At 38.4% G+C, this 121896-nt stretch overlaps 4 protein-coding genes across 4 annotated transcripts; all 4 read right to left on the reverse strand.

Moving 5' to 3' along the window:
• Nucleotides 1-61859: 61859 nt before the first annotated feature.
• Nucleotides 61860-71144, reverse strand: LOC114656752 (gamma-crystallin M2-like). The gene is made up of 3 exons (XM_028808366.2): nucleotides 71112-71144; nucleotides 69062-69304; nucleotides 61860-62187 (listed from the first exon to the last, which is right to left on the reverse strand). Exons 1-3 carry the CDS (start codon nucleotides 71118-71120, stop codon nucleotides 61912-61914), a joined length of 528 nt encoding a protein of 175 aa, XP_028664199.1. The 5' UTR covers nucleotides 71121-71144; the 3' UTR covers nucleotides 61860-61911.
• Nucleotides 71145-80746: 9602 nt separating this feature from the next.
• On the reverse strand, nucleotides 80747-81883 carry LOC114656753 (gamma-crystallin M2-like). The gene is made up of 3 exons (XM_028808367.2): nucleotides 81875-81883; nucleotides 81304-81546; nucleotides 80747-81019 (listed from the first exon to the last, which is right to left on the reverse strand). The coding sequence occupies exons 1-3, from the start codon at nucleotides 81881-81883 to the stop codon at nucleotides 80747-80749; spliced, it is 525 nt and encodes a 174-aa protein (XP_028664200.1).
• An 8804-nt stretch (nucleotides 81884-90687) lies between these two features.
• Nucleotides 90688-93034, reverse strand: LOC114656612 (gamma-crystallin M2-like). Its single transcript, XM_028808249.2, has 3 exons — nucleotides 93026-93034; nucleotides 92363-92605; nucleotides 90688-90963 (listed from the first exon to the last, which is right to left on the reverse strand). The coding sequence occupies exons 1-3, from the start codon at nucleotides 93032-93034 to the stop codon at nucleotides 90688-90690; spliced, it is 528 nt and encodes a 175-aa protein (XP_028664082.2).
• Nucleotides 93035-115151: 22117 nt separating this feature from the next.
• Nucleotides 115152-121107, reverse strand: LOC114656755 (gamma-crystallin S-1-like). The gene is made up of 3 exons (XM_028808368.2): nucleotides 121080-121107; nucleotides 120710-120952; nucleotides 115152-115467 (listed from the first exon to the last, which is right to left on the reverse strand). The coding sequence occupies exons 1-3, from the start codon at nucleotides 121086-121088 to the stop codon at nucleotides 115192-115194; spliced, it is 528 nt and encodes a 175-aa protein (XP_028664201.2). The 5' UTR covers nucleotides 121089-121107; the 3' UTR covers nucleotides 115152-115191.
• Nucleotides 121108-121896: the final 789 nt, after the last annotated feature.

The raw sequence follows: 121896 nt of genomic DNA on the forward strand, positions 1-121896 counted from the left end.
TTCATTTTTTTTCTTTGTTTTTCTTTTGTTGTTTTGCTTAAATAACCTATTTGTGATAGGCAGGTTTATATTTCCAAGTCTTCATAGATCTGGTTTGGGCAAAGAATTGTCTTTTTGTCAGTAAGCTGCATTTTTTGGTTCTTTCATGTTTTTAAGGCTGTAAGGTTACTACGTCAACACACCCATACTGTACAGTGAGTCCTGTTCTGTCCTCACCTAATTCAGTATGGCCCACACATCCTGTCCTTCTGATAAAATTGTTTCACAGGTCACAGAAAAACATTAAGCAGGTGGGAGGGATTTCAGCCATTCAATAATAAATGAACAAGAAGTTATGTCTCATCATAAATTCTTGTCTTAATTGAAGGTATGGTGTGAGGGGTCTATCTGAAGTTTACAGCAGAGACCATCTGACCAGTGTTGAGCTGACACCCACTAGCCAGCTGACATGAAAATGCCCATGTGGCATCCTGGTTTGAAGTGCATTGATCATTTTCTCTTCATTAGGTTCAAATAGAGAACGAACCATAGCAATGTTCTGAAAATAATTTTAAGTATGACATTTTCGCAGCAAACTTTTAAGTCAAAGCTAAAACTTAGCAAAAAGCAAGTTAACACTCATCTCATTAATCTATAATGCAACTCACTGGCTTTAAGTTTGAGGTAATGGAAGCAGAGTTGCAGATATAAAACTATTGCTGCATTAATATTTTCATTTAACAAAAATGAGGTGAGTACAATGCTTTAGTAAATGTGGATCTAGTCTATATCTGAGTATACATGTGAAAATTCAGGTCAGATCTTCACAGAGTCTCATCTGGAGCACACATATAAATAAGAGATAGCAAGGGGCTAAACACGGAGTCTGGAGAAGCACACTGAGTCAGATCAGAAAGATTAGCCACAGGACCTTACATTCCGATAATTTTCTGCCAGTTAAGTCAGATTAATCCACTCAAGGGCTATTTCACTAACTGCAGCTAACACAATGATATAAAGAGGATCAAACCTCACACAGTGTCTAAAGAAACACTGAGATCAAGGAAGATCAATACATTTAGAGCACTTGAGTCAGCAGTCATTAAAAAATCGTTTCATTCCAAAACTAAAGCTATGTCAGTACTGTGATAAAGATAAAGATCTCATTGGAATGAATCAAACATCTCATTACCCAACAAATACCTTTAAAGCCAGAAGGTGCCGATATTCTCTAATATCTGATTTAACAAAAATACATTTGAAACGGGAGGACAGTTTCTTGTAGAAGTCAAGGCTTGAATTCTTTACATTTGGGGTTTCAACTAGTAAAAAAGATGGAATGGATAAAGAAAATTGTGGAGTCCAGCAGGGTTGAGAACTGGGTCTCCATTGGACATTCATAGGCAAGCATCATTCTGTGTATGTTGGAAATTTTATACTGAAAGAAATCCAAAAAAAAGTCGCAAAACTCTGCAGAGACATGCCCTGAAAACTCTCTGGAACATGGAATTTTTCTTTATTAGATATGTTAAGAACAACATTATTTCTATCGGACATTTCATAGTGGTGGATCTCCAGCTTCAGGAACTGGGCCGGTAACTCAAATGCTGCCGGTTCGAATCCTGGCAGTGCCAGAAGGACTACTACTCCGTTAGGCACTTCAGCAAGGCCCTTAACCTGCAATTGCTCCAGGGGCACTGTAGAAATAGCTGACCTTGCACTCTGACCCCAAAAACTCTCTAGTGGGCAAGTAGGGTTATGTGAAAAATGACACGTTCCTAATACAAGAAATTGTATATGGCGAATAAAGGATTAAAAATCACAAACAATAAAATAAAAATCAGGCTATAACTGAAAGTGCTTTACAAAATGTCAGAGAAATAGCCACAAGAAAATAAAAACAAGCTAAATTAGGTAAAAATATTATTAATAAATCAATATGGGCTTACATAACATAGATATATAATTTGTACAAAAGTAAATTCCTTATATTAAATGAAATCTGCAGTGGTTCCAAGGTCAACCCTTGTCGCTAGTTATCATTATTTTATTATTATTGATAAATTGAGTGACATGACTGCAGCACCCTTTTGGTGTTTATTATTATTATTTTTTTTTATGAGCACCACCATGTTTCCTATTTAAGAAGGCTTTTGAAATCAAAACAAAGCAAAAAATAAAAACACCTCTACTTGTTTTTTTTTTTTTTGAATATTCATTTTTGAAAAACATCTTAAATGCTCCTTATCTCACGGTTCTTGCTCAAAACCCCTCGTCATTCAAAATGTGCACTCACCTTTGTCACCTTTCACCACAATACCAAATTGAAAAATATATATATATCTTGTTTGAGAGGCAGTGAAGGGCTCTGGTGATAGTAGCTACCAGCTGAACCAGGCATTGGCGCTCTGAACTAATGCCTTCTGTCTTGCTTCCTCTGCTAAATGGAAGATTGACAGCAACTTCCATTGTCCTCCCTCCTGGACCCTGCCTCTATATATACATATATATGTTTCTTTTATTTATCATGTGTATTTTTCTTTGTGTTTATTGTAATGTGAAAAAGGCCTAGGTTATGTCCCATGTGCTTTGTGGGTGGTTTCCTAAATGGCGGGGCCACCTGCCAATCACCGCCAGGAACAACCTTCCACCCTATTTATGGGAGGTAGTTCATAGTTCATTTCAAACGCACTAGGGAGTGAAGAGTTTTCTTTTGTTACTGTGCTTGTGCTATTGTCTTTTTTGAATTTGAATCTTTTGAACCTTTGCTCTGTTTTCGACTATGGTATTGGATTCCGTATTGGGACTTTGTTCACTGTGGATTGCTTTCCCTTTTCAGGCAATTCCTTGTACTCTTCCAAGTTTTGTGCATTTCACAGCACTCAGTTCAAACCAAGGACTCTGGGACCGTTACGCAGGAGCAATATAAACATTACTGCTCTTCATGCCAATACAATTTTCATATTTTTGTCACAATGTAACTTTTTGTTTACTCCAAATGCTAGATGTGCTCATTAACAAAGTTTTAAAAAGTTAATATTTTATTGCCAAAACAAAGTCAGTTGCAACATCTACTAATAAAATATCCCTACAACCCAATTAAAACAGTAATCCTAATTACCCAACAGTCCACAAAAAATAATTTAACAGAAACACACATGGACATATTCATCAAATTAGTGTAGACAACACTTAAGGTCAAGATGTTAAGTTCACACATCTCACAGCTTGTGAGTAAGGACTGTTATGAAATCTGGTAGTTATAGTTTTCATTGACCCAAGCTGTTTACCAGAAGGAAGAAAAGTGAACAGAGGGTTGGCTGGGTGCGATGGGTCAAAAAAGATTTTAATGGTCTTAACATTTCAGTGTGTAAAAGTATAGTACGTCTTACAGCAGAAAGACGGCAGCTAGTACCTTAAGAAGAGGTGTACACCACTCTCTAGGCAGAGACTGCTATATCATTGAGAAAATGTCAAAACACTTTAATAAGCGACCCCTACAAAATGGTCGTTTATACTGTTATAACTGTTCCAAAAAATTCAACCTCCGGTGAGCATACCTAGCCATAGTCGATGTGTTGAACTCTCACATTTGTAAGCTGGTGAACAGAAACAAGACATTCACCCATACCTGTAGATTTTGCCTGTTGATGTATAAAGGTTGGTGAGATTGTTTACCTTGGTTAAAGTCCAGAACTAATTCTTTTGTTTTATTCACATTTACAAATTTGATATAAAGATATTAGACCAGCTCTTTTAATTCATTCCTTTCTACAGGTCTACTTGTGTTGAGACCAGGGTCAAACTGGGAAGTTTATTCAGGCCAGGAATCCCAAGACTAACCCAGGCCACACAATATACATCAGTTTTCTTGTATAGGCACAGACTCATAAAGCCAGCAAACATCATTCTGTCTTGGAATTGTTAATGAATGAGGAGACAGTAGATTCAGCTTTTACACATGCATTTCAATCTTAAATATTTGTCTCAAGACAACCTCTGATAAAGTGTGGAACAACACTTCATAAATGTAAACACTTCATGAATAAATTAACCATGTAGTTCTATAATATTTATATCTAAACAAATGTGCAAAAAGCAATAAACCACAAAAAGTAGTTCCCAGTGGAATCCACAGTGCATAGATTATGTTTGCAATTTCAGCTGCGAGTCTGGAATCTACACAGCCGAGTCGCTGTCAGTGTCCAAATGGTAATGCTGAATAATCTTCCACAAAGTTTGAAGTGTTGGTCAAAAAAGACCACTTTGAATGTCTTCAATAGACAAAAGACTCAAAAAAATGTCTCAGTGCCACAGAATTCTGCCAAGCATTTTTAAAGAATGTACTTAGTACAGAAAAAACTATGAAACAATTCGTGTAGCCTGTTCAGTCACTCTCTCATCATAGCACTAAGGTTTAACTGTCAGAGCGTGAGAGACGCACTTTAAAAATATTAAAATAAAGTCAAAACAAGACACGTTCATTAACAAACTTATCATAAAATAAAGAACAACAGGTACATTTAAAAACACAATCATTCCACTCACATATGTGTTTCATTAGTAAAAAATTAAAATAAACTATTTTGTTTAGCCTATTCAGTCACTCTGAGGGAAAAGGGGAACAAAAATGTTAAAAATATGACCATACACTACACTTCACTAAAATTTAAAACAAAAATAAAACAAAATAAATACACAGTAACAAATACCAAAACCCATACAACATTCAAATATAATTCAAAGTATATTAAAAACTTTTAAACAATCTTCATATATAACTTTAATCACAAAAGCACCAGACGTACGCACCTCTTATCATAGCACTCTTGTTTAACTGTTAGAGTGCAAGATGCACGCGAAGTCAAAACTTAACTTGAGCAAAAACAAGAAACCATCCAACCAGAAACCAGAAAAGAAACCCTCCAATGTTAAACCGAAAGGATTTGTGCCCACTACAGAGCAATACTGCCTGCTCATTTTCCAGTATTATATAAATTCACCATTAGTTTATTTCACTGGTTGCTCTGAATGCCAGGCCAGACAGCAGGTCACCAGGAAAACTCCCGCTGATTGTAAACGTCAGTCCAGCTCTGGTTGAGACCCATAAGAATGAAGTCATCAGCAAAGTTTTCCATTCATACAGATTCTGGATGTGAAACTTCTTTACTTCTGTACAACAATTTAAAAATGTGCTGATAAGACACAACTCTCTGGGTCACCTGCATTCAGAGTAAGGAGGTTAGAGATGTTATCCTTCAGTTTTACTACCATGTTTTTGCGAGAAAGAAAATGTAATACTAAAACTAGAAATAGATTTGCTGAAACAAAAACACTCTTCTCTTGGTAAGAAATACTGCTGATCAAATCAGACTTTTACCATAACTTAAAATAATTTGGATTTGTTTTATCAGCCACTGGGCAGCATGGCGGCCAGTGCTGCTGAGTTCTGGATTCAAATCTGTGAGGTGCTTGTAAGTTCTCTTTGTGTTTGTATAAATGTCCCCCAAGTATTCTGGTATTCTCTCACATTTTAAAGGCATGTAGATTGGTTAGATTTAACCCAGTGTCGATGCGTTCATGAGAGAAGCCCACCAAGAGTTGGTGCCGACCTTCTTTCTGATTCTGCTGGAATAGATTCTGGAACACCAAGGGTTGATTCCAACCTGATTCTGCTGGGATCTTCTATTTGATTCTAATGGGACAAAATATGGTACCTCATGACAGTGAACTGGAACAAGCAGATTAGAAAAAATAAATAAACTCATCATATTATCCAGACAGCCAACAGATATCAATGGAAAGCTGTGGTCTGCATGCCATAATATACTTGTATGCAATAAAATAAACCTACTAAGCCCTTTTTATGTTGAAAGGTTATTCCTAACGTGTCACCAAAAGCAAGAAAAGTTAATAAATTAATAGGGAGCTGCCACTTTTCAAACAAACTCATTATAACATTAAACAAAGAGTTATTAGTTAGACACAATAATAACTGTCTTATGCATGCAGTGTGGAATGTCACACATAGAAGACGTTAATGTATTGTGAAGCAACCAAATACCTTAGGGGACAGAGCTACTTTTTAATGTACACACACTCTACTTTACAAAAAGTTGGCAGAAAAAAAATTATAAATCTTTTGGACCTTTACAGAATTATGCATTAATGGTTCTGAAAATCCTATCTGAGCTTCAATGTAAATAATTTTAAATAAAGCAAATTTCAGTCCTTCAGCAGACAGTGTGGCTAAAGGTATGAACAGCAGACCACTAAAGCTGCCAGTTCAGACCTTACCAATGAAGGACATTGTGACCCTGGGTTTTGCTTCAACACCAGTTTATATTTTTGAAGTAATGTACATTTACAAGTCAATGTATGTGTGTGTATGTATGTATGTTCTAGCATTACTTCCAAATGGCTGGAATGATTTTCATGAAACTTGGTACACATGTTTCTCATTGGTTGACTTAAAAATATTGTAGGGTGAAATCAACCCTAAACCCCACCCCCCTTCTGGGTAGGGTCTGGGGTGATCTTGTGGTCTTGTATGCATGTTATCATTCAGTTCACACTGAATGACCACCAGAGGGCGAACTGGAGGTGACTGCCAGCATTCTTTATGTTTGAGCACCGCTGCACTCCTGTTGCTTTTGAAATTAAATAGAGTTGGCTGGTTTCCGAGCGTCAACTGGATGATAACATACATACAAGACCACAAGACAAGTACATTAGCGAGCCTTCATTGTTTGTTAATTTATTTTTATTTTTAAAGGTCTGTTTTTTTTTAATTATATTTTTCTCAAACAATTAAAAAACAGTTTATTTTCCTCCCGGGCAACGTTGGGTATTTCATTTCAGCTAGTCCACTTGAGAAAAATAAAAAAAATACATAAATAAATGCTAAAAATGTGCTTTTTATTATTCCACATATTTAATTCTAAAGAGACAAAAACATTTTTAAAACTTATTGCTTATTAAATATTCATTATTTCTTTTCCAAAAGAGACGGAACAATACGGTGGTCTCACGAGCCTGAATTCAATTAAGCAGGTCTGAGCCGACTGCGCATGGATGCTCATATGTATGTAACAATACACTGAGAAGATATGATGCAAAACAGCTGCCATAATATCTTTTTGAAAAAAAGAAGGAAGCTTAACTACTGTATATCAGCTTAAAACTCCATTTTGAACTATTAATCATTAACGCTGAAATATTTGGTTGTAATAACAATGACAGATAAGGAGAGCACTGAATTTCAATCACCTAATAATTAAAATAAAATATATGTTTCTGTGGGAGTAGTAGTGCAATTCAGAGGTGATGCTATTGGTGTTTAGAGATAAACTGAGACACCAGCTATTGAGCACTACTAAATATGAAACATGTTTAAGATCTGTAAGCAGATCAAATATTGAAGTAAAAATAAAGAAATAAACAGTTAAGGTGAGACACTGTTGTTGAAAACAACACCTTAAAGACCATTCTAAAGAAATAATATTTAAATGACAGGCCTTCCTGAATGGGATGAAAACATGATTCAAAAGGCAGCCAATGGTACTTTCGTGTGTACTCAGTGCAATTAGAGCCTCCATCTCAGCTTCACATGATATTATTGTGCAATTCCGTTTCTACACATAATGTTAATGTATTGCTTTACTATAAGACTCACTCTGTAATAACAACTTTCAAGCAGCTTGTCACGCATGCACATTTGAAGGCCACCTTCTGGGCTCTTCGGAGGTAAGCACTACCACCCCCAGGACACCAGGAGGCACAGTTGTTGACTGACATGTGTCTTTTTCAACCCACAACTCTGAGAAGACACCCAATGAGGGTAACTCCAACCCTTCCAGTCCACAGGTTTTCAGAACAAGACGTTCATGAAATAAGCCATCTCATTCTGGGTATGAGCATCCAACCAGAAGAACCTCTGATCCTGAAGCCTGACCACCCTGCAAAGCCTTGTTACTCCATCTAATGGCTGACTCTGCCTTTTGTTCCTTTAAGCGCTATCATGCCCCTGTTATTTTGGTATAAGTTTACCATTTCAGTAAGCAGGGTGGCCCGGTTGGCACCCCCAACATTTCATTTGTACCTGTGCATTCCTCTCGGTCAATGACAAGCTTTAAATCAGACCATATCTAACTGAGAATGCAGCACAACTCCTGATCCAGGCTTTGCTCTTGTCCTGTCTGGACTGCTGCAAATCGATATTGGTGGGAATAATAGATAGATAGATAGATAGATAGATAGATAGATAGATAGATAGATAGATAGATAGATAGATAGATAGATAGATAGATAGATAGATAGATAGATAGATAGATAGATAGATAGATAGATAGATAGATAGATACTTTATTAATCCCAAGGGAAAATTCACATACTCCAGCAGCACCTTACTGATACAAAAAACAATATTAAATTAAAGATTGATAATATGCAGGTAAAAACAGACAATAACTTTGTATAATGTTAATGTTTACACCCCCGGGTGGAATTGAAGAGTCACATAGTTTGGGGGAGGAATGATCTTCTCAGTCTGTCAGTGGAGCAGGACAGTGACAGCAGTCTGTCGCTGAAGCTGCTCCTCTGTCTGGAGATGATACTGTTTAGTGGATGCAGTGGATTTTCCATAATTGATAGGAGCCTGCTGAGCGCCCTTCGCTCTGCCACAAATGTCAAACTGTCCAGCTCCATGCCAACAATAGAGCCTGCCTTCTTCACCAGTTTGTCCAGGCGTGAGGCGTCTTTCTTCTTAATGCTGCCTCCCCAGTACACCACCGCATAGAAGAGGGCGCTCGCCACAACCATCAGATAGAACATCTGCAGCATCTTATTGCAGATGTTGAAGGACGCCAGCCTTCTAAGGAAGTAAGCTAAGCTCTGTCCTTTCTTACACAGAGCATCAGTATTGGCAGTCCAGTCTAATTTATCATCAAGTTGCACTCCCAGGTATTTATAGGTCTGCACCATCTGCACACAGTCACCTCTGATGATCACGGGGTCCGTGAGGGGTCTGGGCCTCCTAAAATCCACCACCAGCTCCTTGGTTTTGCTGGTGTTCAGGTGTAGGTGGTTTGAGTTGCACCATTTAACAAAGTCATTGATTAGGTCCCTATACTCCTCCTCCTGCCCACTCCTGATGCAGCCCACGATAGCAGTGTCATCAGTGAACTTTTGCACGTGGCAGGACTCCGAGTTGTATTGGAAGTCCGATGTATATAGGCTGAACAGGACCGGAGAAAGTACAGTCCCTTGTGGCGCTCCTGTGTTGCTGACCACAATGTCAGACGTGCAGTTCCCAAGACGCACATACTGAGGTCTGTCTTTAAGATAGTCCACGATCCATGTCACTAGGTATGAATCTACTCCCATCTCTGTCAGCTTGTCCCTAAGGAGCAGAGGTTGGATTGTGTTGAAGACGCTAGAAAAGTCTAGAAACATAATTCTTACAGCACCACTGCCTCTGTCCAAGTGGGAGAGGGATCGATGTAGCATATAGATGATGGCATCCTCCGCTCCCACCTTCTCCTGATATGCAAACTGCAGAGGGTGTGTTGAACCTGTGGCCTCAGGTGGTGAAGCAGCAGCCTCTCCATGGTCTTCATCACATGTGATGTCAGAGCAACAGGCCGGAAGTCATTCAGCTCACTAGGACATGATATCTTTGGGACTGGTGTGATGCAAGATGTTTTCCAAAGCCTCGGGACTCTCCCCTGTTCCAGCCTCAGGTTGAAGATGCTCTGTAGAGGACCCCCCAGCTCCGATGTACAGACCTTCAGCAGTCGTGGCGATACTCCATCTGGACCCGCTGCTTTGTGTCACCAAGCCACCATAGATAACCAGCCAAGGGGGACGCATTTCACTCCTCTCTTCAGTTCACTAGCTACAGTGGTATGTATTATGTTCAAATCCTTGATATTTGCCTACAGAGTAGTGCCTGGGTCAGCCCTCTCTTGTTTGGTGAATTTCTGAGAAAAGCCAAGCAAAATGACACCTTTTATTGGCTAACTAAAAAGATTACAATATGCAAGCTTTTGAGGCAACTCAGGCCCCTTCTTCAGGCAAGATGTAATCTCTGAATTTCTGACTAACTCATGTTAGCTGTTAGGTTTTATTATCTAGGAACTGCAACTTTACTTGTATTTTTGTTCTGAGCTCTCCACTTGTGATGATCAGTTTGTACTCTTGTCTTGTAACACTTATTCCCAAACAGTCCCCCAGACTGACATTCACTCGATTAGGTTGATCTCTTCTGTAAGTCACTTTGGGTAAAAGCATCTGCTAAGCAAATAAATGTAAAAGTAAATGATGTAACTTCTGTATAAAAGGAACTCGTTATGATTTAATGACACTAAAAATGTTTTAAGTAAGAATGTTAATAACTTAAGTGTAAATGGAAATTATCAAAACTGCAAGCTAACCAGTCTGTTTGTGTCAAGAGCAATAAACCAGGTCGGAAAATCCTTGAACTGGCCTGCTTTAAATACGTGACCAAATTACCAGATAAAAATAGAAGCAGCCCTTGTGTCTTTTAGAAATAAAAAGAAACCAGAACTGACAGGTAAAATCCTTTGTCTCATTATAAGCAACAATTCAATGGCTTTCTTGATTAAAAAAAAAAAAAAGCATGGACTAGAGACTGAGCATTTAGACTCCATAATTAGTATACAGTAACTTCTTGTGCCAATGGAATAAAGAATAAAAAAAAAACACAAAGCCATCTAATGCTTAGTAGACCTTGACGTGATTAACATTAAAGGGCATGTGGTGCTTTTGCATTCACATTCAGCACAAAATCCCCAAAAATCTAAACTTCTATGCCTTAGCAAAAACAAGTTCAAAAATATGCCTGCATGTTAATGCATCATGTCAAAGCTTCCCGTGTTGTAGTTCTCATTCATATCATTTTGAACTGATGATGCTTTTATACTCCTGCAGTTTTGTCAGTTAACTTTAATTTAAAAAAAGTGTGGATAGTAAAAATGGAAATCTTGCCATTCCTTAAAAAAATGTTTGAATGAGATATTGGGCTAATGCACCTACTAACTAGCAGAATGACTGAATGGATGCTCTTGTTTATTGAGTTCTTATAATTTGTCTAATATTTTTTCATTAGATAGTGTAATATTTTTGTTAAAAAATAATTTGTATACTGGAAACAACTGAGATGCTTTCTGGTCATATTCTGTGCTCTTATATATAATATATATATGTTACAACATGGGTGATGCAGAGGATAGAGAGCTACTGCCTCATAGATCAAGCATCCTGGATTCAACCCTACCATTCAAATGCTTTCTGTGTGGAGGTTGCATGTTCTCCTTGCATCTGCATGAGATTTCCTCCCACATCTCCAAATACATGATACATGATGGTGATTGCAAACTGGGCCCGCCAATGGACTGGTGGCCATGTCAGGGCTTTCCCTGTCTTGCACCCAGTATTGCCAGGATAGCCTTTGGTCCTTGCATCCCTGAACAGGATTAGGTGGGTTTAAGTATATTGCAGCGTTACTTGGCAGTTCTGTATCCAAAACAACATAAAGCGCGACAACATGTTTGCAGCTGTTGTAGATTTAAAGCCAAGGATTTCAGAATGACATTACAGTTATTTTGTTTCAGTATTAACACCTCTTTTTTTTATTTTCTCTTTCACGTAGTGCTAGGATGTATATAGGAAGGGTGCTCCTGGGTGCAGTGCAAATGAAGATTTATTTCAGTAACAGAGGATTGAAAGCTTATTGTATATTATATTTGTTGTAAAAATAGAAATGGAAAATAGACAGGTAAATAATATAGCCAAAAAAGGTCAAAATGTATATTAATCTAGTTACTGCCCACTAGGGGCACCTAAAATAACAACATTGCGGTAGTGACAATTGATGGCTACTGTGACAACTCTAGCACTTCTCAAATAGTAAGAAACTGCAAGCTTCTATTTTGTTCACAAGAATTACTTCTGAACACATTGAAATCACTTCAGTTATTAGGTCCGGTGCTTCCTGACTCACTGCAATGAGATAAACCCCTGATATGATGTAATGTTTGACTTAACTTGATATCTAGTTATGCAAGACACTAAACTTTTTGGGTTCACCCCAATTTTGGTCCTCTGATCCTCATTTGTAGGCTATTTTTGGATCATATTTTGTGTGAGAAATTACACCCTTATGATAAAGAGTAAACCAATAGGTGTCTTCAGCAGAAATTATCAGAAGCGCTACATAAGGCTATGCACACCAACTCACCCCAGGGGTTCACTCCCTAATGGGGTATGAGGGGCCAAAGTTACTCCTCTTTCACAACACTTTCAAAAAATGGGGATCAGTAATATAGGCATGTCAGGTGTCATTTAAGGCTATTTTGAGATTGCTGATCACGTATATGATAATATTTTTGATATTTGATTCTTTACTGGAGGTCCAAGCCCTGTAATAGCTACTGTCAGAAGGTAAAAATGGCAAACTTGAAATATAGGCATGTGGGGGATCAAGTTTCGGCGTCAAGTAATTATGAACATGATGGCATGTTAGATTTGTGATCCTTTACTGAGATCTGGACCTCTATCAGAGGGTGATAAATAACAAATTTCTATTACAATTGAGAATATTTACACTTTAAACATTTAAACTGAAGGACACATTTTAATATTTCAAATAACTGACACATCTCTGCTTATTTATTATGTACTTCTATGTCTTAAACTGAATCATTACATTTCTTATGAACATCCCAAATTAGGGCAGCCTATGCTAATTCAGACTATTTTAAAGTTTGAAAAAATAAATCACATTATTCCTTATAAGTTTTGTTACATTATCACTCGATGTAAAATTTGTTGGTTTATTGCATTAACATGGAAATGCTTAGTGTTACAAATATACAGTATGGAGTCCCAATGGCAAACAGCTTGTTTCATGTATTGTACGTACAGAAGACATGATGACTAAAGCACACAGGGGCAATGCATGCCATTTTTATGGGACTGTAATGATGACAACAACACTCACCAATACTCACTAAGAAACAGATATGGCAAAATAAGAATCTATACGATTGGTACATAATTTCACATGCAATAAGGAGGCAAAATATGCAGTCCTTTATCGCATTGTAAATTGTGACTTGTGAGGCACTTTCTTTTATCCTTTACTGCACCTACTAAATCCTGTCCTGGATCACAATGCACTTCAACATGTTGTGAGGGGTAGAAAGCAGCCCTGCATTGAGTACCAGTCAATCAGAGGGCACTCTTATGCCCACAACCATATTCTTGCATATCAGAATAACCCGTTACCTTTAAAATAACATTACTCACCACCTGAAAATTGATGCAAACACATGTTTACTCTATGTGCATATTTTCATCTGAAAGATTTTTGTTTTCTATTTGGTAAACAAAAAAATCAGTTAGTTTAGAAAGCAATAACTAACTTAAAAAATGCATTCATTTCATTCCTATGTTTGGTAGTTTAATCCAATCGTAAGGCTGACAGAATCTGCTAACTATCCTGGGACATTGGACAGGTACCAATCCTAGAGGACATGATAGTCACTTACAGGGTACATACTTAAACACTCAAGAAATTTAGTGGCACTCGTCAACCTAATCTTCCTGTGTCGGAGATGCGGGAAAGCACAGTACCTGGAGGGAGAAAAGAGAAAAAAAGACAGACGCATGGACACTGGGAGAACGAGGTAACTCCACACATCAATGAACAGGCAAGTCTTATGGAGCACCGAGGCAACAGCAAAACCATCTCAGCACTGTGCTATTCTTAGAATGCATATGAGGTCAAATTACAGTGTATTAAACTGAATAAAAACAGGCAAAACTTTAGGGCCAAAAAGATAGAGTTTATACTGTGAGGACACTAGGTGGCACTGATGCCCCTTCAAACCCAACAGACAGACATGTAGGGCACAGGTTAAAAGCACCATGAAGTTGTTTAATTGTATTTCTTCTTTAAACAGTGCTCCCTAAGCACCACAGCCACAATATACAATCCAATAAACACAATAATATTCACAATTCTCTCTCTCTATCTCCTCCACACCTCCCAGCAAGCTTCATCCACCTCCACCCAACACTGGCTCACTGCTGGATGTTTTGCAGTCCTTTAAATAAAAGTCCTTCTGCTCTTCCGTCCATGTGACCTGCCAACACTTCCCGGTCAGACAGAGAATTCAAGTTTTTAATCAGCCCAAAAGTACTTTGGGGCTTCCGTGCTCATGATATATTAATACTTCCGGGCTAGGTGAGAATGTATTCTCCCACCATTTCCCCACAGCGTCCCCTGGCGGCACCCACAGTACCCAGCAGGGCTGTGTTGTTCAACTCCATGTCCCATAGTGCCCTGCGGGGATCTGGGGCACCACTGCAGTCCAGGGGAGTTGCCATCTAGCATCTTGAGCTGCCTTCCCCCATCTTTCCACCTCAGGGGTGTCCCGGTTGAGCTGCCAGCCATCTCTTACAATTGAATATCTAGTTATGCAAGACACCATTCTGATAATTTAGACAGTAAAATTAGAATGAATTTTTGGCAGATCATGTTACTGAGCTTGGTTCTTCAAGTGATTTCAGATCATTTGTTTCCTGTTTGATGTGAAGGGAGGATAAATATTTCGTATGCACAGTACATGTGCTTCAGGAGTGAGTTAGCAGCTTCCAGATTGCGAACAAAACAGAGAAACGAGTGAGGGCACAGTGGGTTGGCAGGTGGACGCAATGGAGTATAAAAAATGGATTCCTTGAAATACAAAGCAGCACTTGAACATGTGAGTCTGAGGATTTAAGGGAGTGTCCCACTCTGACTGACTGAAAAATTTAAGCCTGTTCAATCATGCTGAAACCTATAAAATATCAACCCCACACAGAAGTGGGATAAGATAAAGAGGAAGAAGAAAAAGTCTCAAGTAGAGGACACTACGTGAAGACCTGATCCAGGTATTTCAAATCCTCAAAGGCATTGATAAAGTAGACCCAGCAACATTCTTTCGCCTTATGGGTGAATCACGTATTTGATGACATCAGTGGAAATTCAGGGGAAGTGCATTTAAAATTGAAGCCAGAAAGCATTTCTTTATGTAAAGAGTTGTAGGACTCTGGAACAAACTACCGAGACATGTAGTTGAAACTTTGACAACCTTTAAGAAGAATCTGGATGAGATATTGGGACAGCTTAGCTATTAGCTAAATAAATTAACTTGATGGACTGAATTGTCTCCTCGTATTTGTTAAATTTCTTGCTTCTTTTGTACCTCTGCTGCAAGCACAAATTTAAAGAGTGAAGGCTCACAGGATTCTACACATAATCCTTTATTTAGCTAGGTGGCTGCACCCAATCTCTGAATGGAAATAGGGGGTGTGGTGGATTGCCGGCTTCTTATTCCGGCCCTCACCCCCAGGCCGCCAGGAGGAGCTCTCCGGACAGCAGGAACGTGCCCCGAGCTCCACCAGGGCCTCATGGACTTTGTAGTTTCTACACACAGCCCTGCTGGATACCTTGGGGGCCACCGGGAGTCGCTGTAGGGGGGCTCATGGGCTCTTATGTGCCCTATAACCCGGGAGTACGTCATGGTCACATGACAGGAAGAAACGGCGTGCTCCTGGGTTGAAGAAAAGGACTGTTTACCCTGACCCGGAAGGAATAAGGAACTGTGGACTGTCGGGCAGGAACACCTCCGGGTCAGGGTGTATAAAGGACTCTGGGAAAGCCCAGTACACTGAGCTGAGCTGGGAGGTAGGGTGGCGAAGTGTCTGGGCGAGGAGGAGAGAGTATTGTATTTGGAGAATTGAGTATATGTGTAGTGAGGAGTGTAGAGTGCTTGGTGCACGTTATTATTGTAAAATAAATAATAATAGTACTTTTACCTGGTGTTGCGAGTGGTACCTGAGGGTTCAAGAGGTGGACAAAAGCCTTATCTGCTACAGGGGTCTGTGCCTCCCTTGTAGTGCATTCACTCTTGTGTCCTTTTTTCCGACAGTTTTGTTTTCTTCTCCTCCGTGGCCATCTGACCATAGCATATGTTATTAAGATAGACTCTGACTTTAACCTTAATAACAATTAGAGACTTAAAAAATTGTCTTAAGTTAATTTAACTTAGTGTCAATTCTGTTAGAGAAGCCTTAAATAATTATTTATTTATTTTATAGTTATGCTTTGTTATTTGATTCTAATCTGTCACTGAAAGCGGTCTAAATGAAAAATCCTGTATCGCAAAACTGTTTTCCATTGTTTTATTTGGGATAAAGAATAACGTTTTCCTATTTAATCAAAAAAACTCCAACCACTTTCCGCAACTATCACTGCACTATTGAACATCTATATAACCATCAACATTTGACATCCCCAATATATATAACATGTTATATTTCTGCACATTCACCTACTGTACAAAACCTAGGTAGTTATGAAAAATATGTTAAAAAATAACTGCACTAGCTTTTCATTTACTTTCACCTTTTCCACCCATTTTGCAGCCATTTTTCAAAATTTTCATAGAAATTTAGCACAAATGCAGGCACCACCTAAGCATGTTGTAGCAAAGCAAACAATAGCACTAGACTAGCAGGAGGCGGCTCAAGCATGTGAGTGCCAATAGCAGTGAAGTGGTCAAAGATTTTTCAGAGGCACGTTAGATGAAGTGTGCTTTACAGTGAAAAAAGACTCCGATATTGAATTTGTGGTATAAACCAAAAACTATTCAAGTGAAATATCAGATAGGAGGATCATTATCTTTAATTATGTTTTATCTTCATCATTGTAACTTTTCCCTTTACTTTTATAGTGTAGTTTGAGCTACACTTTGAGGCGAAGGATCTGCACTGGTGTCTGGAAGGTTGCTGGTTCAAATCCCTGTTACTGCCCAAGGGGATCCTACTCTGCTGGGCCCTTTAGCAAGGCCCTTAACCTGCAATTGCTCCAGGGGTGCTGTACAATGGCTGACCCTGCTCTCTGACCCCAAGGGATATGTGAAAACTAACAAATTCCTAAAAAGAAATTGTATAAGGCTAAATAAAGAACAAAAAAAAAAACATAAATAAATGTTTCTGTTAATTTTGTCAATCCATAATCTTCCTTTGAGACCTAAGGTATTACTGAAATAGCAATACCAAAAGGACATTAGGCAGTACTACTATCGCTACAGCCAAAGAATCACCAGGACCCTAGAAATAAATCCACAGCCTGGTCAGAAGTGACCTGAAGAGGATCTTTAAAACTACCAGACCCTTGAGCTTAGAGTTGAGAGGTGAGTTTGAGCAAAGTCAACCTAGCAGAGAGAAGAGGTGACGGCCATAAAAGAAAGAAGTGAAAAGGAGTACTTTGAGATGGGTAAAGCATTCCATCTTAGTATATAGGCTTGCTTACACTCTTAAAGATAATACTTCCATAATGACATTTTACTTCTTCTTCTTCTTCTTTCAGCTGCTCCCGTTAGGGGTTGCCACAGCGGATCATCTTGTATTGTTGTCCGCATATTGATTTGGCAAAATTTTACATCGGATGCCCTTCCTGACGTAACCCTCCCCATTTATCCCCTGTGGCTGGGTTCCATAATGACATTTTACTACTACTCTTAAAACCATTGCTTAACAACGAACCATTTAAATCTGCAATCAACTCTTTGCATATGAAATTGGGTATTTATACTTTGAAAGGTTTCTAATATTTGGACAAACCAGGAATTTTTTTAATTTATATTAGGCTACCTAGGAGGACACTAACAGATCAGGACAACCCGAACTTATCCTAAACTTTTGTTCAGCAAGAGTCCTTTTAAAATCGGAAGCTCACTGGTAATTCAAAAATTTGCTCTCTATAAATTCCTGTTTATGTTACCTGTTATGGATCTACATCAATAAAGGTTCTTTCTGGAACCTTCATGTGGATGGTTCTTTTGGGAGCCAAAAATGGTTCTCCTATGGCATCGCTCTGAAGAGCCACTTTGGCACCTTTATTTTAAAGAGTGTAGAGAGACCAAAAAGTGCAGTAGGTTTTCTTATCTTGTGTTTTCTTTGGTAGTTTACACTGTTTTGCATTGAACTCTCTGTACTAACCACAACATACTTGATTCTTTTGGCCTTCTTGGTATTATATTGGACATAGAAAAACATGGCGAGAGTGCCCACTCTGTCACCTAGAACTGTGATTATGGTAGAGATACATTTATAATAATAATAATAATTCATTACATTTATATAGCGCTTTTCTCAGTACTCAAAGCGCTATCCACACAGGGAGGAACCGGGAACCCACAATCTTCCACAGTCTCCTTATATCCTCTTACAATAGAATAAGCAAACAGTCAGAGGTTACTGTAACAAGTAAGTAAATCTTTGGGATTTTTGTATCAAAATGCAATTGTGACTTTAGCTTTTACATACTAATCAACCTAAAATGAAAGTCATTGGCAGGAAACTATTGTGCATATTGCACCACACTGACCAGGCTCTGGTCTGAACTCAACTCTGTGAAGCTGCTTGGCAGCATCGATAACCACACCAGACTCCTGTGCCACACACTTTTTAGGTAAACGTAAAAGTCACGTTTATTGTTCAAATTTAGTCTTATTTCATAGTTTCATGTATAGAAGAAGCACACATCTATCTATCTATCTATCTATCTATCTATCTATCTATCTATCTATCTATCTATCTATCTATCTATCTATCTATCTATCTATCTTGTTTACATGCACTTCAGAAGGACATTGTGAAATGACAAAAAGACAAAGCTGACATCAGCACTTTGTTTGTTTTTATACAAATCGTTTCTGGAATGTGTTCCAAGTTAAATCTGAGAATCCAATACATCATCTTTGCAGACACAAGCACATTCAGTACCTTTTTGTCTATTTTTGATTCACATTTCAAGTTTGGTAAACTGACCAAAAGCATACAGCGTATGTGCTTGGTTAATGAGTCCTAATACCCTGTCATTTCCATTTTTGTTATCAGCGGCATTGGCTCAGATGGGATCTTGCTGGTATAGCTATATACGGACAGGACGTTTGTCACTCAACACTGCTATTAGCACTGTAACTGAGTCTGAGCCTGGCAGCCTCCCACTTCCTGTCATTGATACTTCCCGTGACCTTCAGTGTATGCCAGTGTGCTGCTCATCGACTCTCTTCTCTCAGCAGGCCTTGCTGACCACAGAGACTGCAGCTGCCACACAAACACAGTCACACTGACTCAGGCAGTCCCACAAACACACACAAACATGAGCAAGTCATACGGAAAAAATATAATAAATATATTTTGTAATTAAAAGAAAGTCTATTTCTCTTAGAAATGAACATGGGTTAAATGGATTGTCCTGATTATTGTTTATTGCCTATCCACAATGTATTCGTTAATCCTGTTATCTGCTTGATTTTGTGAATATTCAAAAGTATGAAACATACATTTGTTAATTGTCAATGGGTTAGAATTGTAATGTTGCAACTATATTTATAGAAACATATTTATCTTTAGTAGTAAAATGCATTACATTGATGTGATACTGTAAATATCCAATATGGTCATTTAAATTTAAAAGTACTTTATTGTTAAATAATTACAAATAACATATGATGTAGCCCTGGAATGGATTAAGTGGGTTTGAGAATGTTATTTGTTCTTTACATTTTCACATATGCTATTTAATTATTTTTTATATTTATTTTATAGCCCAGGCAATCACTCAAGCATAACAGGGAATTCAGGTGACTTAAAAAAGGTGGCTAATGATCATCTCCGTTATGGATTTCATTTCATAACTCTAGAGCAGTGGAACACAAAGGCAATGCCACACAATAACAGAAAATAAGGGCAGGATGGAGAGTATCTTTCCATATGGTGTGGAGAGCAACTACAGATATGCCATTTCAAGAACAATATAAAAGGAAAAAGCAACCCTTAAGAATCAAGACTTGTTTTTCAGGAATGCAATTTTTATGTTTTCAGTCTTCAGATATGAGCAAACTTTTCGGCACAACCAAGACAACTTAAATAAAGATCAAACCCTTTGAGGCTGAAGATCTGACAAGGTCTTAAATAGATTTATGTAACACTTACAGTGTTTTTCAAGTCCAAGTTATTCATTCACAAATATAGTATAAATGCATTTGCCACACAAAATTGTGTTCTAAAGTTAAGGTAAGAGTTCTTTTTAAAGATAAGTTTTCTTACCCAGACTAGCCCTTTACAATGGAGGGTTAAGGTTACAGAGGAAAAGCTTAAAAACTTACCAGATATGTCCATTATTCAGGCCAAGACAGTTGTCATGTATTTCAACACAGGCCAAAATGAAGCTGGCGCTGAAAAACTCACTATAACTCCACAAAGGGGGAGAAAAACCATTAAAACCCCCAGGCCCAGATGACACAAACAATTCTTTATTTTTTTAAGACTTATTAAGGAAGAATTTCAAAGTAAAACAAGAACAAGAAGGGATCAATAAAACAAGCCAAATAGCAAAACTAAAGACAAACATATCCAGTCCAGTGATTTATCAAATCCCACGCAGCTTAATCAAAACCAGAATATCAAAAGAACACTAATCCAAATTAAAAAAAGTTCAAGGTAGAGGTAAACAACACAAGTTTTAGTCATATTGGTTGGCTTATGGTCCAAAATATGTCAGTAGTTGTCCCAAAGTTGTAACAACAGGGGGCCCTACCTCCTTGGTGTCAGCATAAAAAATACAAGGAACATACAAAAGTAACAAATAGATATAAAGTACATGATACAGTGTAGCTTTATTAATAAATATAAAAAATATATGAATCTATAATATATATTGTGGAGAGCCGCCCCGGGCACAGACAGGCAGACACCGATAGTTCAAACACCAACACACGTTTATTATACATTTTCCACTATTTACAATACCCGCACACCATACACCCTCAGTTTGGGCCTCTTTCAATGCCTCTCTTCACCACCTCCACTCCTCTCCTTCGAGCTCTGTCCTCTTCCACCCGACTATGGTTGATGAATGGAGGGAGGCGGCCCCTTTTAAGCCCACCTGGACGTGCTCCAGGTGCCTCCTGATGAGCTTCCTGCAGCACTTCCTGGTGTGGCGGAAGTGCTGCACGAGCTCCCGGAAGCACCCCGGGTGTCCGTGGTTTTCCTTCCGCCAGCACCTCCGGGTGTGGCGGAAGTGCTGATGTCCAGGGTTTCATAAGCATCTGGGCGCCCCCTGGCGGTGACCATGGGCCCCTATAGGGTTGAGCTTCCATGCTCTGTTCCCGTGGTCCCCATACCAACCAGGGAGGCTGCCCTCTCGTGGTCCTGAAGAGGCGTAGTCCCTATGCTATACGAATCCTCTTCTTGTAGACTACCTAGATCCACTGCACATTGCCTATTGGAGTGAAGGACACAATTATCTATCTGGTCCACAAGGCTTATTCTCACGTGACAGCACTGTGAGGATTATATTTTTAGATTTGTCCATTGCCTCCAATACCATCCAGCCATCCCTGTTAAGGGGTAAACTCAGAGATATGCAGGTGGATGAGCCTATGGTGTCCTGAATAATCGACTATCGGTCAGGCAGCCTGCAGCTTGTGAGACTCAATGACTGTGTTTGCGTAAGCAACAATGGGGCACCACAAGGAACAGTCTTGTCTCCTTTTCTCTTCACTCTGTACACCTCAGACTATAAATATAACAGCAGGTCATGTCACTTGCAGAGATTCTCAGATTATTCTGCACTTATGAGGTGTATTGATAAAGGGGATAAGAGTCAGGTGGAGAAGTTTGTTTCTTGGTGCAGAGAGAATTATCTACAATCAAATATCATTAAAAACCAAGGAACTGGTTATAGACTTTCACCATACCAAACAGCCTCTATGTCCAGTCACTATTCAGGGAGTGGATGTAGAGGTGGTCCACTCCTACAAGTACTTGAGGGTCCACAATAATGACAGGTTGGACTTGTCTCAGAGCACAGAGGAACTGTCTATTCCACCAAGCAACACAGTCAGTGGACGGATAGCTGATAGTTGTAATCATCTGCCAGAAAGGCATCTCTCCCAGTCAACCTGCTATTTTACTTATAAGGTAATGTAACCTTACACTTGGATCAAGTATTGGGGTGTACTGAATGGAGTTTACCACACTACACACACAGGAGTACCCTTATACCTCTGGAACAAAGAAGACCACACAGCTGTGGGACTTCACACATATTCAATTCAATTTCCCTATAGCCATAATCTCCTTGAAATATATTTATAAGCTAAGGAGTGATTCAGATATGTACAGTAGCAGTGACTCTGTTATGAACTAGAAAGTCCCATCCACAGTAAGTCCCAAAAATAATCAAAATGCCCACTAGATTGGGTAAAACTGTTAAAAAATGGCTAGTCACACAAAGGGCAACAAAGTATCTTTATAAAAAAAGTTTATTTAAAAAAAGCTTTGTTAAACAGTGAAGTTCCAAAGAGCACAAAATTTACAGCAAGGGATGCCTGAAAAGACAAAGGCAATCCAAAACAAACAAGTCCCAATCACAAATCAAGAAAACAAAATCAAAAGCAGACCATAAAGGTCAAAACTCCAATGATTCACAAATAATCTAAAAGCAAAATACACAGGAGAATTCACCACCACTATGCTTGCAATCAATGACCCACAAGGACTGTGGGATTTCCTCAGCTTTTATTAGGCTGAGGGGAATCCCTTGATGGTTATAGAAAGGCAGGCCCTGTCTCTTGGGGAACCACCCACAAAACACAAGGAAGATACGGCGACATATAGAAATTAAATGAACAACAGCATTGATGTAAAAATTGAACAAAACGGACATACATAAAAGGGACATTTGAACCAGAGCCAGGGAATGAACCCTGGATGAAAAATAACAGGTTCTGATATGTAGCACACCTTAGTTGTACATATATTCAACACAGAGAACTGTTTTAAGAATGTTTTATTTACAAAGAACTGGATTACACAGGGTTGAGAATATTTTCATTCTAATCATACTGAAATAAGAAATGCAAAACACACCTATTCATTTTCAAAATGCCATACAGTGTTGCAAGTTGCTAAAGTCTTTTGGAAGCAAGGCAGAAATCAACCTTGGTCCATCACAGACCACACTTATGTAAACATATAAACACCCACATTGACCAACTTAAAGATGCCAAGCCAACTATCATAGACGTCTTTGGGATGTGTCATACTAAAGTATCTGGTGTCATACTGTAGTTCATTCTTCTTTCTAGTGTATGGAGAAAAGAGAAAACCCCTGAGAAAAGAACTGAGATGTTAGGTATTCAAAACTCCCTGCTGCAGTCTTTTCTGAAGGAGAACAGAAGTGACTCACCAGACATATTCCCCAGAAAGGAGACCAAACGTTGAAGGGAGGCAGGCCAAACTAGAAAAATCAAAGAAGAGATAAGAGGTCGCACCTCCTTCTAGCACTTGACCCCATGTGAGAATTCTGTCTGAAAGGCAGCTCCAGAAACCCAACAGGGACAATAAATCACCTTGTATACACTTCCTTTACAGACAAAAGCCCCAGGCTGATACCAGAGCACTGAAATAAAAAAAAAAATGAATAAACTATATGTCTGGCGACAGGAGAAATAGCATTCAGACTTCACTTACAAAGAGATTGGACTGGGAATTATAATCAAAGCTTTTAGGCAGAAGTACTAACCACTGCAACACCATGTGACTCACTCACTAAATATTACATAACAATATACTACAACATTGTGAAATTAATTTAATTCAGTTTAGGGTTGCAGCCTATTCCAACACCAACAGAATTAAAGCCTGAACCAGCTCTGGATGCAGCCCACATGTACACTCGGTCAATCTGGAATTGCCAATTAACCTAACAAATAGGTCTTTGAGATGTATAACACAGACAGTGACCAGCCAGAATGCTGTATGTGTGGGGAAGCAGTGCTTACCAGTTGTTATGACTTGGGAGTCCCAAAAGCACAGAAGTCCCAAAAATACTTCCAAAAATTGCCCTCTGGGGTGGATTATCATCCAAAACCCAAAGATATACTAAGGGGCCCAGAAGAATTTTATTAACATAAAATGTTTATTTAAGTAAGAGGCTCTGTAGTACAAAAAGATTCAAGAGCACAAAAGGAATTGCCTGAGAAGGCAAGGCAAACCACAGTAGACACAGTCGCAATACAGAATCCCAAGTCAAAAACAGGAGACAGGTTCAAAAATCGTGGAAAACACATTAAGTAAAAAGGCACAGCAAAACACAAGCAAAACCTTCACTCCATAGTGTAATAGAAATGACAAATATGGAAGGCCCTCCAATTTATAAGGTAGAAGGCAGTTCCTGACAGTGATTGGTAGGTGGCCACACCTCTTGGGGGAACCACCCACAAGACACATGGGACATAATCAAGGCATTTTCTAGTAAAAACAAAGAATAATGCACATCATAAACAAAAGAAATATTTACATAAATAAAAGGCACGAAAATGGACAAAACAGACAAGAAACTTTAATTTGTACCCTAGCCAGGGAAGAAATGCTGGCTTAAACATGACACCAATGCACTATGCTGCCACCATAATAAGCTAAATAGTATCTGTTTTATTAGAATTAAAATTTTTCTGAAGTTATAAACAATATTCAGAAAAAAATGAAAATAATAGGTTTTATAAATTGTCTATATCATAGAGTTAAAATACATGCCCTGTAATCCATATCTAATTTTAGTGCATACTCGTACTGAAAATGACAAAGGCGACACATCTTTATAAATTGCTAGCCATATTACCTGTCAAAGGCAGTTCACAGAATAAATTTAAAAATATTTACTATCTCTTTCCCTACATGTACCTTTACCACCTTTTCTCAGTCTCCTCAGGTGTCTGAAACTCTCTTGCTCAGCGCTTCCTCTCTTAAGCACGTTCTCATTAACACTAGAATTACCAGAGCCTATGAAAAAAACTCGTAGATCTGGCCCACCTTAAATCCGTTCGCACCTCTACCTCAGCGTCTTTTGTCCTGTAAATGTGCTGATTAAGACAAGCAGCAAGCAGCCTGCTATTCCATCCCCCACTGCCACAGACCGTGCACAAACTTCTCCCAGCTCATGCCTTGATTGATTATCTGGGAGTGAACTGCTGGAATTTTAGAGTGGAAATAATAGATTGTTATTTGGAACACATGCATTTCATGTGTGTTCCGATTCTTTAATAATCTGTGTAAACACATTGTTAAAACAGAAACGTTTGTCATATTTTAGTAGTAAATGACAAAATGTTGGCATAAACTATATAATGTGTGAAGCCTGAAGTCCAAAGATCAAATAAACACTTTAACAAAAGGTTCAAAGATGATACAACAGCTTCTGTGGCGTAGCGGTAAGATTTGCTGACTTGTAATCAAGAGTCTTCTACCTCCTGTATTTGCCGTTTTCAGTAGTGAGCTGCTCTTATTGTTAATATTATACAGTACACACATACATTTGCTTTGCATCTGTAACAGACGGTGTACATTTATAGGACTTATGAAAGTTACCGTTTTTTTTCACTTTTATTCTCTCAGTCACGACCGCAATACATACTACTGCTCTAGGGATCTGACGCTGTTAGTTTTTATTTGAAACTGGGAGTAACTGTAGATGTGAGTGGTGTTTTGAGGCAATGGAACTGGACATTCTCTGATCTGGATGGATAAAAGCTGACACATAAACGCTGGTTAATCTGCCTTTTTCTTTTCTCACTGCCACTTGATTTTTTTTTTTCAGTTTTATTGAGTGTTCCTGCTCACGCTGAATTAGTATGCACCTTATGGTCTATGATGTCAAAAAAAAAAAACAGATTTATTAGTTTTTTGTAGGCTCTGGTAATTCTAGTGTTAAGCCTGCTTTCAGGTTTCGAGGCCCCTCCTGTCCTCTTTTAAGAACATAAGATATTTGACACATGAGAGACTACAATTCAGTACATCAGGCCCATTTGTTTATCTAATAGCTCAGCCAACCCAATATCTCATCCAGATTTTTTTTTGAAGGTTGTAAAGGCTTCTGCTTCAACTACGTGTCTCAGTAGTCCCATAACCTTTTGTGTAAAGAAGTGCTTCCAGCCTTCAGTTTTAAATGCACTTTTATGTTTCCCGTTGTTGAAAGTGACACTCAGTGTACCTCCAATGCTTTTACTCCTCCTTGAGTGTCTCACACTCACACTTCCTGTTTTGATTGCATCACCGCCGTTCAAACTGACCAATCCCAGAGCCAAAGTGGCCAATCAGATTACACTGAGGGCTCAAAGACACACACAGACCTTAGTGTTTTATTAAACAGTTGGATTTGTAAGTATAAAGTCAAAGATGCACAGGGTTAATTTGCAAAAATACTAAAATTTGGGTGGGTGGCGCAGTGATAGTGCTGCTGCCTCAGAGTAAGGAGACCTGGATTCGCTTCCCGGGTCCTCCCTGCGGGGAGTATGCATGTTCTCCCCGTGTCTACGTGGGTTTACTCCCACGGTCCAAAGACATGCAGGTTAGGTGCATTGGCGACCCTAAATTGTCCTTGGTGTGTGGGTGTGTGTGTGAGTGTGCCCTGCAGTGGGCTGGCGCCCTGCCCAGGGATTTGTTCCTACCTTGCGTACTGTGTTTGCTGGGATTGGCTACAGCAGACCCCCATGATCCTGTGTTAGGATATAGCGGATTGGAAAATGACTGACTGACTAAATTTTGGTAAAATATGTTTCTAATTATATCTAGAAAATATTACTGGTCCTTAAATTGTCTGGTTCAAGGGGGCTGGAGCCCATCCCAGCAGTAAATAGAAACAGAACAGGAAACAACCCTGGTCAAGGACCCAGTACATTGCAGGTTCCACAAATGGACAATCAGCAATTAATGTCACCTGCATGTCTATAGGGACATAAGAGTAAAACCTATGCAGATAATTAGAGAAGATGCAAAGTCTACACAGGTGAACACTGGGAATGGAATTCCAACCCGGGGCGTTGGATCCATGAAGCAGCAGTGCTAAGCACTCCTCTAATGTCCTACACACATTCCAAATATGTTTAATAATATAATAACTACTTTTTTGACAAGAGTGTTATATTCATTTAATTAATAGAATATCCATTCATACTGTATTCTGGAACTAACTGATTGTTAGTTTGCTCATTTCATTAAAGGAAGGTGGGTAGCAGAAGACTATCTATTGGGCATAGAGTGCCAGGAGGGAACCAACACGGCACGCACCCTCACACACCCACACCCATTGATACCAGAGGAGGTTAGAGACATCAATTGTCCAGTGAATGGCCACAGAGACACAAGGAGAACATGTAAATTACCCACAAGAATAAGCAGGCTAGGATTCGAACTCTCATTCCTTGAGAAACAGTTGCACTAACCACTGCATCCCCTCAATGTCCTAAATGAGACTCATGCTAAAATATACAGCACATATAAAGAAACTGCTACTCGTTTATACTGCATCTTTCTGTGACATTATGGACAGTCCACAAAATATAACATTCAAATGTAAACTGGCACATTGGCACATACACACACATCAGTATGAGTCAACATCTTACTGTATATTTCAAAGGTTTCATTCAAATTACATATGTACCAAAAAGTGAACTGTCTTTAAATATTTTTCTGAAAGCCATTAAACATTTTATTAGGAGCTTAAACATGACTAAAAGTATCAGCAAATCGCGCTCATTCTCATTAAGGCTGACGCTCACAATGTAGGGGTTATAGTAACAAGTCAACCTTTAAAGAGAGGCATTCAGAAAGTTTAAATTCTCAATAACCGCATGCTTCCGTTTAGAGCAATTTCTTTCATTATCCTGGGTGCTGACTCCTGTATTTCTTCAAATCAATAACGTTTTACAAGGTCATTACGGTTATTTGAAAAATAAAACATTACAGTGTTTTCTTTTCTTGCTAATTAGTCTTATGCAATTCCCCCATTCTTACTGGTGATAGGTAATATTCTAACCCGCCAGAAGACACAGTGAATCACGATTGAAAGCATGGCCTTCTAAGGTAAAGTAATGCAGTTTAAAACCTTTTAAAATAAGCCTACAAAATATATTGGACAATTCGATTTTATTATTTAATCCATTATCTGAAGCTGCTTTAATCTGATGAGGATTGCACTGTGCCAGCATCTGAATTGACAAGTGATCTAATAATACTGGGGAAAAAAATCACTGTTGGAAGAAATATAGAGTGGGTAATTAAACAAATGAGAAGGAACAAACTAGGACACCAGATAAAACCTATGCAAGATATAAAAAGAAAATGCAAATCTCTTACTAGCAGTCACACGTTAGAATCAGATCCAGAGCATGAACTGTGTGAGTGTAGCATATGTCACTACTGAAAACATTAGATTATAAGACGTGAATAATCAGGTTGGTGTGGACCCCATTTCAAGTACTGACTGGAATGCCTTCTGTTTGGAGTTTACATAATTTAACGGGGTCTGCACATTTTTGCTTGAAGCCTTTAAGCTACAGTCTATAAAAAAATGGGCATGTTTAGTGGTATTTCTCATTCGTGGGAGTAAGTGTGTCCTGTGATTGTCAACTGTGAGGGGGTGAACACATTTCACATTAGGTTATGTAATATTTCTGCCCAATTTGTTTTTATTAAATTCATTTGTACCTAAGTATTCAGTGTGCTATTATAATAATCATAAATTTACCATGAATACAAGAAATAAAACACAGAAAAAACTATCATACAAAGTGCTCTTTATCTAATTTTAGAGTTTACCTGAAGACCTCAAAAATGCTATTCATTCATACTTTTTCCACCACTGCTCCGAAAGTAGGTCGCAGGGGCAACAGTCTTAGCAGGCCCATATGTCCCTTTCCCCAGCCACACTTGACAGCTCATACTGTGGGATCCCAAGTCATTCTGGGAGATATAATCCTCCCCACAAATTCTGGGTCTTCCCCAGTGTCTCTTTCCAGTTGGTCATGCCTGTAAAAACTCCACAGGGAGGCAACTGGTAAGCACTTAAATTGTCTCAACTCAATATGGAGGATTGCACTTCTCACTGTATCTCTAAGGAACAGCCCAGCAGAGAAAGCTCATTTTGGCCAATTGCACCCACAATCTCATCCTTTCGGTCATTATCCAAAGCTCATGACCATAGGTGAGGTTAGGGATGTAGATAGACTGCTAAATTATATACATCTTTTTAATATTGACTCATTTAAAAACTAGCTGTGTTACTTGTCTATGACGGATTGAAACCTAATAAGCTGATTTCTGTCCAGTCTTAAGTTACTCTCTGTTAGACGCATGCAGCATTAACATCTGAAGTGCACCATCTATTGGAATGTATTTTGTACTGCATGTCCATTTCAACTGATGGCGCATCATAAACAATAGCAGTGCCTTTATGAGTCCCATTCCAAATGCCATATAATAGAGACATATCACCTAGAAAGACACACACACAGGCACTAGTCCTTTTATTAAGGTGGATTATTCAGTAATTATGTTTTGTGTTTGTGTATTCCTTTGTGTATTTCCTGGGTGGAACTCCCCAAGAGGCGGGGCCACTGTGACATCACTGCAGCTAGGACTTCCCACCACCTTTATATCCAGGTGAATAGCTAGACCAGGTGCGGCACCATCTCAATGGCCCACTCTGTTTTTAACTTAGCTTTGATTTTTTTTCAAATCACCTGCATGCATGCATTTTAACACACATCTCACTTTATTAAAGTATCAGTTCAACTTACACAGCAAAATCAAAAAAGTGTATATCTGGATAATGATCTGTGTTACTGTGGTGGGTTGGCACCCTGCCCGAGATTGGTTCCTGCCTTGTGCCCTGTGTTGGCTGGGATTGGCTCCAGCAGACCCCCGTGACCCTGTGTTCGGATTCAGCGGGTTGTAAAATGGATGGATGGATGGATGATCTGTGTTGCAAGGGTTATAATACTGTATAAGATTGACTTTAAATGTTACCAATCACAGCCACTCAAAACATGACATTAACAGGAGATTAGCAACCATTAAGTTACTGAAGTTACAGGACTTCAGCTAAGGGTTGTTGGGAGGAAATACAAACATGTATTGACAAACAACCATTTTAGGTTTTATTTGAGAAACGAACTAAAGAGAAGTGAAAAATGAAACAGAGTTTGATGTGGGTGCCGTTAGCTATATTCACTTTAGTGATAGGTTTACCATTAATGCTACTACTTCTGTGCTGAAACATTTTCATACACTCAGCTGACAAATGAAGGATCGGCCAGATAACAAATTTGTTTGATTTTTACAGTAGTACTAGGGTGTTGTACCTTGTTAGCCATTATGGATGTGGAGAGAAGTTAAGCAAAATGACTCTTTTTATTGGCTAACTAGAAAGATTACAATATGTAAGCTTTTGAGGCAATTCAGTCCCCTTCTTCAGGCAAGGTGTGAGTTGCCTCAAAAGCTTATTGTACTTTTTCTGGTTAGCAGTAAAAGGTGTCATTTTGTTTGATTTTCACAAACTACATATTTAATCAGTATTAAAATTTCCTTGTGATTAATAAAGTATCTATCTATCTATCTATCTATCTATCTATCTATCTATCTATCTATCTATCTATCTATCTATCTATCTATCTAACTTCTGTTATAGCCAGAACAGCACACAGCTTTGCAACTCATCGATACAACAGATAGGAGTGCATGGCTGGAATACAGGATATCGAAACACTTGATTTTGAGATTTCAGTAATAATCTAATTGAGAACAGATTCACTCATGTATTCACAGACTGGAACCACATGCATCAGGCATGAATGCACAAATTACCGGTAATGGCAAAACCAGAATCCTACCATTAATTGTTGTATAATGCTACTGGTGAAATAACGGATGAAATTTGGGTGTTTGTGCCTTGCAATGATCTTGTATGTCTTATGGATCACGAAAGAGTAGGCAGTCAGTTTATTTTGAATATTTGTAAGTGGATTTAAATTTCTGTTATCCAAAATCATTCACATTACACATGCAAAAGAAAAAAGAAAAAAAAAAAGATGATCCCGTTTACAATGGTATGACTGGACATCTAAAATGCTTTTAAAAATGAATGTGCATTTCACAGTCATAAAAATAACATTAGGCCCACTCTTGACAAATATTGGTTCAAGCTTTTACGAAATCCTGGCACTACCACTGAGTTTGTCCCAGCAGATATTTTCCTTTTTTAAATACATCTTGCAATTTTTTGGTTTTTGATTATTTTTTGCTTTATTTTTTGGACTTTATTGTTGTATTTCGATTTGGAATTTATAGCCACTGCTTCATTTTGTCCTTCTTCCTGTTTTGCATTACATTGTGCTTCTTTTTATTATTTAAACAAAAATTCATTATTTTATACATATTCTTTATTGCCTAGTTTCTCAAGCTTGAGGTTTGGCAGTTTATCCTCTCCCCTGAAGACTATTTTGAGTATCTGGAAAATTTAACTAATATTTTTGAATTTTGAAAGCCAGTACTCCATTTTGGACCCGTGCAGGCCAAAGCTGGCCTGTTGAGTTTGGGGTCAGGTTGCCTAGAGTGAGGCCTATCTTTATGTTGGTCAGTGAAGGTCCTGCTCTGGTTTGTGCGTGACACATTCGTGGATGCCACGTTTGTCTCTGCTATCCGCAATAAAAAGATTCAGTGATAGAAATTGGTAACAATAGGGGCCAAACAATTTTTCATGGCACTGCATACATATAAATATATATGTATTCATTGAAATAAATTCTGTTTACCTCACTAACAATTCCCCAGAAATTTTCAGAGCTTATATTCACAGTGTTGTGATGTCACAGTGGTTTTGGCATGCAAGTGCAATATGAAATACATTGCACGTATGCAAACATTGGAAAGTTTAAAATCACTCGGATATTTTGATGTTTTTGATCAAAACTGATTCTTTTCATCAAGGTACTATTTAATTGATTTAAAAATATAGCCAAGACATTATTAATGTTGCTAAGGTCTATTACTGCTTTAAATGACTATAAATGAATGATTTATAATTTATTGTTTACATGTGACTGCAGAGCCCTGTTTTTAGCAGTCGTTATTCTCGTGATCTAATTGTAAATACTCTTAATTGATCCTTAATCATATTCATATGCAAATTAGTTATTAGAGAAACCTTTTAGCACCATTAAAACTTGATATTCAATTCAATAAATTGTCTTTCCTTGGATTTTAAGGTGATAATATTTCTAAAGTTACATTCTGGTTTCAGAATGTCACAATATGATGCCTTGAACTGTAATTCAGGCACCAAATCATGACAGGATGACACAATCAAAAATTGCTAAAAAAACTACATTTAAATGAATATTAAATGTGTTATAAGGTAAACAGACAATAACAAAAAGAAACATAACTCACAACATAAAAAAACCCAGACCGTAATCTAATATTAAGGATTAAGCAGGCCTATGAAACAGCCTGTCTGATCGGTAAGGGCAGAAGGGTCAGGCCCTGCAGAGTCAATATGCAGAAGAAGGAACACATACTGATGACTGAAGAGCTCCAGTAAGAGTTTCTGTAAAAGGGACCTACCAAGGGAAGGTATTGGTGTAAACACTGCCCGAGAGGGAATGACTCTGTGAGCAACAAAGTTGGGAAGCCGTGATGATGAAGAGGCAGAAATCTGGAGGAACTTCCCCCAATTTATCAGTGACAGCAAAGGTTTTGTATTTGGGAACAATGGGACTTTGATACCTATATTCAACTTGGGATCTATTAAAGGAATTTGTCTTTAATTTTTGAGAGTTGGAGATGTAGGGATACTTGGAAGAAAGCAGTGTTTCAATTGGACATCCCTGAAAAACTTTGCTAGCCACAGATGAAAGTCCAGATACTGACCTTAAAGAAACAAGTGATATTTAAATGTGCTTAGAGGCTCAAAGGTTCAAAGGCTCAAATTGAAGGGACGTAACATGGCTAGAACCTCAAAGGCAGAAAATAAGACATTGGTGGGTGCATCGGAGCAACAGCTCAGCCAGAGATTGTGGATACAGAGTAATGAAAGAAGAGAGTAATTGAGAAAAGTAGGTGAGGCAGAGTTTGGGGTGCTCAGAGATGGTTTGATTTGGGCAAAGGGACGAGCTGGCCACCAAATAGTCAGAGACACAGAGTCTGTATTATGAGGCAGCTTGGGCAAGTATTTGCTTAGATTTCTTTTCTGCTTGCTTTGATATCCCATTCCTTCTTTGTATTTATTTTATTAAAATAATCCATAATTTTCATATATCTTAGTAAAGTTAATCTTACAAAACTTAGTTATGATCTGTTACAGGTTTAGGTGGCTCACTGAGATGCCAGTTTCACTGCCCTCTTTATATCATTCACAGAGACTGCAGTCCCTAGGAGGGCAACATGACAAGATAAATGTGTTCCAGCAGAATGGACGTGATGGACAGATGGCCTTATAACTAACAGTTGGAGCATCGGCTTCATACAGTGCCTTGAAAAAAGTATTCAGCCATGTCTCTTTTTTTCAGTTTTGAAAGCCTGATAGCATAGGATTTGAATGCATTATACCCTTGAAAGTTGTATTTGTATGACACTAATTTTTGTTTTATAAAAGGAAATTGTCAGAAATTATACAAACTAAAAAGTCAACCTCTTCATTTTTTACAGTAAGTGTTTACTCCCCTTTTCAAACACCTCAGCAAGCCTTAACAGTTGGAAATCGTTTTGAATTAGACTTCTGAGACTTTTCACATCTTAGTGAACCATTATTTGCCAATTGGTTCCAGCAAAATTGCTTTAACAATTTTAGTTAGTTGATTACTGTCCACTGACTGGCAATAATTTGAAGGACTTGCTACAATTTATAATTAGATAATGCTTAAAATTCTGACTGTGTCACTCAGGATTTTGGTCCATGCTGGGATGTCTATTTCTTTTTATTTTAAACTACTTTAATGTTGCTCTGGCAAAATTCTTTGGATGATGGTTACATTATAATACAAATGTTTCTCTAGTTTCACCTTCTGGTGCAGCTTTTCCACCAGTGTTTTTCACTAGTGTAGCCTACTCAGTGTTTGAAGACTCGATTGCCATTATGTGTTACTCAATAACAATCTTATAAGTTGATGCTAACACAACCAGTCCTTCGGCTGAGAATTGTTAGACCTGGCGGCTGCTCTGTTTTTAATTTGTAGTACATATAATTTGAGACCAGTGGCAAAGGAGGAGGCCATTCAGCCGATAGATAGATAACAATGGAAAACTGTCAATCTATCTATCTATCTATCTATCTATCTATCTATCTATCTATCTATCTATCTATCTATCTATCTATCTATCTATCTATCTATCTATCATGTATTGTCTTTAATGGAGAACCACATCTAAGTGGAATAGCATCAGATTCATCTACTTCAGTACAAAAGACAGCACCAAATTTGCAGAACTAAACCTTTGAAATGGGTTTGTACCCTTGTGCCAGGCCTCTGTTTTGCTATAAATAGACTTTTTGAGTTGTTTGAGTTTCTTTTGATATTCTCCACCATAGCATCTTCAAACTGAATTGAAAAAAATGTTATTTATAATAATCCAAAGACATCTATAGAAGATAAACGGTTGCATTCATTTCAGCACTTTAGCTATATTGTAGCGGGGCTACATAGTAGTAATAGTGTTGTCAGTGTTAGTACCATGTGCGTCTTGTTTCCATCATCCTGTTTGCTGTTTGTGTGTCAGTGAATGTCGTCCCTGTAAAGGGGGACGGATAATGGGAGGAGACCGCAACCCCAATCCTGGAAAACCACCTGTTTGCTATTATTCAATTACATCCATCTCAGGACTATTTAAGGAATCAGGAGAGAAGAAGAAAGGGAGAAGAAAGATAGAAGAGGAAGGAGAGGAGTGAAGGAGATTTTTCACATTCATGACCACGAGCCATCTGTACCTGTTATATTCCACATCGCGCATTTCCATCCAGTTTGTTTTTCTATCCGCCGGACTTGCTTCAATAACCTCATCACGAGAGACCCCGGGGTCAGAATTCATCATCCACCAAGCGCCAAGGATTCACGGTGAGGCTGCTCCATTTTGTCCAGGAAAATCAAACAACTCATTTTTCGCTAGTTCAGCCAACCGCATTCAGGACAGTTTTTATAACCGGACTCAAGTTCACATTCATTTCCGTATCTCATTCAGTTTTTGATTTTTGTGTTGTTTGTTATATGTTACAGGGGCAAGGGAGGGTTTATTGTGTGTGTATATATATATATGGTGTTGTTGCTTTGGTGGAGGGATATATATATATATATATATATATATATTATATATTGCGCATTTTGATTTTTGTTGTTGCTCATTTAATATAATTACGTACCTATTTTACATATCATCTGTTTTTGTGAGCTTAATTAAACCGTCGATTGTGGGGAAAATTTTTATTTGTTAGAGGTACGGCTTGATATTTAGATTCAGCTCAGTAAATTACCAAGGCCACAGGTCTTGGAGGTGTAGCTGCCAGCCGGGTAAGAGGTCGGCCGTTACAATATTATAGCATTGTTTTGTTACAAAATATTTTAGTTGAAGTCCTAACCTTCTTGGGTGCATTATACACAAGTAGTTCACATATACAATTAAAATAAATGCTGAAATGGAATGCTCAAACCAATAAATGAAAACAATGGTTCAAGCACACTTGGGATTTTACAAATAACTGTTTACAGTAATCAAAAGACAAACATAAAAGGTAAAACAAAATATATGACATTTTACATATAAAACTGGTAACATTTTGACCCCGATATGTCTACTTTCAAAAATGAAAACCTTTCTGAATGTCATGTATATTCAGCGGCCATACCACCTGCTCTTCAGAACAGACCATCCACCTGAAACTGGGAGACCATCTAGAAAAAGTATTGGTTGGGCACTTCTGTAAAAATGGTGCAGTCCATCGGATGAAACTCAAAACCAAGGTCCTGACTCTCTGTGGTCATTAAAGATCCCTGGGTATCTTTTGAAATGAGTAGAATTTATTCTGATGTCTAGGCTAAATCAAGGCCACATCCATTCATGCCCCCAGATCATTCTGTGTCTCTAAATGGCTATCACTTTCACCCCTTCATCCCCAATAGGTAACATGTGGTGAACGTACTGGTGCAATAATGGCTGCCATCACATCATCAAGGAGGAAGTTACGCATGATGGTGGTTGAAGTGGTTCCTCTCTCTCTGTGTAAAGCATTTTAAGTAGTGAATAGAGCGCTATATAAATGTAATTTTTTATTATTATTTTGTGATGCGTGAGTTGCTGCCTTGCACCGAAAAGATGAGGCTGAGTCTATGGATTTCAGGAAAATCAGCTTTATTCCACTTGAAACAGGAACAGCAAGGTTATTTATTGCAGCAGGAGCTACCACTCTACTTACACACACACACACAGCAAACAGTAGGGTCAAGGCCAGGTCCACCCGGGGGGTAAACATTAACATTATACAAAGATATTGTCTGTTTTTTTACCTGCATATTATCAATCTTTAATTTAATATTGTTTTTTGTATCAGTAAGGTGCTGCTGGAGTATGTGAATTTCCCCTTGGGATTAATAAAGTATCTATCTATCTATCTATCTATCTATCTATCTATCTATCTATCTATCTATCTAGTAATTAAGTTATAATGTTCCCTGCATTAACCATCGGGTGACAGACACATTGCATGAGGAGGCGGTAAGCTTGCCATTACTTCTGTGACGCTGCGAACCTGCGAGGCACTGTGAACCTGCAGTTGCCTTGGCAATGAACAAGCAGCCCTCGACAGATGCGTCTATCGCATTTCCGGGGGGTGTCACACCATTGGGGAGGGTCTCTAAAGTATTAAAAAATCTCACAATTTATTATTATATTCAGAACATGCTTTAAATAACAATAATATAAAATTAGATTTTTGGAACCATTACAACTTGGGGCAGAATATGCAATTTTTGGTAAATTTCCACTCTAGATTTACTGTACATTAGAAAATCAACAAAATGAGTGGATTCACACAAACTGACATGCTGATTCTTCTTTATGGCTATAATTATTTCACAATAAACAATTGCAGAAAGCATAGTTTGTATGTTTACCTTTCAGTACATTATTTAAAGACATGTATTTTTGGAACATCTGAAGACACCAGTCTGACCCCACCCTGGCAGGAGGCCTGCACAGTAATGTAAATGTTAATAAATTCATGTTTGTAGACCCAATGAAGGGAGTACTGTTTATTCTAATGTTTATTCTGATCTGTTGAAATAGTTTTCCATCTGACCTGACAAGGCATACAATGTTTTGTGAAATACCAAGGGAAATATCCTAATTTAAGCAATTTCAAATTATGGGATATCACATGTTTTTTTTTTTTTTATGTACAGGGCTTCATCTCTGGCTCTAGTTTCATAAATTCTTGTTTGTTTATTTTGTTGTTTTTGTGATTTTTTGTTATATACTTTTTGTCTTTTCAATATGTCAGTTTAATTTGTAATTATTCTTGTTTTTTATATGTTGAGTCCAAGGGGTTGGAGCCTCCAAAAGCTGCAACATTTGTGACTACCTATGGCCTATATAAAAATCCTATATAGAAATTTAAGGTGCCTCTCATTGGTGCTGAAGCTTTAGCTTTACTTTTTTTGTTGTTTGGTGCTCCTCTTCTGCTTCCCATTGGAGACACAGGCATTGCAAAAAGGGGTTTAAGACCTCCAAAATGACCATAAAGCAAGTTCACTTGCCAGCCTAGAAGACCTTGACCTTGACAACTACCCAGCAGGCTCCAAAATTGAAGCTAGGTTTTGGAAATTCAAATGACCATAAAAGTCCCTGAATATACAAAAATGATGTGCCCTAGACAGAAACAATGGCGACTGTGACTAACATAGACAAGTCTCACAAATAATCTTTATAACACAAAAAAAAAAATAGAAAAACAGAATAAAATGCTCAAAAGAGCAAAAAGAGGCATAAAGGATTTGCCTAAAAAGGCAATCCTGCGTCAACGAGAGAGAGCGCTTAGGAGCACGTGCTGATACAGCGCATTGCCACACCCACCACACAAAAAACCAGATACTGTAAGTCCAAATACAAAATCCACAAGCAAAATCCAATAACAGAACTGAAAATCTAGAGCCAGAAAATATCAAAAGAAAAAAAAAATACTTGCAGGCCTCCAGAAAACAACTCACAATGATCCACAGGCCGAGTTTCTCACTCAAGTCTCCGGATAAAGGCAGAGGGTGGAGCAAGTAGCAGTGACAATAGGGGGGCCCCACCTCCTGGGGCTCCATGCACAAAGTGCACAGAATACAACCACATTTAACAACAACCCAAAATCACACTAGGAGTGACACAACTTGCTTTAACAGCTCCTGTTTCTTGATAGTCGCACAGCCTTGACTCCTTAAGAAGGCAAGAAAAAAACAAAAAATGCCCTTGTATGGAAAAGAAAATGGAAGAAATCTTGGAAAAGGAAATTCAGAGAAAGATCCATTTTCAGGAAGGTTGGGCATGTAATGGGTGGCAAAAAATGTGGTAAATACAATACACAGAACACAAGCAATCCTCTTTACAGAGCTAGATGGCCAATCTATCATTGCCACCTAGGAATACAATACAACAGTACAAACTGCAAAGCAAAATGCAAGTATAGATTATATTACTCACTAAATACAGAACTATCACCTATGAGGATTCAGATTTGTTGAGAGACCTAGAGATGTTGGCCAACAAACTACCTCACCCCTACTAGCCATTCCACAAGTGAGTCAGTGCCTGGCCAGCCAATCTGATGAAAGGACCATTCTACACGATGATTCCAGTGCTCCTTTATCAGAGACGACTTTCCATAGGCAGGCAAACAACTTGGCTGTAAGGCAGTGGCACCAAGTGCTACATGTTAGTACCGAAAAGAGAAACAGAGTAGGCAGGTTTTAGAAACAGATTGTAAATATCATATTACTTATGTTTTAATGCTAATGACTAACCACAGAGATGCAGTATGCACAGCTAATCAGCAGCTCTAGTCAGGGTCTTCAGCTGGGATTTAAAAGCTGAAACTGCCGGGGCACCTCTTATAGTAGCAGGCAGACCATTCCACAGTTTTGGTCCTGTAACTGAAAGCTCAACCTTCTACAGTTATTTTATTAATTCTTGGAATCATAAACAGACCAGCATCTTGACATTTTAATGTGCGCTGTGGTTTGTAAGTAATGATAAGTTCAGGTAAGTAAGCTGGACCTTGGCCATTTAAGGCTTTATATCTTAAAAGGAGAATTTTAAAATTTGCCCTAAGCTTAACTAAGAGCTAGTGTAAGGAATTAAAAGCTGGAGTTATGTGTTCATATTTTCTTGCTCTTATAATAACAAGGGGGCTCCGCCCCCTGCTCGCTTCGCTCGCCTACCCCCGGCATTTTGAACCCGTGCCCGCAGGTCAGCCGTAGTTTCAGACGTGCGTTGTAGGAGCTTGCATTGTTTTGAACCCATGCTTGCCCTGCTTCTGCGGTTTGAGACGCGCGTTGTAGGCGTATATCCGTGAGTTGAGCTCGTTCGGTTTGAACCCGTGCCTGTTTTGCCTCCGCAGTTTCAGACGGTGGATAGGAAGTAAAGAACGCATTGTATGGTAAATCACAAAGATTTATTGGAATACTAGCAAAATACCCACGCTTCGCAGCGGAGAAGTAGTGTGTTAAAGAGGTTATGAAAAAAAAAAAGGAAACATTTTAAAAATAACGTAACATGATTGTCAATGTAATTGTGTTGTCATTGTTATGAGTGTTGCTGTCATTTATATATATAATATACACACACACACACACATAAACATATATATACATATACATATATATACATATCTACATATACACATATCTACATATACATACGTATAAACACATATACACATCCACATAAACATATATATATACATATACAAATTTACATATCTACATATATATATATAAATATAGACATACATATATACATACATACATTCACATATATATATACATACATACATTCACATATATATATATATATATATATATATATATATATACTGTATATATACATATCTACTTATTGGCTCCTGTATTTAGGATATAGCGGGTTGGATAATGGACGGATGGACATTTGTATGCATAGCCCCATTTGCCCGTTTTCGTTTTTTTTCTCTCTTCAGTAATATTTCAGTAAACCCGGAGCTTGTCAGTTCAAATCCTGGTACTGACACCACTGTGTGACCCTGAGGAAGTCACTTCACCTGCCTGTGCTGCAAAAAACAAAAGTAATGTAACAAATTGTACCTCAGATGTTGAAAGTTGGTGGAATAAAGGCATAAGTAAAATAGATAAATATGTATTATACACATAGGAAGTATTCATTTATTTTCAGTTAAGTCATCTGCAGCAAACTTTTATAAATGAGGGTTTCTCATTTTTAGATAGTGCAAACTGTTTCTTGTTCATTGACGTTTTCTCTTGGAGAGCTTTTTTCATTTCATTGAAAATGAAAGCAGCAGCTGCCAAAATATGTAGCTTTCTTATTAATTTTTCAACATTGTGTAAAATAAATGTATAAAGTAACATAAAAGGTTTAAATACTGGTTATCCTTTTACACTAAAATATTACTAAAGAGATACAAAAAAAGTAAAATGGATATGTTCTTTTTCTTTAAGGAGATTAAATATTACTGAAGAAAGAGAAAAAAAAATTAAACAGCCAAATGGGGCTATGCCTACGAAGTTAAAAGGTTTACATAAAACAGAAATATATATTTTATTTTTACTTGCTTAACTTGTGGAGGGCGTATCCTGTAGCAAAGCCCTAACTTTTTTCGTGAAAGCCCGTTTCAGTCAATAAGTCTTAAAAAAACGTGTAAAGATATTGACAATAAGCTAAGCAAACCCAGGAAGACATGGAATCATTTAAATCAAGTATCATTACATCTTCCTTTCTTAAAGAGAAGTAAGGCAGTACTTATAAGCTTACATATTTATATATAGACATACATACATATATATATATATCTATATCCGAAGCCGTGCAAGCACACTCTTGAGAATGCAATGTATAGTTGTACAGAAGAAAAGCAATCTTGCCTCAAATGAATGGCAACCTTTTGTAGGTCTATGAACTTAATTTAAACTTTAGGTTTACACGGTGCTTTCTTTCCGAAGTACCTGCACTCATGAATATGTCTGTATGTGTCAGTCAGTCAAATCCACGCGCTTCGCACCGGCGAAGTACCGCTTTTAAATTATTATTAAGAAGAAAATAAAACCATTTTAAATTGAGGGAAAATATACTAATAACAGTTTGTTAAGGATCTGTTTTTTTTGTGAAGCTGCCTTTACTCGAGTGATCACTTCGACCTGACTTGGTGGCCAACCATAAGCGTTACCTGGAAGTAACCACCCATACAATCAGATTGTGAATCAGACTACGAATGCCGTGAATGTAATTACACACTCACTGCACTTGCTTACGGTAATCGAACCTCGGACGTCAGCGCTAGAGGGGCTTAGCAGCGGTAAAGTATTGCTTTTAAATTTTAATTAAGAACAAAAGAAAACCTCAGAGGTTCGATTCCCGTAAGGGAGTGAAGTGACTGGCCGGTTACCTACCAGGTAACGGTCATGGTTGGACAGCAAGTGACGTAACATCAGCCACGGTGCCTTCAGTTGTGAGAAGCAGATCATAGAATGATTGAAAATAGTTTTGCATTTACCTTCTTAGTAAAAGGCGAGCTTTTAAGCCTGACAAATCACCCAGTAAATGCACACGATTAATTGCACATGTGTTAATATGTATGGTTACACAGTATTAAAAGACAGTGAACAACGTGAATCACCTTTGTTCCCGCGTTTGATAAAAGGCGAGGTTTTAAGCCTGAGAAATCACCCCGTAAATGCACACGTTTAATTGCACATGTGTTAATATGTATGCTTACACAGTATTAAAAGACACTCAAAAATTAACGTCATTTACCATCAACCACGGTGCCTTCAGTTGTGTGAAGCAGATCATAGAATGACTGAAAATAGTTTTGCATTTACCTTTTTAGTAAAAGGCGAGCTTTTAAGCCTGAGAAATCACCCCGTAAATGCACACATTTAATTGCACATGTGTTAATATGTATGGTTACACAGTATTAAAAGACAGTGAACAACGTCAGTTACCTTTGTTCCCGCGTTTGATAAAAGGCGAGCTTTTAAGCCTGAGAAATCACCCCGTAAATGCACACGTTTAATTGCACATGTGTTAATATGTATGCTTACACAGTATTAAAAGCAGTGAAAAATTAACGTCATTTACCTTCGTTCCCGCGTTTGACTCGTGCTGTAAATCTCTTCCTTGTTTTTAGTTCACGTGATTACGTAGGAGGCGTGATGACGCGATACGTGACTCCGCCTCCTCCATTAGAGCATATGGACAAAAAACATGTTCCAGTTATGACCATTACGCGTAGAATTTCAAATTGAAACCTGCCTAACTTTTGTAAGTAAGCTGTAAGGAATGAGCCTGCCAAATTTCAGCCTTCCACCTACACGGGAAGTTCGAGAATTAGTGATGAGTGAGTGAGTGAGTGAGTGAGTGAGTGAGTGAGTGAGTGAGTCAGTCAGTCAGTCAGTCAGTCAGTCAGTCAGTGAGTCAGTGAGGGCTTTGCCTTTTATTAATATGTATAGATCTCTTTATATACAGTATTTGTAGTAAAGATGGTTTGTTGTCCTTGAATGATTTTTCCTTGGTATTGGAGTATTTATAACTTTAAGTTTAATGTCAGATGAATGCCGAACTCATGAGAAGGCTACATAAAGTTGTCCATGTCCAAATATGGCAAATGCAGGTTTACTGGGAAATTGGCGTTGCCCAAGTGTAAATGGCAATTCAAGGGCAGAACTTGTAAGGTCAGTTCTAGGAATTAAAACAGTATTGTCAGTATGTGATCCTGTAAGTATTTTTGCTTCAATAACATTGTTTGTCATGGTGTTGATGACTAAACGTGTACCATTGCATAAACCCCGTTTTAGTATTAAGGTTTCTTAATAGCATGACAATTGTTCCGATTTTAAGGTTAAGATTGTGTTGTGGCAATCCGGCTGGGTTAATAGTGTTCAGATATTGTAAAGGGAAATTAAGATGTTCAATGTCGTCTTCAGAATCAATTTTGTCAGTACTTAGAAAGAGGCGGCTTTCTCCAGGAAGTAATGCAATGACTTGGTTATTTATGTGATCAACATCAATATTCTTTGGACATAATATAGCCCATCGCGTTAACAGTGGTATGTGGTCTATTGTTTTGGAGGCGTGAGCGCAACTCCATTAGTTCTTCCTTGTTTAGTGTTAGTAATATGGATAATGGATTGCACTTACTGTTAATACGTAGCGTTTTCTGTGGTTGAATTGTTAAAAATGTATGACTGTAATGTGATGATTAAGTTATGCTGTATAGTCTTCACGTGTGAGGATGACGAACCTTTAATACGGAGTGTTCGTTTATTCTTATTACCCATCAGGTGTTGTGCCTGTGTCTTGGTGGTTGCACTGTTAATATTGTATCACTGTAATGTGATTCAAATATGTTGTGGAGTCCGTATTTATGGGGTTTCTGTACTATATTGTGTATTTTCTTGCGGGTTATTAGAGGTGCGTGAATCATGCATGTGTAGTGTGTTTGCGTACTGTCTGGCGCTTTCCGTACTCCAATTCATTTGTGACCCTTTCTGGACTCCGTAGTCTGTCCCGTTTTACTCTGGGGTGACGTATTATGTCGGGTTTGATTTGTGAACCTTTCTCGACTCTGTATTCTGTCCCGTTTTACACTGGGGAGGGGGCGCTGACTTCTGTTGTTTGTGTGGTTATGTCATTCGTAGTCTCCATGGACTCCGTAGTCTGTGGGGGGGTTTGTGTGGCACACCAAGCAGCACATTATTCCTAACTTTACTCAGCAGTAGTGCCACGCACAATATGGTGGTGACGCCTGCGCCCTCACTATGCATTAGTGCCACTCACAATATGACGGCAACGCCTGCGCCTTCTGTATTATGTCGGGTTTCACCATGCTGTGTAGGCGCCTTTGCCTTTCGTACTTTCCCGCGCCTTCCGACGCGCGATGTAGGCGCCTGCACCTTCCGGGTCTGCCTCCACTGTGTGGTGTGGACGTTTAACTGTCGTTGTTTCCGCCTTTATATTCTGTCCCTCGCTGTGCATGTGTTTCGTGCCTAGGTTTTTTTGAAGCTGTTGCATTCCAGTTTTCATCATCTGTAACCTGCTCTCCATGTGTTTGGCCCCGTTCTTTAACATCTTTATGACGTTTTACTTTGTTTCCTATTCTGTCTTTTATTTCTGACCTCGCTTTATCCTGCTTGCGGCATGTCAGACGGTTCGTAGTCTCTCCCGTTTTGCTCTTTGGGGGTGGGGTTATTTGTGTGGCGCCTGCACACGTTCGTAGTCTCTCCCGTTTCACTCTGGGGAGGGGGGCGCCTGCGCACTATGTCTCCTGCGTCCACGGGCAGGTCCCTGCGTCCATATCCGGTTTACCATTCTTGTTTAGTAATATGGATTCTTGCAGGACAATTAAATTCTTGAATTAACTGAAGGCTCTTTAAATAGAACAATTTGACCAGCCAGTGAACACTGTATTGCAGTAGTCAATCCTACTAGAAATAATAAATCTGGAAAATGCCTTAACTTCCCAACATTTTAAGACAGAAAAAACATGTTTTGGACTGTTTTGTAATGTGTGCTTTAAAATGACCTGCTAGTGTCAAAGATAACGCCTAGATTGCGGGCTGATTCAGTAAAATTAATAGTGATTCCAAATGAGTTAAATAATGACAAAATATTGTTGTGATCAGAATCATTCCCTCTAATAATTTACATATCTTTTTGTCTGTGTTTAAAGACAGGTAGTTCTCATCTATCCCCTCATTTAATTCACTTCTTGTTCTTCTTCTTTTGGCTAGTCCCGTTAGGGATCGCCACAGCGGATAATTGCTCTGTTACACCCATCACCTGCATGTCTTCTCTCACCACATCCGTAAACCTTCTCTTAGGCCTTCCTCTTTTCCTCTTCCATGGCAGCTCTATCCTTAACATCCTTTTCCCAATATACCCAGCATCTCTCCTCTGCACATGCCCAAACCAACGCAATCTCGCCTCTCTGACTTTGTTTCAAAACTGTCCAACTTGAGCTGACCCACTAATTATTGTTATTATAATGTACTCATTTCTAATCCCGTCCATCCTTGTCACACCCAATGCAAATCTTAGCATCTTTAACTCTGCCACTTCCAGCTTTGTCTCCTGCTTTCTGGTCAGTGCCACCAACTCCAGCCCATATAACAAAGTTGGTCTCACTACCGTCCTGCAGATCTTCCTTTTGCACACTTGCACACTTGTCATAAATTACTCCTGACACTCTTCTCCACCCATTCCACCCTGCCTACACTCTCTTTTTTGCGTCTCTTCCACAATCCCCATTACTCTGTACTGTTGATCCCAAGTGTTTAAACTAATTCGCTAACTCTATTTCCTGATCTTCACCATTACACTGACCTTCCTCTCATTCACAGACACATGTATTCTGTCTTGTTCCCACTGACATTCGTTCCTTTCCTCTCTAGAGCATATTTCCATCTCTCCAGGATCTCCTCAACCTGCTCCCTACTCTTGCTACAGATCACAATGTCATCAGCAAACATCATAGTCCACAGGGACTCCTGTCTAATCTCATCTGTCAACCTGTCCATCACCATTGCAAATAAGAAAGAGCTCAGAGCCGATCCCTGATGTAATCCCACCTCCACATTGAATGCATCCATCACTCCTACCGCAGACCTCACCACTGTCACAGTTCCTTCATACATATCCTGTACAACTCTTACATACTTCTCTGCCACTCCCGACTTCCTCATACAGTGCCACAACTCCTCTCAAGGTACCCTGTCATATGCTTTCTCCAGGTTTTCAAAGACACCTCCTTCTGGCTTTCTCTATACTTCTTCATCAACACCCTCAGAGAAAACATTGCATCTGTTGTGCTCTTTCTAGGCATGAAACCATACTGCTGCTCACTAATCTTCACCTCCCTTCTTAACTTAGCTTCCACTACTCTTTCCCATAACTTTATGCTGTGGCTCATCAATTTTATCCCCCAGTACTTACTACAGCTCTGCACATCCCCCTTATTCTTAAAATAAATAAAATTATCTATCAGTACACTTCATTTCCACTCCTCGGGCATCCTCTCACTTTCCAAGATTCCATTAAACAATCAGGTTAAAAACTCCATTGCAATCGCTCTGAAGCACCTCCGTGCTTCCACAGGTATGTCATCTGGACCAACAGCCTTTCCATTTTTCATCCTCTTCATAGCTGTCCTTATTTCCTCCTTGCTAATCTGTTGCACTTCCTGATTCACTACCTCCACATCATCCAACCTTCTCTCTCTCTCATTCTCTTTATTCATCAGCCTCTGAAAGTAATCTTTCCATCTTCTCAACACACCCTCCTCACTTGTAAGTATGTTTCCATCCTTATCCTTTATGACCCTAACCTGCTGCACAGCGCTTTTTTTTGTAGGTAAATTAAAATAGAACTCATAGAAAGCTTCCAAATCAAAAAGAAGAAAAAAACAAAACAAAACAAGAGTACCTGAATATGTGGGGATGAAGCCTTTGTAAACTAGGCTCAAGTCACCAGAGGTCACAGGTAAGTAATTATTTTGGCTTTTTACTGTTATCTTTCTATCAGATTAGTAGAATAAATCTTATTTAGATTATGAGATTAAATCTTTTTGGATGTTTAGTTTGAAGTTTTTGTATCCAAAGGTTTTCTTTATATCTCCTGGTTCTAGTCATGCAGTTTGGATGCCATTCTAAGATTCCAATTTTAAGGTGTTGTGTCCCTATATCGACAAAGTGTTTTACTAAAGGTGATTGAACTTCGTTTGTTCTGATGTTACTTAGATGTTGTTGGATTCTCCATCTTAATTTGCTCCTTGTTTCACCTATATACAACTTATATAATAGACACAGCTATCTGTATCCATATAATTGTGTTTTAGGATAGTTTTATTTAGTCTTATTTGATTACTTCTTAAAAGTCTTGTACAATCCCAATACTGTTTGACAAGATTATCTGTAACATCTCTCTTAGTCTTTTGCATTTTGTTTGTCACCAGTAGATCTTTCAGGCTTTTGTTTTTCTTGCAGGCTACAACCAGAGTATGACCTGCAAATATTTTACAATCTTGTTGTAATTTTTTGTATTCTTGTTTAATGATTCTGTTGGTTATTATATGTCATATATGTAATTATATGTGCAAACTAATGGTATGATGTTTTCTTTTTGTCTGGTTTGTTGTTTTTGGTTTTAAGGTGTCCCTCAATAGGGCTCTATTATAGCCTCTAGTTCTTAGAGCCTTAAAAAGTATTTTGGTGGATTGTTGGAATTCTTCATCAGTTGAACAAATTCTTTGAAATCTTAAGAGTTGTGATTTAACTATACCCCTTTGGGTGTGTACTGGATGGTAACTGTCAGTATGCAAAAGTGCATGTGTATCTGTAGTTTTGAAGTACACTTTTGTTTGTAATTTGTTGTTTTTCTTGTATACTTCTGTATCTAAATAATAGACTCAAGTTGTTACTGATTTTAGCTGTTAGTTTAATATTCTTCCAATGTGTATTTAATTTATGTATATATTTCTTAAATTCCAGTAGTCCATAGTCCCAGATCCTGAATATATCATCCAGATACCTGAGATATTCTTTTCTGATGCTTGTAAAATGCTATGTGTGTGTGAGACACCACTCCTATGCCTCCTTTGCTTCTACTCTGCTGCCTAAAAACACAGTACATAAATATTGCAGAAAAATATGTAAAAATAGCCATTTAAAAATAACAAAATACATTGCAAAACAGAAAATAAATACAAGTCAGAGAAAAAATCCTGATTGTAACACAACACTTTCTTGTTTTGTAAGTTGGTTGGTCTTCGAACATTTTCGTTTGAATCCCTTGGTTTTTGAATTTTTGCTCTAGTTATTGAGTTTAATTTTTAATTTAGCAGATATGGTTTTGTATGTAATTATATTGCCATTCTTTTGTATTTAGCTTAATTGCTTATTGTGTTTTTCTTAAATTATTTTAAACATTGTAACTTTTGTAATTTTTTAGGAACTTTTTTGTTTGACTTTGGACTTTTTCCATTATTAAATAAGTTAATTACTATTTACTATGAGTATTTTGTTCTGGGGTTTTTATTTCCTTAAGTAGTAAGTTTATGCCTCAGGCCAGTATTTGACTTTTAACGCCTTGGCCTTCATGATGGATTCAAGCCATTTTGAATTGTGTTCCCTGACTCACAACAATGACACAACAAGATGTTCTTTAATCAAAGCAATAATGCTCTTCAAGTTGAATTTTCTGTGTTGGATTTACCACCAAGGCATTAATTGCTGGCTTATCTGCCTGGTCAGATTCTGATTCACTTTTATGCAAAAGATGTCATGAACAAGAGAATTCCTAAGCATAAAAGTCCCAAAAATACCTCAAATCCCCAGTAAGGAGTTAGGGGAGGTAAACCTTCCAACCCTAGATTGTAATAAGTGGGTAAATAAAGAATCCTTGTAAATAAAAATACTCTGTATCAAAATTAAGCTCCAAGGAGCGCAAAAGGAGTTGCCTGAAAGGTAAAGGAAATCCAGTGGCAAACAAGTCCTAATACACAATTCCGAAAAGAAGTTGAAAAAATAAGAGCAAAAGTTCAAAAATTCCAACATACAAAAAGCACAGAAATATCACCAGAGATACTCACCAACTCCAGTGTATTTAATGAACTGCAAAGAACTATGAGTTTTTCCTCAGTCGTCACAGAGGTGAAAATTAGTCCCTTGGGAGACCATCCACAAAACACACGGTACACTGAAAAAGATGCTTTGACATGAAGAAACTAAATTAAAAACAACATAAATGTAAAATATAAGTAAAACTGACATAAAAGGAAAATCTGAACCCCAGCAAAGGAGCAAAACCCTGTTAGAAACATAACACAGGGCAAAATATGAGACAAAAAAGGCTGGAATGATAACATGCTTTGCACTATTTGAATGGTGCTGTACAAATCACAGTGAAAGTTTCAAAAGCTAATTCTGTCATCAGAACAGGGAAACACCACCACAGACTGAGTTGCATGAAACAAATTTGAAATCAATGCAACATCACTCTCCCACCAATACTCTTCTTTATATGCTGGTGATAATCAGAAGCCAACAGAGAGCCATGATCCAGCAATAGAGCAAACAGAAAACCACAGCAATAGTTTTTTTGACAGTGAGCAACAATCCAAAAAGTAAAATGATCACAAAAGATAATATTACTTGTTGATCCAGTGATGGAGAGCTTCTCCAAATAGGCAGCTGCAGATGCTGGACTTGGAGATATTCACGTCCAAATAGATTGACGCCCAATACTTAGTGGTTATGCAAAGGTCAGCAAGCAAGAGAGCCATGAGCTAAAATTCAAATATTTATTGCAGCACTCAAGCATCTGCAGTGAAAGGGGAGGACCCAAGAATCCAAAAAAAGAAAAATGAGGTTTCCGTGGATATAGAATGGCAAAAAATCAAGGAATAATTGGATATACATTACCTGATCTTATGAATGTGGTTCCTGATGATTCACTCTGATAACAGCAATTAAATAAAGCAAGACCTTATGGATCAGTGGATTCATTAGGCTAGGTGTAAATAATACAGAGTGGTGATGGTAATATAATGGTATAAAAGTCTGTTATCATACTACACACTGGGTCTATTGATATAAAATGAGCAGAAGCTGAATGGCACAGAAATGTTAATAAAATGCAGCATTTCTTGTAGGTTATAACATTTATGTAGAGGCGTTTATGTCAGTCTTTAAATATAAAACTGAATTTCTCTTAATTCAGCTGCCTCCCTGTAATCACATTTCAATCTACACATCATCTGGGGGCTGAGATGAAACGAGTTGTCATTATTATTGATCAGTAGCAGCTAATTTTCATCAATTATGGTAACAAATTGTATTTGACATGGATCAGTATCCCTGTGCTTCACTTTTGACACCTTGTTAAATTCATGCCTCCATAAACCCATACAGTTCTGAGGGAAAATGGGGAGCTAACTCACTTTTAAGCTCATGTTCTTAATAATGTGGACAGTCAGGGCATCTCAGTTATTCTAAACTGCTGCGAGGTGGTGTTCACTATAAAGTGGCTATAGAAAAGAAAGTTTGTTGTGTATTTGTTTATATCAATCAATTTGACATGGTTTCTTTCTAAAAGGGGCATCTTCTGTCAAAAGACAATGTCAATAACATGATATAAAAGTAGATAATCCGGGGTTCAGATCGCACAATGTGTACACTATGAAGATGAATTACTTTGTTGCCTTTTCTTCTGAGTTTTACAGCTCAGAAGGTTCATACCATATATATCAGTTGTGTGTAATCTTTTTGCATCAAGAAAATTAAAGATCTTTTAACAACCAGTATGTCTACATGCACAAATAAAACTGGAATATGGAAAGTAACCCATCTAAGGCAGGAGTCTGGTTTCTTAAAAATTTCTTTTTACATGCACAAATCCACTTATGGCTTTCTCCTATTGCAAAGCTCTCCATCATTAAACTTTGCAAAAAAGAGGTAAATGCAACCATCGACTGCTTTGACTCCAGCATTGAACTCCTTAAGTGCACTTGCACATGTAAATGTTTTTGTTTTTTTTTTTTTAAGAAACCAGGCTTCTACCATAGCTGGGTTACTCACTTTATTGAGTTTGTTTACATGCACATATAATGGTCCAGGACACCCCTTCAAGTGTCATATAACATACTGTCAGTGGAGATAGTGAAGATAAATAGGAATGGACTACAAGTGTGATCTTATAACTCTGCTGAAAAAGGGGATCACCTGCTTGCTGGCACCTGGACCACTATTTTTAGTTTAGAAAGAACCTTTATTTTTAGGTGTGCACAAACTTAAACTGGCCTGTTCCATTGATGTGTTGTTTGGAACTAGAGCAGTAATGGGCACAAAGCTGGAACCAGGCTTAGACAGAGTGCCAGCCCATTACAGCATCAGTGTTTAGAAACACCATTTAAACAACACCTGCAATACTAGATAAGAGAATCTGCAAGATGGGGCCAGCTGCAGACATCTGCAGCTCCGCAATTTAGATGTTCTGCTGGACAGCCAATTAGATGGCAGGATTTTGTCACCTGGTTTACTCGACTTAAGCAAGATAACCCAACCCCAACCCTAATCTTCCATAGTGTAACCAGGGGCCTCATGTATAAATGGTGCATATTCCCAAAAATGTGTACACCTGTTTCCACAGTCACTTTGCAATGTATAAAAAGTAAACTTGGCGTAAAGCCACGCACATTCTCACGCCAGCTCAATGCATTGTGTTCACAAGTTTTCGGCAGCACCCAGTGTCAAAGCAGTGCTACTGTACTTGTGTGGTTTGCCTTTATTTTTTTAATTCACATCTTAGCTTTATCAAATGCACTGAAATTAATCGCATATCGTTTATTAGTTTAAGGCATCTGATTATAATCAACCTGTAACAATATAATGACCCATGGAATTGCCAAAGTATTCCAAATACCACAGCCACTTTAGCGTTGTTAGTGCACACCACTTGGAGTATTTTAACCCACATTATCTGAGTGTGAAATCACAGCTCTACAGCAGCTGATCGGAAAGAAGATTATCAGGATACAGAGTATAGCACACGCTGCCTCAGCCATACGCACAGTCTATTTGAACTTCTCCCATTCATCAAATGCTTCAGAGCCTTTCCTGCATGAACCTTGTGGTTTGGAAACAGTTTCATCCCAAAAGCCATAAATGCACTCAATCAGTCCATCAAGTGCTCCTTGTAGAACTGTTTGTACTTATAAACACAATTACCTCACTGTAATCTTGCACTACAGTTGTAATATTGCACAACCTGAGCCACATATGCGTACATATTGCATATTTTTCGTTTTTTTTATCGTATTACTATTATTATTATTGTTGTTATTTTATCATTTTATACGAAAATAAGTTTATGGAGGATTTGCATATTGAATCTCATTGTACCAAACAATAACAATAAAGGAATTCAATTCATTTTAATAGAAGAGAGCACGTATTTACAGATGATGACGACTGGCTTCTAAATTGATTTAGATTTCCAAGTGCTATCTTCTTGGAGCTCTTGATATCATTTTTAAGATGAAATGCAGTAAAGTATGTGTATTACATTACAGATACATTTTTAACTTCATTGCGGGAGCAATGAGCTGGTGCCCCATTCAGGGATTGTTCCTGCCTTGTGCTATGTGCTTGCTGGGACTGGCGCGATCCTGGATGGATAGATGGAAGGAATAATTAAACATGTACTATGAAGATATTTCAATGTTCCATAAAATTTTTGAAGAATTGGTGTTCTAAGCTTAGATATGGTTTTACATTTGTTAAAGAACTTATTGTGTGGCGATTGGATAATTGGAGAAAGAAACAGAAGGACAGGAATTGAAGGTTAGTATGATTAAAAGAGACAGTACTGCTGCAATAAATGATTTAATCGAGGGTCGCGCACAGTGCTGCAAGCATCTTGCATGAGGCAGGAACAATCTCTGCATGGGGTGTCAGCACGTCGCTACCACTGCACCACTATGCACTCATGTTTTATACATGCTTTAATTCCTATCATCCTGAAAGTAATATCAAGTATACATCTTAGTATTTAAATTGTTCAGAGAGCTGTAATATCATGAATGTAATGTATTCTATGTCATGTTGGGGTAAAAGAAAGCCCATTTAAGAAGCATGTAGTGATTCACACAAAGAGTACATAGAAAAACACATAGAATATGAAGCATTTAATGTGCAATTTTAGTTAAAATGTGATTTGAGAAACTAGTAAATTAAATGATTTTAAGATGAAGTTTACAACGTTCTACTTTAATGACAAAATAAACTACAAGATTGACGTGGACATTTTGACCTTTTTTTTAACTGTGTCCCTATCCTTTTTTCTTTTCTCTGTACCCTAATACGCTTCCATATGACACTCGGTGGGCAACTACTCGCCTTTTTACAGCAACTTTGACCACTTTTTTTTTATTTCAGGCACTGGGCAACTTTCTGAACTTGAACTTTCTAGTTTCTCCGCACTCTGTATCACTCGATCAACTTCCTTTTGTTGTTTATACCACTGCTTAAGCCAACTAATAGTATGTTTTTCCTTGCCTCAACTTTGCATTTGCTGAAATTCTTATTCCACATGCTTTTTCCATTGTCTTTCAACAGAACACTGATTGGAAAGGGCTATTTATATTTATTTGCATATTAAAATTTGTGAAATACTGGGAGGAGTCAGGTTGGGGGTGGCAGGCGTATGCACGTGCATTACATTTCACGCTGACCAAGATTTATGTAGTGGAAGGACATGGAAGTTGGCGTACGCACAGATTTATGCATGTGGATTTTTTCAGCATACGCACATTTTTTGTTTTTTGTCTGTACACCATGTTTTAGTGTGAATTCTACGCACGGCATTATGCACGAGGCCCCAGGTGTATTACTGATGTTTAATGTAAGGTGACAACTTCCTCCACAGAGTGGAGCTCTGGAGGACCGCAGCTGGAGTCTACTGGAATCTGCTGGGCTGGATCTTGAACACATGTCCTCAGGGCTAGGAGAAAATGGAGGCAGAAGGTTTGTTGTGTTGACATAAATTTAAATCAATCAATTTATCTTATATGAGGTGTATATACTTTTCATTAATAAGCACATAGTGCTGTATAAGTCTGGATAGATAGATAGATAGATAGATAGATAGATAGATAGATAGATAGATAGATAGATAGATAGATAGATAGATAGATAGATAGATAGATAGATAGATAGATAGATAGATGGGTGCCGCCAGGGGACACTGATTAGTTAAATCTCATCCATAGCCCGGAAGTTCACGAGGACAGAAACTCCAAAGTACTTCCAGCCTGAAGAAAAATTCAAGTCCTACATCTGCTTCTGTTCTTCCTCCCACGTGACTTGCCAGCACTTCCGGGTCAAGGACTATTTAAAGGACTGCTGTGAACCCAGTAGGAGGTAGTAGACAATGCTTGCTGGGATGTGTGAAGGAGATAGAGTGAGAGAAATTTGTTATTTGTGCTTATTTACTTGCCTGTTTACTTTGGCAGTGGTGCTTGGGGAGCACTATTAGAGAGGGAAAGAATTAAAAATACTTATTTTTGCTTTTAACCTGTGCTCCTGTGAATCTGCTGTTGGGTTTAAAGGGGCAACAGCAACCTCTAGCGTTCACAATAGATAGATAGATAGATAGATAGATAGATAGATAGATAGATAGATAGATAGATAGATAGATAGATAGATAGATAGATAGATAGATAGATAGATAGATAGATAGAGATTAGCATTATTTGATTCTATTTTTCAATCAAATAATAAGAAAAATAAAAAAACTTTAATATATTCAATTAACATACTGTATAGTCGGCATGTTTTACAAAAGAATTAGATTAGTGTTAGATTTGTTTCAAATTAACTTTATGAAACACAACATAACACCCCTTAATCCCACACATATTATCAAACAGAATGTTTAACAAATCAAAAATACCCCTAATTCATACTACGTACTTCTCTTACTTTGCACATAACTCAAAGCAACTGTTTCCAATATTATAAATAAGTGTGCTCCTAAAATCCAACAATACACACCTCCTACTCCACACATACTGTTGTCACACATGCACGTCAGAGGATCTCCTTGCAGGCTCAGTCAAGGTATATAATAACCTGCTGAGATGAGAGAGGATGCTGCCGCTGACATTGTCATTTCCTTCTTTGTTCACATTCCCAAGAAGCCCCCCAATGAGGGCATCTGACCCCGCCCTTTCTTAAACTGTATATATACATACACATGCATAAAAATATTATGCATATTACAAACATGTACATTTTTAAAATCAGTGTTGAAGTACAAAAGAACACTGCCAAAGGAATTAATAACATACTGTACATAGATAGATATAAAAGGCATGATATTGTAGATAAATACGTAGGAAACTATAGGATAGATAATGTATATATGAAAGGCACTCTATCATATATAGACAGATATGTAAGACACTATATTTTGGTATTTTGTATTTGGGATAAGCCTTGATGGGAACAACAGATTCAGAGAGAAAAAGCCCAAACTGGCATCTCTACTTACCATCTTTGAAAAGTAGCATTAGGGGCTCCTGTTCTCATGGTAGTGCCAAAAATGTGGTTGCTCAGTGGGTGGCAAAAGAAGACAGAAGCCTACAGAGGACTGGTGTTAATACAGGGAGGCAAGCAGATGGTTCCATTAACTGAGAAATCTGCAGCCAAATTCAGTGAGCTGGAGGACAGAATTTCCAATGGAGGTTGCGACAGTGAGCGGGCTCAGAAATACAGTCCCTTGCAACCCAGGTATACCAGGACAGTGAGTTAGATCTAAAGTCCAGTGGCTGAGGGAGGCCCATTTAGGATGAACTGAGTCTTATGGTGAGCTGGTGAAAAGACTCAAAAGGTAGGGAGGTTTGGAGGCCAAGGTAAGTGAAAGTTTTGGGAGTCAGCAGGAGGAGAACAACAAAGTGGTTCAGTGCTTGAGAGCTAGCAATCAGAAGGTGGATAAGGAGGAAGTTAAGGACATGAAAGCTTGTCATAGATAAACACATGTGCATACATCTATGTGGTTTTCTCCGTTTGTTCATTTTAAAGTTCTTTCCCCTATTGTACATCCCTCCCTTTTTGGTGAATTAAGTATTGGCTTGATATATCTTGGACTTTTGGATTACTCCGAACATTATTGTGAAGAATAGATTGTGACCCAAAATAGGAGCAGAGAAAACTGCAAATTGAGAATATGTTAAATTGGAAAGCACTGATGGAGGTTCATTAGTGAGCCGGGAGTCAAAGTGAATTCAATGGACCTGAGTATGACTATGTTGCCTCCAAAATAAAAAAATCAAAAAAATCAATGGATGTACAGAGAAGAGGATGATCACAGTAGCATGGACTGCATAGAAAGACAAGGTAGAAAGTGATCTGATTGAGTGCACAATAGCATATATGAAAAAAAATGTGGCCCTGGTAAGCCATTTTGAGGATAATTAAGCAGAGTGCCACTACCATCTAATGGTTGATAATATTACTGCAGCTACTAAAGCAGGTAATAATAGAGTTTACCAGAAAAGATTAGATTAGATAAATATAGTTGAAGAGAATTCTTTGAATATAGTGTAATGATGTGAAAAATGAAGAAAGAACTTCACCAATTTACAGTCACTACATACTGTATGATCTTACCTTGAGTACAGACAAGTAAATGTTTTAAATATTATGAACACATTAAATAAGTCAAGCAAAATGACACCTTTTATTGGCTTACTGAATACATTACAATATGCAAGCTTTCGAGGCAACTCAGGCCCCTTCTTTAGGCAGTTTGTAAATTATAGATTACAAACAAATTACAAAGGCAGATTACAAACTGCCTGAAGAACGGGCCTGAGTTTCCTCAAAAGCTTGCATTTGTCATTTTGCTTGACTTCTCATTGCACCCATAATGGCAAACACGATACAATACCCTACCACATGAGAACAAGGGAAAGTCCTGTAGATGTTTGATTAAGTCTTATGATCATACATAAATTATCCTTTGATTTCTAAAAAGAATTGATGCTACCTTCACTGTTACGTAGGGTTGTGTCTGGTGTTTGGTCCTCAGTGATGCCCCCCACAGGTATAACAATAACAATATATATATTGTTATTATATAACAATATAGCTCTTATGATGTCACCCTTATGAACAATTACAAAAAATAAACATACATAAAACAGCACAAAACAAACTGATTAATACTTGAATTTTGACAAAAGGCAGTAAGCCATGTAGTGAGGAGAAACAAGTTGAAGATGCTTGAGCTTGAGTGGGGAGATATTGGTAAATTCAGCAAGGTCACCAGAAGCAGGCAGCTTCACCTTCACCTGCTTGAATGTAAACATTGTTTCACTTTGGTTGTATATCTGGGGATTTAATAGGCGCAGAAGATTAGCACAAGTGAGGAGACAAATGACAAGAGTTCAAATTTATGATATTGTAAGCCGGAATATCCAGATGTATCATTGGATAAGGTCAGTAACATATTAGCAACAAGGCAAAAAAGAGCAGAATGAAGAAAGGGCCAGAAACAGGCAAAAAAACACACACACACACACACACTTCAGCAAAACTACAAAGTAAATATCAATAGCCAAACACAAGAACAAGCAAGGAAATAATTTATAGCTAAAAGAAAAGACAACTACATAATGGATCAGTGTGGGGGCTGCTTAAACATACAAACAGTCAGGACTGAATTGGACTCAGGTTTCAGAAGAGTGATTGCCGGCACCAAACAAAGGCAATTTGGAGACATTTACAGAGAGTGGGAACGGAAACAAGGCATGATTAAGTGGTATGCAGTAATGATGGTGGAAGGGATGAGAACAAGATGGAGTTTGCAGAAGATGTGCATGAAGTGGGTGGGAAAGACAGGATGCAAATCATGTCTGGACACCAAATAAACATGAACGGGCCTTTCCATGTATACACTTTTTACGTCACTGACAGAGATTAAAAAAGATAGTTTTACATATTATTAACAAAATGTACAATTTATAAATTACTCTTTAAATAACAATAACAGTCCCTTTTATCTAAAGCACTTTTTGCTACCTTCATATAAACAGAAGATGTTGCTTTTTGAAAGAATCTGAATATTCAAAGCCTGCATTTTCTTTATTAACAATTATACTGTATAAACAATTAAAATATTACATATATGTTTTAAATGTTCTCTTAAAGACATTATTCAAAATCAATTTACCTTACTTTTGTTGGCCATTTAAAGAAAAAGTCAGCAAGATGTCATAGCTTTTAAAATATTTATGAATTGATTACAATCTAAAAAATTTGCTAGCTTTAGCTAAACAGAGGAACGAAAAAGCTGCTTAGAAGTGAGGAAAGCAGAATACCTCATTTGGCCATTTCGATTATGTTAAGAAATGGGAGAAGTTGTTCCACCAAGCAAACCGATCAGCATCTGTGAAAAATATGAACATTCTGAAAGAGGCCATCAGAATGCTATGTTATGGCGGGTAGGGGAGTTCCATTCATGTTTACTTTTGTCCTCAGTGTTCCAAAATATGGTGACACTTCATCAGGTCAATGCTAAACATTTTACACACTGAATTCTTAATTCAGAGTAAGAAAGGAGGTGTTGACATCAACACTGTAAAGGCTTCCTTAATCGTGACAATGGTTTCCTTTAAGAGAGTAGCTTAATGTGTCAGTGCTTCTTTAAAACTGATGAGCTTCACAGCCCAGCAAGAGACAAATGCCATTTTGTTTGTGACAGTGTAAGGTTGGGAGGGATATATATAAAAAAATATTTGCCTGCTTAAAAGGATAAGATTAATTTAATTATTATCAATATTATTTGTTACTTAAATTCATTTAATTTCAGATCATACCTACAGTAGATCTCAAATAGTGCAGAGTATCCCTGATGTTGCCCAGATCCTTCATGAATGTGTTATGTTTTTGGTACTCAACCTTTCCTCACACATCCTCAAAAATGTGCAAGTTAGGTCCATTGGCAACTTTAATTTATCCCTGTGTTTTTCATGAATGTGTTTTCCCCGGCCTTCCAAGGCAAAAAGGGTGAGGCATCCAAAGCAATCTTACCTGGACTGCCCAGCCAAGGCAATCTTGACTTCAGCCAGACCCCTAAAGCAATTTTTGGCTTCAGTTGGAGATGGCCCAAAAATGGGGAGCTGACAAAACCAACTATAATAGTTCTAAAATGAAGCCAAAACCCCAGAAATGAAAGGATCACTGCCAACTTTTGGCTTGTCTTAAAAGGGAAAGCAAGGCTTTTTTTTTTTTATAAATGTATAGATTAATTCCAAAAAAAGCTCAAAAGATCCAAATAAGGCACACATTAGTTACCTGAAAGGTAATCTACACCAAACCAGTTCCACCACACAGTCCAGAGGCAGTATCGCAGAAAACAAGACAAAAAAATAATCATAAAGATAGTAAATCCAAACAGCAAACAATATTTACAGATTTGTAACCATTAGGGCCAGACTTTTGTCTAAAGTTTACTTTGGGATTTCAAATAAATGGTACCCTGTTCTGCATATATAGTGTTAAAATTGTCTCTTCTCCAAAATTCTGCAGTTCACAAAAAATATTGAGGGTCCATGCATGGTTGCCAAGCAAAAGCATGTCTGTTTTTCATCACAACTAATACATTTTATAAGTGCAAATTTGTCATATTTGTGTCACTGTAGCTTCCAGATGCCTTTTGGCCATAGAGGTAGCATGGTGATTTTTGGGTTTGAAGAAATATATTTCACATCAGTTCCAACAGATTGATCATTGGTGGAATTTTGATTCATATTTCTTTCTTATCCTCCCCTAAAATTAATTCCTGGCTACATCCCTGCTTGACACGGTCAAGACAGTAGTAGTACTAGTAGTACTGTCATGTTCAAAGAACACTTCTTACTTGCATATCTGACCAACATGCAACACTTCACAACTCTCTGGTGCTGTGATAAATAATAATATATTCAAATAAATTATGAAAGAATACAGACTCGACACACTTAAAAGGGTTTGGGGCAGCCACCTGTATATTATCCCTGACTGCAATGGGTTTGTGTTAAGATAGAAGTGTCTTCAATGGAGTCCAGACATTAACTGTCTGAGGTCTGAAAAGATTGCAGTTTTAACTGAAAAGACCGGAAATGACCTTCTTCTGATGTCATCAAAGGAACCGGAAGTGACATCGTCCTAGGCACAAGGGCCGGAATTGATGTTGTTGTAGGTGCCAGAACCAGAGGTGGCATCTTCCTAGGCGCTGGAACCGGAAGTGATGTCGTCCTAAGCGTCGGAACCGGAAGTGCCTTCTTCAATGATAAGTCAGACAGGCTTTCCCGCTGCTGGTCTGCAGACATAACAGGAGAAGGTTTAGTGCACCCCGCCACCCCCTGGCCTGGCATGGAATTACCTTGGTCCATACAACGTCCTCCTACTCGCACGTGCGTTACAAAATACATTCATTTTATTTAATAGAAAAAAACATTTCGGCTTATTTGATGTACCCCTTTTCTCCTGTTTCAAGCCAATTGCTCAGTTTTGTTCCCAATGCTGCTGAAAGAATTATTATACAAACTAGAAAATACGATCAAATAACTCCAGTTCCCTAGTCCTTGCACAGGCTTCCAGTTAGGCTTAGGGCTGATTTCAAAATTGATCTTTTAACTTATGAAGCATTCAATTGCCAAGGCCACTGCTTACTTATCTGAATTTGTCATTACTTACAAAACAGAGCACACATTGAGATCTCAAGATGATAGCCTGCTTATGATTCCAAGGATTAATAAAAATTACAGTGGGAGGTCGAGCCTTTAGTTACAGGGCCCAGAAGCTGTGAAATGGTATGGATACTAATTGACTGTAAGAGATTCCCCTTTGGTCTCAGCTTTTAAATTCTGGCTGAAGACTCATTAGTTCAGTTTGGCATACCCTGATTAGCTGCCGTTTTGCTGTGCATATTGCATCTCTGTCTTTTAGTCACCTGTGCAGGAATATACAGTACATATCACAATATACAAATCATTCTCTATTCTGTTTCTCTTCTTGGTTTCTTGATGTTGCACTTGGTGCCACTGCTCTACTGTCAGTCTGTTATCTTGTATTTGGAAGTCATGCTATAGAGTGGTGTTGGAATAATTGGGTGAAAAGATTCCCTCATCAGATTGGACAGCCAGCACAGACTCCACAATAGAAAACCAAGAAGTGGATAGATAGTCAGTTGGCCGAGGTCAGAACTTTGACTTTATTTTTGACTTTCTCTTGTACAATTCTAATCTCACCCATTGTCAACTGGCATAGTTCATCAATTAATTGACAGATATTGTTAGTTTCCATTTATGTTTAATCAGTTTTACCTTGTTCTTTGTGTGTTTTACCTGATCTGCATTTATAGGTGTACCAGTTCTGTATTTAGTAAATGGTATAATCTATACTTGTATTTTAACTGAGAATTGTTCACAGTGCTCTGTGCCTGCACTCAACAGCTTTATACAAAAATAAATTGTATTGTACTGTAATTGTACACCCTGGGTAATTAGAAGTATTTGTGACTCTGATCAAATCGTTTAACCACTCATTAAAACAGATGAGCACATCAGAATTAAAAAAAAAAAATCATGGTTTGTCCACACACATTTTAAAAGCTATCTTGCTGTAGCAATGGTGAAAATGGAAAGGAAATATACACATCCAACCACCACAGAAATATGTTTCATCATTTTTAGGGTACCAAAGAAATGTCCAGTAAAAGCATATTATATTTTGAGAAATTCTAAAAGATCTGAACTTATGGTAAAAATCAAAAAGATGCTTCAGTTGCCATCTTGATTTTGCTTAATTTTTGGGAGGGCAGGTAACAGGATGAGACTCCGTCAATAGTTAACTGATGCAGTTTCATTCTTGGTTTAATTATGATACTATATTTTACTACTATTTAACTAAAATAATTGTCTTCTGCATCCTATCATCAGTTCTGCCTGATATTTTCGACGGTTCTTGCAATTGTTTCATATGTAATAATTTTTCCTCTTGAAGTTATATTCTTTATTTTTTACCATCAACTTTGAAATTTGTTCTTCATTACTTAATTTATATTCATATCTTAACTTCTGGCAAAATGAAAATTCAAGAGAAAATACAAACTCATGTCACAAATTAATGTTTATTTTTTAATGAATAGAAGTATAATATTGATGCTTCAGTATTAACAGAAATCTGTGATACGCCTGAAGGAGCCAATCCTAGGGTTCATGCCTCCCCAGTCAGTGTATCTCCTGTACTCGCCAGGCCTCAGGAAGAACTGGCGTCCTCTGTAGTGGGGCTGCTCATACATGATCCAGTAGCCATCCATCACATTGCAGGAGTGGATGTCTTGATAGCGGAAGCGATCCTGAACAGATTCGCAATCATCCATGAACTCCATCATCTGACCACCAAAGTTTTCCCTTTCATAAACCATCATTCTGTAAGATCCTCTGTGCTGTTGGAAAAAAAGGAAAGTACATTTACAAATTTGGTGATGATTAATTGAATTGTGAATGCAATAGCCTGTGTTATTTAAATATGGTACATGTGATCATTTTTCCATCCACCCGTCCATTTTCTTAAACCCCATATCCAGAGCAGGGTCATGGTGAAGCTCTGCACATCCCAGCAAACAAGGGACATAAAGCAAGAACAATCCCTGATCATGACACCAGTCCATCAGAGGGTGAACATACACACACACATACACACATCAAGCACTAATTAGGTAACACCAATTCACCTAACCTGAATGTCTTGAACTGTGGGAGGAAGCCCACATGCACACAGGAAGAACGCGGGATGTGAGCCCTGGGCTCCTTCTTGTGAAGCAGCAGCGCCATTGTGCTGCTTTGTGATCATTTATAATTTTTATAAAATATCCATCCATCCATTATCCAACCCACTATAACCTAACTACAGGGTCACAGTGGTCTGCTGGAGCCAATCCCAGCCAACACAGGGCACAAGGCAGGAAACAAACCCCTGGCAGGGTGCCAGCCCACCGCAGGGCACACACACACACCCACACACCAAGCACACACTAAGGACAATTTAGAATCGCCAATGCACCTAACCTGCATGTCTTTGGACTGTATGAGGAAACCAGAGTACCCGGAGGAAACCCATGCAGACACGGGGAGAACATGCAAATTCCACGCAGGGAGGACCCGGGATGTATAAAAACAGTACTGTACATATGCCATTTACATTTTTTAATTGCTATGAATATGAAAACAGAAAAAAGTATGTTTATTAAAAGTAGTGATACTGTTAAAGTGTTTTTGTGATTCTAACTGCTTGTTAAATTCCTGCAGGCAGGTCCTTATCACTGAATGCCAACTTGTCTTTTCGCATCTTGTGCCTTCCTTGTCATACTTTAGTATATTCCATTCTCTGTGATATTATCAAGCAACATCATTCTCTGTCTTCCATGTGACGTTTTCTGTCTTGAATAAAATTGCATAGCAGCCAATCATGCATTTCCCAACATTCCCCTCTATCGAAAATCGATTCCAATGCTGGTCCTTTTTCTCCTAACACTTCTCACTACCCCAACATTACTCACCCTTCTGTCCCCATTCTTTTCAAAAAACTATATCTCACATGCTTCCGTGACTATGCTCCTAAGATGTTTAAACTGACATGCTTGTTTTAATTCTTTTCCATTTACTTCTATTAAAGAGTTACGTGTTTATTTGCACTCCACTCTATTGCATATAGGAACCATTTTATTAGTTTTACTCAGTACAGTGTAGTTTTTAAATGCATTTACAGAGCATGCCCAATGTGATTTACGAATTATAGTTAGAGCATTGACAGTCTGACTGATTAACAAAGAGGTAAATGAGTGAGCTGCTCAAGAGAGCTAAATTGGAAACCTCAAGTTTAATAGTTAAACGACACTCTTTTGACAAAGTCATTAGTGCATGATTGCCACTTTGCTTTTGGTTTCCGTACAAATGTAAATTCTGTGCTGAAATGGAAGTCAAAACAAAGGGAATGAGTTACATTATTTACTGCTTGCATAGACATTCTGCTCAAAAAAGCACAATCCCAATTTAACAGACAAATAATCTTGGGGTTTATTTTACCCCACACACTTAAACTGCTAAACTTCATGCTTAAATAAAAAAATAACTTAAAGCACCAGCTAGAATTCGTACTTAAATTACAAAATAATGTGCTTTTGAGGTGAATTATTTTAATTTTATGCAGTTTTAGAATATCTTCTAATTAGTTTAATGTAAATGTGCTCTGCAATACAGTACAGCTAAGGAAGCATACAGCCTTGTGCTTTTAACATGTCTTCATTTTCAGTGCAGCTATTATATGTTTGGCTACACTCACTGAATGGAAAAGGGCCAGTAGTAAGAAGCATGATTAAAGATTTTGCTGGAGCATAAACTGGATTTTATAAAAAAGGATTTTATAAAAAGGAATGAAAAAGATATATAGGGCACCTCATTTTTAAACATTTTATAAGGAGTAAAAACTAATTCAAGTAAAATATACTTAAAGCATCTGCCCCAATGTAACCTATTGGGTTAAAGAGAATTATGTTTTTTACTAGTAGGTTTTACCTTTCACACATATTGCAACAAGTTCTTAACTCTTTGAGGGCTGAATATTTTTCCAGCTTTCTGAAAAGCACACAAAGCAATGGTTTCACACATAAATCAATATAAAATGTCTTTTGCTGCATGCCTTCATTTTCTATCTCTAGATCACTTACATCAAAATCCGAAAACTCAGAGTCTGACTCAGCAATATGATATACAAAATGTTGTCCACAGAGTATTTTGATTTGCGCATTCGCTTTGGTCTTTCACCAGATGTCGATGCCATTTGAGGGGTTGTTTGCTCTTTGCTACTCGTGCACGCGCAGGATATCTCAGTCAAATCGACGAAGCTAACTTTAAAGAGAGTCAAACTAAAACATAATGTTTTGTCAGTTTACAGCTGATTACTGTCCTTTACCCCTGAATTTCGAAAAAAGTCAAAAGAGTTAATCAGTTAATTATTTGTCACCATTTTTTCAAAATAAGTACTAAGAGATCAACATGTATGTTGATTCTGAAATAAAACGATACAACTAATTAATTGCATGACAAATGTTACCATCTCTAGTGACCCTTATAACATAGACAACTGTTAAAATAAAACAAAGAAATCCACAGAGATGCCATTTATGCTAAGGAGCACACCATAGCATCTCATGATGTTATTTGACAGTAGCATCTATCAAGAAAAAAAGCTAAATTAAACAGTAGTTTACAGTAATTCTGTATATAAGCTGATAGCAACTTTTTCACTATAGTACTTCAGATTAAACAAATGGCACACTTTGTTGTTTGTTAATATTTATCTCTGTTATTTATAATATAATCTCTTTTGAGTCAAAGTATCTAAACATACAACTTAAGATAAGTAGAATTTTGTTTTTGTGAGTTCAGTTTTCCTTTCCATGCACCTATTTGCTTATCTACATTCCAAGTGCAGATTTAGATTACCCTGCCATCTGTAATGGTTCAGCCAGGGTCGTATCTGGTGGCTTAAATGTATTTTTGTTTATTTTCTTTTTTTAACCTTCTTGGTGCTAACCCCAGGCATGACTTGAACTCAGAATTCTATGTAATTCTGGTTAACCACGAGTCATGATGACATGTAATGATCCGCTTTACATATTTAAGCCTGTGCCTGACAGTATTTTGCTGCCATCTAGTGGATGAAATCACATCTTGCTAAAAAATAATCACAATTATTTCTATGTGTTTTACCACTCAAAGGTAATTCATCATTATTCATGAGCGAGGTAGAGAGTTCAACCAAAAAACAGCAGCATGTAAACGACAGGTGATAAATCAGTTTTAGCACAAACTGAAACTTAACCTTTAGTGGAATCCAATGATAGTGAATTGGTCATCAGTCTTTGACATGGATAGAGAAACTGAAGCATACAACACCATATGACCAAACCGCTGAGATATGCCTTCAGTTGCATAACGCTGCAGTGAGGTACAGTATGTAAGTGGCCAAAAGGCAAAATGATTTTGATCAAGTAGAACGACAAGAAAGGCGTTAGCCCCCTAATCACTGTTACAATGCAGCAACTGCCAATACTTGTGCCAGGGTAATGTAGAAGTTACTGAGCCTTGCGCTGTGGTAGCCCAAAATAACACAAGGAGCATGTCAAACGTGTGTGCCAGACAAAGACATTCTACCCTCTCATATTTAATCCATCCATCCATTTTCCAACCCGCTGAATCCGAACACAGGGTCACGGGGGTCTGCTGGAGCCAATCCCAGCCAACACAGGGCACAAGGCAGGAACCAATCCCAGGCAGGGTGCCAACCCACCGCAGCTCTCATAGTCTCAACATAAAAAATATTATAACAGAAGTGTGCAAAGAACGTTTGTGTACTATTGGGTTTTGGGTTGGTGACTGTTTCAAAACATATCACATGAAGGACGTGTACTAAATCTGCATCAGTACAGCAGTGAACACTACACATACAGCTCCTACTGTATTTATGTTGACATTTTGGAATTTACATGTTTCTGTTACATGTAATAACACTCCTTTATTGTTGAAAAAAAATTAAATACTGATAATATTATATTGCAAATATTATATTTTTTTGCTGTTTTATGCATCATGAATATTTTCTGTATTAATTATTTTGTATTTTATCATTTAAATCATGTATTTTGTGTCCTATTCTTTGAGCCTGGGGAGGTGAGGCTACCTGACACTTCAGTTGGGGAATCACCCCCCAGTACTATTTATAAAGAATCAACCTCTTTGTTGGCTACTTTGGCTTTGAGGTTGTTCTCATTTCCTTTAATTTTGTATTTTGCATTTTTTAAATTGGATTTCTTGGTTTTGAACTTCTATTTTGGTAATAAGGTAGTGTTTTTTCTGCTTTGGAGCTCTTCGCTATCAAAAAGCAGACCTTTTTTGTTATACTTTTTTTTTTTAACCTACCTGCATTCTGTTTAGTGCATTTTATGAATTTAAAACATTTAAATATTAAAAATAACTTCATTTTGTTTTCACAGGGTTGATTTTTTATGGCTCACTTCTCTCCCTTTGGATATTTTTGATTTTAAAACCTTCACCCCACTACTGGGTCTGTGTGCATCATAAGCCTGTATCTTGAGTTTGCGGATAGGCTGTTTGCAGTGGTGAAGCCTACACTTTTGGTTCAGGCCTAGATAGGGATGGGAATTGATAAGATTTTCACGATTCCGATTCCATTTTCGATTCTGTTTAACAATTCGATTCTTTATCGATTCTCCTATCGATTCTTATTTTTAAAAAGGAGAACACACAGGTCGATTAACTTAGAACTTTGTTTTATATCTTATCTTTGAACAAGATAGAAATTTAGGAGTAGCATGACCTTACAAACCCAACAGTGAGATCTTAAGAGATCCACAGCCTACGGCTCCTCGATGGGGTGCCATGGGGTTCCCAGGAAAAAATGTGTAAATGTAAAATAATAATAAAATAAATATTCTTCTGTAGCAATAACAAAGTATAACATAAATTATTCTGTGGCAATTACACAAGAATGTCCAGTAACATTTACACTCTCCTTTTTAAAAGTATATATGAGCTGAGCACTCAAAAATAAAACTACATCAGCCAGCAACAAATACAATCAACTCAAGTCCAATGGAACTGTGCACTGTGCAATTCTGCAACCATCAACTATTTTGACAGCTACATCCATGTTGGCCGCATTATCAACAGTGGCTGCCACAACCTTGTCTTTGATACCATACTCCTCCAAGATCTCATCAGTCTCCTCTGCTACAGCTGTCCCTGTCTGTGCCTGGTACACTGGTTTGGTTTTGAGGACTTTTTCTTGAGCCTGGCCATTCCTGACATAATGCAGCATTACTGTGAGGTAATGATCTTGACTAAAACTTGCCCATCCATCTGCAGTGATGGCTGCCTTCAACACGTTTCAGCTCAGAAATGGAAACGGATGAAACATCTGGTAAAAGGAGAACACGCAAATTTGACATTCCCTGACTTAGCCTACAATTAAACACATTCACTTACCGAAAATCGGGGGCACCTACTGTGGCAAATGGGTGCAAGCCTTTTACCACAAACTTAGTCACTGCTCGCTGACATTCGTCTATCCTGGCCTGTGTCATTTCTTTTCCCCGCCTCTGTGAAAGGAGAAGCTACCGGTAGACTGCAGCGAGAACTGCCAGCATCTGAGACAGCCAGACTCTGTCTGTCTCTCTCGTCATGGTCATCTAAATGCAATGCACAGTAATAGCAGGTTTTGCAATAAGGCAAATCGCGCTAACATAATATGCAATGTTAGTTGATTAGTTACCTGCCGTATTAACGGGAGAGGACCTGCAAACGTTACCGTTGCTGCTGGGTTGAGATTCACTAGTCCGGAGCGGATCAAAAACACAACATTCATTTAAGGTTATCGTGTGTTTTGTGTGCAAATGCTTTTGCATATTCGTAGTGTTTCCTCCCTTTGATGAAATATATACTTTGCAAGTATTGCAAGTTGCCCTGTTGTCATCCTTTCTCGTAAAGTGTAACCAAACTTTTGAGCATTTGTGCTGCTTAGGCGCCCCATGTTTCCTGCTGGGTAAATGACGCTACGCAACGCGGTGACGTCATTCGAGGCGACTGGAATCGATTGGGGAATCGTTTGCAAAAATGGCAAACAATTCCAAGGAATTGAAACAGTGGGAACCGGTTCTCAACAAGAACCAGTTTTCGATTCCCATCCCTAGGCCTAGAGTGAAGTGTAGACCTGGCTTTCAATCTTTGAGGCCTGCTACTCTTTTAGAATTTAATTTAACAGTAGAATCTTCAGTCAAACATTAGTTCTTCAATGGGATTCTCATGAAAGACACATGTTTAGGGCAACTTATCAAGCAGTACTTTTCTAAAACAATGTTATAAATAAAAAAGGTGGGAGCATGCCCTTATAGCGCGTTGCCGCACCCACTGCACGATAAACCATCTGGATTGGGACCCAAGTGCAGCAGGTGACACCTCAGCACTACACTGGAACAGTGTCAGGTATTTTTACAGTGGCTGGTGTGCCAATCGTGCCACCAACCCAATAGACCTCCATAATAAACTAAGTAACCTAATTTGTTCATGTGAGGAAGTCTCAATGTCCATAATTTATCAATATAGACAAGAAGAAAGTGTGTAAAGAAATTATGTTTTTAACATTGATTCTTTCAAATTATCTTTGGGTTACTACTGTATTATTTAAGAATCACAGTTTTTTGGAAAAATATGTTAACAAAAAATAAAAAATATTAGTCTTACTTGGGGGATAACACGGCAGGAGCGCACACAGTCATTGAATCCCATCCAGCGCTGGTAGTCAGGATACTCGCCTCTTCTCAGGAAGTACTGGTAGCCCATGTAGTTGGGGCGCTCATAGACCATCCAGCAGCCGCTCTCCACCCGGATGGAGTTACAACGACTGAAGTAGGTTTGAAGGTCAGCACAGTCGCTGCTACACTCATAGTAGCGGCCCTGGAAGTTCCTGTCCTCGTAGAAGATGACCTAGTTTGGGATTATAGGACAGTGATTTCTATTATTATAGTGATATTGCTTATGTACATATGACACAGTATTAATCTGAAATGAGATGAAGATGTGTCTTAGCATTACATTTCTTTGATAAAAATACCCCCTGGTCAAAAGAAATTAGGTCAGAATAAGGCCTGGGTCCACCCCTGGCACCTCATTTCATGTGCAGTTTTCCCCGTTGATGAACAACAATAACAAAACTGCTTATTCTGATCTGCATCCCAGTTTTGGAATACACTACCTGTCATGGGTGTCAGCATCACAAATTCATAGCCAAAATTCCATCCTGTCTTTTGCCAAAGACTAAATCAGAAATTTAGTTAAGAAGAAATAGAGAGATGTCAGAAATTAGGTTAAAGATAACAAAGAGCGAAGTATGCACATGTTAAGTACATTATTTCAATAGTCAGATGATTCAGGAATGTACTGTACATGCTGTCTTTTATGTGGTTGCTCTGATGACACCATAGCGTGACATGCCACAATTGCTCATGGTGCTATCAAGCCACTGCAGATGATCAAGAATGCAGTGCCTCTTCTTGTATTTAACCAACTGAGACAGGCACATGTCACTCCTCTCTTCAGGTCGCTACATTGGCTGTCTGTAGCAGCATGTATTAAGTTCAAATCCCCGATGCGTGCCTACAGAGCAGTCAGTGTGTCAACATTTGTGTATATGGAGACACTGGCGAAGTGCTCTACTCCTCACCCACTCAGGTCTGCCAGGGAACAGCGTCTGGTGATGCCACCTCTATGTGGCATCAAGTCACAATCCAGAGACTTTTCCTATGTTGTTCCTAGTTGGTGGAACAGGCTGCCAACCTCCAACTGTACTGCTGACTCCCTCAATGTTTTTAAGAAGCAATTCAAGACGCATCTGTCCTGTACATATCTGCTGAATTGATGAAAAAAACTCTTTGCACTGCAATATTTTATACTCCTGATTAATTTGTTTAATTGCTTTAGTGATTGTAACCTATTATTGTAAATGTATGAGTTATTACATCTTTTAACTTGTGGCAATCAACTTTTGTTACCCGTCCTATTACACTTGTTGAACAAACAGGCCCTAGCCTAATGTTACTCAATTGTTTACCTCTTTTGTAAGTCACGTTGGATAAAAGCGTCTGCTATGCACATAAATGTAAATGTAACAAAAACAGAACAGAGGAATACGTTCTCTAAACTAAATACCAGAAACCCTTCAAAATTAAAGAAAATCCCCAATCACTTGATGCAGCAAAATGCTGAAATTAGGAGGTCATGCTGTGAGGGAGAGACTTTGTCAAGTGGTGTTACTAAAATATAATTGGAACCCCAAGTCTAAAGCATTGATGCAGTAAAAGTGGAGGTGTGGAGCAGAAACAGCAACAAATATAAATTAATGTAAAGAGAACACAAATAGTTATGCTAGTAGAATTTTCTTGAGAGCTGACATTTATTCTAAGTGTCTCATTAATCATATTCAATTCTGTGGAAAAATGTAATATTCTCTTTCCACCATTCTCTAAGGTACCCTAAGTCAACTAAGTTTACATTATGATGCATATAGTTAGAAGCTTTGTGCTTACCATTTATTATATGCTCTATCAGTGGCCCAATCAAAATGATTTGTAATTGCAATTTTCTGTGTATTTTCTAGTAACATTTTTCTTACAATGTTTAGTTGTTTGAACCATTCACAAAGTATAATAAATCATTTCAGCCCTTTATAGGTAAAAAGAAGAAAAAGCACCATAAAGCCTTAAAATAACACAGCAGATAGCAGAAGAGCACTCACCTTTCCCATTTTGGATTTTCACTGCTTACTGTGAATACAGACGAACAGACCTGAGGGTTTTATAGGCTGAACTGAAACAAAGAGTTTTGCCATTCAAATAGATGAACCTGATGAATCAGCTGTGCACCATTTAAAACGATGCCAAAAGAAAAATTGTTCTGGTAGGCATCTTTGTTTGAAGGTCTTTATCATGAAAGTGGACAATCTATCATCTAGCTAGTACTGTAATGTGTGGGAAATAAAGCACTGTGGTCTAAAGTTAAATGCTTCTATCACACTAAATGGATTGTTTTACAAAAATTAATCTTTTAAAATTTCTTTTAGCAAACTACTATCAATTGCCTGTTTTAAAAAATAGGCAAAAAATCATATAGTTGGTGACTATATCATTAACACAAAAGTATATTTGGCTTAAAAATACTATAGGTCAGATGCGATGAAGAAATAATGTAAGAATTCCTTGACTTGCTCTTCTAAAACATGACATGTATTCTGCATCTTCCTCGCCAATTTCTCCTTGGTTCTGGGGTTCTTGGTTCACTGTTACGCGACACACATACCTCATGAATCCAAAGCTTGGTCACTGTCTGTGAGGAGAGTTTTTCCCATGTCTGCATAGGTTCTTCTAAGAGGACTCCATCCACATCCCACAGATGTTTGTTAAGTTCATTAGTGATTTTAAATTAAGGTGTATGTGTATATGTGATTCGTGCAATGGTCTGCCGCTGTCTGGGCTTGGGTCCTGCTTTGTGCTTTGATATTGTCAGGACAGGCTTCTGGCCCCATGGACACTGTCAAGTTTGAGAGCATTATGCTTTGTTATGTTGCAACTTGTCATCTTATATAAAATGTCTACGTGTGGAAATGTGTCTGTTTGTCCAGCCCGGAAGTGCAAGACTACAGCATCCAGCTCAAAGAAATCTTCTCTTTCGCAGAAAGTGAAACCACCGAGAAAAGACAAACTTGCTTAGCTGTTAATATACAAACGAGGCAAGTACATCGGCAAAATGAAACCTCTCAGGAAAGAGAAACTTGCATAGCTGCTGATACACAATGGAGGCAAGCACGTTGGCAAAATGAAACAGCCAAGGAAAGAGAACCTTGTTTAGCCGCTAATGCACAACTGCAATTGATTGACTGAAGTGCCAGAATCCATGGTTTCTAGGAGCCTGGGCTTTTTATAGCATGGGTTTACACAGCTAGTACTGTATAAGAAGATTAGTATATTTATATTTTTGTATTTTGTATTTTAAAATAAATCTTCATTATATAGCAGAAACATAATTATCAAGTGAAACATTAATTAAAGTCAAATATGAATGTATTTAACAGTTTGAAAGTACAGTAGGTAGATTTTTATGGGTTAACTTTATAATATCAAGGCCATCTAAAGACCATTTATACAACCCCAACAACTACCCCCTGTTCTGATATCAATGATTCTATTTCAAGGCTTCAGGGAGTTGGGATTTATCCCAGAAGGAGGCAGTCCTGGGTTGGGGGGCACACTCACAGAGATGCCACCTATTCAAATGCACCACTCAAATGAACAGGATGTAAGGATATCTCAGTGTTATAAGAGAAAACCACATAAACCCTGGGAGAACAAACTAGAAGGAGCCAAAGCTTTGAACTCAACTGGCATCCCAGCATTGTAATAATATCTCAACATTGAAAAGTTGTCTAGGAAATTAAACAAGTAGATGATCATAAACAATATTTTAAAGCACAAGTTATGGTTACGTATCTATCTGCAATGTTTTAGAGGGCTTGTCTTCCTCAGCTGCTAAAGGAAGTGGAGATGCGGCTATGGGGTTGGTGTTAATAGACCAAGCATAGTCAGCTGCAAGGTGCACACCATTGAATTTGCTTCTTTTGTCCAATTCCACCACAGAGCACTTGATGTGCAGTGGGATGTGGACAGCTCAGGTCTTTATGAAGTCAACAGTCATCTCTTTCATCCTATCCTTGTAAACGGATTGTTGCACCTGCACCAGTCCTCCAATTGTTGTATCTCCATTCTGTAAGTTGACTCATTCCCCATTGCTGATGAGACCCATCACCTTTGTGTCATCAGTATACTTAATGGTGGTGTTAGAGCTCTACAGTTGTAAGTTAACAGAGTCAACAGAATTGGGCTGAGTATGCAGTCCTGGGGGCCTTCAGTGCTCAGTGTGATGGTGCTAGAGAGGGTGGGTTCATTGTTCATGGTTGCCCACTCTTATAAGATCGGGCCATTTATGGGTAGAAATGATTTAATAAGTCACAGAGTGAAAAGCTGCTAGAGGTTTGGAAGAATTGGTAGATGGGATCTGGAAACCGTGGAAGTGTTGATGAGGTCAAGATGAAAAAGAGTTAATGATTGAATTGGACTTAAAATAAAATCCAAGTTCAAGAGGCAAGCAAAAGGTGAAAACACAGATCAAACAAAAGAAAATGGTATCAAGAAAGGCTAGAAGCAGACTCAATATTTAAACACTGAGGTGATTCATTATTTTTAGCCTGTACCCAAAGCATCTAGTTTGAGGCTAAAACCAGCAGTGGGCTTGACACCAGTCCATCACATGGCACATTCACACTGAAGCATTCATTTATATTGCAAAAATGTAGAGAGGTCATTCAACTGAGTTTGTAGCACTTAAGATCTCTGGAGTTCCCGAAGAGAAGAAATGCAAGGGACCATCACTTGTGCTATTATGTTTCTTGCTATTTTTGCATTTTCATGCGGAGGAGCAGCGGCTCTACTCTGAGCTCCTCCCGGATGATTGAGCTTCTCACCCTATCTTTAAGGGAGAGCCCAGACACCCTGCGGAGAAAACTCATTTCAGCCGCTTGTATTCACGATCTCGTTCTTTTGGTCACTACCCATAGCTCATGACCATAGGTGAGGGTAGGAACATAGATCGACTGGTAAATTGAGAGCTTTGCCTTATGGCTCAGCTCCTTTTTCACCACAACAGACCGATGCAGAGCCCGCATCACTGCGGATGCCGCACCGATCCGCCTGTCGATCTCACGCTCCATTCTTCCCTCACTTGTGAACAAGACCCCGAGATACTTGAACTCCTCCACTTGGGGCAGGATCTCGCTCCCAAACCTGAGAGGGCACTCCACCCTTTTCCGGCTGAGGACCATGGTCTCGGATTTGGAGGTGCTGATTCCCATCCCAGCTGCTTCACACTCAGCTGCGAACCGATCCAGAGAGAGCTGAAGATCAATTCAGCTCTTCAGCTCTGTCTTTAACATATTATTTTGTAAATATTATTTTTCTGTTTCCTTTTTGTTTCCTATTATTGATAATTTTGTGTTTATAAATAATGTTAGTTTTAGGGTATCTTGCCTTTTTAGTTATGTACCTTGTAGCATGGTTATTGGGCCTAGGCTGCTTCAGGATTGAGATTGTTCTGGTCTTTTTTTGGGTATGTTTTTTCTGAATATGGACTTTCTGGTTTTGACCCTTTGCTCATGAATTAAGGCAATGATTCTGTTTTTTGATAATTATTTTGTTGCCTTTTCACTCATACCTTTGTTTTTGCTTGCCATCTTTTTGAATTCTTTAAATAAAATGTTCAATTTAAATAAACTTTTTTTTTTTGGCCAGATTGTCATAAAGTAGGATACCCAAAACACATAAGTCCCAAAACTACTTCCAAAAATGCACACTAGCAGGAGATTTCCTGTCAGACTCTGGCTAGATATAATGGCAACCGCAGGGTCTTTATACAATAAAATAGTTTATTCTCACAAAATGCTCTGTTACAATATGAAGCTCCGAAAAGCACAAAGGCATAAAGAAGTTGCCAGCAAGGAAATTCAAAGCAAGCAAAGTCCCAACACTTTATCCAAATAAAGATCGAAAACCAAAACAGGAGTTTGAAAATTCAAAAATCCAATAAATCAAAGTATAACAATAAACTGAAGTAAAACTCATCAACTCCCTAGTGCACACACAAATGTCGAACTCTGGTCCTGGAGGGCCGCAGTGGCTGCAGGTTTTCATTCTAACCATCTTCTTCATTAGTGACCAGTTTTTTGCTGCTAATTAATTTCTTTTGCCTTAATTTTAATTAACCTGACTCAGGTCCCTTTGTTGTTTCTTTTTCCTTAATTAGCAGCAAAACAATAATGAGACACAAAATGAGCTGCCCACACAACCAGCTATCCACAATATCTAAAAATAAAGAAAGGTGAAGGTCTCAGTAAGGCTGATCTCTCAGATCACCAAAACATTTTGAAGGTGTTCTTAGAAAAAACAGAAAATCAACAATTTTGGAAATGTCTGCTGTGGCAGAATGAGAGCAGCAACAAGCCATGAAGTTAAAGAACGAGTTTAATTAACAGCAAGAATCAACTTCTCATTAAGAAACTGGTTGGAGTGAAATTGGTTGGAGTTTGAAGACTCAATTTAGCTGGTCATCTGTTGGCTCGTTTCACATCTCATTTAATGAAGAAATTAATCAATTCAGAGTGATGAATCCTTAAAAACAAAGCTATTAAAACAAAGGGCAAATGAGTCAATTAGCAGTGAAAACTGGTCACTGATTAGGAAAAGGGTTAGAATGAAAATCTTAGCCACTGCGGCCCTCCAGGCTCAGAGTTCAACACCCCTGCCCTAGTGCATTTGCAATGAACCTCCAGGACCAGTGAAAGACCCTCCAGTTTTATTGGGCAGATGGCATTTCCAGGCCATGATTGGCAGGTGGCCTGGCCCTGCCTCTTGGGGGGGGGGGGGGGGGGGGGGGGGGGGTGTACCCACAAAACACATGGAACATAACACAGACTTGGATACAGTTACAAAAAACATTAAATAATACTGCAAATCATAAGCAAAAGCAATGGTTACACATTCAATTAAATCAAAAATATTCAATGGAGAACTCCAGCCAGGGAGGAACCCAGTCTGAGATATGACACAGAGGTTTTTTACCCTATTGATGAACCAAAGCTACTGATTTAGGAATTACAAGCTGCAGGTTCTACCACACAGGTAAAGGGAGATTTGGCTTTAGCTGAACCATACAACTTCCTTCTTGTAATTCCGGCAACCTGTATGTTATTTACCACTTCTACAGTCTCAGGGTAGATCGTTTATTATTCGGCTTAAAAAGATCGATAAAAAAAGTTGGGTTCAGTTTTTGCAAGAATATTAAATAACCATTTTTTATCTACTATTTTAATCTTACAAGAATAGGCATAATAGCATAACATTACAATCTCAGACCTGCTTATTCCAATTCAGGAGGGGTACAAGGAGTCAGAGTATATTACGAGACCATCATGTGCAAGGCAGGAACCAACTTCAAAAGGATGCCAGTCCATCTCAAGGTCCTACTCATAGGCACACCAGTTTAGAGTTGCTATTTAACCTAACAGGCAAATCTAGGAGGATGTGTTTGGAAAATTTGAGTACCCTGGAAAAAACCAGGAAGACACCGGAAGAGAAGCAAACTACATCCAACATTAACTGTTTCCTTTTTACAAGACTAAGCATTATAAACATAATTGTAATTTTGAGCTCTCTTTCGCTTTTCTAAAACCTCAAGCAGATGGTGGCCTTAGGACATATTTCCTCCTCATGTTGTGAATATTTGCTGTTCCACTAATAGATAATATTTTGTTTCTTTAATATGTTTTAGATAGGGACCCAGTTAAGAATCAACTTGTTAACATGAGAGCATAACATGGGAAGGCCTGTAACAAGTCCCGACTATGCAAGCGCTGTCAAGGACAATGTAACTTACCATGCCAGTACAATAGAATGGGCATGGCTAGGAGAACTTATCTGGGTGCAGGGTGTCCCAGATGGGGGTACAATATAGGACTACCTGAAAAATGTGAAAGAGGGGACAGGATTATAACATCTCCAGACCCATTTACAGCACCCTGTCCTCCTCTGAAATAGATGAGAACAGGTAGTGAACATGCAGAATGCACAAGGGTGAAGAGACACCAGGGAAGGGAGACTAATCTGGTGGTCCTGGAACAAATATAGGCAATGCATGTGGCATGTGGCCAGAGAGGCCCTTAAAGTTGTCTCCAGGCCATAAACCATCCAAGGGGAATGGTTGGCAAGTTCTCATATGGTGGTGTAAGTGTGGAAGCGTAAGGGCTAGATTAATAATAACAATACTGTAACATTTTATGGGATTGAGGATGTTTTGCTACCAAGCCAAGAGGCCATAATGAAATTACAACAAGAAGAAAGGCATAACCCACCCTTGAGGATCACCAATTTCTATTCCAGTAGGGAGGAGCTAATAATGAATGGACAAGGGATGATGGGATTTTATGAGCAGTTCACTCCCAATGTGAGAGATGGCAGTACTGCTTTGATTGGGGCCTAGTTTGGACACAACAGAGTTGACTGGGAGATGTAATACAGTAGGGGAACTATACTGGGGTCTCTGGGTGCCACAGGGGAGCACTGTGTAGACTGGAGTTTATGGGGGAGTTCTGTATGAGTGGAAAGTGCTTCCTTTAGGCAATGGCACCACAAGTACTCCCAGATCCAAAATAAAAGAGAGCCCCTCAGCTACCTCAGGGTCAGAATCAGGAGAAGGAGAAGGCTCACAGACAATATAGTGGAAGGAGACAGAGATGCTTGTTTTCTCAATTATATTGTGTTGGACTGTCTTTTACTACAGTATGTTATGGCACAATTATGAGACAAACATTATTTTATTTTACCATTGAAATTGTGTTCGGCTTTGATTTGCCTGGTGGTTGGGGCTCTGGGGTGTCCCCTACAGTCCATAGTGCGAAGAAGAAGCCAGAGTAAGTGAGAGAGTGGGCAACTGGACAAAGCACCTCTCAATGGTTTAGTGGAAACAGCCTGTGTAGAAAGCCCAGTGTGAATTCAGGTGTTGGTAGTTTTCCTGGATTATACTTTGAGACTTTAACCTATCTTTCATACTAACTTGAGTGTTTGGGTCTTTTTGTCATTCACTCAAGGTCTGGGGATGCTTTGAGAGCACTTTGTCTTGTTTACAAAGTCATTAAAGCTTGAAAGTTTGTTGACTGATCTTAAAAACATGGCGTAATAATTGAAAGTGTTGTAACAGACAGCCGGGTAGCTAAACCCAGCCAGAACTCCCATGAGATGGAAGGATAGGGGAAGGCAGCTTTTCTAGGACACTGCCTCCCCCAAGACTCTAGATGGCAGCTTCCTTGGACTGCAGCGATGCCCCGGATTCTCACAGGGCATTATGGGACATGTAGTTTAATACCACAGCCCTGCTGGGTACCATGGGTGCCGCAAGGGGACGCTGCAAGAGAACCAGGGGAGCCATGTCTCACCCATAGCCCCGAAGTACTACCAAGTCATGGGGACAAAAGCCCAGAAGTACTTCTGGGCTGAAGAAAACTCAAGTTCTTGAACCGGGTCGAACACCATTTAAAGGACTGTTGGGAACCCAGCAAGTGAGCCAGCGTTGGGTGGAGGTGGACGAAGCTTGCCGGGAGGTGTGGAGAAAGCAAAAGAAAGAAAGAAGAATAATATTGTGGTTCATGGTGTTTATTTGCCTGTTTATTGTGGTTGTGGTGCTTAGGGCACTGTTTTGGAGAAGAAAAAGAATTAAAAATACTTCTCAGTGCTTTTACCCTGTGTCCTGTGTGTCTGTCTGTTGGGTTTAAGGGGCAACAGTGACCCCTAGTGTCCACAGTGTATTTGTGGGCAAATCAAAAAGCTTAAAGTTTAATAAAAAGTGATTGTAAACAGTTATTTCATCTTAACATAAACTCTCAACTTGTAGACTTTAGGCATAAATTCTTTAAAGGCTTGAAAGCAATGATTGCTAACATGCTATATGATATAAGTTTACTAGAAATTTTATTTTTATATGCTTGTCAAAATAATGATTAAATAGAAATTGAATACAAAGAAGAAAATAAAGCATATTAATACATTGTACAGTATATACAGTGTAGTGATATTTGGCTGTCTGTTGAATTAGAATACCAATCCTATGATCAGATTTCCCCCATTTTTAGAACAAGTACTGTTTGGGGGTAAAAAGTTTTTTGGAAGCTACCGGTTGGTGCTTTTATTGCTACAATATCTTCTGTAAAGGTGAAAACAGTTTGTGCCAGGATTGACCAGTCACTGTCCTGATGGTAGTGAAGATGCTACTTGTTTTTGTGCATAACTCTGTAAATGGCATTGCTACCATGCATGGTTCTGTTACCTTACCACATAAGGACACCCCTTGTCAGCAAACTATCTGTGGTGCAACAATAAAGTTTAAAAGTGTGATTCTTTTCATTCTTTGTTTCTCTGGAGTTCTCAGAATGTTGAGGCTCTCTTGTGTCTTGATATTGCATATTTTGGGTTAATTTTGGCAGGTCAGAAATGTGTGACTAGAGAACCATGAAGAAGTTGACAGTATGTGTTATTGCACCACTGATAATGGGCAGAGTTCATGGAGTTCATTATGGATTCTTTTATCTTGATAATATTTGGGAGCAGATTGTTGTGGCTACCCCATTTTGTCATATATGCCACTTTTAAGCAAGTGAATATTTGGGTGCCACTAACATATAGGATTGTGGGAGTGTTACTACATACAGTTGCTGTATGGGTCTGACTTAAGAGAGGGTGCAGTCTGGGGCTGAGCCTTTGTTGTGATAAATGATCTGTCTGCAGGCTTTTGCTTAGAATTTTGACTTCTACTCATTTGTGTTTGATTCTTGCTGATGTTTGTGTAGACTTCAACAGCATACACAGATTCAGTTTATCTTTTAAGTTCTGCCTAGCACAGATACAGTCAGAATAGGATATTACTTTCTGACAATTTAAAAATTATACACATATGTTCAGAGGATCATTTATTAGAAGTTAACTGTATTGGACTGTTGGAGTGCTTTGCAAGATGGAGCACATTGAAGAAACTCATCCAATCACCAGAAACTCAAGGCAGCCAATAATAATCTATCAAAATGTTGTTAGGTATCTTTTTCATTATACCAGGATATGTGATAGAGTACAAGTCCAAGGAGGTTATGCTCAAGCTTTATAATGCACTGGTCAGGCCTCATCTGGAGTACTGTGTGCAGTTTTGGTCTCCAGGCTACAAAAAGGACATAGCAGTGCTAGAAAAGGTCCAGCGAAGAGCAACTAGGCTTATTCCAGGGCTACAGGGGATGAATTATGAGGAACAAATAAAAGAACTGAGCCTTTTCAGTTTAAGCAAAAGAAGATTAAGAGGTGACGTGATTGAAGTGTTTAAAATTAAGAAGGCAATTAGTACAGTGAATCAAGACTGTTATTATAAAATGAGTTCATCAAGAATACGGGGACACAGTTGGAAACTTGTTAAGGGTAAATTTCACACAAACATTAGGATGTTTTTCTTCACACAGAGAACCATAGACACATAGAATAAGTCACCAAGTAGTGTGTTAGATATTAGGACTTTAGGAACTTTCAAAAATCAACTTGATGTTATTTTGGAAGAATTAAGTGAATAAGACTGGCAAGCTCTGTTGGGATTAATGGCCTGTTCTTGTCCAGGATTTTCTAATGTTCTAATATAATTATCTGAAATAAGTAATTTTAAGTTATGTTTTCTTTATTGCGAATTTTATTCTATTTGCATGTCATTTGAAAGAATTTTCCAGTAATATCACTTTAGAGCCTTTTAAAACTCCATTACCCGTCTGAAGGAGCCCACAATAGGGTGCATAGCTCCCCAGTCAGTGAAGCGTCTGAACTCTCCCTTCTCCACCAGATACTGCCGTCCCCTACAATTAGGGTGCTCAAATAAGACCCAAGCCCCATCTATCACATGACAAGAATGGATCTCTCTGTTATGGAAGTGTTCCTGGAGAGAAGGTATGTCATCTGTAAACTCCATCATCTGGCCTTCAAAGTTTATCCTTTCATATATCTTTAGTCTGTATGGGCCATTTGCCTGCAAAGCAAAAACAGTTGTGTTAAGAGATTTTCTCCATATTGTGGAAAACATGAAATAATACAAGTGAAAAACAAAGTTTGTGTATCATTATCTGATCTGAAGCTGCCATTATCTTAAATCATTTGTGTTAGTCATTAATAAACTTTAAGAATATTATCTATGAACTTAGTCCAAAAGCCACCATTAATAAAAGGAACAAAAACAGATTCATTGTTTACTCCCGTGCATTTTTACTTAACAGAAATATAGAAGTTAAGTCATGCAATTTAATAGTTACTTACATTTCGGATTATTCTGCACGAGCGAACACAATCATTGAATCCCATCCAACGCTGATAATCAGGGTACTCGCCTGGGGTTAATATATACTGACATCCCAAATAATTGGGGCGCTCAAACAGAACCCAGCAGCTGCTGTCCACTCGGATGGAGTTACAACGACTAAAGTAGGTCTGTAACTCTTGGCAGTCACTGGTGCACTCGTAGGAGCGACCAAGGAAGTTTCTGTCCTCATAGAAGATGATCTAGAGAGCACAGAAAGAGTTATACCAAATCTGCACGTGCTGCTGTTTGCATAAATTGCATGTATGATGTATAAGAGATGATTATATGCAATGCATATGTGATTAATAATCCTTTACAATGAAATGAGTATGTTACTAAAAAGAAAAAGTTTGTTTTGTATTATGTATTAATTCTGGTGTTACTGTTTCTATTAATTCAACATTTTTAGGAAATCCAAACAAATAGATGTTTTCCTAATAATAAAATCATTTTCAGCTAATTCAAAATGAAAACTATGAGATCAACAACTAATTTTCTAAATAAATAAAATGAAATAGTGTAATTTACCTTCCCCATTGTCAGACTGTCACTGTAGCAGACTCCTTTCACAACCTCAATGAGGCCTTGCATTCAGCTTCTTTTTATACTTGCATTTAACAATAAAGTTTAATACGTACTTTATACAAATTAATGAGCCCATTCAATCAGCAATTTAGCGATTTATCTAAGCAAAACACATTGTTCTGAAACACAGAATCATCATTATCTGAACAAAGAGATCTGCTAGGGACATGGCAGTGTTACACAGAAAAAGTTACAGTGAAGTCACAATGCAGCTGCAGGCTTAAATCCTTATTTGGTTGATTAAATGTTTGAAAAAGGAGACTTAAAACTGTCAAATCAAAAACAGGAAAATGCTGTTACTTTATTTTAATGTTATTTTTGTGTGCCCAACAAGAATTTTATATTTCTTTATTTATTATTGATTATTCATATAAGGTAATTTTATAAAAAAAATGCCTTCATATCTATCTATCTATCTATCTATCTATCTATCTATCTATCTATCTATCTATCTATCTGGTCAAAAGTATGGGACCCCCCCAAATGATTATGTTCAAGTGTTTCAGCTGCACCAACTGTTAACAGGTGCATACAATCGAGCACATAACCATTGAGTCTCTATTGACAAGCACTAGCTATAGAATGGGTCGTACTGAAGAGCTCAATGACTTTAAATGTGGTCTTCTCAAAGGATGTCACCTTTGACACAAGTCAGTAGGTTAAATATTTGCTATGCCAAATCTACCCTTTTCAACTGTAAGTGCTATTATTGTTAAGGTGAAGTTGTGGTTTCTCACCTTGTCATGTGTTTGCTCACAGGTCTTCTCACATTATCCTGGGCATCACAGTTTCAAAAAAGATCATGAACCAGCTGGAAAAGCCCAAGAAAATACGAAAGGCCATTTCTTTGAATTTGCAACTAGAAGTGATAAAGTGTACATGAAGAGCTTCATTAAACATTATCAATGCCTTATCAAAACTATTAAAAGAGCATGACAGCAAAATTGAATACCACCATGAAAAATCCCCTCCAGGACACGCACTCTTAGAGCACTTTTAGCCACAAGCTCACCAAGAAGCACCCCTAGGGTGCTTTTCTGTCCACGGCTATCAGGCAATTCAATGCTTTCACCCATTCGTACTTGTTATATTTATTAATTTATTTATTTATCGATTGATTGATTGATTGATTGATTGGTTGTGTTATTGTATCTATCCAGTGAACCTGTATTGTTTTGAGGACTAAGGTTATGATTAAACTACTTCTGCAAATATTTATGTAAATCTGTATTATTTGAACAAAAATGGGGGTCATTTTTAGAGCCAAGGAATGGTTGAAAATGTTTTCCATTCAAATTAATTGTAATTAGGTGTTGGCTTAAAGAAAATTTACTTTGCAAAAGAGATTTCAGTTCCTACTTAAAGCAAAGACAGTCTGCACGCCTCGCCTGTTAACTCCTTCCCCACTGGATGATGCTTTAACTTGCTGTTACTTGGTTTATACTTTAGTGATTGTAATATGACTCACATGCACAGTAAGCGTTTGCTTATTTTAATTAGAGTTTCTCTTAATTACATAGATAATGGATGATCCTGTTTAACATCTAAAGTTAACTTGTAATGGGACTTCCTTAGTGCTCAGAAATCCACTAATAGAATTGTAGTCGGTATTTAGTTACATAGAAGCAGAACTCTTTGAGTTTCCTTGTTTTCAAATGGGGTAACGACGGCTTACAGTTTTCTGACCATTCATGTTTCATGACTGCAAGTTTGATTTATGAACATAAGACTACATGTTATATAAAGAACTTATATTGAATTATAAATGTCCTCTTTCTAAAGTTTATAACACATATAGAGAAGCCACTACATGATTTTTCAAAGAAAAAATCGGACGTGGTCTCCCCTAGACTTTCTTGTATACTCAGATATGGTGATGGATGTTTGAGGAGTAAACTGCAACACAATGATTATATTTTTATATTATGTGCATTGAAGAACCATCAACAACAAAACAATTCAAATTAATAATATATTGAGCAATTATTATAAAAGTAAAGCTGAAAAAATCGGAATCTGCAGCTGCATGAATAAAAGGTAAAGTGCCACTTCTGGTTAGCAGAAATAGCTAAAAAGTTGATAGAAATCTATGCTTTGTACCTAATACTTGTAACCAAAATTTGGTTGAACTAAGTGGCACACACACAGAGAGACAGACAGACACACAGACATAATTCCAAAAATGGCATTTTGGGACTCAGGGAGGTTCATTAAAATCTTGAGGTCGAATTTTTGGACGATTAAAATACTTTCCAATCCAGCCACTGGGGATGCACAAACCAGTGTGTTTCTTCATGCCTGTACCAAGCCCGGATAAATGGGGAGAGTTACGTCAGGAAGGACATCCGGTGTAAAATTTTGCCAAATCAATATGCGGACAACAATACAAATTTCCATACCGGATTAGTCGAGCCCCAGGTTAACAACGACCGCCACCAGTACTAAAGAGAGTGGAACTGAGGGTAGGAACTTTTAATGTTGGCAGTATGACTGGTCAGGGGAGAGAGTTAACAGATATGATGGAGAGAAGGAAGGTTGATATATTGTGCGTGCAAGAGACTAAATGGAAGGGGAGTGAGGCCAAGTTGATCAGAGATGGATTCAAATTGTTCTATCATGGTGTGGATAGAAGGAGAAATGGAGTAGGGGTTATTCTGAAGGAACAGTATGCGAGGAGGTGAAAAGAGTGTCAAACAGAGTAATGATTATGAAGCTGGAAATTGGAAGTGTGATGATGAATGTTGTTAATGCACTAACCCGCAAGTTGGATGTGCAATGGATGAGGAAGAATATTTTTGGAGTGAATTGGATGAAGTGATGAACAGTGTACCCAAGGGATAGAAAATGGTGATTGGAGCGGATTTCAATGGAAATGTTGGTCTGTAGGATGACGTTGAAGATCAAGAAGAGGAAGAGAATGAGGGCAGAGCCAAGGATCAAATGGTGAAAGTTGAAAAAGGAAGACTGCAAGGTTGAGTTTAGGGAGAAGGTGAGACAGGCACTGGGTGGTAGTGAAGAATTACCAGACAGTTGGGAAACTACAACAGATGTAGTAAGAGTGACAGCAAGAAGGGTGCTTGGCGTGACATCTGGACAGAGGAAGGAGGAAAAGGAAACCTGGTGGTGGAATGAGGAAATACAGGAGAGTGTACAGAGGAAGAGGATTACAAAGAAGAAGTGGGATAGTTAGATAGATGCAGAAAGTAGATAAGAGTACAAGGAGATAAGGCGCAAGGTGAAGAGAGAGGTGGTGAAGGCTAAAGAAAAGGTGTATCATGAGTTGTATGAGAGTTTGGACACTAAGGAGGGAGAAAAGGACCTGCACCGATTGGCTAGACAAAGGGACCGAGCTGGGAAAGATGTGCAGCAGGTTAGGGTGATAAAGGATAAAGATGGAAACTTACTCACAAGTGAGGAGGGTATGTTGAGCAGACGGAAAGAGTACTTTGAGTAGCTGATGAATGAAGAGAACAAGAGAGAGAAGAAGTTGGATGATGTGGAGATAGTGAATCAGGAAGTGCAATGGATTAGCAAGGAGGAAATGAGGACAGCTATGAAGAGGATGAAGAATGGAAAAGCCATTGGTCCAGATGAAATACCTGTGGAAGAATGGAGGTGTTTAGGAGAGATGGCAGTGGAGGTTTTAACCAGATTGTTTAATGGAATCTTGGAAAGTGAGAGGATGCCTGAAGAGTGGCGAAGAAGTGTACTGGTGAAAATATTTAAGAATAAGGGGGATGTGCAGGACTGTAGTGACTACAGGGGGATAAAATTGATGAGCCACAGCATGAAGTTATGGGAAAGAGTAGTGGGAGCTAGGCTAACAAGTGAGGTGATGATTAGTGAGCAGCAGTATGGTTTCATGCCAAGAAAGAGCACCACAGATGCAATGTTTGGAGAAGTGTGTTGATGGAGAAGTATAGAGAAGGCCAGAAGGAGTTGCATTGCATCTTTGTGGACCTGGAGAAAGCATATGACAGGGTGCCTTGAGAGGAGTTGTGGTATTGTATGAGGAAGTCGGGAGTGGCAGAGAAGTATGTAAGAGTTGTACAGGATATGTATGAGGGAAGTGTGACCGTGGTGAGGTCTGTGGTAGGAGTGACAGATGCATTCAAGGTGGAGGTGGGATTACATCAGGGATCGGCTCTGAGCCCTTTCTTATTTGCAATGGTGATGGACAGGTTGACAGAAGAGATTAGACAGGAGTCCCCATGGACTATGATGTTTGCTGATGATATTGTGATCTGTAGCGATAGTAGGGAACAGGTTGAGGAGACCCTAGAGGGGTGGAGATATCCTCTAGAGAGGAGAGGAATGAAGGTCAGTAGGAACAAGACAGAATACATGTGTGTGAATGAGAGGGAGGTCAGTGGAATGGTGAGGATGCAAGGAGTAGAGTTGGCGAAGGTGGATGAGTTTAAATACTTGGGATCAACAGTACAGAGTAATGGGGATTGTGGAAGAGGGGTGAAAAAGAGAGTGCAGGCAGGGTGGAATGGGTGGAGAAGAGTGTCAGGAGTGATTTGTGACAGACGGATATCAGCATGAGTGAAAGGGAAGGTCTACAGGACGGTAGTGAGACCAGCTTTGTTATATGGGTTGGAGACGATGGCACTGACCAGAAAGCAGGAAACAGAGCTGGAGGTAGCAGAGTTAAAGATGCTAAGATTTGCACTGGGTGGGAGACAAAGTCAGAGAGGCAAGATTGCATTGGTTTGGACATTTGGAGAGGGGAGATGCTGAGTATACAGTATTGGGAGAAAGATACTAAGGATAGAGCTGCCAGGCAAGACAAAAAGAGGAAGGCCTAAGAGAAGGTTTATGGATGTGGTGAGAGAGGACATGCAGGTGATGGGTGAAACAGAACAAGATGGAGAAAACAGAAAGATATGGAAGAAGATGATCCACTGTGGTGACCCCTAATGGGAGCAGCCGAAAGAAGAAGAAGAAGACAATACTTTCTCTATACTTCACATACAAGAATGTAAAAAGTGAAATGTTCCCAAGTTTAAGTTTGTTTTCCTTTTTAATAAACGTTTGCCCAATCATTTGACCTCTGCCATTGCATTTTTTTTTAATTCCCAGTTTCTGATTCCAAACCTCTACCACTCAGCTCTTGAGACAAACAGTGTCATTTAAATTTTTTGAAAAATGCATCTGCTGTTCACTCAATGATTTTTTTTTTCTTTTCTGTTTGTTTCCCTAGTTACTTTGTATTCCCCCTTCATTTTCTTATTTCCCACTTTTATAAAAATTCAATTTATAATGTTGTTTATTTGTTGGCTTTATTCTAAGCCATGGAGGCACAATGGAAGTTTCACCCATTTAGAAATAATTCAAATTGCAAAATGTAACTACATTTTTGTTACATAAGTTCTGATACATTCTCAATGGTTAAAACTAAAGAGTAAAATTTGTTTGGTTGTTATCTAGTATACTCACTACCAAAATCAAACGTTTACTTCCATTCAGAACAAAAGATGGCCTATTTACCATAAACATAGAAGGAAAGACCATTGTGTTTTCTGCTGCCACATACTTATTACCATCTTTAAAGAAAAAGATTAATGTTCAGCCACGATTTTAAAGCCATCACTCAATCACTGGCAATTGTACACTACAGTAAAATATTGACTTTTGTGGTCACAAGATAGTTATGGAAAATATTGAGATGATACCCGGGATCCCATCCATTTCATGCTCTATCTAATAGAGCATGCACAATCATGCTCTATTTCTAATGTGTCCTCTGAGTATAAGAGTTACTAATTCTGACCTCTAACTTTGCAACATATTTTCCCTTACTTTTTCGAATTAATTATGTACTTCTTCATGTTCTCTTCAAAGGGCAATGTTTCATTTAAAATTTAGTTGATTGGTAAAACTCAATTATCAAGAGTTTTTATTTAATTTTTAGAAACTGTGGTAAAGGACAAATCTTTGATAGCCCCCTATGAGATGACAGATGATCGTAAGTCCACAAAAAAGCAAATTACCCCACACTGCATGACTTCATAGAGTTTGGTGGCCACCAGTTGGGTGAGATGGATTTACGAAGGATCTAAACGTTGAACTCTCAGCACAACAGGTTGCTACATTACTGCTCATTACCTGAGCCTTCTGACCACTGGCAAAAACTGACCTTTAAAACTCACCTTCAAGCCAAATCAATGTTCACTCTTGTGATCCCGGGTATCTCTGCATTCCTGAGACCAAACTAATAAATAAAGGGACAGATATCCTTCTGAAAAGCTTGTTTGCTTTCCTTCTATAATATGGCATATTCTGTAATTCTGTCACTCAACTGCTGGACAATTCATATTTTACCATCTGACATACACAATAATTACTAGGGGGCATTGTGCATAATGGCCACTCCCAACCCATATGGGAACTTGGAAGTCTTTTTTTTTAATTTTTGAACTACAGATCCTGCCAAGTCACCCTCTAGAAGCCATATGTTATTTCTGCCTCGTAACCCTTTGATAGCTTGTCAAAATGCCCACTCTTTGCCAGTTGCCATGCTTTCCCTTTATTTATGATTCATATTAATGAAAACTGTAATCCGCAAACAGTATACCTAACCTAAGTCACTGTGCAATTGTTAAGGGTTTACTGCACCATTATATACAATTTGATCCTGTCAAAGGGCCCTGTACATTAAAGAAAACTCTCTAAGTTAGAAATACTGTAAGTAGGATAGAGTTTAAGAAAACTAGACAGTCCCTCTACTTCTGCTAGAGCCTTTATTTAATGTCCTCCATTGAATGGGTAGCTGTGACTCCCCAATGTGGTGTTCATTAGATCTAGTGGATAATATGCCAACTTTCAGATTAAGGGGAGGCTAATTCTAGAGAAGAGTAACCATAGATGTCCTGACTTGAATGACCAAAACTGATTCTGTTAGAACATTCAATATTTTCGAAACAAGGCTGCTTTCCCTTGTTACACTGGCTTCAGGAAAAAGGCTAAAGCTATTTCCTCCTCCTATTTTTAAGGTGGTCTCTGACTCTCAAGTGGCTGTTCAAATTCAGCTAACATCACTCCTTGCCTGTACCACTTGAAACTAGGAGTCAAGTTCACAATGAGATAAGATATCCCTTGCATGGAGGAAGACTGGGAGGCAAAATGCTGAAGAATGTTAATCATCCAAATGGCAATCATCTGAAACTTCAATTATTTGAAACACTGGCAACATAAAATAAAATTAAAGTAGTCCATTAGTGGAATGTTGAATTATTACTCCTGCCACTTAATTTGTTAGTTTCTGGTTATTTATTATAAGCTACATGCAGAATAGCTAGTGATGAGCGAAACAGTAAACTTTCATTTCACCTACGGTTTCTCAAAGTTGCCCCAAAATTAATTATGCATGCATATAAGGAATGCAAAGCTCATCAAAGTGATTTTTTGGGGGTTTAAACTCTATCTAGTGTGAAAAGCAAGGTATATTGCCTCTCTAAGCGTTACTCCATAGCAGTGGGTATTGATGGGTATTACTAAGCCTTATGTAAATGCATTAACATTATATATATTTGGACCTGCAGGGGGCACACCAGCTCTCCAAAACTGACACAGACAGACACAAGACACAATTCCAGCACACCAGACGAGTTTTATTTGGCTGTGGGAAACTCTTCCCAATTGTTCCCCACAATCACAAACTCCAATAAGCACAAATAAAGCATTCATTACTCTCTTTTCTTCTTCTTCTTTATTTCTTTTTCTCTCATTCTCTACTTCGCCTCCACTCCTCCTGGCAAGCTTCATTCTCTTCCTCCTGACTCTGGCTCCTCGAGCACCTCTTGGCAACACCCATGGAACCCAACAGGGCTGTACCCGAACTCCAACTCCCATGAAGGTCTGTGGGAATGTGAGCCACTGCTGCAGCCCAGGGGGACTGCCATATAGTGCTCTGGGGGAGATAATGCCCCATGCCTGTTCTCTCCCCCGTCCTTCCTTGGAACCCTGGCCATCTGCCATAATATCTTGAAAGATGTGCATGTTAGGCTTATTGGCAACTGTAAATGGGCCTTTGTTGACGTGTATGAGCATGGCCCTTGCAATTGACTTGGAACCAGCACACAGTGCCCTCTGATGTTCCACAGCTCCAGCCACATGGCATCAGGAACTCTTCTCTGTCTCACACAAAGCCAGCCTGAATATTCAAACCACTCATTTTAGGTCAGTGGTAACACCATCTCTTCTCAGCTGATCCAAGCCAGGATCCCTCAGGAGGTTTCATGATAGAAACAAACCCAGGCCAATGGATTTTAAAAGAGAAGAAGAAACCAGGAAATGCAGAGAAGTAATGAAATACATCAAATAAAAAAAAAAAACAAAAATCAAAAATAAAATATGCATTCTCATGTATGAAAATGATTCAAACTATTTGATTATTCAAAGCTGCCTTGGGATCAAATTAGTTTCAATAATCGACATTCTACTGTAGTTACCGTATTGATGATAAGGACGAACACAGAAGACGTTCCATGTTTTTGTTCTGATGGTTCCGGAGTGGATTCTCAGGTGTTGTATTTGTTTTATTGGGTGAAGTACTCCAAATATTTGAAAAAAATTAAACGTACACCTTTTGGACTGCATCACTGTGTGTCAAAGGTTAATTTTTACTAAAGAATTAAATAACAGGAAAGACCATGATAATAATGCATACATGAAATTAAAGATATTGGACAAGTTTGCCTTTGCTGCTCAAAAACACTTTATTGCGGACTTATACATGAAGTGCACACATTTTAGCACTCCGTTATCCTGCGAAATGAGCCAACTTTTGCAGAAGTAGCCCCCCAATCTGTATGACAGCGATATTCACCTCGATCCAAAAAGTACTGGTGCCCACTATAGCTGGGCTGATCATAAAACACCCAAATCCCATCCAGTACAATGCAGGAGTTAATCTGGTGGAACTGAAGACTGTCAAAGATGGAATCGCAGTCATTGTCGTATTCCTTCATTTGGCCTCTAAATTCGGTTCTTTCATAGACTCTAATCTTGTATGAATTTCCATAAACCTAAAACACAAAAATAGTTCAAAATTAATATGCTCAGTTTTGTTATCCAACTACTTAAAATCTTCCAACTGATTAGTTTGTAATCCTTTATGTAGTGGTATCATATGTTGGATTTGTTCCTCCTGTCTTCCAGGACATGTTCACATGTGCATTTGCAAAGTATATGAAAAAATCTGTCATAACACATGGACGGATAAATGTGTGCCATGTGGATGGATCAAAGGATCGATGATTTATCCATGGATGATTGTAATAGTACATGCGCACATCAGGAATACTAGAACTTAATCATTCAGTAAACATTATTGTTTCTAATAATGATAGAAAAATTAACAAACTTCAAATAAATGTCTTAAATCATATTATCATCAAAGAAGCTTAATTCAACTCAGGTCACAGACGGCCAGGGATTATCTTGGAAGCATAAGGTGCAAGGTGGGAAACAGCCCTGGCTCACACAAGGGCAAACATTTAGTCCACCCTGTGTGTCACTGAAGAATGTGAGAGAAAAATTCCACACTTTGGATGCTGGACCCCTGAGGAAGCAGTATGACCCATTGCACCACCCTCTGTATTCATATAAGAAAGTATGCAAATGTGTACTAATAAATAACATGAAATTGTGGCACAGTCCGTGGAGTGCTGAGTAGCTCAGATTACCAAAGATTTTCTTCTTTGTGTGTTTTGTTGTTTCTGCTTCTCCAAATGATTGTTAATAATTTTTGATACTGCCCTACCTTAAATTGATAAATCATAATAATAAATTCAATTATTAAAAGTAAATTCAATACTGAGCTGACCAAGATTCTGTTGCCATAACTTAAGCTATACCGTAGCATTGATCTTTTGTTATTATTCTTTCTTTAATCAATTTAATGTTGCACAGTGATGATGGCATTGTTCTGGTATTTCAGATTTTTGATTGCTATGATGCCCACATCTTTAGTGATATGCAATACACCAAAGTGTATCGGTGGGAGTAGTGACACAGTTTTGGCTGCCATCTTATTTAGTTGTGAGCCATAGGCTCAGGAATCGTCTCGATAAAGGAAACACCTCTTTTCTCTGTCATTTTATTTTTGAAGGCTTTGACTTTTGTTTTGACAAAAATTTGTTATGACTTTGTCTATTTATTTTGATCTGACGGTCATACTTTTCTCTCCTGCAGTGCTTTGATGTCAGTTTTGTGCAGTTTACACTTCCCATTTTTGTTCAAAGTCTCCACTTCACTCTGGTTCCTCTAATCTTACACCATTACATAAAGATCAACACTTGCAACCTCAGACTGCTTTAAATGGAACCAATAAATAGTGGTTGGAAATTATATTAAACATTACAACGTACAAAGATATGCACTTTAACCAGGAAGACTGGAAAAGCTGTTTTCTTTGGGGCTTACATTTCGGATCATTCGGCAGGATTTGATACTGTCACTGAAACTCATCCATTTCTGAGGTTCTGGGTATTCTCCCCGCATTAGGACATACTGGTATCCAGTGCAGTCGGGGTGATCGTACAGAATCCAGCAGCCACTTTCCACTCTGATTGATTGGCAGCGAGTGAAGTAAGAGTGCAGATCGGAGCAGTCGCTGTTGCACTCATAACAGCGGCCTTGGAAGTTTAGATCTTCATAAAAAATTATCTGTGAAAAGCAATGCATTTTTTTTTCAGCAAAACTAAATTATTAGCATTTTCAATATTGCTATGTCCTGTGTACTGTAAAAGTACAAATACATTATAATGTTGGGCAAAAGGTGGAAGATGCAAAGTATGATATGAAAGTTAATTTTCAAAATGAACCTATTAAACACACCATCACAAATCACTTATCATAAGCAATGCTACTATATTTAAAATCCTGACTGAAGGGAAGTGGTGATAACACTTCCTTTCTTAACCTGCACGTGTAACAATGGTTACTCTTAAAATCATTACCATGTACAAATAACATTTTCATTAAATCAAAAACTGATTTAACTTTTATTTTACATCCACCTTTATACCAACTAAAATGTTCAAATAACTGGACATTTACTATTATCCATTACAAAACCTAACTTACCTTCCCCATTTTAACTTACTAATCACTCTGAACCCAATGTTGCACTGCCAAAGTTTATATCTGTAATCAGAATGTGCAGACGAGGGGAAGCAATTGTTATCTAAATTAGCCTGATTTACATATCAGCAAAATGTTTGTTTTTGTTTTATTTCCCTTTGTTTCCTTTTCTTTAATAAATTGTCATCCCAGCAGCATAGGGATCAAGGCATGAATCAGCTACAGACAGGATGTCAATCCATAAGAGGGCATAACTGAAAAATTTAGAATTGCTAATAAAAGTGACACACATACCTGTTTGGAATATAGGGGAAAACCTGAGGATTAACAGAAAATAAGCAAAACTACAGAAAGAATGCATGATCGCAGCACATCAAGACACTCCGGTCAAAGTTGGTGTCTGGCAAGCACCAGATTTCTCACTCTAAATCTGCTCTAGTGCAGTCCCCTAGTGCAACAATACAATACAGTACAATACAATACAATTCAATACAATACAATACAATTTATTTTTGTATAGCCCAAAATCATATAAGAAGTGCCACAATGGACTTTAACAGGCCCTGCCTTTTGACAGCCCCTAGGCCTTGATTCTCTAAGAAAATAAGGAAAAACTCCCAAAAAAATCCTTGTAGGGAAAAAAAATGGAAGAAACCTTGGGAAAGGTAGTTCAAAGAGAGACCCCTTTCCAGGTAGGTTGGGCATGCAGTGGGTGTCAAAAAAGGGGGTAAATACAATACAATACACAGAACAGAACACATTCCTCAATACAATATAACAGTGCAGTAGAAATATTACAAGTACAGAGCAGAAATCTACAATAGAGGATATTATATAATACGATTTGGATTTGTTCAGAGTCCTGGAGACCTCAGCTATCAAGCTGCCTTCCCTCATTGGCCATTCCACAGCTGAGACAGCGATGAGCCAGCCAATCTGATGAAAGGACCCCTCTATCCGAAGATTCTTGCAATCCTCCATCAGAGATGACTTTACCTTAAGCAGGCAAAACCACTTGGTTGGTGGACAGTGGTACATTTGAGTAACCGAGAAGAGAAACAGAACAGGTGAGGGTTAGTAATAAATTATAACTATCATTATTACTTATGTTTTAGTACTAACGACTAACAACAGAGATGCAGTATGTACAGTTAATCAGCAGCTCTAGTCAGGGTATGCTAAAATGAAGTAGTGAGTCTTCAGCCGGGATTTGAAAGACGGAAGGGGTATCTCTTATAGCAGCAGGCAGACCATTCCACAGTTTAGAGGCCCAGTAACTAAAAGCATGACCTCCAATTGTTATTTTATTAATCCTTGAATTCATAAGCAGACCGGCAACAAGGGCCTCCTCTACTCCAAGATTTGTAGAGCCAGACTTCTGATGCAGGAAACAGCCTGTAACAGAGTTTGTAGCATGGGTGGTGCACACAGAGTCCAGTTTCACTGAGGAAAGTGTGATGCACAACATGAAAGAAATCACACATGACAGTAAAGTGTCTGGTAACATTTGAGTTTAGGTACTGCAAAAATGCATTTATTACTCATTTACTATTATGTAGCAAGACCGTTACATACACTTCTTTGGGTCTTTATAACACCTACAAAGAATCAGTCAAGTGTTTATTTATCTCTGCAGTGTGACCTACTAGTAAAACTCGACTTTGGAGATGGCCTAACTGAGACACATTTCTGTTGATATTCCATAGTGTAAGACCCGTGGATCCTCCATATTAACAAGTCATTTTACCATCATGTCGATATGCCACAATGCACAGAGATAAATAAATGATCTACTGATGTTTTATAAAGTGTTATGAAGACCTAAAGAAGCCGTTGTTAAAGTCTTGCTACATAACAGTAAATGTGTAATATATGTATTTTTGCAGTACCAAAACTAAAGTGTGCTGCAGCAAACAAATAACTCAGCACTGTCCCTTGGCAGACATCATTTTGTGCTAGCATGAGATGATGACTGTGTGAGTTGTCAAAAATAAAACTTCTGTACAGATGCATAGTTCAAAGTTCAATGAAAGAAGCATTGCTTATACACCAGCATAACCTTCCTAAGGGCCCAGTAAGCTTTATGAAATAATATTGCCAACAGCACCTGGGACACTAAGAACTGGAAAATACTACAGTAAGTAGCATTGTTGGTTTTTATTTTCCACAAACAAACAATAAAATAAACCTTTGGTGTTTCTTAGTAGGCATCATCTCCTTAAATAGTGCTGACACTTGAATTTCTTTTTCCGTCTTTATTTTTTCTCAGTGTATTAAGAAAGCAGCTAGTAAAGCTGTGCATTGCCTTGTTTAGCACTGATGAGAATTTGTTTTCTGTAAAGCTCACAGCAATAAACACAGAGCAAAAAGTTAAAGGATTCATGCTAGACAGGTCTCTTTCCTGTGTTTCTTTTAAAATAGTCTCCATAAACTTAGCAGAATGAACCCAAACCTTGGTTACTTGAAGGTCTTGTTTTAAAGGTGGAATGCAGATGATGTCCACCATAACAGGTTGTGATAGCCTATTACATCCTACACTGTCTTGTTAAAGTACAAAACACCACATATATATAATATATATTTTAAATCTATACATCTGTTATTGATGGATGTGTTAATTAGGTTTTTATTCAGAGGCTAAATATCATGATCAGAAGGCACATCAAACTAAAAATATTGTCATTGTCAAAGTGTTTCACTGAGCTGCCAAAAAAATGGATAGTACAAGAAAGATAGAAAAAACAGCAAATGGGGTTAAAAAGACCTGACTGTCAAGGGCAATGAGTCCCAAGTACTAAAAAGTTCCAAAAACAGTTCCAAAAATGCCCATTAGAGGGGGATATACTGCCATCAAACCCTAGAATTAAGGGTTTAATTAAGGGTTTAAGCACCAAATCTTCATAAAAATACAAAATTTATGTTCACAAAAAATACTCTGTGTTACTTTTGGGTTCCAAAGAGCACAAAAGGACTAAAGGAGTTACCATCCAAGGCAAACAAATTCCCAATACAATTAATCAAAATGATGTCAAAAAACAGAGCATGGGTTCGAAAATGCAGTAAGCCCTGTGGCTGGGTATAGGAATGACAGCTCCACTACTCAAGAAAAATTGGGGCATCCCATTTATTGTCCTAAGACCAAACAAAACAAAAGCAAAAGAAAAAACTCTTTGGCATACTTCCCATTTTGTGGGTTAATCAAGGTAACAAAAGCAAAGTTATTGACCTGGATATCCAAGGTTGTATCAATAGCAGAGCTCCATCTGGCGGGTCGTTCAAGCCGGTCATGAAACCACCTCCTGGGATGTCCGGGTTTTTATGGTGGCTGAACTGGAAAGAGTGGGGTCAGCTGTCCTCAATGGGTGGCTTCTCAGCACTGTGGAGAAAGAATGAGATGACAGTGTTAGCGAAGTGCCCCCACTCATCCCGGCAGGTTATTACCTACCTCGACTGAGCCTGTAAGGAGGATCTCTGACTCGCATGCATGACAACACATAAGCACAGCAAAAAACACAATAACTCACCAACTCCTTAGCACATTTGAAATGAACCACAGGGAGTCCTCACGGTTTTATAGGGAGGAGGGCATTTCCCGATGATGATTGGCAGGTGGCCCTGCCTCTTGCGGAGCACCCACAAAACATTGAACATTACAAAGGCAGCTTACATACACAAACAAAATTAAAAACAAAGATTAATACACATAATCAATAAAAGTAGCATAAACACAATCAAAATAAATCAAAGAATAAAAAATGAACAAAAGGGAAGTAAAACATGTATTTGAACCCCAGCCAGGGGAGAAATGGAGAAAAGACACTGACAGGCCCCATAACTAATCCAAAAAATTAAGTTAATTGTGATGGCCCTATTTTGAGTTTACAAGAACTTGCTAGCTTTATCCTGACCTTAGCTCTTTCAGAATCAGCATCTCGCCACAGTAACTAACTCCTAATAGCTATTTAAAAACAATGCACAAAATAAGACAGATAAAAAAACATGTGCAAAATCACCCTCAAAGATTGCTTTAAGAAATATATCAAAATCATTTCAAATGAAGACATCTTGCAATTCTAAAAAGGAGTTACAGATCTTATTACACTTCCATGCCAGATTGAATGTCTTCCATGACTCACATAGCCTTACACCTCTTGATGTTATAAATCTGTGACATCTTGGATCCCTGAAACAATCGTCAGCCAAGCAATACCCAAACGGAAAACAACAACAACAACATTTATTTATATAGCACATTTTCATACAAATAATGTAGCTCAAAGTGCTTTACATGATGAAGAAAAGAGAAAAAAAGAGAAAGTAAGATTTAAAATAAGACAACACTAATTAACATAGAATAAGAGTAAGGTCCGATGGCCAGGTTGGACAGAAAAAACAAAAAAACTCCAGATGGCTGGAGAAAAAAAAAAAAAATCTGCAGGGGTTCCAGACCATAAGACCGCCCAGCCCCCTCTGGGCATTGTACCTAACATAAATGAACAGTCCTCTTTGTATTTAGGGTTCTCATGGAAGGACTTGATGATGATGGTCATGTAGACTTCTGGCTTTTAATCCATCAATGTAGGAACATCATGGTGCTTTGATTAGGTGGTGGTGGTGCAGGTCGCCACCACAGAAAACCCGGAAAAAGAAACAGAAGAGAGAGTAGGGGTTAGTACATATTTTAGAGCCACCATGAATAGTTATGATAATTAATTGAATATACAGAGCTTCAGGATTAAACTAAAATGAAATTATGAGAAAGCCATGTTAAAATAATGTGTTTTTAGCAGTTTTTTAAAGTGCTCCACTGTATTTGCCTGGCGAATTCCTGTTGGCAAGCTATTTCAGATTTTAGGTGCATAACAGCAGAAGACCGCTTCACCACTTCTTTTAAGTTTTGCTCTTGGAATTCTAAGCAGACACTCAGTTGAGGATCTAAGGTTACGATTTGGAATATAAGGTGTCAGACATTCTGATATATAAGATGGAGCAAGATTATTTAAGGCTTTATAAACAATAAGCAGTATTTTAAAGTCAATTCTGAATGACACAGGTAACCAGTGTAGTGACATCAAAACTGGAGAAATGTGCTTGGATTTTCTTTTCCTAGTTAGGATTCTAGCAGCTGCATTCTGCACTAGTTGCAAACGATTTATGTCTTTTTTGGGTAGTCCTGAGAGAAGTGCGTTAACAGTAATCTAGTCGACTGAAAACAAAAGCGTGAACTAATTTCTCAGTATCTTTCAATGATATAAGAGGTCTAACTTTTGCTATGTTTCTTAAGTGAAAAAATGCTGTCCTAGTGATCTGATTAATATGTGATTTAAAATTCAGGTTACCATCAACAGTTACCCCTAAATTCTTTACCTCCGTCTTGACTTTTAATCCTAATGCATCAAGTTTATTTCTAATAACCTCATTATATCAATTATTGCCAATCACTAAAATTTCTGTTTTCTGTTCATTTAGCTTGAGAAAATTTCTATTCATCCATTTAGAAACACAAGTAAGACATTGTGTTAGTGAAACAACAGAGTCGGGGTCATCAGGTGCTATTGATAAATACAGCTGCATGTCATCAGCATTGCTGTGGTAACTCAGGTTATGCCCTGAGATAATCTGACCTAATGGAAGCATGTAGATCGAAAAGAGCAGCGGACCCAGGATAGAGCCTTGTGTAACACCATATAGAATATCATGTGTCCTTGAGTTGTAATTACCACAACTAACAAAGAATTTTCTACCTGCCAGGTAGGATTCAAACCAATTTTGAATCCTACCTGAAAAGTGATAGAAAACATAAAATTAGACACAGAACCTAACACTTCACTGATATTATTTCGACTGATAGGCTGTAGTGGAGCCACATAGAAAGTTTAAGATTGATAAAAGTAGATTTCCAAAATAATTAGGGAGTATGTCTTTAAGCAGGGAATTGTGGGATATGGTGGGGCTTTATGAGTGCTGCAGTTTGTTTGTTCATTTGTGGCCTGCAGGGGGCACACTAGTCCCCCAACCTGGCATAGACAGACATTCAGACATAAGTTCAGCAGAAAACACAGGTTTTTATTTTGCTGTGGGAAACTCTTCCCAATCGTCTCCCACACAATAAGCACAGTATAAAGCACCAATACCACATGTAACAATGCTTTTCTCTTTGTCCTTTCATCTCTATCTCTCCTTCCGCCTCCATTCATCCTCCAGCAAGCTTCTTCCCGCTTCCTCCCAACTCTGGCTTCCAGAGCAGTGGCAGGAAGCTCCTTTTAAGCTCCTCGGGAGATAATGTCCTGAGCACACTCTCTCCCCCAGTCCTTTCAATGTGGAGGCATCACAGCCAGGTAAGGGCCTCAGCTGTCTCTCATACTCTATATAAATCCACAGAGAGGACAATTTGGGTTTCTCATTTTTTCAACTTTCAACCTGTCTTTTTAAAAATAATATGAAGTACTTCCAAACAGAAAAGAGTACTTCAGTTTCAAAAATTAAATTCTACAGCATACAGCAAAAGCACTTCAAAAAAGGCACCATCAATCCCCAGCTAGTAATATGGGCAAATGCAGAATCTTTACAGTATAAAATAAAAAAAATATTTTTAACACAATGCTCTGTAACAATAGCAAGCTCATTAGAGCACAAAAGGCAAAAGAAATTACCTGAAGCATAGGCAATCCAAGTCAAATAAACTCCCAATACAGAATCTAAGGCAAGGTCAAAAACCAGTGCAAACAGGTTGACAATCCAATAATTCACAATAAGCACAAAAACCACAAGAACTCATTAACTTCAGAGTGCCTTCATAATGAGCTGCCAGAAACTGGAATTTATAGGTGGAGGGCAATTCCTGGTGGTATTTGGAAGGTGGCCCCACCTCTTGGGGGACCAGCCACAAGGTATATGGAACATCACCAAGACACTGAACCAGAATCACAATCTAATGGAAAAATACACATTAATAAAATTAAGGTATACAGAAGAATCAAAAATAAATAAGGACAACACAAAACATGAATTTGAACCCCAGCCCGAGGATGAACCCTGGCTGAGATATAACACCTATTTGTTGTTGCTCATTCTTTGGAGGAGGCTTTTCTGAAACATAAACAAACATCATATTTATGCCAGTAGGATTGTCTGTTATTTATTTTTGGGGAAGTTTATTTTTTCTAGGGGAAATGGAAACCACCATCATCTTCAGTTAATTGCTTTTAGTGTGATCATCATCTTTTGCTATACTGGACTTGCTTGACACTCTGTAAATATAGCTTTGGTGTTTGGTCCTCACAGGTGACGCAGTGGTAGTGCTGCTGCTTTGCAGTAAGGAGACTGTGGATGATTGTGGGTTCGCTTCCCGATTCCTCCCTGTGTGGATAGTGCTTTCAGTACTGAGAAAAGCACTATATAAATGTAATAAATTATTATTATTTTGTGTTTGTTAATTCCCTATTTAAATAAAATGCTTATTATTATTATTCTGTCATTATTGTAAACACTGTAAATATTTTGTGTAACTGTGACAGTTTAATTTGGGTTCAAGCATTTTCCTTTTGGTGTAGTTGATTTATTTGAATTGGTGGTTGGGAGAAAGGACTTTCAATATTGGTTTAATATTGGACTTGAAATCCCATCCTTTTTCGTTAAGAGTAGTGTAGTGACAGAAAAAAGGGTCCATGACATTGAGTGTTCTTAGAATTAAAAACTGTGGTTCCGGCTCCATGAGTGTACATGTTCATTAAGCCTCAGGGTGTTTAATCTGGGGATTGGGGCAAGATCACGTTTGCATGTGAGGGTATGGTTGGTTCCTATTTCCTCATTGACTCTTCACATGTCAGAATTATGACACCACACCCACAAAAGTATAAAGGAGAGACTGAGCAAGACGAAAGGGAGAAAGGTAAGAAAGAGATGGACTTTAAAATGAAAATAAGGAAGACAGAAGGAAGGAGCGTGAGAGTCAGTGCTGATGGGAAATGGAGGCAGGCAGTCAGGAGTGTGGTCCTGAGATGAGCACGTGGCCAATGCTCGAGGGCCAGGGGGCACTTCTGCTGAGCACCCCAAGGGGCAGAAGCAATCAAGTGCTCTGAGTAGGCTCCAACAGGTGCAGTATGATGGTGGCGGGAGACAGGAGCAGGTCTCTCGTGGGATCCCAGGGACGACCAGAGAAGATAGCACAGGACACAAGCCATAATGTAAATGATGACTGCTCCTGTCTGTCGATGTCTCATGCTAAGGAAACCGATAATGGTGAGCTAAGAAGACATCAGTTTTTTGAAGGAAGCACTATGGCTCATGGTTGTTTTTAAAGTATGAATAACTTCCAGGGATTTTAACCTTGTTTAACTGATTGATATTGACTTTTCAGCTCCACAAGATCACCTATTTTTCTATTGGATTATTTCTCTCTATTATTAAAAAAATCCTGTGGGAGGGAATGACTACGAGACGATATGTGATCGTCACGTTAAGATCACGGAAGACAAATAAAAAGACCCGCGAGATGAAAGAGAATGGCCACGGAGCGTCTCGCGGGAATATAAAACATAAGATTCTTGCAAGACACGCCCTACTTACAAGCAATATCAGAGCACGGCCAGCAAAAAAATCAGTAGTGTAAAAGGCACGCAGCACACACAGATCCAGGGGTCTCAGTTAGGGAATCCATTCCCGGATGGGTTTATCCATTCCCGGGAATTCGGGAATCCCACATTTCATTCCCGGGAATCCCGGGCTCCTGGGCATGATACAGTGCACGGGCATCTCACATGTGAACCGGTTTTAGAACGATCGACACTTATTTTTAATAAAACTACCGCAATATGTTGACACAAATAAAAGACTAACCTTATCTACAAGCAGTTCATGCTGTCATACAACTACATGTATCTTTAGTTGTGGTAATAAGAACGTAGAAAGAACAGCGTCCTCACAGGTGGCGCAGCGGTAGTCCTGCTGCTTTCCAGTAAGGAAACTGTGGAAGATTGCGGGTTCGCTTCCCGGTTTCTCCCTGTGTGGATAGTGCTTTGAGTACTGAGAAAAGCGCTATATAAATGTAATTTATTATTATTATTAACGTGTCCAGCGTGTGGTCGTCCAGGCAAGAACGCATCTTCGTGCAGAAGTACGCCAGCATCTAAGAAAGCACGCTCTGCCTCCACTGAAGTAGGTGGCACAATCATCAGATACTGATACACTTGTTCTAAACAACGCCCGCACTTGCCGTTGCTCTGAAACACCGCCATTTCAGCTTTTACTGATGCATTCAGTTTCTTGTCATCATTCTGTGATGGCAATTTATTGGCACAGATAACGCGGATGTAACAGACTGACGCATTACAATTTCAAGTTGCTGTTCAGAGCTGTTGTCTGATGAAGTTCAAGCTGCAGCAATGGCGCCACCTTAATTATTTTCAACTATAACTCTGTTATTTTTTGATCGATTTTTACACGCAATATATGCGAGCTTGGCCGTTCCAGTTTTCCAGGGAATTAAAGCAGTTAATGAAAAATGTCTGGGAATCCCGGGCTCCCGATTACCAGGATTCCCTAGTCTCAGTGCATATAAAGCGTATAAAGGACAATACGTTATCAATGAAACGTCGACAACTAAAAGATCGCATTAGTGCAAACAAAAGGAAATTAATCATCAGGACCGGGTATAATTGAAAAAGTAGCAGGACAAAGCGAGGTCAGAAATAAAAGGCAAAGAGCAAAAAAAGAAGTATTTTCTCCTTCGCTTCATTCAATGCACAAAACGTAGATTTACACAGTAATGGACCATACACTATGAGAATCAGTAGTCCCGCAACAGTTAAAGTTTAATTTCAAATAAAACACAATTCGGTCAGGTGTACAGAGAAGTGATCACAACTTGAGTAGCAGAGGCACGAAGTGGCAAAAAGGACAGCGGCTGTACAGGCGAGCGGCGTTATATGTCCTGCAAGAAAGAGATTTAACCACTCCCAGGGCGGGAAATAAAAGACAATTATTGTTTTTACAACGTCATGTGAGACAAGGCAGTGAGCCATCACTTAAAACAAGTCCACAGACATCTAACCTAGCAGTTGCTGGATTGCTTTTGGCAGACATGCATCATGTGTTCACAGCTCTTAAAACAACAACATACAACAAGCAGAACAGGCAGCTCACCAGCAGCAGGAAGGCAGCAAATAATCGGATGGCATATCCTTAGCGTGCGTTCAGCCGCCCACCCCCCCCACACAAGCCCCCCTTCACAACACAAGCAGCATTATACGTCTTGCGAGAAAGAGATGTAACCACGCACAGGGCCGGAAATAAAGTATTGTTTTTACAAAAGTTTTTAAAGTAAAAGTGAAAATAATGTATATGTAACAATTCCCATGAAAATAACAATCTCTTTAAATTGTGTATCTGGTAAACCAAACACGGGGGTGAGCAAAGGAAGACATAGGTGATGTCCGAAACTCAAAGTAAGGGTTGGTGACATTTGTTAGATTCTTCTAAATCTCCCCAACGTCTGAAGCATTAAAATGCTGCTTTGTTTATTTTTCACTTATATATTTTTATGATGATGTGTTAGTTCTATGCCAAATTCCTAGTACACAGTAGTGAACCTGGCCAATAAAGTCAATTCAGGTTCTAATTCTGATTTTTGTTATAGGTAAGTATATATTTAATAGATGCATTATGATGTTTTGATGTGAGGTCAGAGTTGAAAGTACCAAAATGAGCCATCTGGATCATTTACCAAAACACAAAACCAGGTAATTAAACAAATTATTTGATCCCTTGTCAAACTAATTATTGCAAACTTTCTAATTCTAACATGATTTGTTCAGTCACTCATGTACACTACACTTGTTTGTATACGTTTGACTCAATACTCAGATGCTCATTACTGGGTGCCACCATTTTATATAGGTTGAGCCTGATGACACAGTGCATCACATTATCTCGGTGTCAAATGGCCAGCAATGCATATAAGAACAGTAATCACCATGGACAGCCATGAAACTATACACACAATGGTGGAGACCATGCAAAAAAGCATCTCCAGAATGCCAATCAATATATATAATTCGCTAAGCCGACAGAACAAGCAAGACAACCATGGGATACGCACGGCATAGCCGACAGAACAAGCAAGACAACCATGGGATACACACGGCATAGCCACACCCGCAAATATGCTGAAGGATGTCCACTATGCATATTCATAACCGTTGTAGGCTCTGTTGCTCCAGAACAATCAATTACCTTAATCTAACAAACTTAGATTCTGACAGTTTAAAGCAGACACCACACTAAAATGTATACAAAGTTCCCCATTGGAAAAAAAATGCTACCTTTCTTTTGTTATTCACAAAAACTCATACAATATCTTTCACTCTGGGAAGAAAAAGAAATCTGTCATTTGCATTTTTATGGCAAACCGATATTTAGATTTTTTATTAAAATTTGTGAAATGGTTGTACATTAAAAAACTTTGTTTACGATGTCCAACAAACTTTTGGAATATTAAATGATGTAATAAATCCAAGTGCGGGACTTGATCGCACAAAATGTGTTATCTGAGTCTATGAAGCAGAATGCTCAAAACATCAACTTTATATAAGGGATTAAAGTAATGACAGCTTTAGAACATTAGAACAATCTAGACAAGAACAGGCCATTCAACTCAACAAAGCTCGCCAGTCCTATTCACTTAATTCTTCTAAAAAAATATTGTCTAGTTTTGAAAGTCCCTAAAGTCTTACTGTCTACCACACTACTTGGTGGCTTATTCCAAGTGTCTATGGTTCTCTGTGTGAAGAAAAACTTACTAATGTCTGTGTGAAATTTACCCTTAACAAGTCTCCAACTGTGTCCCCATGTTCTTGATGAACTCATTTTAAAATAACAGTCTTGATCCACTGTACTAATTCCCTTCATAATTTGAAACACTTCAATCATGTTTCCTCTTAATCTTCTTTTGCTTAAATTGAAAAGGCTCAGTTCTTTTAATCTTTCTTCATAATTCATCCCCTGTAGCCCTGGAATCAACCTAGTTGCTCTTCTCTGGTGATTTTCTAGTGTTGCTATGTCCTTTTTGTAGCCTAGAGACCACAACTGCACACAGTACTCCAGATGGGGCCTCACCAGTGTGTTTTAAAGCTTGAGCATAACCTCCTTGGACTTGAACTCCACACATCGTGCTGAATAACATGCCATTCTGTCTGTCGTCTTAGTGGGTTCTGAACACTGCCAGGAATTTGATAATGTCGAGTCCACTTCTTCTTCTTTCTGCAAGTCCACTACGACTCCTAAATCCTTCTTATTAGGTGTACTCCTGATTTTCAGACCTCCCATTTTGCATTCAAACCTGACATTTTTACTTCGCATATGTAATATTTTACATTTACTGAAATTAAACTTCATCTACCACAAATCTGCCCAAGCCTGTATACTGTCGAAGTCCCTCTGTAATGATTTAACGGATTCTAAATTATCTGTCAATCACCTATCTTGGTATTAATTGCAAATTTAACAAGCTTGTTACTTATATTTCTATCCAAATCATTTATATCTATTAAAAATAGCAGCAGCCCTAGCACTGACCCCCAATTCTGATAAGGTTCCTTGCACCATCACCCTCTGCTTCCTATGTCTGAGCCAATTCTGCACTTATCTATAAACATCACCCTGAACTCCCACTTCTTTTAGTTTTATGCCCAACCTCTCATGTGACTCCTTATCAAATATAATATGATATAATAAATAATATCATATGCTCCACTTTGATCATATCCTTTTGTTGCCTCCTCATAGAATTCCAGCAAGTTAGTAAAACATGACCTCCCGCATACACGCAGAGGATTAACAAACACTTCAGCAGCACCAGAGACACACGTCGTATGTGGCAGGGCGTTCAGACAATTACAAACTACAAGCCCAACCCACACAGCAGCGATGGTGATGCCTCCCTACCAGATGAGCTGAACAACTTCTTTGCACAGTTTGAGGCACAGAACAAAGAGTGTGCAAGAAAAGAAACACCTCCCTCCACTGACCAGGTACTCTGTCTCTCCATAACTGACGTGAAGAGGACTCTATCCAGAGTCAATCCACGCAAAGCTGCGGGACCTGACAACATACCTGTTCGTGTACTCATAGAATGTGCCAGTCAACTGGCTGGTGTCCTCACAGACATCTTCAACACATTTCAGAGCCAGTCATCAGTCCCAGCATGCTTCAAGTCGACCACCATCATACCAGTGCTGAAGAAGTCATCAGTGACATGCTTGAATGACTACCGACCAGTTGCACCATTGCCAATCATCATAAAGTGCTTTGAAAGGTTAGTCATGTCACACATAAAGACTAATCTCCCTGCCTCCCTTAACCTTCTTCAGTTTGTATACCGCTCAAACAGGTCAACTGAGGATGCCATATGCTCTGCCCTTCACCTCTCCCTGACACATCTGGATTAAAAAGACACATGTGTCAGGATGCTATTCATAGACTTTAGCTCTGCCTTCAATACTTCAATCCCTCAAAAGCTGGTTGTAAAACTGAGCAGGCTGGGCCTGAACACCACCCTCTGGAATTAGATCCTGGACTTGACACAGAGAGGCCCCAGTCAGTTCGGATGGGCTGCAACACTTCTAGCAACATCACACTGAGCACTGGAGCACCGCAGGGTTCCATGCTTAGTCCACTGCTCTTCACCCTGCTGACTCACGACTGCACAGCACACTACATCATCAAGTTTGCGGATGATACAACGGTGCTGGGACTGATAAGCAGGGATGATGAAACAGCATACAAAGTTGAGGTGGAACGGCTATCTGCATGGTGTGAAGACAACAATCTATCTCTCAATGTCGACAAGACAAAAGAGATAATCATGGACTTCAGAAAATCACATCCTGCCCACATCCCACTCAGAATCAACGGTTTAGATGTGGAGAGTATTAGGAGTACCAAGTTCCTCGGTGTGCGCATAACTGAGGAACTTACGTGGACGCATAATACCTCATCACTAACTAAGAAAGCCCAGCAGAGACTACACTTCCTGAGGTGACTGAAGCGAGCAAGTCTTCCCCCTTCTATCCTCACCATGTTCTACAGAGGCACCATTGAGAGTGTTCTTTCTTTTTTTTTCTTTTTCTTTCTTTCTTTTTTTCTTTATTTCGCCTTATACAATTTCTTGTATTAGGAATTTGTTAGTTTTCGCATACCCCTTGGGGTCAGAGCGCAGGGTCAGCCATTGTACAGCGCCCCTGGAGCAATTACAGGTTAAGGGTCTTGCTCAAGGGCCCAGCAGAGTAGGATCTCTTTTGGCAATGACGGGGATTCGAACCGGCAACCTTCTGGATACCAGCGCAGATCCTTAGCCCCAGAGCCACCACTCCGCCCCAGCTGCATCACTGTCTGGTATGGCAACTGCAACATATTTGACCACAAGCGCCTGCAAAGGATAGTGACCAGGATTTATGTAGCGGAAGAACGTGGAAGTTGGCGTACGCACCGATTTATGCATCTGGAGTTTTTTGTGAGTACGCACATTTGCACTTTTGCCTGTACGCCATGTTTTAGTGTGAATTCTACGCACAGTGTTATACATGAGGCCCCTGTACTTGCCATGTGCTGCTCAATCTTATCTATACATATTAATAAAAGGCAAAGCCTGACTGACTGACTGACTCACTCATCACTAATTCTCCAACTTCCCGTGTAGGTGGAAGGCTGAAATTTGGCAGGCTCATTCCTTACAGCTTACTTACAAAAGTTAGGCAGGTTTCATTTCGAAATTCTACGTGTAATGGTCATAACTGGAACCTGTTTTTTGTCCATATACTCTAATGGAGGAGGCAGAGTCACGTATCGCGTCATCACGCCTCCTACGTAATCACGTGAACTAAAAACAAGGAAGAGATTTACAGCACGAGTCAAACGCGGGAACAAAGGTAAATGACGTTAATTTTTGAGTGTCTTTTAATACTGTGTAAGCATACATATTAACACGTGCAATTAAACGTGTTCATTTACGGGGTGATTTCTCAGGCTTAAAAGCTCGCCTTTTATTAAAAAGGTAAACGCAAACTTTTCATTCTGAAGGGCACAAACCACATTAGATTTCAGACGTTAAACGCGCAAAAATGTCGGTACACCAGATAAATAAGCGCAACATATTATCAGTTGTATTGTATGCTTACAATACATATAGAAATGTGTTAATCGTTAACTAATATTATGGGATGGTGTTTTTTGACTCGCGCCTTGATTTAAACGATTGCATTTCTTGGTGGGTTTGCGTAGCTTATTGTCAATATCTTTACACCTCTTTTTAAGACTTAATTTAAAAAGGTTTTCTTTTCTTCTTAATTAAAATTTAAAAGCAATACTTCACCGCTGCGAAGCCCCTCTAGCGCTGACGTCCAAGGTTCGATTACCGTAAGCGAGTGCAGTGAGTGTGTACGCCTGATGAGCCAAGAATAAGGGGGAAAGACGTGTCACGTACTCTTTGCATTATTTGACAGTAAACTATTTTCAACCATTCTATGATCTGCTTCTCACAACTGAAGGCACCGTGGCTGATGTTACCTCACTTGCTGGCCAACCATAAGCGTTACCTGGTAGGTAACCACCCACTCACTTCACTCCCTTACGGGAATCGAACCTCGGACGTCAGCGCTACAGGCGAAGCCCCTAAAATTGCGCCACGGCGTGTGGTTCGTTTATTTGACAGCATGTAGATCGGGGTAATTACATTCACGGTATTCGTAGTCTGATTCACAATCTGATTGTATGGGTGGTTACCTACCAGGTAACGCTTAGAGTTGGCCAGCAAGTCAGCTCGAAGTGATCACTCGAGTGAAGGCAGCTTCACAAAAAAACAGATCCTTAACAAACTGTTATTAGTATATTTTCCCTCAATTTAAAAAGGTTTTCTTTTCTTCTTAATAAAAATTTAAAAGCGGTACTTCGCCGGTGCAAAGCGCGTGGATTTGACGGACTGACACATACAGACATATTCATGAGTGCAGGTACTTCGGAAAGAAAGCACCATGTAAACCTAAAGTTTAAATTAAGTTCATAGACCTACAAAAGGTTGCCATTCATTTGAGGCAAGATTGCTTTTCTTCTGTACAACTATACGTTGCATTCTCAAGAGTGTGCTTGCACGGCTTTGGATATAGATATATATATATATATATGTATGTATGTCTATATATAAATATGTAAGCTTATAAGTACTGCCTTAATTCTCTTTAAGAAAGGAAGATGTAATGATACTTGATTTAAACGATTCCATGCCTTCCTGGGTTTGCTTAGCTTATTGTCAATATCTTTACATCTTTTTTTAAGACTTATTGACTGAAACGGGCTTTCATGAAAAAAGTTAGGGCTTTGCTACAGGATACACCCTCCACAAGTTAAGCAAGTAAAAATAACATATATATTTCTGTTTTATTTAAACCTTTTAAGTTCGTATGCATTTGGCTGTTTTATTTTTTTTTCTTTCTTCAGTAATATTTAATCTCCTTAAAGAAAAAGAACATATCCATTTTACTTTTTTTGTATCTCTTTAGTAATATTTTAGTGTAAAAGGATAACCAGTATTTGAACCTTTTATGTTACTTTATAAATTTATTTTACACAATGTTGAAAAATTAATAAGAAAGCTACATATTTTGGCAGCTGCTGCTTTAATTTTCAATGAAATGAAAAAACCTCTCCAAGAGAAAACCTCAATGAAGAAGAAACAGTTTGCACTATCTAAAAAGGAGAAACCCTCATTTATAAAAGTTTGCTGCAGATGACTTAACTGAAAATAAATTAATAGTTCCTATGTGTATAATACATATTTATCTATTTTACTTATGCCTTTATTCCAGCAACTTGCAACATCTGAGGTACAATTTGTTACATTACTTTTGTTTTTTGCAGCACAGGCAGGTGAAGTGACTTCCTCAGGGTCACACAGTGGTGTCAGTACCAGGATTTGAACTGACAAGCTCTGGGTTTACTGAAATATTACTGAAGAAAGAAAAAAAACGAAAACGGGCAAATAGGGCTATGCATACAGATGTCCATCCATCCATTATCCAACCCGCTATATCCTAAATACAGGAGCCAATCCCTGCCAACACAGGGCACAAGGCAGGAAACAAACCCCGGGCAAGGTGCCAGCCCACCGCAGGGCGCACACACCCACACACACCCACACACCAGGGACAATTTAGAATCGCCAATGCACCTAACCTGCATGTCTTTGGACTTTGGGAGGAAACCGGAGTACCCGGAGGAAACCCAGACAGACACGGGGAGAACATTCAAACTCCACGCAGGGAAGCGAACCCGGGTCTCCTAACTGGCACCTTTCACTGCGCCACCATACCGCCCGCATACAAACTTAAAAGGTTTAAATAAAACAGAAATATATACCTTTATTTTTACTTCCTTAACTTGTGGAGGGTGTATCCTGTAGCAAAGACCTAACTTTTTTCATGAAAGCCCCTTTCAGTCAATAAGCCTTAAAAACAGGTGTAAAGCTAAACTTGCAGCACCGCTATTCAATTACACTTGCCTAACGCCTCTCCTAAGGGGAAATACTGTGGGATCTGGGCATCAGTCAAAGCACCAATCACAGGCCCGATTAGAAAGCGGGAAGCTGTGATTTGTCATCTCCCTCCCATGTAACAATCACAGCCCGTGTTACAACGCACTATGTATGTATGTGTATATGTATATATGTATATGTAGATATGTATATATATGTATATATGTATATGTATATATATGTTTACATAACCTCTTTAACACACTACTTCTCATTTTGCTAGTCTATATATATAAAAGGCAAAGCCCTCACTGACTCATCACTAATTCTCCCACTTTTCATATACGTGGGAAGCTGAAATTTCGCATGCTCATTCCTTGCAGTATACTTACAAAAGTTAGGTATTTTTCATGTCCTATTGCAACACCCAAGGGGGAGAAACGGGTGTACCCCCTAAACCAGGGGTGGGCAAAGTCATTCCTGGAGGGCCGCAGTGGCCGAGGGTTTTTGTTCCAACCCAGTTGCTTAATTAGAAAACAATCCTTGCCAATAATTACATTTCATGGCTTGTTAGTGTTTTAACTCTGCTATGTCAAGTCATTCTCATATCCTAGATTTTTTTTCCATTCTAAGGATATCATCCAAGTACTTTGAAGTCTAAAACGATTGGGTAATTCTCAGTCCTTCACTTTTTTCTCTTCTCTTTCCTTCCAAGTATTTAATTAAACCAAATAGTGCATGATAAATACACACAGGTGTAAAGGGTAACAAGCAAAATTGATAACTGCTGGTTTCTTTTGTCATTTGAATCTTATTGCTAATAAGGAGCAATTAAAAACCGAGAATGCAGCTGTTTAAGACTTAAATAAGCAATAAAGGTTCAAAATCTTAATGAGGGAGATAATTAAAATGAAGCAGAAGATGTTTCTAGAGCAATAAGTGCTTCTTATTAAGCAACTGGGTTGGAACAAAAACCTGCAGCCACTGTGGCCCTCCAGGAATGACTTTGCCCACCCCTGCCCTAAACTGTATACATAGATAGGGGAAACCCCTCCTCACTATTTTTGCAACTTCCAATATACGTGGGAAGCCCAAATTTCCCGTGCTCATCCTTTACACTGTATGCTGCATTTTGCGCCGTGCCTCGTAACAAACCTTCAAAAATAACGTCTTCTTTTTGGCGGTTCTCACCATTATGCCGTAAGGAACTTTCTAAACTGACCTCTCCTTTTGGCGGTTTCATTCCTTATTTCCGTTAACAGAGGATTTATTTCCTGGCAGAGACGCACAAGGGCTGCCCCTGGTCCCCTTCCTTTTTCCGCATTGGCCGCTGTCTGTGCTCATGTGTCTCCTCACTCACTTCCTTACTTTCCTCAGCTGTTCGTCATGCTCACTGCTCCCTTCTTCTTTACTCCACCATTTCAAGAGTGGAAGGATGGCTCATTCTTCTTTCAGGCTATCACTAAACCTCTCCCATACTGATTCCCCTATGTATAACATATCCAAGCAGAGCACCATGGCGCAAGTGCTGTGTGATTGTAAGCTCATGGTATGGGATGAATGCACTATGGCACACAGACCAGGTGTTGAGGCTTTAGACAGAACCCTACAAGACATCAGAAACATGACAAAAATGATGGGAGGCTTGACAGTCTTGCTGGCTGGAGACTTCCAGCATACCCTCCAATTTCCAGTAAGGGTCTGCTTCGCTATGACAATAAATAAGTCACAGGGCCAGACTCTAAAAAAGGTCGCATTGACTTGACACAAGATTGCTTCTCACATGGCCAACTGTATGTTGCATACTCAAGAGTAAGCTCAGCAAACAGCTTGGTCATTTTACAGCAGAACTACAGTACAAACGTCGTTTACAAAGAGATCCTTACATCCTAAAAATGTGCATTTCTCATACACAACATTTACAATCATAAATTAAACTCTTTACAATCATCAAATTTACTCTCAATACTAAAATAATACTACGACAATTACATTGACAATCATGTTACGTTATTTTTAAAATGTTTCCTTTTCTTTTTCATAACTTCTTTAACACACTACTTCTCTGCTGCAAAACATAGGTGTTTTGCTAGTTCTTAATAATTCTTTCTATTAAATTTTCCTGTGATGCACGTTAAGCTTACCGGACTATAATTTCTTGGATCCGCCCGGTCACCCTTGGTATATAACCGGATAATATTTGTAATTTCCAGTCCTTTGGAATTTCGCCAGTGTGCAGGGATTTCCTAAGAAAATATGACATTGAACATCTTTGAAAGTTCATGTAAAGCTACTCTTTATGGTGGCACTTTTTTTACAGTACATACTGGGCATTCTGAGAGTGTAAAAGTCACTTGGAAAGAACACTATGAAGATTATGTGGCTTCTATGTGACCACTGAAAAATCTAATGATGGGTTGAAACTTCATTACTTCCTGCTATGTGTTTTCTGCCATAAGCTATAAAATGAGTTAATGTCAGACAGTGATAAGTATTAAGTGTATTCTGATTGTTGTTATGAAAATTAAGTGACAGTTTTATGCATTAATGCTGTTATTTATTCATAATTAGGAGAAGACTAGAGATAAATGTAATAATTACTGTAGGTGGGCTTTAAATGAAAATACAAAGAAGTGCTGGCCTTACTTAATCCCTTATATAAAGCTGACGTTTTGAGCTTGTTGCTTCATAGACTCAGAGATAACACATTTTATGTGATGAAGCCCACGTAATGTTATGCTACAACAGCAATTGGAGTTGAATCATGTGAGAACTACAAGCCCACAGACCAAATCCATAAACGCTTCCCAGTTCACACAGCCCATGTATGATATAGCATAACATAACAACACATAACATTCTTATACCCACATAGTCCAGCTAAGAGACACTAGGAGACTGGAGCCAACACCTACAGTACTCGGCACATGGCAGGAACCAATCATGAACCAGATGCCATTCCATCACAGGTGGAATAATAATGTAATTAACGGCAATTACATTTACATAATGGATGCAAACATTAAATTTAGGATTTACAGATATTTAAATGTTGAAGGATGTATAAATAAATGGAAAGCATGCACTCTTCTGAGTTTGTTGTATATTTTCTGAGGAATTATGCATTATTTTCCTTCTAGCTGTGGTACTTCACTACTTTCTTCTATATAACATGTATGTAATAACAATTGGCCCTCCATCTCAACAGCCTGGGCAAGTAGGTTCCAACAGCATGGAACTAATACCTGGAAATTTAGTGTTGTCCTAGTATTAGGAGTCCTAATGTGTGCTACAAGAAGACAGGGCATAGTATTACACAACTACCACAAGTTTGCATTGCTGTCACCTGGCAGGCTGGTTTGGCCATCATTTTAGCATGAATAAGTAGAAATCATGAATCATCAAAGCCTGTGTCCACTGTGTGGGTTTCATAACTTTGTGCAGTAGCAATTTTTTTGTTTATATATGACAGGATTGTAATCCATTTGGGTCATCAGTTACCATACCTCATAGAGATGCAAAGATCTACGCATGCAGATTTGTTGTTTTTTCAACACCATTGCTGAATTATTCTGTTAGGTTGACAGACTGTAGCCTGCAGAAGTCATGCTAGACTCAACAGTTTTTTGTTTTGTTTTAACAAACATGATTACTGTTGGCCAGACGTGTCTTAGTTTGTGACGTAATCTCAATACACCTGTGACACTATCACTCCTGAAAACCAATGGATAGGTTTGGTGTTTACTACAAAGGCACATTCCAAGACTTTTAAATCTTTATTTTTGCCCATTCTCCCTGTGAAATGCATACATACATGATCCACTGTACCTGACTAGCTTGTTTTAAACCAATAGTCTATGAATATAATGTTGGCCACGACTGAGCAGTTGATTACATTTATTCATTTTGTTATCACAATTGAACTTCTTTTCTGACTGATTTTCTAAACTCAAAGCACAATATACAGTGCGTGTTTTTGACTTCTTCATTATAGCAGGTATACGTTCATATAAAGCAGGGGTCCCCAACTCTGGTCCTAGAGGGCCCCAGTGGCCCTTTTCTTAATTAGTGACCTCTTTTTTGTTGCTAATTAACTTATTTTGAATTAATTTGAAATTAAATGAATGAAAACCTGCAGCCACTGCAGACCTCCAGGACTGGAGTTGGGGAGTGTGAGTGTCATGTGAGTGTGAGTGTCATGTGAGTATCGCTGCAATACAAAGTCAACCGTGTGGACTGAAAGAGTATCTTGAAGGTGGTATTAGTGACAAAATGGTAGCAGTGTAAATTTGATTTTATGGGTTTTATTAAATTTACTTGCTTTTCAAATGGTGACATACCATTATAAAATATAATATCTTGCTATTTTTTTCCACATGAAGTACTAAAAACTCCAAAAATTTTACAAATGACACAAGGCTGGCAGAACAGTAAGCACGATTATGACAATAACATGTCAATACTGCAAGCTGAGCACAATGGGTTTTCTAGTATGGTGTGAGTTAATCTTCACAAAAAAGTGGTTGTGTAAGTTTCTGCCATTAGAAGTTTTGTCACCTTAAAGTACTGCTTGCATGTTTTAAATAACGAGTTATGAGTTAAGAACCCACAACTGGATAACTTTGAATTGTTTTTTTATTTTTCAGAGTTAGTTGAAATCAGTGATGCGCCTGAAGGATCCAATTCTGGAGCTCATTGAGCCCCAGTCACTGTATCTCCTGTACTCTCCAGGTCTTAGGGAGTACTGTCTTCCACGGTAGTTAGGATGTTCAAAGAAGAGCCAGTAGCCATCCATCACATTGCAGGAATGAACATCATTGTAATGGAAACGTTCAAAGAGAGAGGGACAGTCATCAACAAACTCCATCATCTGCCCTCCAAAGTCTGGTCTCTCGTAGATTCTGATTCTGTATGTTCCTTGGTGCTAAATAATGGCACAAGAGAAAGGGAATATTAACATTTTTAACATCACTATTAATATTAAAGTTGTTTTTGTAAACTTATTTGTAGTTAATTCACACTGTGTTTATGGGTTTTGTCAATCTAGTGTAGCATGGGAAAGGTACTATATAAAAAAAAAATCTATAATTATATTTAAGAGAGTACTGATAGCTCTAATTCCTCACATTTACAGTTGTTACATATACTCATGCAGTATATGGAAGTAGAACTGAGGTTTCAAAACCATTTTGTAAACAAACAAAGAATGAATGACAAAAAAGTAGAGGACAAAGCAAACCCTGACTGCCATACTGAGGGTGAATTTTACCCTCAGTAGTTGACGGAATGGTTTGATCGCTTGTGCACTTAAAACATCACCATAAAGTTTCTACTGACTGGGTGCTTTATTAGTCAGTGACAGATGGAGGCATCAAAGGGTCATGGCAGGGAGTGCCATTTTATGCCGTACACTAGAGGGATGATTCTGGAAGAATCTGTGTTTAACTCTCAAAGTGAAAGAGTTTCCTAAAAACATTTTGGGGCCATAGAGTCAGAAAGACCCTTTGTGAAAGCTGACTCTAATGCCATCTGGAGCCTTGAAGAATAGAGTTCCACAATAATTGCTGGTCATTTTGCTCTCAACCTTGACATCATAGCCCCTTGAAGGATTTCAAACTACTATCTACCTGCCATGGAGAACACAACATCAGTCTTGCCAGTGCCCTGAAATATCAAATCAAATTAAATCTTATTAAATTTTATATACATTTTATATTAAGTTTTTTTGGGAGATTGGATCTCTTCATTGAGGATTAGTGTCCATTTTCAAAGCACGTAGATAGATAGATAGATAGATAGATAGATAGATAGATAGATAGATAGATAGATAGATAGATAGATAGATAGATAGATAGATAGATAGATAGATAGATAGATAGATAGATAGATAGATAGATAGATAGATAGATAGATAGATAGATAGATAGATAGATAGATAGATAGATGGCCTCCTCCTTTGCCATATGAAATGGTCGTTAACAATATGGGTGTTAAGACTCAGAAATAAAACAGCAGTAACAGATAAAAGAAAGAGTATTACTAGGTATTACAGAAGATGACAATTCTCCTCTTTTTATGTATTTTATTATGAAGATATTTTTTGTTATTTTATGAATCTGCTTAAGCAATACAGGATCACAAACATTCTTCAGTTTGTTATTTCATCCCAAAAATAATTTCTTTAGGTGGATCGGTAACTGTAATCTGGCACAATGGGAGTGTGTGAGTTAGTGTGCCTAGTGATGGACTGCTGTTCTTCCTCTGGTTTAATTCCTGCTTTGAACAGGACACACCCAGGATATGTAAGCCTGCAATTGCATTAAGCAGATGAATAAATACAGCAGTTGCATGGAAAAGTTCAGCAAATGACTTAGTCAAACATGCACTGCATCCTTGAGTTGTTCCTGGAAGTACTCCAAGGTGGTTTCTATTGACCAAACATGAACTGAGCTTATATGATTTCATGTACTTAATATTAGAATCATACAATAAAATGTCTTTTTCAAAGAATTTACTCTTACTATTTTGTACTTACTACTCTAATATTTCAATAAAGACCGTTCTTTAAAATGTATGCAATAATTACATCTATTTAAATCAATTTCCATATTTTAATTTCAATCATAGCTGTAACCCTGGTAAACAGCACACATCATTTCATAACAAGCCTGCTCCACGCTCTCCCTATGATAAGCCTACATGTTTTCGCTAATAAGCACAGCAATGCAGTGAAAAAACCAAATGACTTAACATGTTGAAAAGCCTATTTTGCAGGGAGCCACAATCCAGCTTCTCCAGGACCAGGTGCTAATATCTAGAAATTCACTTTGTTGTAGCATATGTACTCAAAATTTCTAGTTATGACATAATTGTCCAGCTATCCATCTATTTTCTAAGCTCATTATCAAGAGTATCAAGAGCTGGCGCCTGTCACAGATCACATTTATGTACTCCTTTACTAATTCACATCATGGCAATTTAGTGTCACCAATTAGTGCAGTAGCCTTTCTTTGGACCTGGGAAGAAAACCGTTGGGTTTCTGGGCAATTCCCACTTGAAGATAGTTAGAATGGACAAGTTGCACATAGAATGCACGATGGCTATAAGACAGAATGAGACTACCATGCCACCATCATGAAAGCATTTTTTTTTACGTTTTATTAGAATGTTTATTTATATAGAACATTTTCATTTAGAAGTGTAGCTCAAAGTGTTTTATATATAATTTTGGCAAATTACAACAGAAGGAAAAAAGTCTGTAATGGTTGTATTGGAAAACAATCAGTGTCCAATTTCAAAATTTATCCTATTGTCAAGCTGCCAGTGATGAGAGGAAAGCCAAAAAGCTAAAATAGAAAACAAACACACTTAACATAACATGAAGGATGTCTGGAATGGACTGAGCATAATTACGGGACTCAAGCAATCCAGGGCTCAGGTTCTAGAAGGGGATGTGGACAAAGCTAACACCTAACCAACTTTTTAATTGATTTTCCCAGTCACTGAAACCTTCTTCCAATGACCAGTGTCCCCACACTATCCCTACTACATCAACTATCCCTACCACATTAACATCAACTTCTGACTATCAGTGTGGACTGTCCATAACTGAAGACCAAGTAAGGAGACAACTGAGGAAGCTACACATAGGAAAAGCTGCAGAAACACATGAAGTCAGTCCTCAAGTTCTCAAAGCCTGTGCTGACCAACTTTGTGATGTCCTCTGTCACCTGTTCAGTTTGTCCCTAAGGCTTCAGAAAGTCCCACTGCTGTGGAAAACATCCTGCATTGGTCCTGTTCCAAAGAAGGCAGGTGATTCTTCACGTAATGACTACAGACCAGTGGTACTTATGTCTCACATGACAAAGACCTTTGACAGACTGGTCCTGGACTATGAGTTCTCTTGTGATAGACCATCTGGGCCCACTGCAGTCTGGCTTATCAGATAAAGATTGGAGTGGAAGATGCAATTATCTATCTGCTCCACAAGGCTTATTCTTACCTGGACAAAGCTGGCAGCACTGTGAGGATTATGTTTTTAGATTTCTCCAGTACCTTCAATACCATCCAGCCATCCCAGTTAAGGGGTAAGCTCAGAGATATGCAGGTGGATGAACCTATGGTGTCCTGGATAATGGACTATCGGTCAGGCAGCCTGCAGTTTGTGAGACTCAAGGACTGTGTTTCTGATATGGATATGAGGATCAGTGGTGCACCACAAGGAACAGTCCTGTCTCATTTTCTCTTCACTCTGTACATCTCAGACTATAAATATCATGAAAGGTCATATCACTTGTAGAAATTCTCCAGTGATTCTGCACTTATGAGGTGTATTGATTAAAGGGATGAGACAGAGTATAGCAATAAGGTGGAGAAGTTCGTTTCTTGGTGAAAACAGAATTCTCTGCGTCTTAACATCAGCAAAACTAAGGTACTAGTTATTGACTTTAGCTGTATCAATGAGCCCCTATGTCCAGGCACTACTCAGGGAGTGGATGTAGAAGTGGTCCACTCCTACAAGTACTTGGGGGTTCACATTACTGACAATTTGGACTGGTCTTGAAACACAGCAGAACTATATAAGAACTTGCAGAGCAGACTCTTTATCATCAGGAGATTGTGTTCCTTTAATTTGGGAAGTGACATCCTAAATTTCTATATATCTTAGATGGTCAGTGTGATTTTCTATGTTGTGGTGTGCTGGGCTGGTAACATCACTTCAAGAGAGGCCCATCAAATCAACAAGCAAATTAAAAGGGTCCAAGCTCAGTTATAGGACACATTCTGGACCCCCTGGAGTTCGTAGCAGAGGAAAGAATTAAAACAAAACTGAGTGCCATTATGAACAATGCTGCATATCCTCTCTCTGACACACTAAAAGTGAGGACTTTCATTCAACAAATTATTCAGCAGAATTGTGTCAAGAGACACTACTGGGGCTCATTTATACCAACAGCAATACACCTGTGTAATGCCAGCCAAGTCAGAACTTTTCTTTCTTTTTAATTTTCTTGCTTTATAGTTTATATATTTTCCTGCATGTTCAGACCAAAGTATATGCATTCGTTTATTTATTTAAATATTTATTTATTTACCTATTTATGCATTTATTTATTTAAAGAGCTTCTGTAAAAAGTATAATTTTCCCTTGGGGACAAATTAAGTTCTATCTATCTATCTATCTATCTATCTATCTATCTATCTATCTATCTATCTATCTATCTATCTATCTATCTATCTATCTATCTATCTATCTATCTATCTGAGTTACTGTATTTTATGTAATAACAGGGCAAAATATTATATTTTCAAACTTAAACTAAATTAATTCAGTTCAGGTTGTCAGCGACTAGAGCCTCTCTTGGCAGCATTTGTTGTAAGCTACCAGTCCATCAGCATGGTCACACTCCCACATAATGCCAGTTTGGAATTGCCAGTTAATCTAACATGTATTGTATGTTATTGAGGAAATGAAGGAAAACCCACAAAGGCAATAACCAGGCATGGGATATGAGCCCAGAGCGCCTGATCCATGAAGTGGCAGCACCCAGCAGAATGCCATGGTGCCTCCCCAGGCTGCATAAAGTTCTTTATTATTAGTAAGCCCTGCTACTGTGTTTTGATGCTTTAATAGATGACTGACTGTCCTGATTAAACACAGCATGACTTCAGTTTCTATATTTCACCTAATAATGCCTCATTTTGTTATGTTTACCAGTGAAGAAATCTCAACATGCCTTTATATGTTTACACATAATATGTGTTAGGAAACGCAACATATTGTGTCATCAAAATTTTGATATTCTTGTCATTTTGCTGGTACCATTATATTTTGGATTATTCTAGTTTGATAAAGGTATGGTATATATGATGAAATTACATTCAATGGCAAAATATACATTTGGAAAAAAACACAAACGTCGCATAAAAAACTAAATACCTAACACAAGGTAAAAGGATATTCTAAAAACTGAAAAGTTCCTTTGTCTCTTTTGTTATCAAGCCTTTCTCCATTGTCCAAGTGCTTTATATTTTGTGTAACACTAATTGTCTTATAAACCATTTCAAGGACGATGCATTTCTTTCAGTTTATGGTTTGTCGTTTGACCTTTGCTATGGGTTTTGCTGTTAAAATAAAACAATAGAGAAAATCAAATGAAACTTACCTCTGGGATCATGCGGCAGGAGCGCACGCAGTCATTAAATCCCATCCAGCGCTGGTAGTCAGGATACTGCCCTCTTTTCAGGAAGTACTGGTAGCCCATGTAGTTGGGGCGCTCATACACCATCCATGAGTCACTGTCCACGCGGATGGAGTTACAGCGACTGAAGTAGGAGTGCAGGTCCGCACAGTCGCTGCTACACTCATACGAGCGACCTTGGAAGTTCCTGTCTTCATAGAAGATGATCTACAAAACAATCACATATTAATATTTTGCATTTGCTTAATTCTTTGAATTTAAAAATAAAGTTTTTTTTATTTTTAGTTTTTAAATGTAAAAGATTTGGTAGTATATGCAGCAATTCTGAACTCACCTTCCCCATTGTGATGAATCACAGTAGACACAGCACTGCGCCACATTTGGTCAAGTCTGCCTTTTATAAAGGCCTGGGAAAACTGCACCATTGTTCTGTAATACATGTCAGCAGCTTTATAAAGGAATGTGCTTCTGCCAACTAACAAAAGACCTAAGCACTCCTTGCCAACAAAGCAAGTTTCTTTATTGTGACTGTCATGCAGGATTGCAGCAGTTGCCCTTGAGTGATTGAAATGGGGAGTTACGCTCATGAAACACAGAAACTCTAGAAATGCACCATACGTGCAAATTCTATGATATCAACTAAAATAAAAGAAAAGGCCAATTGGGCACGAGTCAAAACCGAAAATAAAGTTAACGCCATCTTTCATTTTACTTTTTTACTGGGATACTATCACTCTCACGTGTTTTTCAGTCTCATTGCAAGTATTATGTACGTTATTTTGTTCTTGTGTTCAATATGAGTATTATAAGCTCACTATTGCATTGCAGTGTAAAATGTTTGGATTATTCACAATGTCAGACTATTGTTTTTTGTGATTTTACACTGCTTGCATTAACAATTACTGTAATTTGATGTTTAAATTTCAATAAAACTCTCTGCTGAATAAATACTAGGAAAACCTTTGAAAACCCTTTTTAAATTGTGTTGTGGTTGTCTAAGGAATCACAGGGCGTTACAATTTGTAGCTTTTTGGGGTACCAAGCCAGCTGGCCCCATTTACTTGTCAAAATGATACAAAATAAAACATGCTATTTAACACACGTATAAACAAAATAGGGTTGACCCACAATGATCGGGTAATTAAGGCTTC

This window comes from Erpetoichthys calabaricus, chromosome 8, assembly GCF_900747795.2.
Source record: "Erpetoichthys calabaricus chromosome 8, fErpCal1.3, whole genome shotgun sequence".
NCBI classification, from domain to species: Eukaryota; Metazoa; Chordata; class Cladistia; order Polypteriformes; family Polypteridae; genus Erpetoichthys; species Erpetoichthys calabaricus.

Coding starts and splice junctions, on each gene's coding strand:
- LOC114656753 (XM_028808367.2), bottom strand. Junction 81,020..81,303: donor CGTGCAGAATAATCCGAAAT/GTAAGTAACTAT, acceptor TTTGCTTTGCAG/GCAAATGGCCCATACAGACT.
- LOC114656612 (XM_028808249.2), bottom strand. Junction 90,964..92,362: donor CCTGCCGAATGATCCGAAAT/GTAAGCCCCAAA, acceptor TTTGTGTTTTAG/GTTTATGGAAATTCATACAA.
- LOC114656755 (XM_028808368.2), bottom strand. Junction 115,468..120,709: donor CCTGCCGCATGATCCCAGAG/GTAAGTTTCATT, acceptor GCCATTATTTAG/CACCAAGGAACATACAGAAT.
- LOC114656752 (XM_028808366.2), bottom strand. Junction 62,188..69,061: donor CCTGCCGTGTTATCCCCCAA/GTAAGACTAATA, acceptor TTTTTCCAACAG/CACAGAGGATCTTACAGAAT.